This window comes from Oenanthe melanoleuca, chromosome 1, assembly GCF_029582105.1.
Source record: "Oenanthe melanoleuca isolate GR-GAL-2019-014 chromosome 1, OMel1.0, whole genome shotgun sequence".
Lineage (NCBI taxonomy): Eukaryota > Metazoa > Chordata > Aves > Passeriformes > Muscicapidae > Oenanthe > Oenanthe melanoleuca.
This window is the reverse complement of record NC_079333.1, coordinates 84762732-84906910: the sequence shown is the minus strand read 5'-3', so window position 1 is coordinate 84906910 and position 144179 is coordinate 84762732. Positions and strand designations below refer to the sequence as shown.

The 144179-nt window shown below is 40.2% G+C and overlaps 2 protein-coding genes across 3 annotated transcripts; one reads left to right on the top strand and one right to left on the bottom strand.

Moving 5' to 3' along the window:
* The first annotated feature begins 46546 nt into the window (after window positions 1-46546).
* On the top strand, window positions 46547-99059 carry UXS1 (UDP-glucuronate decarboxylase 1). 2 transcript variants are annotated; one of them, XM_056491520.1, is made up of 15 exons: window positions 46547-46745; window positions 57014-57041; window positions 59716-59764; window positions 61829-61872; window positions 65325-65385; window positions 69295-69475; window positions 80015-80119; window positions 81453-81512; window positions 83547-83668; window positions 89419-89538; window positions 91916-91959; window positions 93037-93097; window positions 94498-94555; window positions 96828-96931; window positions 98224-99059. In XM_056491520.1, exons 1-15 carry the CDS (start codon window positions 46649-46651, stop codon window positions 98353-98355), a joined length of 1266 nt encoding a protein of 421 aa, XP_056347495.1. In that variant the 5' UTR covers window positions 46547-46648; the 3' UTR covers window positions 98356-99059. The 2 variants fall into 2 exon arrangements, with proteins under 2 accessions (XP_056347495.1, XP_056347502.1); XM_056491527.1 differs by lacking the exons at window positions 57014-57041; window positions 59716-59764; window positions 61829-61872; window positions 65325-65385; window positions 69295-69475 and having other exon boundaries at window positions 46558-46745.
* Window positions 99060-105696: 6637 nt separating this feature from the next.
* ECRG4 (ECRG4 augurin precursor) lies at window positions 105697-125986 on the bottom strand. Its single transcript, XM_056502299.1, has 5 exons — window positions 125809-125986; window positions 111242-111356; window positions 110525-110572; window positions 108055-108197; window positions 105697-106090 (listed from the first exon to the last, which is right to left on the bottom strand). The coding sequence occupies exons 2-5, from the start codon at window positions 111330-111332 to the stop codon at window positions 105929-105931; spliced, it is 444 nt and encodes a 147-aa protein (XP_056358274.1). The 5' UTR covers window positions 111333-111356; window positions 125809-125986; the 3' UTR covers window positions 105697-105928.
* Window positions 125987-144179: the final 18193 nt, after the last annotated feature.

Here is a 144179-nt window from a genome sequence, read left to right as displayed (position 1 = left end):
TCTTTCTCTCCCATCAGAAAAGTGTAATAACAATGAATTCCACTCAGAAACAGTAGCACAAAGGTTGTATGTGTTCCACAGATTTGTTTGATTATTGACCATATTTTTTACCAATACTATATAATGTCCAGCATAATGGCTGAATATGCTTACTAGCTGTTTCTGCTCTCTAAAGACTAATTAAGAGATTACCAGTGCATAAGACTAGGGGCTTAATTTATGAAAGCATTATAAATTATAAATTTATAATGAGGAGAAGAAGAGGAGAAGGGGAAGAAAGCCAGCCATGACCATTTCTCACACAGTTATGATGATACTGTTTTTCTGCAATTGGAGCTTGGGGGATACAGAAAACTTTCTGACACTCTAAACAGTAGAAAACTTGTTAATAAGCCAGAACAAGTGCTAATAACCCAGAAAAAAAGCACAGAAGTGCTGCAGTATATTTCTATGGCACTTTTAAAACTAGACATTTTAAAGATTTTGCTGATTTTACATTCAGAAAGCTGTCTGTCTAGTGTATTATTCTTTAAGAACAAATTCAGATCTCTGCTTAAAAATGTCAACAAAAAGCAAGGCTGGGGACTAACCCCAGAAGAATGTGACCACCAAGGGACTCACTCTTTAAACAGATCTAAGGAAATTTCCAGGCCACAGGTAAGTTGACAGCTGGCCAGAAATTGAAAAATAGAAAAGCATTTGAGTCCTGCCAGTCTGCTTCTGCCACCAAGCTGTGAGCAGCCTGAAATGAGACATGGGGCACTTGTGTACCCAGATATCCAAAGGGTCACACAAAGGTGAGTCACTGTAGCCATCATTCCTCTGTTTGCACAAATCATTTTTGGGCACAGAGGAGTGAGAGGCATCCACATTCCTGTCCTGTCTGGAGTCCACCCTCATACAAAACCTGCTTTCAAAGCATTGCTGAACTGCCAGTTCTGCACTCCTACCTCTCATCTGATTTTTAAAGTGAAAAATAATCTCTGATTCCTACAGAAGCTGGAGAAGGAACTTTTTAGATGGATTTACCCTGAAGAATTTATCACTTAATTTATTTTCCTGTCACTGAAAACAGGTCTGGCTGACCTACTGCTGTGGGAAGCCTCCTCAGGGCCCCTCTTTCTTCTCTCTTTTTAACTTAGTTCAGCAAACATCTTCCAGATAATTCATTCTGTACTCTAACAGAATTCTTTCTCTCTCCTTTATGTGTGTGTGTGTGTATGTTTGGATTTTAATGTTTGTTTCGTTTGTTTTTTATTGTTTGGGTTTTTTCCCTTGTGAGATAAACTGTGAGTTAAAATCTAACACTGGACTCAAAGCTGGGGAGCAAAAGCTTAATTGAGCTGACTAACTCAATTAATCCTTTTAATTCTCAGTACAAGAGACTTCATGACACTACAAGCTGCAGGCTGGAAACTGCTTGTACACGATTTTATGCTCTGCAGCAAAATGTCAAGAGTTGGATATTTCCATAAATTGAGTCTGGTGCCAGTAGTGTCAGATGTATGTTAAGAATATATAAATATATTCACAGTCCTAAAACGTGGATGGTAATTTTGTTTATGCAGCTAAAACTCTGCAGTGATACTATTTGTGATACTTATGGAGATTTTTCAATGTTAGGGTTTTTTATTCCTCTACTGCTACTCTGTGAATTATCATTCATCTAATTTTCCACTAGTGGCATATAACTTGTTCCCACCTGCTGGTTTTCTCTTCATCAGATGCACTTAATGGTTCCTTTTTGCCAGAGCATACATATCTGTAAAAGCTCATATTTCAGACATGAGTGAAAGGGTGATTTAATTTTGGTTTGTTTGCTTTTTTTCCAGGAACACAACAAACTTTTTAAAAATTAGGAGAGATCTTTCTTGGTAATTATCGATTTTTCATTTCTCTCAAGACAATCATAACTGATGCTATTAGCTTTCTTTAAAATATGTTGTTAATACCAATAAACAAGCACAAAAATTCATGCTGTAGCCACTATAATGTCCTGATTTTTCCTGGTGGCTTCTAAAATATGGAGTAGAATGAGCAGCACTAGAAGGTATACTTTGTATTCTGAAATCTAATATCTCTGCCATGTTTTCATAATCCTGTTTTTCTGAAAAAAAAAGTAAAATAATTATAAAAATGTGTATTTGGTATGCAAAAGAATGACTGTGTTTCACTGAATTACTGGCATGGTGACATAGAAATTACAATTCTACTCTGCTGTACACTATAAAGGTAGTCAAGATGCTTGATTGTGGCCCTACATTATGAAGAGCTGATTAGTATGTATTTCCATTACATTCTTTAGGCTATAACTTCGGACATGCACATTGCATTTCAGCAGCCAATACAGCCTCAATCCTTTTCCCATTGGCAGCAAATAAATCTTCCCAAGAGATGTTGTTATTGTGGAAGCCTCACAGAGTGTTTGTCTGTCAGATGGTTAGAAGACTGGATTATATATCCGACTATTTTTACCATAGCCAGAGAAAAAATAATCAATTTTTGACCTTTGTAATAGCATTGTCAGTCTGGGTCAGCGTTTTGACAGCTGAGAAGCTCTATTCAACACAAGGTGCTGAGATGAATATTCTTCTCTGAATAGGAAAAGGAAAGGGCAAAAAAGGAAAAAAAAAAAAAAAAACAAAACAAAAAAACCAAAAAAAAACCAACAAAGGTTTGATGACCTCCTCTTGCAAAATGTGACATGAGCAACAAAGACAGTATTGTGCCTAGTAGGATTAACATCACTGTGCCAAAATACAATTCCCCAGGCAACTCCATCCACATTTAAAAAGAATTTGCCTAGAAGTACTATCTTCTCAGCATCTTTGGGATAGTGATGTTTACAGGCACATAAAGCATTCCCTCAAGTGGTGGTTAAACACTAACAATCCGTTAAGAACATGCACTGACAAAACCTTTACAGATCATTACCATCACCCCTTAGCCTCTAAAAGACCTTTGAGTACTACTCACAGTTCACCATCTCCAAAAGAAACATTACAGAGGAAGAAAAGAGAAAAACTCACTCAAAATTTCCAGGGCATAGAAGGTTTTTTAGCCTCTTCTCTCACAGCCCTTCAGTGAGAATTTGGTTGATAGGATCAAAGCCACAGAAACCTTCCATGGGGCTGTGTGGTCTCAGAGATTCTGGGTCTCAGAGACACTGGGACACCTTCTATCTGAGGATGTCTGTCCATGCCTAACTTCACATCAGCTTCTTTAGTGGCTTTACTGGAAAGTCAAAAGGGTGTGGGGCAGGGGAGCAGATCTTTCTGGTGTAATGCAGCAGATGCAGGGGCCCAAGAGGCAGCTTGAGAAGCAGAATCTGAGCACTTGGTTTATGATCTAGGCGTGGTACTACTTGGTATAAGATTACAAGCTCCCACTGCTACATGTGGTGAACATTACCACCCTGAGCTCACCTCCAGAACAGACATAACTTCTCTTAGAGTCCTTAAAGAGCCCAGCCACTTTAATTCCTATTTATTGGTTTTAAAAAAGTTCTTTTAGGGGCCCTGCCTTAGGAGCAGTGGTGAAGAGATGACATCATTTGTCCCTTTTCTCTTTGTGCTGCTCAGCATCTCTGAGGTGTTGCCACATGGAGGCTTTCTGCAAGAGGGACAGTTTTATCTCCATCTGAACCTGAATAAAGGCACAAGAGCATCCTTTGCATCCCTTGCATCTCTTCTTCTTAATTACTTCTGAGGTGCTGCACTTGAGGTGTTTATGAGCTTTTTCTTTCACTCTTTTCAGGATAGACCTCCTGCTGGCGACTTCCCATCAGGTAGAAGAGGATTCACAGCACTAATGGGAACCTCCCCTGGAGGGGCTTTGACTACTTTTTAGGGTATGCACTGTATAATCTTTCTGGGTGAACAGACAATCTCTTCAACAAGGGTATCCTGCAGTTTATGATGGAATTAGAACACATCTCACATATTAAAATCATGATTTGTAGTTCAATTTTGTGCCATGAAAAGGCCATCATTTGTCATAAAAAGAAGAATCATTTGCAGCTGAAAGTGTTTTAATTATTTCTTCTTGAAATTACTCGGTCATTCAGCATCTCACACTATGTTGCCTATTTGACAGAAGGAAATTAATAACATCAGTGAGATCTTAGGAAGCTAGATAATGAGCTCTCTAGGTATCAGTTCTTTAGTTACACTCATCTTACAATTTCTGATCTAATGTTTAAAGATCACCAGTTGGTCTCACTTCAATGTCTCAGTGTTTGTAATAGATGCTATACAGACCTTCAGAATCTTACAATGGGAGCTGCTCAGTGCACCTCTATTTTTGTTTTAATAGCCATTTGCATGGGGATAATTGAAGGTCATGAAAACTTTCACAGAAATGAACAAATTAATTTTAACATCTGATTTAAAACTCTTGGTCTAATATGGTAATGTTTTACTGATTTGAAATGCATTTGAAGTAGAGCTGTATGGAGATAAAGGCAGATTTTTTAACTTCATTTAGTGAGCCAGTTTTCTCAGTTACAGACAGGTTGCTTCATGTCTACTTAGTACTGTCATTATAGAAATAATTGAACATGTCTATTTGCACCCTCTTCTGTTACCTCCTTTAAGGTCTGCAGAGTCATCCTCTCATCTCTTGTCTTTTTTTTCCAAAACTGCCTACAAGATTCTGACCCTTTGACAATTCTGATATTTCTTCTCCTGGTATTTTTTGAAGTTAATCACTTCAATTCACTAACAAAAAAAATATGATCAAGAGCAATCAAGTAATCCAAATGACAGTTTAAAGTATCTTCATAGTCATATACTGATATTTTTTTCTCCCTTCCCTTTTCCATTGTAAGATATGTTCATGTTGTTCATTTGAAATGAAATCTGAGTAAGTTCTCAGGCAGCTAAGGTCTGGAAATTGGCTTCAGGCAACCAGCAACCTGCAGAAATGTGGTGACAGAGCAAAGGCCTTTCTTATTTTATAATATAATATATTATTAATATATTTCATAATATATTCTCATATTTCAGCTTGTGCAATATATAAAGGGAGGTGAGAGCAGTGCTTTGTGTCCTCTGGAGACTGTGCATTGCTGGTCAGCCTGCAGGTAGCATCCAGAGGTATCAACATCTTTGTAAGAGAGACAGCTGTGAATCTCTAAAACAGCTAACAGTGACAGGAAAAATATTTTTAGCCACTGTTTCTATCTATCCAACCAGGATTCTGGTTGTCCTGGGAAAAAAATCTATCCCTCTGGTATTTGTGTGCAAAGTGTCTTTTGCAAGGGAATCCTGGTCCCTCAGTAGAATCCTTAATTTTTTTGCAGTTGAAATACCCATATTCTGAACAAGTAGGCTAAAGGTTTCACACTACATCCTCCTAATGGATTTTTTCAAATGCTATAACAACCTTTTATTCTTTAGCTGCTCTTTCCTTTGTTAATTTTTTCCTTGAAGCAAATTTGCCAAGGAGACAATGCTAAAATATATATCAGATATGAAAGCTTTCATGCTTTATTTAAAATCCTGACTGTAAATTTGCTTTTCCTAGTGGGGTTCCAACAGCCAACTACTTCATTTTTCCTTTCCTAGTGGAAGTTCTGTATTCATTTGTAGCAGAGATTTGTAAGTCAAGTTTAGCAGTGGGGAAGCAGCAGCAGCCTGCAAACACAGTGAAGTGCATAATGGGCATATGTATCTGAACTATTACAGCACTTAACAGTAATAATATTACTATTTAAAAAAGTGTTCCAAAAACATCCCTGCCACAGATAAGACAGGCTCTTTCCCAGAAGATATTATACATATTAATACAATATCCCAGAAAATATGCAATACAATGGCCATTACAAGCTATTTTTTCAGTATCTCTCAGAGGCATTTCCACGTGTCCCTTAGCCAGAAGTGATGTTGTGGTATCTGTGACTGGGGCAGAGTGGTGATGAGAAGCTGTGGTAGCTGTGTGACCCCTGCTGGCAGGAAATTGTTGAGAGCAAATCCTGAGAGGAAATGAGACTTCTGATTGTAATGAATGACACGCTGTGACTGAATCAGTAACCTATGTAAAGAGCTGCAGCACCAATAGAATAAATAAATAAAAGGTCCTGTCGTTGTGAAACAGAAGAGAAATGAATAAAAATTCTTCATTCTGCATATTTCATACTGCCAAGTAAAACTTAGGAGACACAGAAAGGAAAATGCTCCAACAGACTGCCTGTGATCTTGTTATTCATTCCTGTTAGTATATAACAAAGACTTTAATTTCAATTACACATTATTCCCCTTTCAAAACAGAGTAGATTTCTAACACAGTTAGACTAGTTCCACGTTGATAAGCTGCCATGAATTTTATTGGTAATTTGCATTACTGGGCTGAGACTGAGTCATGATCCATCAGTCCAGTGCTCCAGGCTCTCCCTCTTGTCTGGGCACAGCCACTGAGAGACAATCCCAAGCTGAGGGCCTTTCCCATGGAGTGATCAGATGAGCTCTCTCTGTCTCACAAAGTTATTTTTTTCTCTGAAATATCTATAGAGTAATGAGGTTTAAAAAAAAAAAAAAAAAAAAGAAAGAAAGAAAGATGGATGGATGGAGCTGAAATAGAAAAGAACAAATACAAGGAGTGACTAAGTTACATCTGCCATCCCCATCTGGGGAGGAGCAGCCCCAGGCAGCATTACATGATGGGGGCCACCCAGTGATGAAAAGCAGATATGCAGAAAAAATCCTGGATGTCCTGGTGGTCACTAAGTTCAAGCCAGACATGTACCCTTGCCACAAACCCTACAAAATCTGGCTTGTGGTAAATTTCCAAAATTGAAAGCTCATAGTGTATAGCAAATACTTACAATTCTGGTATTGCTCATGCAGCTAATTAAAATTACTGCACATTTGTCAGACTAAATGTATATTAACAGTTCCCCCATCCCCACCCCTTCCCTCAAGTCTGCCTGTTTATAGAGGGTCAGTTTTTCTGCTTGACTCACTGATCATTCCAAAACTCCATTTCACATACCAACTCCATGTTACAGACCAACATACAAACAGTTTTACACATCTTGCAATCCCAGCTCACAAGGTGTTTCCCCACCAGGTCCATGTTCCCACCTCCCATGGAGACACAGAATAAATAAGATGTATTTCCTGAAGAAGGTGTCCAAACAACAAGCTGAAATCAGCTATGTGGGAGTTAACAAGCAAGACTGCACAGGAAAGGAAATTTTTTCCATGCAGGTGGAACACCCTACAGGGCTCTGGCTTCCAGTGGGGACAGGAACAAACCTCTTCAACTCATTAACCAAGGGCTGAACTTAGGTAAAGAGTAATGAACTTGGGTGAGCACTTTGGTCTAGCAATTTTACATTAAATTTTCTTAACTCTGGGAAATTCAATATGACAAAGAAACTTGTGGCTTAAAGCACTACAAGGCAAACACATACTGCAAGTAAGACTGGTGAAGGGTCTCATTAAAGACATCATTCCTCAGGGGAGTCCCAAGAGCTGAAGCAGAAATTTGGATGAAGTAATGGCATTCAAAATAGAGCTAGCCCTTCACTCAGTGAGCTGGATGTGTCTTTTTCCTTTATTTCTCATGAATGTTCCTGCTCCTGCATCTGCACTCCAGAGATATAGACACTGAATATGTGCTTTCTATAAGAAAACAACGGACTCTTCAGGAAAATGGCAGTAAACAATGACTTTTATAATTGGTGTTAATATATGCATGGAAATTGCTGGTCTTAAGCAAGCTAAGCAGGTTTGGAAACTTTACAGCATTTCTATTTGGTTGTGTGTATAACAAGCTTTTGAATGCTTTTCTGACAGTATTTGCAGAGTAAATATTTCTTAATCTTAAACACAGAGGCAAATATTTTGCAGATTTGTGGGGCTGCAGGTTATGATTATTAATTATTATCCTCAGTGTAACTTTTGGCACTGAATTTCTTAAGTAGTTTAGTCTACAATAATAAACAAGGAGAATTTGTTTATTTTTGGACAAAACTAATATGAAACTTGAATTTAGCTAGTGCTCACTGGACATATGTGGCTTGGCCACCCATATCAGTAGAGTAGATTCATTTTATAGAGAAAGCCTAAGAAGGAAAAATTAATACACTTATTTTAATTAATAAAGCTATTACTGTTCTCAATATAGCTTATTCCAGAAGAATTAAAAAACTATGGCAGGTATATTGGTGGGCAGAGACAAACTAACAGCTGAGGTCACCCAGACAGAGCCTTCCCACCAGAAAGGGTGTTTGTGTTTGCACACATTATCTTGTGTCAGGGTCACAACCAGCAGACAGCACAGGCACTGATGACCACAAAAGCATAGTGACAGGAATCAGCCAGACTGGTTTCTTTTGTCTCTTTTCACACTTTCCACATTGTGCTTTTACAAATGCCTCTACCCTTTTAGCTGTTTCCACTGGTTTTAGCACTTCTTCTATCACAGCACTTCATGTTGCCATTCCAAATCAATTCCACTCCTCTATGCTGGATTTTCTCCTTTCTGACCTTTTCTTTTCAGAATGAATGAAGATAAACACAAACAGGCTTACTGCTGCAGCAGTATGTCCCCATGTACAGCAATAGCTGCAGTACATTCAATTCACTTGAAAAAAAAAAAAAAAAAAAAAAAAGGTAATTTAGATTGATTTTCAGGGAAATCTGTGCTTGGAAAACAGCAGACTTCAATTTTCGAAAACAACAAGAGAGAATAAGAACTCATTAGCACAGCTCTAATCCTTCCTCCCCCAAAAATAAAAATTAAATGGTGCATTGAAACAACCATCAGAGGGTGCATATACACCATGAGTTTGGCTTGATCCCTGTTTTAATGTTACGCCTTGGTATACTAGCTGCTCATAGTTAAAATGTGTCCATTTCAACTCTTAGACATAAAGCTCCAATTGCCCCCCTGAGGATTCAGCCCCAGCCTGAAGGATGTGTGCCAGATCCCATTAATTAGTCTGAAGGAGCTCATAAAAATTGTATAAATGTACCCAATGCATACTTTTCCTAAAAGAGGAGGACTGACCCTTACAATTTATAGACTGATCTGAGTGTGAAGGATATTTCCATCTCTGTTGATAGATGCTTTGAGATAAGAATGGACTTGGAAGGTGTAAATAATTTTTTTCACTTCCTACTACATAGCCCATAAAAAATGAATCAGAGAAGAAGGATTTAAAATACAAATGGGGTAGTTACAAAAAAGTTTCAAAATATTCAGATTTGTCTTTGCAATGGTCCAGACACCTTCCAGTCTTATGTTTCCAACTATAAATATCAAAAACTGTTATTAAGCAGAAACTTTAAGATATGATAAGAAGCAATCAGTCAGGAGAAAAACAAAAACTAATGCAGAAGTTACAATCACACTTTTATGATTTTGTGGCTGTGGTAGTTCTCATGATTACTGATCTAGCCATGATGGTATTTCTATGGCTACTAAAGAAACTGAAACTTGTCTCTTTTTTTTACACTTCACTAAGAATGTCCAGAAATAAGGCAAAAGTTCCCCTATTACATAAAAAGAGATAGAAATTTTCTCTTGGAGAAACTCAATGGCACGTATGAGAATATGTTTCACAATCCGATTTCCCACGATTCAGAATTTTACTTAGGTCAACAGGGAGGTGAAGAACCAAGTTTCATCTTCAAAATTTGGCTGTACTTCATTTATGGCTGCCAAAAGAAATAAAAAACAATATTGTTATGTTAGAGGGAGACATTAAATTTTCCACTCCTCTCTTAATTTAAAAAACAAATAAGAAATGAGAGTTAGTCACGTTTTTTTAAAGCAATCTATTGTCAGACTGAAACCTAGACAGAATGCCACAAACTGAGAAGTAGCAATCTGATAATCTCTTTCATCTTTCACTCTTAATGCCAGTGGGAATTCCACACTCTCACTCCAAATTATGTTCATTGAACACAGTTCAACGTGTCATTTTGGACTATTTGAAGATAGATCTGCTCTGAAATGTTCTGATGAGAAGAAGTAATCACATGGCTTTAGCCTATGCTAATAATTCAACTGCTTTATTATGTTTTTCACATCCCTAGATCCAACAGAGTAATGTTTAGAGTACAGCCCCATCACAGCCTTTTATGAAAAATACGAAATATAGAACCTTATAATAATGGGTTAGTGTAAAAAATCTAAATACCAAATGACAGAATTGTTAAGGCTAAAGGCAGTGCTGGAGATTTTCTAGTCCAATCCTCCAATCAAATCAGGATCAACTAAAGCAGCACTGACCAGGAAGGGTTTGGATCTCTCCAAGAATGGAGACTCCAGAACCTCTCAGAGCAGCAGAGTGCCAGTGTTTGATTATCTCCCCTGATAAAAATACAAACCTTGTATTTAATTGCCTCTTGTCCTGCCTCTGGCCATCACTTAGCAGAATCTTGACTGCTTTATTTTCTCCCTCAAATATTCATACACTTGAATAAGACTCTCTGAGCCTTCTCTGCTTCAGACTGAACAATCCCAACTCTCTCAGCCTCTCCTCCCAGAAGAGATGCTGCAGTACCTTAATCATTTTGGTGGTCCTAGCTGGACACAGTCTAGCCCATGTCTTTCTTTTGCTAGGGAGCCAGAACTGAACCTGGGATTCCAGATATGTTTCACCAGAGTTGGGTAGAGAGGAATCTGCTGACAGTGCCCTTCCCCATTCTGGAACTATTGTGCAATTTTACAGCATTAATATCCTACAGAATCTATTCATAAAACTGGTCTTCACAGGAATTTGATTTTTTCACAGAAAACCCCAACTGTTTACACACATGACAGTTACATAACAGAACATATCACTCAAGAATGTACAGCTTACAGAAAATCCAGTCTGCTTAGTAATAAAAAAATACTTTGTCTTGGAGCAGCTGGGAAAAGACACAAGCTCTTTAGACAAGTGTAGCTCAAAAACAAAAACTTGAAAGTCAGAGCTATTTATAGTGCCTAAAATTATAGAACTTGAGGAAAAAAACACTGCTCAGTTTCCTCAGACTGTTTCTGAAGTTGTTTGATCTAGATAAGCAATTAAATTTAATTACTTGAAATAAAATAATAAAATTTTAAACATGATCAGAAATATCTTTCTTTCATCAAGGTGCAGATAGGATTCAACATGCACAAATTAAAAATGAATAATCACTTCCTGTGCTATATAAAAAAGCTTTCTGTGTGCTTTCTTGGGTATTTCTATTGCAATTGTTAATGGAGAAATATCCTAAAGTGCAGCAGGGGCTGCAAAATCTCTGTCCTTAGTAGTTTCAAGGCCTGACAAATCTGGTCTTATCAGATAGCTAACTATTCTTTGAGAAAGCTGGACTAACAACCCTCCAAGTTTTCTTGCAACCAGAATAATTCCACAATTTGATGGTCCAAATGATTAGATTTCTTCTCTTGTGATGTATATAGTGTTTGGAGACCTGAAAGGCTCTGCAGTCACATACATAAAAAAAGTTATTTGCAAATTTGTTGTGCATTTCTTATTTTATTTGTACTGTGCTGCATATGAACCAGGAAGAAATATTCTAATTTGAACGTGGAAATGCACTCAGAAAATTCATGTATGTTACCTTAATTATAAGTAATTTCTTCTTTTCCTCAAGAGTGTCAAGATTAATAAAGTCCAGTAAGACTGAGGAGATTTGCAATCTGACAAAACAGGGGATGGGAAAATGTGTCAAAGACTTCTCCTATTTAACCCTATCCCAAGATCTAAATATCCTTTATGTGTAACAAAATTAGTCCCACTTCTCCTGATTTTCTGCAGACTCTGGTACCCAAAGAATTAGGTTCATCTTCCCCTACATCCCCAAAGTAAGCATGATATGGAATAGCTCTAGAATGAGAGGTACCTTTTTATCTTAAAGCACATGTTCTTCCTTGAACATGCTTGTTTTTTAGATAATTTCACAAAGATGGAATGCAGAATTTCACATTATACAAAAAGTTTTATGAAGCAAACACAACTGAAAAGCTTTTGTCAATTGAAAGGAATAGAAAGCTATTTTCTGTGGAGGAGAAGCTTTTAGAGGATAAGAAAAGCTTTTAAAACACAATCCAAAGCCAAACAACATCCATTTCACTCCAAGTCAGTCCTCTCAAGTGTTTTGCAGAACTTTACAAACCTAAAAATAAATTTAGTTTGGTATAGAGTAACCTTGGGATAAAATCTCTAGAACCTGAGTTTAGAATCAAAATATCACCACTGTTTTAATCACCTTTTAAACAAAATCTGTCAAAAGTGAAATTTGCAAAGAACTTTTCTCTGAAATCCTCCACTAAGAAAAAAATACTGTTTTCTAATTTAAATCATTTAGATAAAGAGTAAAAAAAATCAAGAATTCCAGCCAACTGAAACTGGTAAACTTCACACAGCTATCCCTAGAGCATCTAGTGTTTTCTTTAAGATTTGCTAAGCAGTTCTTCTCCAAAATAAGCAAAACAGTGAATCACACCAACATAGTGCAAGGAGTGAATTTAGACATAGCAGGACTAACTCAAAAGGAAGTATAAAACTCAGTTTGATAACTAGTAACATTTCAAACAAATGGGTAAAGTTGAAGGTTTTTTTTCCCTTTGCTGTGCCTTCATGCACACACTTAGTGCTGACCTTCTGCTGTAACCTCCAGCTTCACAACTCTCTTCATTCTCCCCTCTCCCTGCAGACAAGACCCAAATTGTTCTACCCTGTGGGACCCCCAGTTTTTCTGGTAACTGTGTGAGTGCTGGAGCCACAGGCAGTGTCTGTGCAATCCATAGCCCAGGCAGGTTGAGAAGGATGTCTGTCCTGGGAAGGTACCAAAAGAGGACAAAACGTATTTACAGAACAAAATTTTCCCCCTCAATCTGTGTTTGCACAATGAGCTGTGCAGGGAGGGTTCTCCATACCACCCTTTCAATGAACACAGCCCTTCTTTCAAATAGAACCTTGAGGCAGAGCCATCACCCTTGCCTCCTGCCCCAGGCACCACAATGCCACCTTGGCAGTCTGTGCATGCCAATCCCTGTCCATGCCAGTCACTGTGCCAGGTGTATCCTTTAAGGTCTTTTCTGCATGGAAGCTGGAGAAAGTGACTCAGGACTACACCCGTTGGCTCTCCTGGGCTAGACACCAGCAAGGTAAACAGCTCCACATATTAACAAACAGGAGCAGAGGTCCCACAGGGGAAATGAAAAGGAATAGTTTTAAAAATGGTTTGCAAAGTCTTTTTCTACTTATTTATTTATATCCTGAATGGCACAGGCTGAAGATTGAAAGACAGAAGTATCATTAGGGAGTGACAAGAGACAAATAAATATTCTGGATTAGAAAGCAAACAAGCCAAAACAAGGTGTTTTTTGCTCTGTGAATATTCCCTCTAGGTCTCATTAACTGTCAGATATTAGGCAAAGTTCTGAACATTTTCCACTGTGGCTCTTGCTGCTGGGAACATTCATATTGATGTCACCATTTCAGAAGAGATTCAGAGCAACTTGCAGGCAGAAGTCAGACAAACTTTCCACTGACAGTAATATCACTGGCTGTCATTTTACATTTTAATTTTGTTCCCTGGGCTGCAGCAGTGCTCAGTTCCTGTGACCTTCCTGGTACTGAAGTGTCAGACAAAAAAGCCCAGGCATGGCTTTTGTGTTTGTTTTTGATGAGTTTTCATTGTGACCTTGCTTGCCCTGGGAAGAAATGGACCAAAAGTTGCCCTTTGTTGTTACTGCTCTTTAAACTCTGTATATGCTAACAGCTTTGGGAACCCCTAGGTAGACAGTGTTTCCAGGACTGTGCCATGCTCTTTTTCAGCTCAGCTCTTCTGGCACAGGGATAAGAGGGGAGTTATGCCAGAACACCTCTTTTTCTTCCTGTTCTGTGCCTCTGAGGCACAGACACTCAAAAGCACATCAGCAGCTAATGTAGCCCCAATAGACACCCTGGCTGTCCCAGGAGGTGCCCAAACATCTTTTTAAAATCCAAAAGAACTATAGAGGGGAAACACACATGGGTCAAGTTGAACACAGCTATGACTACAGTAATCTATCATCTGAATTCACTCTCCCTGCACTTACATAATGAATATGCTTAATAAAATTAAAGGTCTACCAGCCCAGCTAGGAAGCAGCTCAACAATTGTGCTCTTTATGGCATTCATCTCTTCTGCTTCTCACTGTACTTGGAATTACTACTCCATATGGAAGCTGATCACAAAAAGTTTTCATTAGTTAAAACACAATAGCAAGATGAAGAACAAGAATCTAGGGCAGAGTCACTGCAGATAAGATGAAACCAATTAAGTCAGTTGATGATTTGCCATTTCTCATGTTGCAAAAAGCATGAGTATTAATGATCTGCACATTTTTGAAAGGAAATAAAATGTATACACTGAATTACATGACTGTGGCAGTAGCTCAATTAATATACCATTTCTGCTAGATAATCTATAATAGCCAATAGAACAATAAATATATTGAAGTCTATAAATGAATTTTCACCACACCACTCAAAGAACCCATTAATCAGGGAAAAAGGTAAATCTACAAAGGTCTGTTTTACTCTTGATGTGAACATCACAGTCTCACCAATCCTTAAGAGAACAGTGTGCTGCTGTTAGCTTGGCTTCAAGACCAGTAATACTTCTGTGAAGGAAAAATTTAATAAAATTTGTGTAATTGGCTTTTACCTTGAAAGAAGGTATCTGAGTGTTGCTGCAATGAGGAGTTTAGAGCAAATGCCAAAAGAAACTCACAACTTCGCCCACGATCTCCATTAGCTGCCAAGGCATTGATCTTGGATTTGTCTGCTTGCAGCAGTGAAGAACTGAGCAGCAAGAATTATCTGCTCTAAAAGAAATCTGCAGTCTAATTTTGTTTTTCGAACCTGAGCCAGAGATTTAGAAAAAGTCCCATTCCTGCATGCCTTTATAAACAATAGAGCTTTAGAAGTCCTGTAAGTTGCATTCTAAAATAGCTTGGAGCGATTTCTTTCAGAATGAAACTTAATTGGATGTGTCAGATGTTCTATCAGCATTTTCTTCAGCACAATGCAAACAGGTATGAAAAAAATCTTTGGGCTAGCAGCTCAAATCACTATGAATTACTGAAAATTAAAACATAAAGTTTTACTTGGTCACTGTTTTGTATCAGCTGCTAAGTAGAAGAAGGCCTTGGGGTGAAGAAGGAAGTCCCATCTTGTGGCTGAAAGAAATCCAGACAAGTTTGCCTGCATATAGTTATGCAAAATGAAATTTAATTCATTCTTATTGACCAGCCTTAAATATATCAAACAGATGGCATTTAAGATACCATTACCTATGTGGGAGGTACATTTTGATCACCTCATCTTCTATGGCAACACACTGCTCCTCCATTCTCACTACACGTAGATTCATGAGAAAATTGTTCATATACTCTTTTAATCCATGGGGTAATAATGAGAGAATGTATAACTTAAAATATAACTGAGAACATGTAAATTAAAACAGCAAAGATGCAAGGCTTTGAGGTTTTCTTGGGGGTGGTGCTGGAAATGGTTATAATGAAATCTAGAGGTAGGAAAATGGAAATGCACATTATATTGCTTCCCTTCAGTGACAGGGTGTTGGAAGAAAAAGTCAATCCTGCCATATGCAATGCATTATTTAAACAATGTCAGACTAGTATGTAGTTTTAGCAGTGAAAAAGTAACCTGGGTAGAAATAGAAATCAGTAGTATACAGGCACATGAATATGAAGGTGGCCATAAACAACTCTAATTTAGAAGTGTTACAGCAAAATTGTATTTTTTTAACATATCCACAGGGCTGCAGCCTACATCACCAAGCAGTGCAGACAGGAGGGACTGCAGAGTGTGTGACAGCAGTTGTGCCTGGCTCCTTTTACAGGATGTCCCCCAGGGGGGTGTTCTCCGTCACACATTAAACCAGAGTACAGCAAAATGAGCTCTTCTTTCCATCTAAAATGCATACCACAGTACATTGGGCTGGAATGGTCCTGCAGAATTTCCTACCCTTTTTCCTTCTTCCTTTAGGTTCACTTGTCACACAGCTCTTTGTGTAATCTATTTACACACCAGCAGGACAGTATGTCATTGCACATGCTGCCTCCAGAGGAAGAAGGTAGCAGAAATAATGATTTCAGCAGGATCAAATTTTCATTATTTGGAAAACTGACATCAAAGCAAATTGGCAGAATTGAAAGCAGACATAGCAGAAGGAATAACCCACTTTATAGGACTGGTGTCTCCCTCAGCAGCTAGCCACAGAGTTCTTCCCAATGCATTCATCCCCATCTTTGTTCTTGCTGGGAGCTGGAAAAAGGAAGGAGGCTGCTCTTAAAACACTTGTGCAGGTGGAGGTATGATCAGGGGCACAGTCTGGTACTCAACACCTAATATCTATTTATTGACTACAGATGGAATGACTTTACTGGAAGTCCAGCATGACCCAGAGAGGTAAGACCTGAGGTTACCAAACAAATTGTGGTGACCCCTGTTTTGAGCTTCTCTCTGCATTAAGTGGAGAGAGGGAGAGATCAAAAAGATGTTTTCAGATGACAATATGCATGGTTTTGAATGGGAAGATAGGAGGAATCACTAGAGACATCTAGATTTCCCCAAACTCTGTCCAGTGCACACAAGCAGTAAGTTATTGCTCAGTCCTAGGTTAAATTAAACTATATGTGATAAATGTAACCCTAATTCTTGTTAATGTCTGCATGATCCCTTTCAGATTGTCTGTAGCTAAGCAACAAATAGCCAAAGATCTCTTTCATCCTCCTGTGGACTGCAGATTGGATGGAAAACTATCCTTCAGGAAAACCTCCAGGAAAACCTGGATAGGAGAAAGGAATGGCCAGCTGGAATATTCTGCAGTTCAAGAGAACCAAGGTCTTGCGTGACAGAACAACCCCTGCACTATTGCAGGCTGGGGGCTGGCAGGGGAGCAGCTCTGCACTGAAGATGACAAGGGGATTACACTCAAAGATGTCCAGAGCTCCCTCATAAACCAAAATATTTGCTGATTCTGCATTTCTATGAAAAACCCTAGGAATACTAGATGAGGATAGGGAAAACTTCCAGCTACTATGCAAGGCAAATGAGGTAAACACAACTCTGTCAGGACTGAAAAGTGTTGGAGAGAGAATATAAAAATGCAAGTGTACTACATCCAAGAGAAACACAAAATTTGGAGTAAAGCATTGGAGACAATACAGATAAATGAGAAAAAAAATTTGCTTTTAACTTAAGAAAATGCACAACATTTTTTCAAAATTTTTTTCAGCTACTGCCCTAGAACTGGACACCATTTTTTTTCCTGTATTTTAAAAATGAAATAAAATAAATAATTGGTTTCATGGAAATCATGGAAACCAAGAAATAGAAATACTTCAAATATTAACGCATAAAATGGAAACAAACTAAAATTGTCAATGAGAAGAGAAACAGAAACCTAAGATATGAGAAAGAAACCCAAAAATATTTCCTAGTCATAACTAAAAAAAAAAAAAAAAAAAATCAGTTCTTAAGAAAAATTGGTCAAAGTGTCCCTTTTGAGATACATGTCTTCTTTTAAAGAAAACCTGTTTACAAATGGCCTTACATTGTTTTGTACAACAGCACTACTAACTCCTGCAGCTTTCAGCTAGCCATACATTTTTGGCAATGCAAACCCACAAAAATGCAAAATTAGTTCAATAACATATAGCTGTCATTTCTCTCAAAGATGACTTTTCAGTAAACAAAAAGGCAGACATACTAATATATATAAAGTGGGAGCAGCACGAATTTGACAGCCCTTTATCATAATGCTGTGACAAAATCTATTCTGTCATCTTGTTTTAAAAGACATTATATTGAAAGACAGCATTCCATTTCCTTTCAGAAGGATGATGAAATGGTTCTGGTTAATGTCTTTTTGTACTCTATCAAGAAGCAGGTCATGATTCGCCTGCACACTCCTGAACCAGGTTAAATACCTAATTATATGTAGTCAATATTTAAAAGTATAATATCTAATAGACTAGAACAGATGTGACTCCTGCAGTAGCTGCTCTTTGCCACTAAATGATGGTGAGACTGGCTTGCAACTATTACAGAAGCTAAATGCCAAATTTACACATTATTCCAAAATATTCAGCAGGCAAATCCCTCAGGAACACCTGAAATCCCCTGCCATTTTTTCAGAAGTTCAGTCCTTCACAGAAAATCAAAATAAAGACAGTGTTTGAGACAGTTGCCATAAAAGAGGCCTGATACTCAGTGACCCTTTAATATTTGCACAGCACATTGGCCAGAGATGGTGGAAGTAGAGAAGAAGCAATAAAAGTAATTTCAAATGAAAATTATTCAAATTAAAATAGTGGAAAGCTGAAAAAAAAAAAAAAAAAGTGTTTACAAAAGCAGTAATAAAAAGAATGCCAATTATGCATTGTTTATACTCCCCATTTTGCTATCATTAGATCACTCTGGTTTTTATACATTATTTATATTTTCCAGTCATGACAGACTGGTGGAATGGGAACTGAAGCTGGAAAACCCAGAAAAGAAGCCTGCCCAGAGATGTACCATTGTACTTTGGATCAATGCTGTTTCCATTCAATCTCTGAAAAACAAAAAGCAATTCAGATGCTGTGTTTTCAGGAAGCTCTGATACATTAAATGCTCTTGGTTGGAGGTGTTTTGTTAGGGGGATTACATTATAAGGTTTCTATTTGTTCCTACAGAACCAAGCTCCTACATCTTTCAGCAACTCATTTATGTAAACATCTCTTTGTTCTATGATTTCATTGAGTAGTGTTATTAAAACTTTTAATAGATTTTTCTCTCTAAGATGTCTGGGTACAGCCTGAAGATTCTGGCACAGATAGCAAAATGGAAAAACTGAATACACTCAATGATTTAGCCATTCTGAAGTATATAAACTGCAACAGGTAAAACTGGCTGAAACAGCAGGAAAATCACATTCTAATTCAAACATCATCAACTTCCTTAGGCCCACAATATCCCAGTTTTTTTGGCTGCAATGCCAGAATTTTCTCTTGTGAGGTTGTCGTTGTTTTTAAAATACCCTTTTGACTGGGTTGCCAGAATATTTTTATGGTTACTGACATTTTGCTTTTGAACAGCCTCATCATGAAAAGCAGCTCATTCTATCATATGTGGAAGGATCATGTAGAGATGGGGAGATTATTAAATTGCAGTGGATTGTAAATATAAGCCCAAAAAGTTGTTGCTCTAGCACCTAAGGAGAATGACAACAAGGTAAACAAGTGGAATTAATCTGATGTAGAATAGGTGCTATTGTTTTTTCCAGATTTACTCTGGGCATTTGAGGAACTATAAAAAGACACAATCATTATGAACTCTAGGGCTGTTTTTCCCTGACTTTAAAATAGGCTTTGAAAATCATCATGAAATTAATTCAGTGTCATAGTAAGCAAAAAACCAAAACAAAACAAAAAACCCAAAACAAAAACAAAACAAAAAACCAAAACAAGCAACCAACCAAACAAAAAAACTTACCTCTTAAAATGTTTGATTCACTTGATAGAAAGTCTGTCATACTTCTCAGAAAAACCTAATTGCTATTCTAGTGATATGTATCAGGATGATCTATATGCTGAGCTGACATCATGGGGTCCAGTTCCACTGACTTGACCAGAACCATTTATGCTAAAAGACTTAAATCACTTTCTTTTTGATATTTATGGAAATAACAAACACTGGGACTCTCACTGTAGCAAGCCTTTCTATAACTGTATGTATGCCAGCTGAGGAGCATTACACAGCAGCCTATGCTACCTTAATTATGCAAAATGCAGTGCTGGGTACTGCCAGCTGGAAGTAGGAATCATGATTGCATAGGTCTTCAAATGGGTTGATGGTGCTTTATCTTGCAAAACAAGTTTTTTATAAATCTTGCTCCTCACAAAGTGTGCTGTTTAGACCATGAAAGCTTAAATGTTCTCATTATTTGCACTAGACAGTTCATTACTTTGTTATTTCCCTAAGAGCCATTCAAGGCAGAAATGACATAGGTGCTTTACCCTCTATTATTATAATCTTACTATTTCAGATGCCAAAATCAATCATTCATGTGTATTCTGGGTGATTGCAACTTATTGACTTGGGTAGGAATTTTGAAAATGCATTCAAGAGCTAAGTTGAAAATAGATTTTGATGATATGTTGCTGAGTACTTTTCCCAGTTTTGAGGATGCCGTGCAAATTCCTTTATTATAAAACATATTCAAAGCAACCTTAAATATTCAAGCAAGATTTAAGTTTTGCCCTACAGGTACTAAACAGATTAATTTGAAAAAGCCAACAAATTAAAAATTTTCATTAGGAGAAAAACCAAAACTTTAGCCAAAATTCATTCTGGCACTTCTTATGCAACAGATTTTCATAAGATATACTTAAGGAACTTCAGTGCAGTGTGAATTACTAAATATGCCAGGCAGACTTTGGTGGCTAATGCTGAAGGCTGAACAGTATCTTGGGAATACAATCATAGAATCATAGATTGAATCAAAGAATCACAGAGCAGTTTGGGTTGGAAGGGATCTTACTGATCACCTAGTTCCAGTCCTCCTGCCCATATTCTTGGTCCTTCTCTGGATTTTCTCCAACTGGCCCACATCCTTCTTAAGCTGGGGGTCCCAGATCCAGATGCAGCATCCCAGGTGGGATCTCATAGAAAGAAGCAGAGAGGTAGAATTCCCTCCCTCGACCTGCTGGCCATGCTGCTTTTGGTACAGCCCAGGACAAGTCTGGCTTCCTGGGCTGTGAGCTCAGAGTAGCTGCTACAGGGCTTCCATTCCCCAGCCTCACTGTCACCCTCTGCCTTAAGGGCATGTCCTGCTTTTCACCCACTCTGCATTTTTATACATAATATGCAAATTCTGCTCCAAGTCTGACTCAAAATTTCTGCCTCCTGCGACAGGATAGGAAACAGACTGTACCATGCCAGTCCTTGGGATTCCCTGAAAGAAGGTTTTGATTTATGTTTGTGAATGAAATAATACAGATTTCTTATCAATGATCATAAAACAATTTTAGTTAGGATAACAGCACAAACAGTGAATTTCTGAGAATAGAGTGCAAAAGTCTCATCTAATAAGATATGACAATGTACAGCAGAATACCAGAGCACTAACACTGGAGATGATTAGTGAAGTGAAACAATAAATTTCACAACCACAACCACAAACATTCTGTTTCTGTTCTTGTAGAAAATTATCTCTTTTCTTCCCTTCTCCCTTTGGATTCTCATCTAGACTAAGCAAAGTCTTCAAAACATATTATACAGAAATCATGCAAAAATTTCAGCTGTAGTGAAACACAGGAATTTAAACAATTCTAAACTATGTGAAATGAATCAAATGGAAGACAAATTAAAATTAATTCTAATATTGATGCATTCATGCATTTCCTTTCTGACTGATGCTGAGAAATGTTAAATTGCAAATGTTATTTGTTCTCACAATTAGATCTGTTTATGGCTTCACCATACATATAGTTTTTCCCAGGGAGAGAAAAACACTGAAAATGCATATTTGAAATGTTTAAATTTTATATTGTAATTGTATATAAAACCAGAACAGATTGCTGTGAGATGCCTCATTGCATTACAGGGTTAAAATTTTGTAACCAAGGCTGTGGGGGCAGAGCTCTGTTCCTTGCAGGCTCCCTGTGGGCACTGGGTTTGGTACCCAGTGATAAAGTCTCAGCAAGAACAGGAGCAAATCAAAAACAAAACCAAAATTAAATATACAGTGAGATAAACTGCAAGGTCTTTAGGCAGGGAAACTCCCACCTACAGATCTCTTCAGAGAGCAGTGCAATGCTAGACTTCCACTGCTGTACATGAACAAAGATTAATTTTTCTGCAGTGTTTTTTCCTTCCCCTACTGCTGCCCTGGGTAATAGCTTGTAATCAATTGTTTAAATTAGGAAAGTGCTAGTTTGTACAAGGAAATAAAGCTTGTGGAGTCATGGTTTGTATTTGGTGCTCCCATTAAGGGGTGGTTTTACTCTCCATTAAACACCAGAAGTTCCTCTAGTAGGGGTGAGGAAGTAGGGAATAGATGAAGAAAAAGAGACACAGGAGGTTGGGTTACCTCAGTTTTGTTGTGCACAGAATTCCTCACTTTTCATGTGTTCATTAACAGATGGTCTTAGCAGACACAGTTTTCATCCTCAGTGAGATGACTGTGACACCAATGCTTTTGAAGAGCTAATTAGAACTACCATCACAGGAAAATACCTTTTCCTGCATCCCTTCAGGAACTGAATGACAACAGCTGTCTTTAGACCATGTCCCTTGCTTTCTTCACCTCCAAACCATCCTGAAGCTGCTATGTTTTCCAGAAATTACAAGCTAAAGTGAAGGAAGAGCCATCACAGCACAAGTCAAAGCACGGGGACTATCCAGTCCCCTTAACTGATTTCTGACACTTCAAGGAAATAAAGTATGTGCAATTTGGGAGATGAGTGGCTACATTTCTGCTAGGCTGTGTTGCCAAAATCTGTTTAGGATGGTTGATTCCCTATGAAAGTTTGAACCTCTGGGAAGAAAATTATTCCAACTTCACGTCGTACTTGTGTATTCATCTTTGTACACTGTTTGTTTATTCAATCAATTCAATTCACTACTTTTATGCAGAGCACAGTTCATAGAAGAAGGCTAACTCTTTAATCCTCTCTTATCCTCTGTCATAGCCTAGACCCTCTGGGATTTCTCCAAAGTACTATTTGCCAACTGTGCCACCTCACAAACAATACTTCTTTTCCCTTGTGCAGTAAAAGTGTGCTTAGCACAGTCCTTGGAAGCAACACCTTTTTAAAATGCTTATCACTGATACATCATGGTCCTGTATTCACTGCACCTTTGTTGCTGCTCATCACTGGCAGAAAGACCATGCTCCAGGAGCAAATAGATATTTCACCATGAGGCAGCAGGGAGAGGTTTATTTCTTGCCAGTTTATGTGACAGTTCTCACTGCCTAACACACCATTGCTGGCCATCTGAGAGACACCTGTATTCTTGCTTTTGCAATTCCTATGCTTTACAGAAACTCTGCCTCCTTTGGAAATAGAGATTTAGTAATGAAACAAACTCATTTCAGTCTGCTTAGAAACACAGCTGAGCAGCCTTCCCAGCAATGCCAGGAGCACTTGCTCATTCCTGTTGCATTGCAGATCTTACAAATCCCAGTGAAACCCCACTCAAGAGCATGGGAATTACAGTTCCCCTTTTGTGTATCATTCCCAAGCAGCAATTCCTTATCTCCAAGTACCAAATCTGTACAGAAGACACAGAAAGGCAAATGGGACAGCATCAATATGGGGAACGTCATACATTACCTAAAAAGAAATAAGAAATTACATTCTCATCTCTATGATAACTGACTTGGTCTTTTGCCCATTGAAATGAAATTACATCACCCCTTCACCTTGTTTTCCATCTCACTTGTCTGCCCTTTTGCCATTACTTTTGGTAATGGAAAACATTCCAATGAAAGTGCCATTGCTTTTGGTAGGTGAATACATTCCAGTGAAGCCACTCCACCCCCTCTGCCCCTTCTTCTCCCCCATCCCACCAGACAGAAAGGCTGTGCCAACAAGGGCCTGAGAGAGAAGAAACTAAATTGATGTGACTTCTCCATTAATTTGCTCATCCTCCTAGCTCTGTTAAATGAAATCTATGTGCTGATACTTGCTATCAAACACACATTCCAAAATTAATTTTGCTACAGTTAATTTATAGCTACCAGATAAAGCATTCATTTGCTTACAGTGTAGTTTACAGGGAATAGGGATGGAGGGGGAAGTGTATTTATAGGTATTTTTGTGGGTTTTATTGTTTATAAATACACACAATATGTAAATGAACCACATTGTTCAATTTAGTCATTGAATTGAAATGTTCTCATTAAAAATAAATTGAACAAGAGAATTGATAAGATTAGAACACGGGAAACAATTAAGAGTGGTAACAATTCAGAATAATAGCTATGCCTTCTGCATATCTTGAAAATACTGCCTTGAAAATACTGAAAATAGAGAGAGCATTCCATTGCTCTCAGTTAAAACTAGCTCAAGCTCAGCAATCACTGCACTACAAGAAGAATGGCAGTAATATTTATTTTAAAATCTTCTTTTGAACAAAAAGATAGATTAAGATGTAGATTTAGATCAGTTCAAGAGCAAAGGTATATAAATAGCAAAAGTCAGAGGTGACATGATGAAAAAAAAATACAAAATTTGTATACAAAATTATGCTTTTCATAACACAATAAAAAAATGCTGTGCTAGCCAACTAATTACCATTTCATTTTTTCCTGAAGTGTTTTCCTACTCAGATTATCCATTTGTTTTTTTTAAACTACTACTTCAAACACATTCAATCGTATGATTGCATTTGTAGCACATATAGTAATGCAATTAGCATTAAAGGGAAAATCATGTTCAGAACAAAAGCTTTAATTAGATCTAAATATAGAATTATAGTGCCACTAGTAATTTCAAAAGGCTTTTGAATCATCAGAGGTTAATTGTCAAGATAACACTGGCATGATTAAAGGGAGTAAATATGTCCCATTGATTTGGCTCAGCATTAACACACTAAGTAAATCTTAAATTACTGCACCCCCTCTAAATCAGACTACTGAAAGTAGATTCTTAAAAAAACTATTAAATTATTTGCTTCCATCCCAGAGATTATTGTTCTAGACAATTGGAATGCTATATGTCTGAACAACCTGTCAGTATATGAAGGTATTGCACTGATTTAGCAAAGGAACTGCTAGACTGGGAAATCCCAGGGGTTTGAGGACTTTCTGAGCCGTTCTGCTTATATTAATTTCCTAAAAATTAAAAAAAAATGGGAAAACAAAGAGGCGTGTAAGAGATGAAAGTGAAATGAGATTAAAATATTTCATAGGGAGAATCAGAGGCAACATCAACTTCAGCAAGTACTTGGGTGTGAAGTGGCTCAGCAGGGAGGCAGTCAGTGTTTGTGCTTCATGGCTGTACAAGTTGTACACAATTTTACCTTTATCCACCCCTCTGGCAGTGGGCTGAAGGTGTCTGAAGGACCATGGCTGATTAAGACCTTTATGACTCTTAGGGTTTGGGCTGCACTTGATACATAGCAGGAGCACAGATTCCTGTTTAATATTTATCAAAAGAATATTGAGTTTGTACACATCCAACTGCTCTACAAGTAAAAGCAGCCAATGTGCAGGTAGAGATGGAGGAATTCCCTGCATGGCTTTAGCTGTGTATCAAAGCACAGTGCTATGTAGATGCAGCTATAAATCCCAATAATATGCTCCAGCAAATGGCAAGTAACGTCTCCTATGACCTGTTTATCTTTACATCAGGATAATTAGTATGGAACAATTAGAAAAATAGAGATCGAAAAAGAACTTTTGGATATGCACATTAGTCCTTTGATATATTTGGTAGGCATGTGAAATATTCACAAAATAAGAAGCTTTAGGGGAGAAATTGTGGAAATGAATCCAACTATTTTGGTTAAAAATCACAATAAAATTAATACAACTTCATTATTTCCTACTTATTTTTGGACAGACATGAAATCATATATAAGTCTTACTGGATAAAAGTTTAACTAATCAGAACATTTTTTCAGCAGAATAGATAGATTTTGATAGAGAAACTGCACAATTCTTCAGGCATTGTTCTCCATGTTGAAAAGCTTTAGAGGTTACTTACTGTGCCTGTCAACAGTTTTGTCTGTCACATTAAAAAAAAATTAATTACTGTTCTGCCATACTGGAACTTTTTCCAGGCTTTTTCCTCCACAATTTCATTTGGAAATGAAATCCAAACTGTGATACACTTTTTCTGTTACTAATTCCACAAAGTATGTTCTTGTTTAACTTCTCCTGGGACGCTTCTGGAAGCTGCAGTGCATTATTAAGATAACAAATGAATAAAATAAAAATTCTCAAATTCTAAGTAAAGCTTGCAGAATTTCAGTTTCTTTGGTGGAGACAGCTTGTCAAAGTCTAAATTTGTGTGCTTTTTGTTCTTTTTTTATGAGTTGGGGATCAGAGTGCATTGTTGCTCTTTGTATTTAATATATGGCTTTTTGACCTTCATATTTTATACAGTAAATCCATTAATTTTGCTCTTAACAGTACTGGATTTAAATACATGCATACCTGATTTAATTATTTCTGCTTCAATTTGAGTAATCAGTTATGCCTAACCACAGTTTAAAATACATATTTAAACTTTCTTCATCATTATCTGCAAAGCCTCAGACTAAAATTGCTTTGTAAGCACTGGATTGAATACTGCCTGGAAAAATAAACAGAATGGGAAAAATGCATCAAGAAGTGGAATTAATTGTTTTCTGTTCCCTTTCTGATTCAGCATGGCCAAACATGCTGAGCAGCTGATGACAAATGAATAATGTCAGGGGGGAAAGGTGTAAAGTGGAAAATAATGACTAAGCAACTAGTCTATGCTTCAATATATATTTTTTTCTTATCACCCACCACCTGAAAAATTAGTTGTTATGATTTTTTCAATCTAATTCTTGATCAACATGTTCTCTAACTATTTATTTACAAATGCAAGACAACCTTCCAGTTTAACTAATAGGCTACACAAAAAACTCAGCATTGCTTACCATCACACTCATTTTAAGAGCATAGAAGCAGGGAAGATGATATTCCAAGGAGCATTAAAAATCAGTGCTCTATTCATCATACATGCTTTCTGCTGACTAAAACAACTCTTTAGATTTTGAACAAAACCAGTTTTAAAAATTTTCAATTCAAAGTTTTCAAAATCATGAACATCAGTGAATCACACTTTTCTACCTGAAATAAGTCCTGAAAAATAAAAAAAATAATTTCTTTTTTTCAGAAACCAAACATTTCAGTAAGCAAAAGGAACTTATTTAAGAATTCCTATCATAAATCCTCATGAGAATTCATTGTCTCAAGTGTCCTTTTTTCTTCTTAGGTCAAAATCCCAAACATGATTCAGTTTCCCAGTATGGATTTCATATGGGTACTCTTGGTGCAACCTCAGATGGTTTATCAAGTAAGAAAAACAGAAAACACTGCTGCTTTATTTGAAACAAGGAACCTCATCTATACAGAAAAGCATGCCATGAGAAACCTAACAACAGTTCCTGTGAGTACCTCTGAAATAGAGATTTTTTTTTAACTATTTTTCAATTTCTGATTTTTTTTTTTCTAATTCTTCCATAAGTAAGAAAAAACTGTCATGAAACGATAGAAAACAAAGGTAAATGTTTTCAAGGGTTCATTGATTTCACAGTATCAAGTAGACACACATGAATTCCAAAGAAGTTAATCTACCGTGGTTTCAGCTTTTAGTGGTGCAGTTTCATAATGGAGTTTAAAAGACACAAAACAGCAAATGAACAATGTGTGTGTTCTGCAGAACAAGAACCATTTTCCTTGACAAATATTTCCTTCTCTGTTATTGTGAAGGCAATATCTTAAATTCTGGTAAATTACAGGGCCTGCTACAAGACATGTTGACACACCTACTACATTTTCTGCCAGTAATGACTGGAAAGGAGAAGACATCTGCTGAGGGAAATGCCTCATGGTGGAGAAGAGATGATGGGCAATCTGTAAATGGATGGGGCTACTCAGTGTTTTAATATTAGCTTCTCCATCATTTTTGACTGACCTTGTCCACTTCACTGATGATATAGTTTAAAAAGTTTTGAGAAATACAGAGCTGCAACCTGTGAACGAGATATAATCTTCCCCGTGGTGGTAAACTTTGTTAAAAAACAACCTTTGTTCACTTTTAAAAGGAACACTTAGCACCTCTTGTAGAGAACTTGTAATATCAAAACTGCTGTGTGACAAGCAACTCTGAAAAATATAAGACCTACTCAAGTCCCACCCAACAATGAGTTGTTCTCCAGTCTGTAATGACTAGACCAAGTCAGTAAATAAGAAATAATTGCCAAACTGCAATATATACAACAGCTATCTGTGTTCTAGATGTCTGTGAGAAAGGGCACAGGAGAGGGCAGAGGGCAGAGAAGAATCATTGTGCACTAAGAAATTTTTTTGCCATGGTCCTGCTGATCTCTGTGATTAACTTGCTGGGCATCTCAGCAACTTCTTAGCAAGTGAGTATTCCTAATTTGCCCATAAAACAGAGTATGGAGACAGGACCCAGTTTTCAATTCTTTCTCTGCAGCAAAACTCAAATAGGTTTAAAAGAGAACAATTCCTTGTCAATTCTTGCCCCTAAATACTTTTAGGGTTTCTTATTTTTGCTTCTTCTTTCCAAAACTGTAATACCACAAGATGCTGTGAGTTCAGCTGTGCCATCCTAGTGCAAATGATTTTCTGCTGATGGAAGCACTGCCATTCCTCAAGTTTCTGAATCAACCCTTCCTTTCCACAAACCAGTCTTTATGGAAAGCAGTTGGTTCAAGGGAAGCATTGTCTTTCCTGATGTACTTTGGTGAAGAAATAAAAAGCATTTTGAAGAATCAAGCATACTGTAGGCATAGTTTTCCCCTTCCATTGAAGGAATGGCACTACTACAGCAATTCCACACAGAGCTCAGAGCCCTGATCAGGTGCTCAGCAAATAATTCCCAGAAATGTAAGGTAGGGCAAGTGAACCTTAAGGTTCTTTCCAACCCACTCAGTCTCATTACTCTGACAGCAATCAGCATTCTCTATAGCAGAGAAGATCTAAGATTTTGGTCATCTTTAGTAGACTGCTCTTCCCTGTTTCATTGTCACCAAGACTGTCAGTGCTGCCATTAACATTACTTCAGAAATTGGTGCTATTCTGAAATTCTCATCTGCTCCTATGTAAGAGCTCTGGAGGGCTTCAGAAACTCTCAGCAGAGGTGTCATTATCAAACCAGCAACATCACAGTCACAACAGGAACCAACATGCTCAATTAGTCTTAATGTACTCTATTTCTGTTCCTAATTTAATAGCCTTGCAACCTTTTCTGCAGCATCTGTTAGCTGCAGCAAGGTCATCGACTCTTTCATTAGTGCAGTTCTTTCTGCCACTGAAAAATCTGGCAACAAGCAGAGTTTCCTCAGAACACCCAGTATTCCTGAGTGCCACTAATGCTTATTAGTACAGATAGCACTTCTTTCCTTCAGAATCACTCTGCCCTTCGGTGGGGCTGGAACTGGGTTAGTAACTGACAATTCCTCAAACTACAGTAATTTCAAAGATGGGAAATCAGTAAAGGAAGAGCTAGAGCCAAAAAGTTTTTTAAAAGGGTCAGGAGTTTAATAGTATGAACCTTACCTTTTCGGGAACAAGGGGGGAAAAAAAGTAGGAGAAGATGTGTAAAAGTGTCAAAGGTGCTAGTAGTAGTCACTTCTAACTAGCATTGTTAGAATTCAGTTGGCCTTAAAAAATTCTTGAAAGAAGTGCAAAAATAAACTAGTTAGTTCGATTAAAGCATCTAAAGCAGTAGGATAGGCAGGATAATCCAGAAGAAAATAGGTATCTTCTCCAGACTAATAAATTATTGGTCATCTAAACTGTAATAAATTGCCATTTATTAATCTAACTGTTCAATATGTAGACATAAAAACATATATAGGACAAAAGTCATGGAAACTAGAATTCAAAATTCTGATGTATCCATAGGCTTTAAAAAAATTGAGAGAAATGGCAGGGGTGTGATATGACATATCAAGGAAATCAGGCTCACCCAGTAAGGCAAATGAAATCATTATTCAGACTCTTTGAAACACCTCAGTTGTGAAATTTGTTGGGGTTTTATTGGAAGTAGTTTACATTAATTTAATTAAATTATTCACAAGAAATACTATCTGTGTAAATCACTGCTCTTTTAACTAAATTCTGAATAAATGTTTCAGCAAATGTATAAGGTTCAAAATTTCTGTTCCTGATGATTCTAACATTAGAAAGTAAACCCAGAAAAAAAGTCTCTATAAAGTGCTGCTCATTCTCCCAACATGAGATCTTTTATTCTTCTTTTGCTTTTATTTTTCCTAAAGAGAATCGATGATAAACTTTTTGCAGATCCCCTATAGTGAAATAGTAGATACATTCTCACTTGTTGATCGAAAGTCAGACAAATTTGGTCCAAGACAGAGTACTAAATTATATTTTGTCTCTGTACAGTCACATAGAATGGCATATGGCCTGCCAAGACTCAGTGCCACATGCTAATTTTGCAGATTAACCTTTCTAATAAGCAACTAATATATCAATTTGTTCCAGCCATTTGATAAAAATGTTTTACTTTGTCTAGGTCAAGATAGAGCCATGGGGTTTTAAAAATTAGTTTATTCCCTTAATCTTAAACACATTTCATTTCTGTGACACTGAATAAGCATGAGTAAAGCAAATATAAACAGTTTTCATAAGGAATCATTCTTATCAGCTATTCCTTGCCCAAGGTTAATACCCTGAAAAGCACCTACACAAATAATGGATTGTGTTTGCACATACATTTAATGAATATGCAGAGAAACCAAATGTTGACACCACCAGTCCTCCTGTTCCAGCCCCTGTACTACCAGGCTTGTACTACTTTGCTGTATTTCTCCTGTGTTGTGCATTTTTCATTTTATTTCTGTTCCATCTCAGAGCCACCAACAGAAAATACAGATTGCCAGGAGCTGACATCAATCTTCTGGTAAGCTGGGGTATGGTACCAGTAAAACGCATAAGAGGGAAAATATATTTACAGTGACATTTTTATGATTAGCAGCCAAAAAAATAGGCAAAGAGGCAGGAAAGTCAGCTCACTGTACTACAAAGCACGTGCTGGTTGGCAGACTGAATTCCTTAATGACATTCTTATTAAGTTCTTGCTGCCAAATGCTGTTTGCTTTTGCTGTCAGAACTGTCTGCATTTATAATTAATGACTGCTTGGAAGCTGCTTACATAAAGCATTGTTTTCATGTCATGGCCATAGATTGCATCTCTGGGCAGATGAGAGAGCACCTTGTGAATGAGTGCATTGAACAGTCCTTTTCAACACATTTTTGTTGGGACAGTGTTTCTATGGACATGGTCACACTGGTCTGGACTGCAGCATAAAGAGGATGAAGACCTCCAGACCTAACATAATATGAGTGATCTGATACTATATTTCATTAAGTTTGCAATTGGGTTAACTCCACAGTGAAGGCAGGCTATCAGAGCAGTTATGAGAGCAGTGATGTGCAGTGGTTGTGGGAAACCCTCCAGACAAATGCAAATACATGATATGCCAATTCCCTAGTGGAATACAGTCCCAGAGGCAGCAGCCTCTTGGCAGATGGGGAAGGGCTGCAATACATAAATGAGCTTGCTGGGTAGTCTTGCAAAATCTTGCCAAAATCACACTGTTTACACAACAAATAGAGGAAGATGTCTCTTTCTTTCCAACACTGCACTTCCTAACTTTATGCTTTTGCCTCAAACGTTTTATCCCCCTGGTTGATATCAGCTCTGTATGCAGAGCATATAAAGAATGCATAATTTAGAGTGAAAGTCTCACAGCAAAATTTCCACTGTGGAGCTGGTTTGCTTTCAGTATTTTGTTACTGTGATGATGTGGCCTGTGTGATTCTGGATATTGCTGGGAAGTTGCTACAGCAAAACTCTCTTTGTGAATAATTTTGTGTATAAATGTAATCCAGTAACTGTTGATGGATCACTAATACGTCTTTTACAAATAAAGTCTGATACAGATTGAGCCCTGGGCAACAAAACTGTTTTTGAAAACAGCCACCTAGACTTTTAAAAATAAGCCATACATAGCATGCACTAGAGTCTTTCTCAGCTTTAAGAAGGTATTACTAGAAACAAGTTCTTTAATGTGGAAAAAAACATGTAGTGGTAAAAAGAATTTAAAGGAGAAACTATAGGAGAAGCCTACAAACCTTCAAAAGGCAAGAAGGTCAATTCTAAAATGCAGCATAGGTCATAAAGAAGTGGTGCAAATAGGCAGAAACCAGCCCTGTGGGCTGATGTAAACCCACAACTATTTACTTATCATCAGATATGGAATCCACACCTGCCCCCTATCACATTGGCTCCAGTGTGATTTTATCACCGTCATGTTAGGTAGTTGTATTCATGCAGTGTAAAGTGTGACTGCAAACTGCTCAGAGAGACAAAAAGTTGTATATGTTCCTCTAAGCATCATTGCATAGCAATATAGAACAAACTTTCTCACATGCCTGCATTTGACCTCACTGGTAAGGAGCACAGAATCCTTGTTTGGTAACTCAAATACCAGCCAAACCACATCAAAAGTAAAAATTGGAATCTAAAGCATATTTAAAATTTTGCCTTTTTTAAGTACAGAGGTGAGAAGGTGTATGGTTGTTTGGGTTTTTTTTGTTTGTTTTTTTTTTTTTTTTTTTGCCATGTTGGAAAATTATGCAGTTCATGCAGTCCAGAACACACCCCTCAGCCTTTCATAGCAAGTCAAATAGTAACTTTACTACCCTGCTGAGAGTATATCAGTGGGTGGGTGATGGGGGAAGATAGAACTTTATTTCTGGCACAATTACAAAGGGAAAAATTGTCAAGTATAGACAAGGTCTTAGCATAACTAATTATCCTGCACAAGAGCCCTCTTCACCTCTCAAATGCCTTTTCTCTCTTCAGGCAGATATTGCACAGTATGATACTCAGACCACTGCTAAAAAATCATGCCTGCTGCCATGAATCCCTGTCAGGAAGCAGCAAGGTCCAACTGTGCCATAAGGGAAAGGCAGTGGGAAACCAAGGAAGATGAAGCAGCTGGCAGACAGAGGGGCCATGAGAGCAAGGGTCAGGTCCCACAGTACCTGAGTGAAGTAGCCAGACAAGGTGTGGTGACAGCACTTGGCTAGGCTGGGAATTCAGATCATGAGACAAGATCATAGGGACAAAGCAGAATGATCAAGTCACAGAGTCAAGCCAACACGTCAAGATCAGAGTCTGGATCAACAGCATCCACAGCTGGGAATAGGCATGACTGTGGCAAAATTGCAGGGTAGGTCACGTGGGGATAGGGGCAAGAATCTCAGCTTAAAAGCAACTCTGAAGGAAAGGAATGGGGACTTTTACACAGTGCACCTTCCATCTCTTTTTCACAAGAGGTCTTCTCAGTAAGCCAGCCTGAACACAGACAGCTAAACTCTTGACACCAAGCCTGGGCAGGCAAACTCCCAGGAGGGGAGGGCAATGTGCTGACACCCTCTGGACTTCCAACATAAACACTCCATGTGGGTTCTCCTTCTAAATGGTGATGATCTCTTGAAAGAGATGAGAACAGAGCTCAAGTGGATTAAGTATTTTTAGAACCATTGTAATATGCTTTTAGAGTACACCTTACTGTCTGCTCTATGGTCAAAAAAGACATGTGGCTGTAAGAAAACTTGTCAACCACACTATCTAAGGACTCCAAATCCCAGAAAAATGAGAAAATAAGCTGCCATCTGGTTGTGTTTAAAAATGGATAGAGATTGCTTTATTTTAGCTGACATGAATCCTATTTCTCAGTGACAGATGGAAAAAGCATATATACTCACACAATTTGACTCAGACAAGTCTTTATTCTTAGTATTGAATTCAGACTCCTTGTCAATGAATCAGAATGTGAGATTATAATCAGATAACTAGTTATCTGAGTAGCTGAACTACCAATTAATTTAGATGGAAAAATCAGTCAGAGACTCAGATAAGAGCCTTGTTATGAAGTTCTTTATAAAACCCCCATGAATCAATAAAGTAGGCATTCCTCCAAGCTTACAGAGATCACTTTTGTTATTTAAATCACCTAATACCAATTTTGCTAGCACTTGTGCAACTACTCAAACCTGCAACCCCAGGGTATTATAGGTTGCTCCAGTTTTCCTCTTTTTCACTATAAATAAGGGAGAATATATTTTTAATCTAGTCCCATGATGATAACTAGTGCAAGAAAGGGCCAGTCAGAGTGAAGGATGTTCAAAAGAGAACTAGTTCTTGTTGGAACCTGATAGACATTTTCAGCTAGAGCTCATAAAGCAAAACCAGTTTCACCTGAAACTTAAATCCCACCATTGAGTAATGCTTAGACAACTGATCCCAGAATTGAAGCTATACCCCTGTGCCTTGAATTATCTGCATAATGTATGAGGAGAATTAGCTAGCTCAGGGTGAAGTCCATCCAAAAAAATGAACTATGAAGTGACTTATGTGGTCCTGATCTCAAGTAAGTTGTGTTCCCAGCAGATTCAGAACCTGCAGGGACTTCACCTATATTATATGAACCATTTTGCTATAATGCTGTTGGGTGGGTGAATATTCCACTCACATTTTAGATTCCATTAGCTTCTGCAACACAGTTACAGCTGAAGTGGGGTCCAAAGAATTTAACACAATTGTAACACATGCTTCCATGTGAATTGCAAATACAGCCTTTAGGAAACAGAATAGATCTATCATTCTGCAAATGCATTTTTTCAGTGGAAAAGTACAGAAGAGTAGGGTTTCTGGAATTCATGTTTGGTAGCAGGTTTAGTGTCTCAGTATTTATTTTGGAAAAGGTGTGCACAGAAGTAATACAGGTTTTCTTAGAACAGCCAGACAAGATTCTGCTTCAGCCTCCATGGACCCTTTGTTATCAGTCTCCCAATCCAGAGTTTAGTTTGGGACTCACACTGCCCTCAAAGAAGAGTAACAAAGCTGACAAAGAATCCAGAACACAAGTCCTGTGATAAACAGCTGAGGGAACTGCAGTCTCTGTCCTCAAGCAAAAAGCAATAGAACAAGATGAAGCGGCCTCTAGTAGAGCCAAGGGAGGTTTAGATTGGATATAAGGAAAAAATTCTAGACAAGAGGGTCGTCAAACATTGGAAAACAGTCTGCCCAGAGAAGTAGTGGAACCACCATCCCTCTGAGCATTCAAAAAATATGTGAATGAGGCACTTAGGAACATGGTTTAGTGGTAGGCTTAGCAGTTTTAGCTTTATGATTGAACTTGATATGTTAAGGGTTAAATCATTCCATGATATTGTCATTTAACAGGTGGTTTAACTCTGTGTCTACAACAAATCACTTAATTATTCACCTTTTTGAAATATGTTTTCCTTACTTCCTTGCCTTAAACTCAAGGAATAAATATACCTCAAGGAATAAATCTGATTTCATATATGAGGGCCTTTACAGACTTTCCAACTAACCACATTCATAAAAGGCATGTTTTGTAAGTACAGCCCCCATTAAATTCACAGGGAATAGAAGGACTGTTAAAAAGTGTATTGTAGAAGAAGGGCAACATATTAACATATATTGAATATTGAAGCCTCGGAGTAGCTGCCCCTTAGTTGTTGTCTTCCCTCTCCTTGAGTTAGCTTGCTCCTAGAGGATTGGAGTGAGACAGTGACATATAAATAAAAAATTATTCTCTTTTGCAAACTAATCAGTGAGTAGGCAGATCATAAATAGACATTTCTTAATTTTATCAGATTGAAGTAGAATTATATAAACTATAGGATTGCTTCTGCTGACGGAAGAAATTTTAAACCACATTTCTCCAGGCTTTATTTGGAAACTGGATGGCCAGATGATAATTACCCTATTTGCATTTCTAAATTACTGCCAGCAGAGCCTTAGCTATTGCAATCTAGCAGAGACCAACACCTCATTTGGCTCAAGAGGCAATTAAACTACTTAAATCTTAAAAAAATGAAGGATGAACAGTTTTTCAGTGTCTTGCATTAATTGTTCGAAAGGCTTTACTTACCTTCTGATCTGTAAACTGGGATGATCATTTGCATTATGGTAATGAAAATACTATATACATCAAAAGGATGAAAAAATCCCCTAACTGCCTCACTTTTAGTGATTGATTTCCAAAAATAAACCTGAGTAGGTTCAAGGCGAAGGATCTCACTGGGTAAACTGAAGATATGAGCTGCAGATTTAGTGCTTGCTCTGGCTTTACTGCAGGGATGCAAAAATTCTACACAGCTTTCTTCACTATTTTCAGGGTTCTGCCTTTTCACACTGTTCAGGTATATAAAAAAAGACAGATATTTGAGGAAGGTAGTGTCTGTATGTTTGGGGGGAAATTAACAAAGGGAAAGCTGAAGAGTAAAAAACTAAAAATCAACTCAAGCAGAAGCAATACCCAGGAACAGGCTCAGTGCTGAAAAAAGTGTTTTGCAGACAAAGTCAACGAAAGGAAAAATTTAAAGTACAGAAAGCTATTGCACTAAAACTCTTCCTAATAGCCTCTCTCTCTCCTTTCAGCCTGCATTTTTCCTATTTGATTAATGAATATTGATGCCCTGCTGAGTTTCCAGGCCAAGTGAACCAATAGCCAGATGCTTTTGCCATGTCCATATACAAACCCTAGTTGGAAAGCTCCACTCAAGACCACAGAGCCTGCTTTTGCACCCCCATTTTCTCAGTGGTCTACTCACAGCTGCAGATGATGGAATGTTCTAGGCCATGATGCCTATGCTACAAACCCAGCCAACATCCCACACCTTTCCTGGGGTCCTCTTCACACGCCCGTTTGCCCATGTGTACTGGTTTGGGTTGGCACAGGGTTAATTTTCTTCACAGCACTTCATAGGGTGTTGTATTTTGGATTTGTCACCAAAAGAGTGTTGGTAATTCTTTTTCTACTCTTTTGCTATTGCTGACATGGCTTGCACAGTGTCAAGACTTTTTCAGTTTCCCACTCCACTCCATCAGTGAGAGGAATGGGAGTGCACAAGGAACTGGGACAGGACACAGCTGGAACAGCTGACCCCAGCTGACTAAAGGGACATCCCAGGCCCTAGGATGTTTTGCTCAGATATAAAAGCTGAGGGGGGAAATGGGAAAGAAGGAATATTGGAGTTATGGCATTTATCTTTGCAAGTAACCCATAGCATGATGGAGCCTGGCTTTTCTGGAGATGGCTGACCATGAGAAGTGTTGAATGAGTTCCTTATTTTGTTTTGCTTATGTGCATCTTTTGCTTTACTATTAGAGTGTTTTTTATCTCAATCTACAAGTTTTCCCATTTTTATCTTTCTGATCCTCCCCCCTTCCCAAAGCAGGGGGTGGATGATGGGAGGGCAGTGAGCAAACAGCTGCATGGGGTTGAGCTATCTCCAGTGGTTAATCCACAGCACCACAGCAGCTCTGCACCCCTCTTCATAAAGAGTCTTCACTTTTACTTACTTTGTCCAGTATCTTAGATTAGCTTTACGAGCTTTATGTAGGGAAGACGAAAATTTTTGTCAGGTGTTCATGTCTAGGGACTATTGGCATTCCCAACTGTTTGACTGTGGTGTCCCCAGGACTAGCACATGGCCACTCTGGGTAGAGCTGTGAACATTTGAAACCAAAGGAATCATCAAGACTGGCAGTGGAACATACTAGATGACACATGAAAGCTGGGGAGCACAAAGATTTTTGTGCTCTTGTAACAGCTGTTGTGCTCTAATGAGGCTTTGATGCGTGGTCTGAGACAAAAACAGTGAGCAACAACAGGAATTTGGTACTAGGTATTTCAGCTCCCAGTAAGGACACTAGTCCTACAGATAGCATCTTGCCTAATTGCAGGGTGCAATATAGACAGCAACCACAGCTAAAAAGAGAGGTTTCCTTGCCCTTGGTGATAAACTATAACTATTTCCCAAAGTGCATGACTACATTGAAGGGCATCAGAGTTCCTTAACAGCTGGGGATTCAATAAATTTTTGGTTCAGGCACAGTTATTTCATTCAGCAACCACACAGAGTGCCTCAGCCCATACATGTATAAGCAAAGCCTTTACTAAAGCTAGACAAATGTGAAGGGTGGCACTTCTAATACTATTCCAGACTTTATAGTCTCACAAGATTAATTTAGGTGCTGTAAACAATAAGTCTACCCAGCCACAAACATTGAAATAAATTATAAAGGTAGTCAGGAATATCATGCTGCAATTTCTGGAGAAGAACACACTAATTTCTAGACAAAGCTTATTAATGTGATATTTTATTATGGCCATTTTCTTCAAAAAATGAAAATGGAAAACAAGGCCTTCAAATGGGTTTTCTTTTGCACTGTCTGTTGACATGTGAAAATCACTGGGAAGACAAGTGAATGGCCTGACAGATGGAATACAAAACTGGTTTCACTTGCACTTGGTCTCCAGTTGGCTGGATTTAGCAAATGGAGGCTGCATGAGATGAATGACTAATTGGAGTCTCTGCAGCCAAGTTCACTTTGGGTGAGTATGGTGGGCTGAGCCAAGGCACACAAGCACCATTCATGTGGACCCTTCATTCTACTCTCCTCATACAAACAAACTCTTCTTTTTGTAAAGTCAAGGAGTACTGGGTGTGGGGAGAAAAAAAAGGATCAGAAATCTACTTTAGATTGTTATCATCTGGCATTGTTCTCAAAACTGAGAGAAACATGGGTAATTAAAGCTTTTATTTCAAGATATTTGGGCACAGTTTCAACAGAGTACTTTGTTTTCCTTTCCTGCTTTCCATAGTACTTTCCATCTTCTGTAGATTTCTCTTTTTCTGTGGCTTATTCCCTTCTCCCAGGAAGCTGTGACTGTGGACTTGGCTCTTAAGTTCTGCTACAAGGATTAGTAACTCCAGGAAGACAAAAGCTAATTAACCCTGATCTCCAAAGTATTTGTGTTTTGTGGTTGGATTATTTCATACTTAACAAATTGTGAGATCTGATTGAAACTGTCATAGCTGAAGTATTCATATGTGTCTTTCTCTTGCATTGAATTTTTGCTGCTTAACAAGACTTAAGAATAACATACATACTTCTCATCTGCCTACCACAAATAAATGTATGGGGAAATTAACTTCTCTAAGAGCTATGCTATTTCAGATGAAATAAGCTGGTGGTTAAAAAATTACTGATCAGAGACACAGGAGAGCATGGAGTGACACACAGAGAGACATAGGAATGCATACATACATTTATACAGGCATGTACCTAGGCTAAAAAAATCACAGCCATCACAGACATAAGGGCAAAAATCTACACAAACAGCTCATCTTACCAATATTGCCTGAGTCTTCTCAGGGTACTAGTTTAAGTTCTCTTGAAAAGGGAGTAATTTTCCAATATAATTTATGTAAGCACATTTGTACTATCTGGAAGTGCAGCTAACCAGTAATATCCAGTACAACTAGGTATATACAAAATGCTTTTATATATATATATACAGTAGACAATTCCTGAGCCATGTATTTGCTGGAATTACCAATTACTTGATTCAACATAATGATTTTCCTTTCAACATGCACTAGAGTCTGAGATTCTACTCCTACCTAGTCAGCCTATCACATGTGCACTGAAGAAAGGTTTCTAAATCTTTTTGATCTTCAGCCTCCCCTGGACCTCAGATGTAAATCCGACAATAGATTTTTTTTCTCTGCAGAACCTTTTGCAGAATACTTCAACATAGTTCACACATTGAAAGTTTGGGACCTAGGAATATTTCCCAGATGTAATTCAGGTGCATGTTCCATCTTTGCCTTTATTGCATTCCTATTTCTATTCAGAAGTCTGAATAAACCAGAAAGGTCATATGTTTAGTCCAGGCCTGGCCTAATCAACTTAATTTAAGTGCTCAGTGTGGAGTCTATGATAAATGTAAACTTGTTCATTGATAAAACCTTCCCATGGAAGCCTTGGCATAACTTGGAAAGATAGATGTCTGATAATTATTTTTGATCTAATAATGCAAATGCTGTATACATCAGACCTTTGTGGTCTTTTGCTGGTTGTTTTTAGTAAGCACTGCAGTAATAAATCTTCAGTGCCAATGAGAGGCATAATATGTGCACATAAGAGCTGTCATTTTTTTCTATGACATACTCAAAAGTTTCATACTCAAAAGTTCACATTGCTTTTAGATGATTTGGAAATCGATGGGATATTGCTTTCACCAGCAGTGAATTTATTCTCTGTATAACATGAAAATTCAAAGGTTTGAATTTTGGTTTGGTTGGTTGTTTGGCTACAAAACAGTTTCCAAATTCATTTAACTGGTAATCACCAGGGGAATTTACTGTTTACCTAAGACCATAATTTAACTTTGGAAGGCAGCAATGAAAATTTATTTGGTTAAATCTCATTAGAGACTGGAAAACCTATCTGGAAATTCCTAATCCTTCTCATTCAAAACAGAAATTTGATACTGAAAATTACCTTGACTATAGGCTATAATTCTAAAGCCTGTAATTGCAAATAAGAGTAAGTTTACACTCAAGGCTGTTCATTACTGTCATTCCTCACAGGAATATTTCTACCAAGATAACTAAAGCTAGTTTATACAAAGGTAGGCACTTGCCTGGTTTTGGATCTATTCAGCTGTGTCCTGGAAACAAACAAAAGCCCACATCTAAGTAAAATACGTGGCTCTGTTCTGTTGTTTGTTTTATAAACATCAAATCACAAAATTTGAGGTTGGCAGACACTTGTGGAGGTCATCTAGTCCAATCCTCCTGCTCAAGCAAGGCTACCCATAGCCAGTTGCCTAGGTTCCTGTTCAGATGGCTTTTGAGTATCTCCAGGAATGGATATTTTATAGTCTCCTTGGGTAAGTGCCTGTGCCAGTGCTCAGTCACCCTGGCAGTACAAAAGTGTTAATTGATTTCATAGGGAACCAGAGTTTCACTGTGTGCCCACTGCCTCTGGTCTTGTCACCGGGCACCACCAAAAAGAGTTTGGCTCCATCCTCCCTATTCTCTCCCTCCAGTACACATGGATGAGATCCCTCCTGAGCCTTCTCTTCTCCAGTCTGAAAAGTCCCAGCTCTTTGAGCTTTTCCTAATATGAGAGTTGCTCCAGTCCATTAACCTTAGGAGCCATTTACTGTGCTCTCTCCAGTACATCCATGTGCCTCTTGTACTGGGAAGCCCAGAACTGGACCCAATACTCCAGGTGTGGCCTCACAGTGCTGAGTAGAGGGGAAAGCTCACTTCCCTTCATCTGCTGGCAGGACACCTTCTAATGCAGCCCAATACACCATTAGCCTGCTTCCCATCTGGGGACATGGCTAGTTCATGTGCAACTTGGTGTCTACCAGGACCTTCAGTACTGCTGCCTGGGGCTGTTCCTCCCAAGCTGCAGCGCTTTGCACTTCTCCTTGTTGAATTTTGAGAAGTTCCTGTAAGCCCCTTTCTCCAGCCTGGCAAGGTTTATTTGGATCTCACAGCACAGCCCTCTGGCATAGCTGCTGCTTCCAGTTTGGTGTCATCTGCAAATAGGCTGAGGGTGCACTTAGCCCCATCACTCAGATGACACATGATACATGATGTTCTTCTCTTTGCAGCTGTCCTAGATCCCTCTTCATAAGGCCATGGACTGTCATAGCTCAGGACTACATAAATGTAATAATGCTTCAGTGCTACATTTCCAGAAATGAAAGTGTGTATGTGTCCTTTCTCTCATCCATCTAACTTCTCTGACACTACAGCTAGAGAAATTTGTGAAAGAGTAATAACATCAAACAGCAGTAGGAATGTTTGCATTCCAAATGAATTCAACTGCACTGTGATACAGACACTTCTCAGTAATGTCTTTCTATAAACTCAACTGCATAAATTCTTGAACACCTTTAATGACCTTGTTTAATTTCTGCTTTATTGACAGCCTGAGAGAAGAGCACTAAGACTTTCCTTGCCTCAGAAAACACCAATGGATATATCTAGACTGCAGAGTAAATGTATTCTCCAGTATGTTGCAGTCCTGCTCTTTCATTTACTTAGCATCAGTTCCTTATTCCCAATTAAGATTATAATCCTCACATTGCTGTAACACAGAAACACTACCACTAAAGTGGTTTGTAAGTCATCTGCCTGAGATTTGCATGAGGAAAGGCGAGGCAGACCTTCTACGAAGCACACCACTGACATGGGTAAAGTCCCATCCAGCTAGTATTACTGCAAATAAAGATGTAGAAGGAAAAGGTTTCTTCTTCCTAGTGCTATAAGGGGAAGCAGAGACTTCCAGCATAAAGCTCAAGTGGCTTTTCTTAACAAGGAGCAGTCCACAGCCACTATGTCACATGCATACTACAGGCACATACATCCCTAGCCCACTCCAGGGTAGGTTTATTTTTGTGCACTTTCTCAGCCAGGTATAAACAGGGGCATATAGATTTGACTGCTGTATACCACCAGAGGAAGGCATGGGCTTCTTCACTACTCATTCCATCTTGATGGATTGAATAGAGCCCAAAATGGATGCATTCAAAGTCATTACTTCTAAAGTGCTCCAGGGTAGAGCAATACCAATTTAAAAGTTCCAAAGGGCTTGGGAAATTATGAAATGCAAAACAGCAGTGCATGAGTAACTTGCCAACCCAGCCTAATAAACTAGCTTCTTTGATGGATGATAAAAGGACCTTGAGGTTCTTAACTGCTCACAAGTTTTTATGATCACTAATTTAGCCACCATCTCTGCTATTGCATTCCAACCCAATTACCAAAGGATCTTGCATGTGGCCTTCTGCACTTTCAGAATAGATAAAGCACCTTAAAATTTCTCCCCAACTTTAAAAATGTACATGGCTTTCAGTTAACTCGGGAAAAATGCATCATGAAGAACAAGTACTTTATGTAAGCAATGCTACCAGTCAATTTAGGAATGTTGTTTAATTTTTATTTTTTAATTGAGTCAGTATATAAATTTGAAGCCTGTAGCCTGAAGCAACTTTTTTGAGTAATGTTGTGTCTTGGGTTTCTGTATACTTGATGTAAAGAAAGAGGCTCAACTTTTACAGGATGAAATAGTGGGACTACTCCTACACGAACAAAACTGCTTAACAAAATAGATAGACTTCACTGTAGTCTGAAATACAATTATTTCCTTAGATGCTACAATTTATTCTTTGCAAATAACTGTCTAAATAATTAAATGATTCACCTAATTTCTGCAAACCCATATTTATGTAGTCATTTTCATATTATGCTTTGACACTTACTTGTTTGCTTGCATTTACTGGATGATCTGTCTCTTAATTTGTATGTTTTTGATGGCTGGGATTGTCTGAATTCTGCTTAGAACTGTTATGATCCAGTTGTATTTGAAACTGTTTATTACCATCCAAATAATAAATAATAACTGTCTGAAGCACTTAGCAGTTTTCTTTTCCTTCAGAGATGTTAATATTAAAAGAATAGACTCTCTTCCCAGAACTGCATGTTCTCTTTTCATTAGCCTTTATAAAAACCACAAACCCACAAAATTCTAGCTTTTCCTGAAAAGAAACAGTGCTAGTTTTAACTCATTTTTTGTCTGAGTTCCCTTCTCCACTACGATCTGTTGTTAAAAGTAGAACTAACCAAAACAAATAATCACTTTCCAACATTTTTTTTTCTTTTAAATCACATTTTACAGTGCATGCATGCATGCGTGAATGCCATTAGTTTTCCAACATTATCTTGGGCTTTGTATGTCTGAATCAGTATGCCTGTGCAGTACAACAGTGTAACTTCACTATTTAAAATCATCTGGTTTTAGAGGAGGATAACAATACCAGAACAATTCCTCCCAGGTAAGCATGACCAGCTCTAGGATGCAGCTGAATGCTGAGGAGGCATACAAGTACTCAGTGTTAATTTCTTCGCCACACTAAGCTTTCTAACTTAGAGACCAAGGTTACAAGAGATTAAAGTAGTGTGCTGGTAATAGCTTGATTTTATTCTAGTGTTTTCTTCAGAGCTTTGTAACTGTTTTTGTTATTTTGTACACAGCAATTCTCTCTGCTTGGGTCTCACTGCCCAGACTTATATCTCCCACATCCTACTGTAGAATGTCATCTCTTGCAGAAACATGAGTGGGACAGAAAGCCAAGATTTTCCTGGTATTTCCACATGGCAGTAGAGTCTCCTGCATGTGGTATCATGTGAAAATTCTGCAAATTGTAACAGTTGGATTGGTGGGGATTTTTTCCTGATTCTGGGTAATTGCATAGTTTTGATCTGGTATCAAGGAAAAGTACATGGCAGGGGTGCTGTAAATTCTAAGCTCATACTGGTTGTTCAGGTAGATATACCTGCATATTCACATTTTTAATCATTATCAAAAGTTATTTAAATATTCCGTCATTTAAAACCCTCCATTGTGTTACAGGCTGTGATTCAGTGAACAAAAGAAAAATCAAAATGCTCTCATAAAGCTCTTTGAGAACTAAAGTTGAAAACTGCAGTGTGGGAGACAGGGTATACTGCCTGCAAACCATCTCAGTGAAGACTGCCATTAGCTGATGCCATGAGATCAGCCTGACCAAGATAATGACCCAAAGGCAGATGGATGCCTGCTCCCTGATTTATAGCACACTAAGACTCAGACTCAAAACCATATCATCCCTGCCTTGGCATACTTAGCAGCCACTATGTACCAGAACCTCTGCTATTGGTGCCAGTCCTTGGCACAAGGTTGTGAATATGAGCAGCTGTATCCTGAAATAAGTGTCCCTGCTGTTGGCTGTCATGAGTCTGGAGAAATTTATAGTACTTACAAGGTACATGTGTACAGTTATAGCTGAGATGGGACTTGCAGTCACCCCCCTGCTGTTAAGTTAGACACATTCTGTCTCATTTGCAGAGTGGCATAGACACAGCTGGCCCTGGTGTGACACATGCCAGCCTGCCTCCTGGGGAGTTCAATCTCCTCCACCATGAAGTTCCATAATGCATCCTGCTCCTTTGCTCTCCTTTTCCCATCCTCACAGATTGCAGCCTGACTGAACATGTTTCTGCAGCAAAACTGGCATGAAGACTGAGGGAAGTGCCAAGCAAGGTGCCTTATAAAGGCAGTGTGATTGAGTCACAGACTGAGCAGCTCAGCTTAGGGCAGGGCAACTTTAAAAGCATCTCGGGCACCCCCAAAGGCTTGTGGACTTCATATTGGGCAGATGAATATATCCTGTAATATTCTCTAGCTTTCATACAGAACTTTTTCATACAGCTTTTTGATGGCCAAATTTACTGGGGGTATAAAACTCTGCTAGTTTTTGAGAGATTACTACACAAGATGAATTTGGAGCTAGATCATGTGTTAATTGATGATGATCTGTTATTCCCTTTACCCCATGTAGCTAGAAGCAGTGGAATGAACTTGCAAGTTAGGTATAGCAAATACGAATCAAAGGAATCAAAAACCAAGAGGAAAGGTGTGGCCTTATAATCAGAGCCTAGGGTTAGGAAATTTCAATTCTCAAGGCTTCCAGAAAAAGTCCCTTTTGTTCCATGTGTCTTATTTTTAATCACTCTGCACAGCACCTTACTGCACTTACCCTTCTGACATTCATTTCACTGACTTTATTCCTTGTAATAAGGAGTTAACTCTTGTTAACTGTGTGAGCCTCTGTTTGACTGAGGTCATAGTTTCTTGGTGTAAACAAGCTCATTTCTGTACTGAAAAGAAGAATTTAATTCAAGAACACTTGCTCTCTCAGTCTTCTCCCGTGGGAGGCAAGTGTGAGAAAGAATATCCCTTACAAACTGTGTGGAGGCCACACTACTCAAGGGGAAGGTCAGGTTGTGGAGAGAGATTTCTCTTCAGATTAAGAGTATCTACTGGCAGGAGAACATGTTTTGACACATGAGGAAGGCATCTACCCTTCCAGGCAAATATCAATCTGCAGTTTGCAACAGGCTACCAGGACTTCACATAGAAGCTGCAGTGAAAATGCAATCTGTTTTAAACCAACTGCAATCTTGTTATCCTGAACGGAGGCAAAGCATAAACTACTATTCGGCAGGGGTGTGGGGGAGAAGGGGAAAATCCTCACATTTTTCATTTACAGAATCACAGAAAGGGCAAGATTGGAAGGCGCCAGAGCAGGTCATCTGGTCCAGCCTCTGTGCTCAAACAGGGTCATGCTACTGCACCTTGAGGGGAGACCTCACCACAGCCTGCAGCTTCTCACAGGCACGCTGCCCTCCTTTCTCTGGCAGCCCAGACAGCACCCAAGGCAATCAAGTTATGGCAGGGGAGGTTTAGGCTCGATATTACATAAAGGTTTGCACCCAGGTGGTCAGGCAGCGGGACAGGCTCTCCAGGGAAGTGGTCACAGCACTTGCCTAATATAGAAGGATTTGGACAATGCTCTCGGGTGCATGACGTAATTCTTGGGGGTGTCCTTTGCACAGTTGGACTTGATTATCCTTGTGGGTCCTTTCAAGCTTAAGAATATTCTGTGATTCTATAAAATTGCATGCAGGTGGTTCTCCTTACTATGCAGACACCTGTGCAGATATGAAAAGCACATTGGGGACGAGGCAAATGGAGCTTTCAAAGGCACTGAAGGTGCCAGCGCGACACACGCGTTGTCCGAGTGCCCGCGCCTGCCTGTTCCTTCCAGCAGGTCACCACCCCAGGACGATCACAGTGGGAGGCGACAGATGACCGACCCGACCCTGGAGCACCCTGAAAACCCAGAGCAGGGCCACGGGAGGCCGCGGTGGTTCTCCCTTTGCCAAGCACAGCGGGCAGGGAGCGGGCACGCCGCCGGGAGCCCGCTCTGAGGGCAGCGCGGGCCCGCGCATGCGCGGCCAGGCGGGAAGGGGCGGGCGGGGCCGCGGGCGCCGCGCCTGCGCGGGCGGTTCCGGGCGGGCGCAGCGGGGCTGAGCGGAGCCGTGGGTGGCCGCGGCCGTGCCCGGCGCTCTGCGTGCCGCTGCCGCGGGGCATGGTGAGCAAGGGGCCGCTGCTGCGCCTGCTGACCGCCATCAACCGCAGGAGGATGAAGCTGCTCATGGGGCTCGCTTTCGTCGCCTACGTCGCCTGTGAGTGAGCGGGGGTGGGGGCGGGTCTGGCACGGCCATTCATTGCCCGCTGGCGCGGCGCCCCCCGTGCCCTCGCCCGCCGTGCGGGAGAGGAGGAGGAGGAAGATGTGGCGGCACCTCCGCGCCCCGTTGCGCTGCGCGGTTGCGGGCGCGGCCGCTCCGGCCCCGGCGGGGCAGGGGCTCAGGGCTCAGGGTTCTCCCTTCCTGCCCTGCCCAAACTTTCCCCACGCCCCGGCGGTCGGCGCTGCCCTGCCCCGTCCCGTCCCGTCCCCGGGGCTTGCGGGGAGCGCTGCTGCTGGGACGTGGCTCAGGGAGTGTTTCCGCAGCCGCTCTTTTCCTCAGACCGCGCTTTGTCCGTCCCGGTGGCCACCTGGTAGCGGTGAGCAGCCCTCAGGGAAGTTTTCCAGGGCAGGCCTCGTGTCTGTTTTTGTAAAATCCTCCCAAGTCCTTTGGGGGCTGAATAAATGTTTGTTTATTAACTCAGCGCGGAGCTGGAGTCTTAAGAGCCGGGAGAGAGGCACTGAGGTACTTTAGTAAATCTTAGAATAGCCAGTGATGGGGATGTTTATGACTTCTCTTACTAAGAATGAGTCAGATAGATTTGAAATGGATTTAAAACGTTGTCCTGTTAACTCTCTCCCCTGCTTGCTTTTTCTGTTGCAATTCTAATTTATTTTAGTTTAGCCTGTTTCGTTTTGAGACTGGGGTAGATGCTGTGTGGAGAGCACGATGCCTTTCAGTTTAGGTAGAGAGCAAGCCGTTCTCTTGATGCTTGGAGGCACATACATATAGGTGAGCTAGCTTTGGGCTGAGCGTGTGCATCACATTTCAGATTCTACCTTTGGATTTGGAAATGTGGAGAGGTACAACACGAGTAATTTTGGCAGAGAGGGGGTGTTTCCTACCACAGAAACACAGCAATTCCCTTCATTACCATATTTTGTTGACTTTACTGCCTCACTGTTTAGGTACTTCTGTTACCTTGAAGTTGTGTTTCAGCTCTTACTTTCAGTTTGTTTATCCAAGTGACTTCGGGTTTCTTGCATCCTGACAGCTTAATGTCAGTTCTTATTTTGAAAGGCTTACATATTTTGCTAAAAATGATAGTTTTCAAAACGAAAGTTAATAGGCTGCTTTGAACAGTGGGTTTGATTATGTTCTCTGGACAGTAATTGGTGTTTGCTTTCTAACTTTGTGAATAAAAGTTTGCCTTAAGGAGAAGCCTTCTGACTGGTTGTTTTTTGAGATTCAGAAAAAAGGTGGAGGAGAGAGACTGCAGGTCAGTGTAGCAAAAAAGTGGCTTGAAAAGGGAATAAGTTGGTGTCTGATGGGAATGTGTTTTTTGCAATTCTGATATGCTGACATCTTTTGACTGGAGATCAAAAGTAGTGGAATCCTTAGGTGTCAGCTACATAGTATGGTATGGTAGGAGACACTGCTGGACTATCAGATTCTAGAGAGAACATTTTGTGGTTTTTTTCAGAAGTGATTATTTATGATTCCGTTCACCTATCCTAAAAGGGTACTCCTCACAATGTTGCTGAATCATCACTACTCTCTACTTGCAGTCAGATAATGCCCAACTGAAATAGCACAGAATCTGAGAAAACTGAGCTGCTGGTGTAGGTGTATGTGTTGGCACTTCTTACATTCCTTCTTTCTGAAGTATTCTCCAAATGACTAAGTGTTTTTAGGCTGTGTGCCTCCTTTCCATGAATTTCCATTCAGCATTTGGGCATGGGCATTCAGACTTGAAGCACATTTTACAGAGAATAAAATAGTTGGCAAGTACATTAATTTTTTTGTGAACTAGAGGATAGGACTTTTTTAATAGTGCTATTTCATCAGCCTGTGTGTGAAACCCTGAGCAAATGTATTGGGAATATAATTTGGAAAAATGTCTTATTTCATAGAAATCTTTTACCTTTGAATGCAAATCTGTTACAAAGGTGCCTGATGAACTTCTCTGTGTGAGTTTGCAAGCTAGAGAAAGAATTTTCTGCATACAGTTGAAAGGCTGTGAGCTGTTTCACTCTCAAGAGTCATCGAGTGGCTGTCTTGGTAGTTTCACACAAGGTGGTGGATGGCTGGGCTGTCTTGGGTGTCACTGCTCCACATCCATACAATGGCTGAAATTTTTTATTGTGCACCAGATGAAGGCACTGGTCTGGACCGAGATCACCCTTTTGTGTTATAGCCATTTGATAGTGTGGGTATTTGACAGCTGTTTTGGCCCAGCTTGAGGAGGTGGTGCACAGTGGTAAAATGGGATAAAACTGACATTGCTGCTGGCAGTGTTGCCGTCACATGCTTTGCAGGTCTGCAATTAGGAGTCCTGTTTACTGTGGTTGAAGTACTGTCGTGACATGAGATACACTGTTCATGTAATATTGAAGATCCCTAGAGCTCTTTTATGGACTTCACTTGGTTCCCTCGTAGCACTTAGAGCCAGAAAGATCCTTGATTTGGAATTGAATTACGGTACTATTTGATGCCTCAGTTCTGTAAATCTAATATATATTAATTTTTAAAAATTCACTCAAAACACTGTGCTATGTATGGCTTGTATGTACAAAAATAGAAGTCAAAAAGAGCATTTTTATGGAGCAGGCAATTAAAAGCAACTGTTTCCTGGGAAAAGGAAGTGAATAAAGTTTAACATTCACCTTTACCTTTTCTATAGGCCCTGGATGAAAGGGCTGATGTTCCCCATTGCGCAGGTGATGAATTTGGAGATACTGCAGCTAGCAAGCTGTCTGAAACACTCTGTAATATGTCAGACTGCTGCTCAATTTTTTTATTACTCTTCATAATTAGCTCAGTTGTCTCACCTTCAGTGCTGTCTTCTGTGAACATTGCATGACTGTGCTACACAGAGTGGGAAATCTTGCTCAGAGGTTGAATTTGGATTGCCCTTTTAAAGGGATAAACTCTTCTGCTCCAACTTTCCTCTGATTTAACCCCCAGCAAAATAGTGCAGGAATGCTAATGCTAACCAAAGTGGGGTGGAGGGGTTTGTGGAACTGGACTGAAACAAATTATTTCAGTCATGAGTTCCACTTACATAATTTTGAAGCTGTTGTGAAACCACAGCTTCACAACATGAGGTGATTATAAACAGAGGTGAAGTGGGTTTAATTTATTATTGTTGTCTATAATGAGAAATGTAGACAGATCATAAGAGCAGTCAATTAAATCAATAATGTTAAAGAACTTCAGTGTCATCACAGTAAGAATAACTTATATGCAGGCTGAGAGTGTTCTGTTTTTAAAAACCCCACCTGTGTGTTGGAATGTCAATACGTAGACACCTTACACTCACTCCCTTGCAAGTTTTAAATGTTTATTCAGCTTTATATGGACATGCAGCCATGCTTCAGTGGTACTGTCCTTGCAGAATCAGGACCATATTTAGGTTATTGGAAAAAGACTTGTGGCCAGGATTTAAAGATCAGAGCTCTTCAGTCTGCATGGTTTGCTTTAACTTTGATGCTAGCGTAAATCTGCTGATGTCTTGGTATGACAGGGCAGTTGCATCTTCTTAAAAAGTTAAGAGGTCTCTTTCTGGTAAAGTAGAACAGTTCTCTTTACTCATTTGTAGATCAAATGGTTCTTAGGAAGTATAGCAGTAGCCTTGTTCCTTTTCCAAGAGGAAAATGGAATAGTAGGGTGCTGTCATGAGGTCCAAGCTTAAGACCTCATTTCCTTTGTAAGGTAAATTATAACACAGCTATTAGAAGAACTTAGAAGTGAAATGTTGAAATAATGTGAGGGAAGTACATCCTGTAGTATAGTGGCTTGACTTTTCACAGTATTATTAGTTTCCATAGTTGTTATCCTTTGTTTTTAAGATTAGCCATTTGTTTTTGTCAGATTTTCATCAGCTAGGAAGAATGCAATGTTCTCTTCTCAAAATATCGAGGTGTGAGTGAGCTTTTCAGTTTGAATCTTACCAGCCCCTCACAAGTTGCTTATCTTGCATATGTTAAAAACGGAGGTTAAATGCTGCCTGATGTTTTGTTTTGATAAGCTTTTACTTCTACTTTTCATAATAGAAAAGCAGTTGCCGAGTTGGTCCTGCCTTATTGCTTTTGTAGCATTTATAACATTTTATAACTGGATGTCAGGATTTATTGGCCATGAAGGAGTTAAGATTGGTTGTGTAAGACATCAGGCTTACTTGCTTTTTGTATCAGCTTGCCATGGATTCTCCACCAAGAAGAAAATCAAACCCAAAACATTTGCTGGTGGGTCACATTCACCAGGTTGCCTTTCATTTGTTGGTTTATGGAAATAAGTTCACTGTTGTAACAGCTTCCAGTTCCCTGCTCATCAGGCTTGCAGCTAGCTGTATTCATGTAGCTTATGAAAATCTGTTCATGCTTCAGTTGTTTGTCAGCCATGATGTTTTAAAGCAGTTTTTGGCATCCTGGAGAAATTAATCTTGTGGTTTGTCTCTTATATCCGTTTAATATTTGTCTTTAATGTTTTACCTCCACATAGTATTTGTCTCTTCTGCTGCATGTGCAGGAGACAACACTGTCATCATTCTACTCAAGGACAAACACTTTTAGAGCTTCCACCTTCTTTGTCCTCTGTTTTTGCAAAGAGGATATTACTAGTTTCTTTTTTCTAAGGTTGACCAAAGCAGATTTTGGTTGAAACTGGTAGTTTTCACCATCTCATTTATGGACTGTGGAGAGGGAGAGGTGGGGGTTATTGCATCAATTTGCCTGAAAGGATTTGTGAAAGGTAGCTGGGAAAAGTGAGCTTGTTTCAGTTGCAGTGCTGACCATTGGAACATTCTGAGAGTCCACTGAAAACAATCTTAGCTATCAACAGATGGGTCAGTGGAGGAGCAGTGGTAAAGAATGATAGGCTGAAGATATGAGGCAGGAAGGAGTAGTAACAGTGAACAGAGAACTGGAAAAAAGACTTAATAGAAAATCTCATGAGAATTTTCCATCTGGAAAACTAAGAACAAAATTCAGTCATAAAATGATGATGCCAACTGAAATGTAAAAAAGTCTTCTTGGCTACCTTCCCATGCAGTATGAAGCTCCATTAATTCTTATAAAGAAAGAAAATTTGCATAATGTTATATCTCACAGATGCGGGATGGTATTGGTTTGCCAAGGCTTAAATGTTTGTTCTTAAGGGAGGATGGAGAAATTTCCTGGTGATGGTGTTGCCTTTGTTTTGCTGAGTTGATGTGTAGCTGAAGGGTTGACATAGAGTGGCAGTGGTGCTGTCCAAGATGCAGAGAGAGGATCTTTCCCTTAGTAAACCCTGTGTCCTTGTATCTAGGATACTTCTCATGTGGGAAAAGCTGCAGTTCCTATCTGCTGTCTTTGATTTGATGCAGGACCTTTCCTGTTGAGAAAGGCATCAATTCAGAAAATGCAATAAGAACTATTTGCTATTTGGAGATCTGTGTAGACTTACCAGAGGTGTATTTTTAAAAATCTTTTTTAATATTCAAGTTATTGTATGTTCCCCAAAGGCATAATCGTAAACTTCATTAAGGAAGGTGACATTTCTTAATACAAATTGTAATTGTATGTTATCTCCACTAATATTGTTAAATACTCCCATCAATAAAATAATTTTCTAAAGCAAATTGTCATACTGCTGGAATTACAGATGGAGTACAGTTGAGAGGGTTTTTTCATTCTTATGGAATCTAGACTATAAAAGGCAGTTTGAAATGTATTGGCCAAATCACAGAATGGTTTGCATTGGATGTGACCTTTAAAGATCATCTATTCCAGCCCCTTGCTGCCATGGGCAGGGACATCTTTCAGTAGAACAAGTTGCCTAGAGCATTGTCCAGTCTCACAGTTGAATCTCTGTGGACATCACAGTTTTGCTTTTTAAAACATCTGTTTTAAAATCTGTGATGCTGAAACTAGTGTTGTCTAATAATTTCAGATTGAGCGTATATTACTGTTGTGGGCCTGTGGCAATCAGTGACTTTATTTTAATGTCATTTAAAGAGACCCAGAGAAGAAGGAAGAAGGTACAGGTTTCTTTCAGGATTGTGTTTTTCCCACCTTCAGGTTGTGACAGTGTTTTTTTTCTAGTTCCCCAGCCTATTGTGGATGAGTTAATTACGGCATGCAAGGTTCTCTTAGTGTAGTAACCTGTATTTTATACTGTACAAAAAGTATTACTGCAGATGCCAATTCAAAGGATATTCAGATGAAAACATACATCCAATTCCTGTGTTCTGAGGATCTGGAAAGATAACATTTGCATGCTATGAAGTGCAGCTGTTTAGTTAAAAGTCTGACTATGATATTGAAGTGTCCATTTAATAGAAAAATGCTCAGCAAAACCCCAGCCAAGTGCTTGGGGTTTCTGTTGTGTTTTTCACATATATTTTTTAGTGTGTGTTGGTTTTTGTTTGTTTGTTTGTTTGTTTGTTTGTTTGTTTAATTTAATGTAGGCAGGGTTGGTTTGCATCCAAAGCAGTGCTCCTGGAGTATTAGTATCCCAGTCATTGAAATCCTCTGCATCCAGCATCATTTCAGAATGGGGCTTCTCTAGAAAAACTAAACAAACTTTTAAATTTCCAGGAATGTAAATATATTCAGTAGGAAAAAAAAAAAAAAAAAAAACCCCAAACAAAAACCCAACACATTTTTTACTGGTATATGACTAATTGCCTTTTAAGGTAGGTTTGAGACATCTTGAAAACCTACAACAATTTTACACTAAGGCTGTGCCTTCCAAATAGTTGAAGCTTAATCTTAGAGGCTGGGTAAAGAAACAAAAAAGCATTGGGGTTTTCTAAAAATCCTAAGTGATTAATGTTTAGTCAGATAAGTGTAAATGCCTCCTTAATAACAGTACTGCAATTACGGCATTAAAAAACAAGTATTTTTTTTCTAAGAGATGCTCTTTTATGTAATTCTTCATAATTTCACTCAAGGCATGTTGTTCTTCTCTGGAAGCCTAAACTTTCAAGTGTAATGTCTGTGGGAATGATTAATGCCTAATGTATTTTACTCTTCATGGTACTTGCAATTAATCCTTGCAAAAATACTACAAGAAAAATTCTCTCATTGTTTTGTGAAAAGGATGCAAAGGGGGGAAAAACACCTCAAAACAAATAGGTGTAGTCCTATTTTTGCTCCTTCTACAGGCCATTAACCAGGCTACAACAATTTGGATATTCTGATCACTTTCCTGATGGCAACTTATTATGACCTTAATCAGTCATTGGGTGAGGTTTGCAATCAGTCTTTGAAAGAAGTAGAACCTCTGTCTTTCTTTTGTAGGTGAGTGTCTCAATTGTTAGGTTATAACTCATGCTTCTGTCTAGTCCAATGAATTGTGAATTCTTCCCTTGCACAGAGTTTCATTAGGTGGCAGGAAGACTGTTTATGAATGCTCTGTAGTTGGATGAGTTGAAAGCTCTTCATAGAGTATGTTCTGTGTGGCTGTGGGGGGTGAGGGTGTTACATTTTTATGGTCTGAGAATTGACACAGGACTATTGTCCTGGATTTAATACCTTTTGACTTAAAAGATCTGGGCGTTAGATTTGAATTTTTTAAACTGGCTTTTACAGTGAGGTTCTGGGTTGTTAGTGTTTCCTCAAATTTGGTTCATTAGGAGTCTCATGCATTTGAAAGCTGGGTTTATGTGTAGTGCCTGATTCATGACCTTGCTGGTGTGGAGGATTTTTTTAACCATCCATGTTTGCAGCTTTTGGGGCCTGATCTTGATGGGCCTGTCAGGTGGTTTTGTGATGCCTGTAAGGATTTTCATGTTGAATCTAGGCTTGTCATTTTCATCTTTCTGCTTGTGGATTTGGACCTACTTACCTCTGTGTTTCCATCATTCTTGCCTGAGTGTCAAACCAGCCTTGGACTTGACCTTTAGGGCAAGGAAATCCTCTGTGAGCCAGAGTCTTGCTTCTGGCTCTGTTACTGGGTAAGCCTGTTATATAAACAGCTGTGTATTTAGAAGAAAAACAGCCAAACCTTATTTCTACTACAGAAATCTTAGCTCTGATCCCTTCAACCTTGGTGTAAGCTCCGTGTGAGCACCAGTAGCCAAAGAGATCCTTTTTAGCATTGTGCATTCAGAATCTTTTATGAGGGCAGTCAGTATGTTGAAGTGAGTTTTTGCAACATCTCTCTACACATGAGAGACTTCAGGGTTCTTCAGACCCCTCTGTGAGAAAGTTCCTGTGTGGTTAGTTTTGCAATTTTTTTTTTATTACAGTGGTACCCAATACGCTTCATAAAAGTTTAATGCAGGGTCATGTACTCCTACAGAACTGGGATATCAAAAACAGTGTTTCTGGAAGGATGTGAATGCCTTTTTGAGCTTCCCTTCCCTGCAGTGGACACTGAGCACACATAGGTCACATGTTTTCTTTAGGAAACCAGTTCTTTGTATACAATGTGGCTTCACTGTCTTTACTACAAAACTGGGAGGATGGTATTTGTGTTGCAGCTGGCAACTCTTTTTTTTTTTTCTTCAGTCAATTCCTACTTCACCAGATGCTTCCTGCCACTGCATAACCATTTACATTATTTGTATAGATTTCTGTAGCCCAGAAAAATAATTCTTTGTAAGTGTAGCTCAGTTGGGTCTAACTGGAGAATTCTGTAACTACCAGATCGTCATCATTCATTGAAAGAAAACAAAATGTTTTTCCATTAGCGTTATCATACATAATTCTAAAATGTAGCCAGAGGGTAAATAACTTGAATTTAGCTGTGCTCAATACTGTATCCCATTTTCACCACATTGTTTACTTTATCTAGTTAACACAAAATCCAGGTTATTTTAAAATTCAATTGGGTTTTATGCATAATTTGTTCTAATATAGTAAAGTTTCCTCGTCTTTTCCCCAGAAGATGGCAGGAGGTTTTATGGTATCACCACAGATAACACAGGGCCCTTCTACAGCTTATTTTGTAGTCTGTTGTGGATTCTTTTGAGTTGGTTGTGAATTACTCAGCAGCACTCAGCACTTAAAAACAGTCAGTAGCTTTGCTAATCCTTGAAGGCTAAAAAAACTGCATCACTGAATCCTCATTTGTGTCCTCCCCACTCCTCCTTCCTGAGAATGTTTCATTTCTCCTGCCTGGAAGGTGCCTGTGACCGTAGCAGTGTTTTTGTTTGGTTTCTGTAACACCTCAGTCTTCTTGAGCTCATTGAGTAATAGTGATAGCAATGTAAGCACAAAGCCTAAATATAGACAAAATACTTTGCTAGCTGCTACTCAAGACCTGCAATATATCTTAGAAAATCTGTGGATACTTTAGAAGTTTTCTGTATGTATGGTCAATTTGGGTCCTTAGCTTGAGCCTTGTCTCTTAAAGAACAACTGCAGAATGATTTTTGGAGGTGTTTGGAGTACATTTCCTGAGTTCCTTGTTTTGCAGAGTCCATTATATAATTATTCCACGTTAACCTTGTTCATCTTGATGATGCAAAGTTGTTAAAGTCTTCCTTGGCTGTGTAGCCTGGTTCATGGCTTCTCATTTTTTCACTTTAAACTGCATTCTGTTTCCTAGTTGAAAGTTAAAAGCAAAGTCAGTGTTCTGATAGTCTTCCTGTAATCACCTAAACCCTGATCAGTTTCAGAAGATTTTATTTTTTCTAGTAGAAAGTAATTCAGGCAGCTGAATCTTTTTGTGAGCTAAAAACATCTGTTGCATCCTTGGTATTTGATTTTATATTGTGATTTATCTTTCTACAAAACTCTTTCCACACAAAAAGTAATAAATTAGTTTCATTTCCTTAGGTACCTTTTGTGTCTGCATCACAATATATATGTATTTAGGCACAGTTATATGGGCACAAAAGCTTTTGCTACCTTTAATGCAGGACTCTTGAGGCACATTTTTGGACAGGTTCAGCTCTAACCTGTAGTGCCAGTCTTTTGTCACTCTGCAGTTTCCAATTTATGTAGTTCAGGTCTACAGGGCTCCCTTCTTGCCTTTGTAATTTTTTCCAGTACCCCTGATAAACAAGTCGAGTGTTCTGGTTTATTTAATCTGTTTGCAGTGACAAATTACAGTTTAGATAATTCCTACGTATTTTTTTATAGTCTCATGTAATCTCATCAGAATTCCACCCATACTCTGAAACCGTACGTGTATAGGCAGTGTATATGTAGTTTACTTAAATAATTTGTGATTAACACACTTAATATTGTCTTAATTTCCTTCTGATGATAATAGGAAAAAATTCCTCAGGTACTGCTATATGACATTGTAATGTTTTCTCTCTTCTTGTTTTCCAGCTGTGTGGGGAAACTTTGTCAATATGAGGTAATGTATATAATTTTTAATTGAATATTCTTGTGTTTAATAAAATTAACTTGCCTTTCCCATCAATATATATAAAGTAGGGAGAAAAACAGCAGCTCACTCTGTTGTTTGAGTGGTTGCTAAGCAGCTGATACCATTTTTTTTAAATACAAAATGTTCAGTCTCAAAAATAGTTGTATGTTTGTTATAGATCTCACCTGGGATTTTACTCATGCTTCATCTGCTTTTCTTTGCACAAATTCATCTTCTAATTTTTGCCAGTTTGTTGGCATACCTGGCTGCATAGACTTGGATTCTGCTTTTCCTCAGCACAGATGTGACTATATCTCAGTAGTAATGTTGGCTTAAATATTGAAGAGCAACACATTCTCCACTGATTGCCATTATTATGTTTCTGTACCTAGAATTAGAAATGTGCTTTGGAGAGTTTTTTTCTCCTCCGCAGTTAATTGGTAGAGAATCTGATGGTTTAAATGCTGAAAAGCAGAAAATCCTGCATTATCCCCTCAAATTTTTTCCTTTGGAAACAGAAAGACAAACAATATGTATGCAAAACATGAAGATTTTCACATTTCTGCTTGCATGTGAGTTTGTCCTGCAGGAAAATTCACCGGGAAGACACAGCTGCAAAAAATTGAAGAGAATATGGGGACATCTTGTTCCCTACAGCAAAGTCATTGTGTATAGAGGACAAAATGTTTTACCATGTTGTTTTGCTAGTAAAGGGTTTTGGTATTCTGTTGCCACTCTTAGCAGCACATAGTAAGAAAAGTTTGAGACAAAATAAGAATAATAGTGAATTTTCTCTAGGCTCTAATTCACCCAGCTTACTGTGGGGTCTGTTTCTATCCCAAGTACTGCAAGTACTTGGAGTACAAGTACTGTACTCCTCTTGGAGTTTCCCACCCTTGATGCAGAGTGCTCAGCTGTCATGCAGACAGCTGCTGGGCTGCTGTGGCCTGCAGATGGAGATATCAGTTAGATTACCATGTTGTCGTGACCAGTGAACTACGGCAGCTTAGCAGCTGTTACATGAGCAGCTGAGCGTTCCTTAACAAAGGACAAGAGCCTCAGAGGGGCTTGAGGAGGACAGGAGGGTGTGGGATCCAGGCTGTTTATATCCTGATAAGCTGTCCTTACAAATTCTGCCACTATCTGCCTCTGAATTCTTACTTGAGATGTCTTATATAGAGTTATTTAAGGGAAAAATTATTTTTGAAGGGCTGATGTTGATCCTCAGCCAGTAAGATTCTTTGTTAGGAGGAAATGCTCATTTAAAAATAGACTGCAGAGTTGCCAGTCCTTGGGTTACAGGATTTGTGAGTAAAAAAAACAGTAGGAACTATTTTTGAGGGGACCTTTTTGAATTGTGGGGGGTTTTCCAAATTTTCCTTGCTCACTTATGACAGAGGAAAGGTTGTCTGTTCTACAGTTGTTTGAATAGTTTTTTGTAAATTTCTGTTACTTGGGAAAGCATTTATTCAAAATCCACCAGGATAGGTTAATAACTCTTCCTTATAGTAAAATCATTCTACATTCTCTGCAGGGGTTTTATTTGCTACTAGTGCAATAAATGACAACGTGGTTTGAACAGATGGTTCAGAGAATGTGTGTCTTCGTGTAGGATACTGTATTCTTTAGAGATACAAATGAATCGGGTCAGTAAGGTCTTTGCCTCAGTAATAGACGGAGTTGGCTTTTTTTAAAAGTGAGAGTTTTACAGAGGGTTATGAAGGCAATCATTGCTTTAACTTCTAACAGTGTGTGTGTGTGTGTATATATGTGTGTATGCGTATCTGCTTAACAAAGGATCTTCTGTTTCTCTAGGTGTAATGAGTTCAGGTCCCAAGTAAAGGAGCTCTGTTTTTCGCTTGAAAGAACTGCATTTTATGTTGGATACCCATGAATCCTCTAGTATGCAAAAATTTAACTACCGTGAGATAAATAATTCCCCTTTCAGAAGGTTTAATTGAAAAAAAATGTAATTACACAAATGTAAGGAAAATTGCATAACCTTGATACAGAAGGTAGAGTTTAAAAATACATATTTTACACTCATAAAACTTCACTCAAAAGTGAACATAGCTGAGACACTTTACACAATCAGATGCTAAATAAGACCACACAGATTTGTGCAAGACACCAGCCTTTTAGACATTATTCTGTTTTCACAAGTTACCACGACATACTTCATCCTTGGCCTCATTTCAGATGAGTAATATTTGTGTGAGAAGTCAGTATTGCCCATCAGGCAGTCACTGAAGGCACGTTTTAGTGCAGTTGAGGTTTTTTCCCATGTGTTTGGGAAAGTTCAGAGTCAAAGTGAGGTACATTTGCCTAGGGGAAAATGTTTGTCAGCATACAGTAAGCAGAAACCCTCAAAGAGACACATTTTGGCCTTTGCACACTAAAGTTACACTCGAAACCAGTAATTAGATACTTTTCTAAAATGAAGCTAATTGAATGAACGACATTTTTATTGATACTGTTCTTTCCTGTGGGCTTGATTCAATTCCTTCCAAACTGATGTATTTCAATAGAAAATAGATCATCCTCTTTAATTCATTCTAATTATGGTTTTGAAATAATACTAACTCAGGATGCTTTGAGGATGCTGTTTTAATGTGATTCAGGTGCAGGTGTGGATTATTTTTTTTTCTTCTCTTGCCAACAGGTCTCTTCAAGAAAATGGGGATCAGAAAGTGGAAAGTAGAATAGAGGAGGTTAGTTTGCTAATAGTTGTCATCTGTTTTATTTTGAAGACTCCATTTCACTAATTTCATATTGAAGTGGTATATTTAGTTTTATTTCTTTACTCTTGATTCTACTAAAACCAAAGCATTGGATTTGTGTCTTTGCATTAATTAAGTGTTCTTCGCTCTAATGGAGTTTCTAACCTTGATCTATGACTTTATTTTCATTAAAACTTTTCTTGGAAGTGATTTGCTGCAGAGATAATGGTAGAATCCTCCCAAGAACTGTTATATTTTTTACTGAAAGGATGTACACAAATTCTTTCCTCTGACTGCCTTAAAAATGTGGAGTATATACAAAGTGCATTGCAAATTTGAAGATGCCTAAAATTCCTTTGCTTTGTTCTTAACTAATGAACAAATACAGCAATACTTGTGGCTGGGGAGGGTGTGCAGTGCCAAGTCTTTAAGCACAAGTCCTGGTAATTTCTGGAGTAGACATGGGGGCTGAACATATTTGTGGTTCTGAACTGCTGTACAATACCTCTGAATTTCCATTTTAGCCTCAGTTTGTTGTAAAATATTGAGAATGCGTGCAACAGAGCCTTTTCCAAATTTTCAGCCTTCCAGTCTAATAACAATAAAACAAAATATTTAATAGAAGAAAAGTCCATGAGGTTGATGCCCCTTCCTCTTATGTGGGTGTGTGTTCTTAGTGTGGTCTGGTCTGCCTTGTGTCTTATATTTTAGCAGGTTTATGTAGCAGTTGCTCCTCTGGACACAGTGGGCAGCCCACTGAAATTGCTTAAAATCAATGGAGAGCTTGTATTCTTAGTTTGTCTTTTGCATTCCTGTCTTTCTCTGTTTTTTTGGTTGGTTTGTTTGAGTTTTTTTAAAAAAATCTGGTAAGTGTTGCAACAAGCATTGTGAAAATTCCAGTTGTTTAAGAATGGTGAAATACTTGAAATTCAATGTGTAGATCAGACTTATTGTAAGGTCTGAGAAGTTGGCCATTTCTGAATCTTATTTTTAAAGTTGTATAGCATCTTACAACATCAGGATAACTGTTTCAAGAACTGTTTGTTGTTCTACAGAGATAAATATTCAATGAATATAAATGACAATGCCATGTTATTTCCTCTTAATATGAATATGAAGCTTTTTTCACTTTATGAAGTTCCTGAATTGTCTAGCTCTCACTAGAAGTATTTGCATAAACCAAATTAATGGTGGTTGCTGATGTGCTGCCACTTAGTACCAGTTAGAACCTTTGACAGCTTTCAACTTATATATAGCCCAAGAGGATAAATTTTGTGACGAGGCTTTAGTAAACTTAAAAACAAGAGTTCAGGGACTCCTGTTGAAATTCAGCAGGACTGTTAGAAATTTGGGTCTTATGATAAAGAAACTGAAACTGATGCTAGTTTAAGTGATTATTTCTTCTATGGCCATGAAAATGCAAACAGAAGTCTTGGTAGATGAGCTACATTTTCTAACAAATTTCCTTTAATATTTTCTTATGCATAAATATACACTCAAACCATGATGTAGAACATATTTAGATATTTAAACATGATGTATTTTTAAATTTGTATAGCATATTCTGAGAGAATTATGGTCATTTCAGTGGAGCAAATGTCCCTCTCTCTGTATCCTCTGTATGCTTATCTGTTGTCTATTTCAATAGTTGATGTTTAAATTACTGTCCCATTGTCCTGTTACTGGATATAGATTACCTTTGACAACCTCAGACGAGTCACTTATGACTTCACTTTGCCAAATAAAAATCATAATATTGGATGTCCTTGTCAAGACTGTGGTACTTGTAGCTTTGAGATGTTTTGTTTACAGTGGTATGTAAGGGATTTTATTTCACACTTTCCTTGGTGATTTGATTTTTGGTGGAAAGGTTCAAGGTTCTTTTTTACATAAAGGAGGCTTTAAAATGGAAGTTTCTTGGAGTGTCTTCAGTAAAGATCTGCATAGGAGAGCATTTGCCATGATTTTTGCTCTAAGGCAACTTCCTGTGTGCATGTTTTGTGATGTGAATCCTATTTTATTCTTCAAAGATTAAATGTTTTTCCTTTATTTTAGGCTGTTGCACCTCTAAGGGAGAAAATCAAAGATCTAGAAAAAAGGTATGTCATCTGCTGAATTTGGGTAGCAGCTCAAAGGCACAGTTTCTTTTCTGTTGCAGCCAGTTCTGTAGTTGTGGGCTTGAAATAAATTCTTGTATATACCTTCAGCACCTTTGATTTGTTATTATATATAAGTGAGTACAGAGCATTGAATGCTAAGGCAGTAATGGTTAAGGTATTCAGGCTGATTGATCCTACTACATCAAGCTGGGAGTGCTGGGCTCTCATCAAGTCCAAATCCCATAGAGGAATTTGCTATTTGGAGCCCAGCTGATGAATGGAGTACTGTGGTTTATGTCTGCTAAGACATACTGGTTTCATCTTCAAGAGACTTAAAATAGGTTTTATGACACTTTTCCCATATTTATGATTGGTTACTCTGGTTCAGCTATTGTACAGTGATTTTCTTGTGCATCTTAGCCCGTGGATGTTCTTTGGATGAGCCTGACTGACCTCCTTCTCTCAGGCTTTGTAAGGGAATATGTTATCCCTCACTCTGCCTGTTACCTTTGTGTCACATCAGTTCTCTGATCAGGGTGTCCTCATGGACAGATGATTTCATCACAAAAAGTCTGGTATGGCAGTGGGGACTGTCAGCTCTGACAAGGACATTCTGCTTTTGCCAGTGGTACTGTTTTCAGGTGTCACTGTTGGTGTCCCAGGCAAAGCAGAGAGTGCTGCATTGCAAAGGGCCAAGTCTGGATTGTCCAAGCAGTGCCAGTAAACCCTCATGTGGTATTGCATACTGGTGGTTGTGTGCCCTTCCTCTGGAGGGAGGACAGAATACCATTGCTGCTGGCCAGAAGTGTGCTTGACTCCTGCAGTGTTTTGGTGTTCAGAGTTTTGTCTTGTCAGTGAGCAGCTGCCCCTCCTCCTCCCACCCCTCCTGGGCTGTAAGGAAAAAAATAAAAGAGAGAAAAAAATTCAGTTCTGTTTTTTACAATCGATTTGAAAGGTTCAGTGACCTGCCACATGCAATGTATTTCAGTGAGAATACTGAGCTGGTTGCTCATCTCTTAATGTGCTCATAAACTTCATAGGTTGAACTAGGTGTATATTGGCAATGTGAAACAAATTGCAGATTGTGTCGCCACCTTGCCAATTGCAATATTAAATTGATTTATTTAATATTTGTTGGCAATCCAGTAAACCTTCAGCTTCGGTTGTGGGTAATTCAGGTATTTTCTTCTGCCATCCACAGAAGACCTTTGTGGGAAGATATCCTGATTGGCTCTTTTTTATTTAATAATTGCTGTATTTTTCAGATGAGTAATGAGTTGAGTAGAACCATTAAGTTAAAACTTTGCCCACAAGCCATATAAATACTCTTGCCTGTTAATGTGTATTGATAAGTCTTGTTTTAGACATTTGGGAAAAAGGAGAAAGAATAAAATATTTTTTTTACCTCTGTATGAACCAATCCAAAAAGGATGCTCTTATTATTTTCTTATTATTATTTTTAAAATTATGTAGTCATCTACCCCTGGTGGTTCAGCTGAATGGGGCTTGTTGCAATTAATGTTTTTTGAATTTTATGTCTGTGTGAAGTGGCAGTAAATAACTATTCACTGTCAGATGCCTGAAAGCTGATCCTGCTTGCAAAGCTTATTCTGGTGTCAATGTTTTCTTACTTAATAAGCTTAATAAGCTGATAAAAGCAAGCCATCTTCATGCTTTTGAGAAGCAGGAAAGACAAGAATTCCTTTATGCTAGTCTCATGACAAGAGATTGTTTAGCTGAAGCTGGAACTATAAAGTTTTTATTAAGAATTTGCACAGCAAAAGCATTGGCATGTAGTCATCAAAGCAAGCATTAAGTCAAGATAAACTATTGTGTTTCCAAAAGATCATTGTTTGGCAGCCAGACTCTATCTCACTGCCTATAAACTGCTACTGGTGTAATAGAAGGAATAAAAATGGTTGTGAAGTCCTTTTGGCAGCAATATGACTCCAGGCTGGATTACTACCACCTTAAAATAGTGGCCTTCAGAAGGGAGGAGAGAGACTTGCCTTGCATCTAGTTATTTGGCACTTAAACTTACTTTGAACTCCATAAATCTCGTTATGAGTGAATTTTCCTCTCTGTCTCAGGATGTGTTTTACATATCTGTGTTGTGCTTGTGCACTGCTGTCTTTCATTGCTTTAGCATAAATCAGAGAAATTGTTAGTGACCTGTATAGTGATGTAAGGCAAGTGTAGATGGCTTTTTTAGTCTCCCTGTGTGGCTAACATTGGAAGGTTCCATTGCTGTATTACTCCTATCCAAGAAACTGGAAGCAGCTTTCATGCTGTGATGAAAATTGGATAAAGTACAGGAGCATCTGTGCTCTGGTGCTGAAGACTTCCTGTTGAGCCAGTACTGCAGGTTAGAAGCAGAGGAGGAGGTACTTCAAGATCACTCTTGTGGGTCAGTTCAATCAGAAAAAAATGTAACTCTTTGCCATTTTTGGCTCCTGCATGGTACACCAGGCTATCTCTGGGCTGTGGACTTATTGGATGAGAAGAGTAACCATAGTTTAGTTTTTGTGCAGTGTCATATTGATATTTAATTAAGGAAAACCTGAGCTATTAAATTGCCAAGAGCCTAACTACTGAAATAAATAAATAAAGTTTACACCTTCTGTCAGAGGACTTTGTTGCTTTATGCAGAATGCATGCCGGGGGGAAGAGAAGTTCTTCTAAGGTTTGAAGCATCAAGAGCTTGAGAAAGCACTTAAGATTCATATATCACATAATTTTATTTTATGACATTTATAGTTTGATTAAGTTCTTGTAAAGAAACTGCAAAAATTTAATTACTAGCTTGAAGACCATCAAATAAATTGCAGTCTAGTATGTCTAATAAAATTAAAATTGGTTTTCATACAAAATAAGCTCTCTTATAGAAATTGTTGAAATATCTTAAAATGTGTTTTTTCAACATTCTGATTGTAAACTTTATTTTGTTTTTTGTAAAACTTTAAGGAGAATTAAAATTTTATGTTGTAAGTTTCAATGTGAAACAAGTGTGAGAAGTGTTTGAAGTAAATGTGGTAAGTCAACAAAACTTGCTTTGTTTTCCAGAACTTTTAGGAGGGTTGTTTGCCTTTTCAAACTTTAAAAAAAAGGAGTCCAATCACTGCTCATGTTATATTGTTTTATTCTGTTGTGATGTCATGCCTGGCACTAGTTCTGCTCTCAAAAGATAAAAGTCAAGTGATTTATTGTAAAAAATCAGGCAGAAATTTGAAAAGCACTCTTTGCAGATGAATTTTGATATTTCACCATACATGGGCATTGTTTTGTGTTGACCCAGATTCTTTTTTAGATAAAAGAACTAAATATACTCTTAGCTGAACTTTTAAGAATGGAAGGTTTTCAGAGTAGTTTCTCATGGATCAAAGAAAGGTATGTGAAAGAAACTAGGCTGAAACTTACTTAGTTTTTCTTCTTTGTTTTGAAATGTTCTGTAGTTTCACCCAGAAATACCCACCCGTGAAATTTTTATCAGAAAAGGATCGTAAAAGAATCTTGGTAAGTTTGTGTTTACTCAGAGGTTGTTTTGGGGGAATACAGAAAATTCCATGGAATGTAAACTGTTTTGTAGGATTAAAGAGAAGGGATGAAGGGAGTTACCTTGGATGTTGTATGTGTTGCACAGGTTTTAGGGTGCTGCTTCACTTATTTGTGTTGATGTTCTCAAACTCAGCATATGAACAATACACCTGAACTCTGGTTTTGATGTTTGGCTTGCCAACTGAACTGCTTTTCCCTGTGATTTCCCAGGATCACATTGCCAAAGAGTCTTTGTGTGTGCTTCCAGATGGCTTAGAGTTACAGAGACTGAGAAACTTTTTAAGCACATCTTGACAGGAGCATTGTGTGACCAAACTGGGCAAAATCTGGTCATAAGGCTAGAAAAGAAGCTGCTCTGCAGGGAGTGTTCATCTCTTTGTATCTTCTCTGTGGTTTCTGCTATTTTGAAGCATCATAAGCAGTTGAGGATGGAAGAGGATGGCAGGTTAAGTCAGGACAAGTAGTTGTCCAGGGCATTCCAAACTTAGTGAATTGTGCTGGAAATCAGCTTTCCAATTTTGTCTACAAATGCTTCTGAAGTTATCTGTGACTTAGATTTTTCCTTGTTTCTGTTCGTCTGGGTGGGAGAAATTGTCCCTGTGTTTTGAAGGCAGAGAAAGTATAGCTACTTGAGATGTATGAACTTCTGCTTCTGTAGTAGAAAGCAGTCTACAACAAAACCCTGCTGGTGCTTTTGTTTGCTTTGACTTCAAAGTCTTGAAGAAGAAAATGAAAAGATGCAGATAAAATTATTTTACTGCATTGTTAGATAATAATCTCCATTGCTATTGCAAAATTTCACGAAGTGTTACCAAATTAGTTTCGTTCTGCAGTGATGTTCTGTCTTTTTTAGGACAGTCTTAAGGAGGGAGACCTATAGGCTCCCAGTGCCTCTGCTGAATATAGAAAATAAACTGAGGAAAATAGAGGTTTAATTGTAAAAATTCCTAAATTGTGTACCTCATGTGATTGCAAGGATATAAAGTAACCTTAATGTCATGTTTTCTGTGTGAGAATGTACTTCCAACAAAAGTGCCAGTGAAGCTGTGGAGCTATTAATGTTCACTTCCAGACTTTGTCACTGAAATCTGTTGAAATCTGTTGCTTCAACAGAGATGGCAAGTAGTTGGAATAGGAGTGTTTTCAGCTGACCTGGAGGTGAATAGCTTTTTGGTTCCCCATGTATTTTGTAGAGTTTAAATGACTACAGAGAAAGCTGGCCAAAAAGAGTGGCAGGTTGTTCTGAGTGGTTTTGTGCCAACTCAGATGGGCATTCATAGGGCTCCTACCCATGTAGGCAGTTCCCTTCTGTTGCAGTGTTGTGCCATAATCCTAGGGGAAATAATCCATATTCTTTGGAGTAGCTGAAGTTCTCATAAAAACATTGCATGATACTTGAAAATTCTCAAGAATTGGCCAGCCAAGTGAATTTTCCTAGATCGTGTATTTTTACTTTGTATTCTCTTAATACTACATCTTTTTCTAGAATTCATTCTTAATTTAACTTTTTTTTTTTTTTTCTGACCACAATCTCCAGCTCCAGCCTGGAGATCCCCACAGCACTGTTCTCATGAGACAACAGTTCTGGCAGTTACTTTTTATTAGACAGCATCTCTTTGGAGATGATTTCTAGTAGTGGTGGTATCTCAGCTGAGACCAGATATCCTGTCATTTTCATTAAAAAGATATCTTCACCTTTTTGTGCACGATTTATCTGTTTCCTGAGTTCTCTGAAGTGACTAGGCCACAGGCTTTCATATTCAGGAGGAGGAATGCTGTTATTGTGGAAGATAGTGTTGCCGTGGGTTCAGTCTGTTGGGTGGGTTTTTCCTGAATTGAATAGAGTAAACTGATAAAAGCAGAAAGCAAAAAAATAAATATCATTTGCTTATGGGGCATAAGATGTTTTGAATCTGATTGCAGACAGCAGAAATGTGTAATAAATAGACAAATTTGTAAGTGCCTCTAGTAAAGATAATTATCTGTAGTATTTGTGCCTTTTAATAGGCGCTGAAGTTACCAAGCATACGTGCACTACTAAGTAATTAAATATTTTCATTAATGTTTTCTTAATAAAGAATTTCTAAGACACACACAAGTGCTGGTGCTCCAGTTCTTATACGGATATGATTAATGTACAACTAAGATTATGTAGATTAATATGTCATTGTGATTTGCAGGAAGTAATATTTAGAAGTGGTGCTTTTATGAGTAATTACAGGAAGGTTGTACAAAGAACTTTAGTGATAAATCATCTTTTCTTTTTTGTAATGTTGCCTCAAGTAATGATAAACATAATTTACATAGTTGTTTTTTTTTTTTTTTTTTTACTTTTCCAGGGGAAATTCAACTCCTTTTTCAATAATTTCTTAAGTTCTTTGTCTAATACCCATGGAAGTGATATGTTAATAAAGCCAACTTAGGTTCATCATAAAAACTACTTACAGGTTTAAGGTAATTGGAAACTTCTTTCCAGACAGAATTGGTTTGTGCTTTTTTTCTTCATGTTATATTGCAGCATAATGTGAACCTTTTACTTTCCTTTTTTTCTTATTAAAAAAAGTCTGCTAATCTTGCTTTTTAAAACAATGGATGACATGTTAGTGGACAGAATAAAAGTTTAGCCTTTGACTAACCCAAAGTAAAAGAACTTCAACCATCTTACCCTTTTCCACACAGCATTTGGTCATTGCAGTACACCATCCATTCATTCAATTCCTGCTTGATTTGACCTTGTCCTTTCATTGTTTAGTGAGTTGTCACTACAGCTGAAGAATGGACATCAACAGCTGAATCACTTTCAAACTGTGAATTTGATTATGCAGATATATTATATAGCTGATACCACTCAGGTCTTTTACAAGTTTACTTTTTGAATATTGTGGTCTGTCGAGTCTTGGTTCTTGAAAATAGTTTATGAAATGCAGAGAAAATAATTACTTCTGTAGATAGGTCTGGATGTGTCTGGAACTTGAAGTTCTGCTTATTGTGCTGACTCCTTCAGTACTGAATGAGTGATTTTTGTTTGCTTGTTTACTGTTAAAGTCTGTGGTGCAAAAAGGGAAAAAATAATGAACTTTCTTGTTTCTTCAATGAAACAGGAGTACAGAGTTTTGAATATTTTATTTCTGCTTGTTTCTTTGCAGCAGAACATTGGAGTTTCAAGACAGGCAAATATGCTGCATGTCAGAGCTGATGGTATAGAATAGAGTTTTTTCAGTTGTAAGGAAACCTGCAAAGATCATCTAATCCAACTGACTGACCTCCTCAGGCCAGAATGATGTAAGCTATGGATGCATTAAAACACAGAATTGTTTTGGTTTTAGCAGATATTTCAAATGGAAGGTCTTCAGAGAATTCCCTTCCTCCTTCCTGGGTGAAAACTTACAGTACTTAGAACATCCAGCATGCCTTCCAAGTAAACCAGATAGAAACTGGATTTGACATGCCTGATAAATCTAGCATGAAAATAAACTGGCATTCTGTCATACTTTTTTTTTTTTTTCTGAGAAATGGGATTTTCAGAAATTTCTCCTATTACCTTTCCAAATCTTTTTAGATTTGGCTGTCACAAAAAAGCACAATCCAATTTGAAGGAAAAAAGGAAAATAATGTAATCTGAAAAAGAGATTTTGTTGATGTGAATAGGTAGCTGACCTTCTAGCCTGACAGTGATGAAACATGTCATGTATGTCTCTCAAAATTTTAAAAGCTGTAAATCTTGGAAAAAAGTATACATGGAAATGGAGTTGTTTCCCCTGGAGTAAACAAAGATCCAAAACCTGCTGTTCTGTCTTCGTGTTTGTAGATTTTGTCTAGTGTTTCTGTAAAAAGAAAAAGACATTTATACCAACTGTCCTAACGCAGATAACTGGAGGAGCAGGGTTTGTGGGTTCTCATCTTACTGACAAACTAATGATGGATGGCCATGAGGTTACAGTTGTGGACAACTTCTTTACGGGCAGGAAAAGAAATGTGGAGCACTGGATTGGTCATGAGAACTTCGAACTGATAAATCATGATGTCGTTGAGCCCCTGTACATTGAAGGTAGGTAGTCTCTGATTTGGTATTTGCATTTTTTTTGCCTTTCCCTTCTAAGCGTGTGTGTCTGTAAAGAAATTAAATTTACATGCTGAGTTCTGGGTTGATGTATATAATATCTGTATATTTTTTTTTATTATTAGCCTGTTTTCTGTGACCAATATGGAGTAAGAGGTTCAGAGCACTTTTGTCCTTGTAATCAGTTCTTTTCTGAGTGGGCAGGAGGAAGGAGACCTTGAAAACATGCTGATACATCTGGTTTTGTAAGAAAGCAGGATGGCAGTGGGTTGGTCTGTCTGTCCCATCCACTTTCCTATGTGCCTGCACAGGCTTATGCACACTGAGTTTGTGGTCCAGATATTTCATGAACTGAAGTTTAATTGAGGGCTGCAGTTACACTAGACATGCATCCTGCAACTGTGTATGGTCAGTTGAGAGGAAATTAGCTGTGCTTAGTTGCCTTCAGTGTCTTGTGTAGAAAACATTGCTCCTGCTTTAGGTACAGGCATTCTACAACCTGAAGAGTTGGAAAACAGCAGCACTGAATTTCCCTAGTTTTCAACAGAAAAAGAAAAAAATACAGCAATCCTAAAGAAAGAAGCATACAAACAAAAGTATGTTCTGCTTTAAAGCAGAAGCTCAACATCAGAACTGTCATAAGCCTCAAACTATTAAATAGTCAGATTTTAAGGCACCATTACCATGGTTTGAGAGAGACATGCATTTATAGACTTCTTTGGGAGTATCTGGCCCTATAATGAGTCAGTGAAAGCATTGCTGAAATTACGCTGCAGTTCTGGTGGGTGTGCTCCATCCTTTTAAAACTGTGTAGCAATGTACTTGTTCATTCTGAGAAAAAAAACCAAGTAATTTGTATTTTTTAGTTCCTGCTGAATGTTAGTGGATGGAAATTCACAGGAAATAGCTCTAGTAATTGCGTCTCTTATATTATCGCTTGTGATGAGTTCCTGGCAACACTACTGAAACAGTCCTGCAAAAACACGTGCTCCTGCACTGTTCTGACAATCCACTGGTTCAGTTACTGCCTGTTGTTTTACTTCAAATTTCTGCTTCCACTGACAGGATAATGGAACAAGGATCTTATTAGCTGACTCCAGGTGCTGGTAGCTCATACCTCAGCCAGATCTATTTGTCAGCTTTTCTAGTCTTTTCCATGCATTACTTTCTTCCTGACTGACTACACTTGAGACTCTGAGGGAATTAACATCGTTAATACTGTTGCCCAGCTAGCTAGGCACTAATGAATGGAAATTCTGAGATCTTTCAGCTACCTTTCCTATGGCCTGTGTAATTAAGACACCAATTCCCTATTTAGTACTGACAGCTAATTATTACATGTTATTCAGTAGATAGTTTATTGAATGTCTTTTCATCTACCAGCAGTATAAATTGAGGTTGGCATGGCTAAGTGTTAAAATAAAATAGGTTTCATACACTAAGAAACATGATAAAATTTTATTTCATTACAGCGTTTATAGTCCAGTGAGGCAATGAGGGGTTAGTTTTTGTTACAGATCAACAAGTTGGCATATAGATCAGATACTTCTTTTCTTAGTCCCAGTTTCTCCTTTTTACTTGTAAATAGGAGTTGGAATGACTGTGCAGTCATGGTAAAAAGTAGGTTTGTGTCTAAAGAATTTCTCTGTATTTGCTGTCCTGTTTAAACCAGGTTATATAAGGTTGTTTGACAGTTCAGTTCCAGAGAGGATAATCAGTGCTTTATTTCTGAAAGAGACCTCATTTTTGGTCTGGAAAGAACAGTGCTTTCACTTTGGCTACGGAAAAGTGAATTTAGTCTCAAGATGCGTAGCTTTCAGCTTCACAGTGATGCCTACGCACAATCTGCCTTGGCTGCGTCATTATCTTTGATCCATGACGAGAAGTGGGACTCAGCATTCTTGGATCTTGATCTAGGTTGGCCAGAGACAATAATAAATCACCTAAACACACATTTTAATTTTGAGCCCTGTGACAACTGCAGTTATCTCTAGCGCTAAATGTCTTTCTCCTCTACTAGGATTTTATTTGTTTTAGCATTTGTTAACTTCAATGGAAATGCACACGTTTTCACTGTTTTTTCCAATCAGAAGAAAAAGGGGTTTGAATTCTTTAGTGGAATGAAAGTAGTTGAGGAATCTTGAAACATGAAACTAGTAAAAAAAAAAAAAGTCTGAAATAGCTGTACTAACGCTTTTTTTTCCTATTATAGTTCAGTTCTGTGTTTTTAAAGATACTTTCATTTCAGCCTCACCCTCACGTAGAGCTTTAATGCACTATTAAATGAGCACTTTCTTGGTTCAGGAAGGCAGGGTTTTTTTCTGAAGCCTAGTCTGGAAAGAGAAGAATCTATTAACAATTTTTTGTATTATCAGGAAAAAGAAATATAGAAATACACCTTTACTTCTTTGCTGCCTCATTCTCTACATTCATTAAGATTACAAGCACCCCAAGATAGTCACTTGAGAGCACTGTGGCTTGTGTTCCTACAAACCATATTGTAAAGACACATAGATGTTAATTGGAAGACAAATGAGAATTAATGCTTCATCTGGTGTCACTGTGATGTACCCCACTTTAGGGTAATAGATAAAATTGCATTTAAAAATGCCAAAGGAAATTCTGTATTAAATAAATGGATGTTGTTAGTAATGTGCTTGGCTTACATAGTGACATAAGCATGAGTGCTGTCTTGTTTATACTCAGCTTTGCATTAGAGTTGATTCTGTGTTCGTAGTAAAAAGTAAGGATTTGTTTTTATATCACTTCAAGCCACCAAGGTCTGTATTTCTACTGTGAAATGATGTTATACTTAAATAGATGTGTAAAAAAACCAAAGAACAAAACCACAACAAAACAACCAAACAAAAAAGAACCCCAACCTAAAAACATAGATACATGGAAACAATAAAAAAAAAACAACAAAAATGCACAGCCCATGTACCCAACATCTCCAAAAACACACACATGAAAAACCAAGCCACTTCCAAGGTGATATCATAAGATGGCACATGATCATTCCACAAATGGGACCCCTAAACAGGAAAAAAGGCCTCTCAGTCTTGAGATCCGGTTTTCAACTACCCTTAGCCACACAGAGCAGTTGGATAAATCTGGAAGAAAATAGCAGCCACTTATCCTTCTCCCACTGGTGTTTCTTCTTCCTGCTTCCTCAGCACCTTTTGGAAGCCTTAAAAGAATCTTCTGTAAAGTGTAAGGTGCACATTTCCATTAAACTCAGCTATCTCCTGTATCTGAAAGATGTCCTCAGCTGAACTGTTTCTCAGTTCACAGGAACACACTTTGGCCTTGCATTATTCTTTGGTTGTTTGGTAGTGTTTTGTTTTGTTTTGCTTTTACCACACCTTTCAGAGATTTGAAACAAAAACAAGCCTGAAAATGCCACAGATTTACAGTCAACAGTGGAAACAGTTGAGTCAGTTGAACTGATTTCATTTCCCTAATCAATGATACACAGTATGTTTTGAAAAATACTGTATGATACTTCTAAAATTGCAGTCTGTGGCAGCTGAAACTGCTGCCCAAACTCTTTTTGGGCAGAGCAGTGTAGAGTAGTTTCACTCTGATGCTCAAAAACCTTTATTTAAAACAAGTGCATGTGCACTACCTAAGTAATGTAATATGAAATGAGAGAGAAGGGTAAGTGGTAGGTAATGATAAACTGTTTGATGGTTTATGTTCTGAGATTAGCTGATCTTCAGTTAACTAAAACTGTTTGGTTTTGGTTTTGGTTTGTTGTTCTGTTTTAATTCTTCATGCCAGCAGTCCAGTTTCTGGGAGAGCATTTCTTAAATGTTGGCTCTAATTTCAGTGACTGTCATGAACACAAAGGTAATGTTGGCTCTTTTGACTCTCACTGAAAAAGCTTTTAAAATTATATAATAAAAAACATATTTTGCAAGTTTAGTGACAGGATGTAAGCATGTGATACACATAGTGACAAGGATATTGGCTTTCAGAGTTTGCAGGAGATGTTCTAGTTGCTAGTTACACACACATAGGTAAGTAACTATTTATAGAATTTGAATAAATCATTTGCTTGATTGGGACTAAAAAACCTTTTCTTTTTAAGGCCTTGCTGGCATGTAGGTCTGAGTTGGTTTTAAAGGCTAAGACCAACAGTCTAACAAAATTGGTCAAAAGAATAGTCTGCAGCCTTCTTGTGAACATCAGACTTCCAGATGTTGGGATGGTAACATTTTACTAAACAGTGTTCTACAGTAACCCAGAATTGTTCTGTTCCCAGAATCTTCAAGTCCTCTCATAGGTAATTTAAAACACATACAAGTGCAAACACAAAAAGTGTGTTTAATATGCTTTTAATATGCTTTTTTTTTTTTTAAACCTTCTTCCTTACATCCATACCAGGTTTTTTCCTTCCTAGTCTTTGTTCTCTATGCTTAATACGTTCAACTTGCTGGTCAGGAAAGTCTATGGCAAGGCAGAGGGTAACAAATGCTACTTTATTTGTCCAGAGCAAGTGCAGTGGTGCCTTGATCTTGGTCTGTCATGTAAGTCTCTCCAAAACTGCTCCAGTATGAGCAATATGGTGAATCTTTATGAAGTTATTCCAGTTTGCCTGACATTACAGGCAGCATGTTTAGCATCAGGTAAATGAACTTGTATTTGTAGTCCCTTTTAGTTCAGGGCAATAGAAATGTCTCACTTCATTGTGTCAGTTTCTCTGGTCTGACCTCCAGTAATGAAATTGGCACAGCTGGTTTTTTTCACAAGAAAAGTCCATACATTCAAGCTGTAGAAACTTACTTTTTCGCTTCTGATCAAAGCTTTTCTGCTCAGTGCTTCCTGACTAGCAAATAAAGTGATGGATGCAGGTGCTTAGAGGACCTAGTGACCTGTTTAGTCCTTTCTTGGACTGTGACACGTTGAAGGCAGAAATTGAAGATAAAGGTCATTTCCTGTCATAGGACCAGTGTTAGATTTCTCCCTTGCCATTCACTTAGGAAGCATGGAGAACATATGCAGTATTAGGGCTAGAAAGTAAAGATTATGTGAAGGAAAGTAGTTTTATGGAGTATTTTGTCTTAGTCACCTTAGGACAAGTGGTCTTACTGATCATTCTTGTTTAGCATTAAGGAAAACACAAGACTGTTTGTGTCCAAATTTAGGTATTGCAGATTCTATGTATGCTTAATTTTAGGGATTTTTTTTCTTTTTTAGCTTTTCACATAGAGAAGGGCATAATTTGCAAACGTTTGTTGCTGTTTATCTTGCAATATGTTACTTAAATTTTATGTTTAGCACAGACTTCTGTATTTGCCACAGTGTGCCCTGTGTACCTTGAATGTTGAATGTACCTTGGCTTGAATGTTTATGCCAGCTTCTGTGTCTGTGCTATTTTGAAATGAATTTTTTTTGGCCTTTTTTTCAATGAAATTGTAACATAACAAATTTTTTAATTGTTTCTTTATCAATAGTCTACAATCCTGTGGTTGTTAAACTACTTGCTCCCGTCTTCACAGTTTACAAAGTTCTAGTCTCCTATGTGAGTTACACACAAAACTTGCAGAACTTTATTGTTATCATTTGTTCTTCTGTTGTGGTCCTTAATGTAGCACTTTGCACAACTGTTCACACAATTATTATTATATAATTATTATTATTATAATTGCACTATGACTTTATTGCAAAGCTAGCTCAAGGCTTCATAGTAAACGTTGTAAAACTTCTTTTCTTTGCTTCATGTAACACTAAAGAGTTGTGGAGGTCAATAACTAGATGTACTTCTTTCTGTCCTTCAGAAGATACTGTCCCAGGCACCCAAACACTTAATCTTTTGAAAAGTTCTAGCTTGGATAGCTTTCCACAGCTCTGGCTAGAACAGAGTTGTCTGCTCTCTTAAAAAACTGTTAACTTTATGCTACAATGCACAAGGTTGTCAGCCAAGCTGAGTAGGTGGCTTTGTCTAGCTGGCCTGCTGAAATTCTGAGGAAAAAAAATAAAGTAGGTATTTTTCAGACCTGACAGTTAATAGAGGGAAGGGGGAATGAGAAACATTATTCTTATTTCAGCATTGTCAGCTTGATGAATCAAATATGAAAAGTTTGTGGTAGAAACTTTTCACCCAACTGAAATGTCCATCATTCTCCAAATGTTTTGGAAAAAGGGTGATGTTTTTCATTGGTCTGAGGCTTGATATACAAAAAATTCCTTCTTAGGCAAGAGGCAGAGGTCCTGTAGCTGCCTGGTTGCCTGTCCTGATCCTGAAGATGGCCATCTGACACTTGGCAAATTCCCCATCTTCCATCTCTCTGCCAGTTCTGTTCTTACTGAAGCTTTTCCATATAGAAGTCAATTTTTGCCTTTATGCAAAGTACTTTGAGGCAAATGACACAGGCAAGACTGCACATCTGGTGAGGAAAACAGTGTTTCTCCCCCAGCTCCTCTTTATTTTATTTAAAACAAATGCTAGATGGGAAACAAAGGAAGAATGAAGGACTAAAAGGAGAGTTCTTTCCTGCTTGCTTTCTACCTTTTTTTTTTTTTTTTTTTTTTTTTTTACTGTTTTTCATACTTAGTTTCATGTTTAAAAATAAGTAAATAAACTTGAATATTATAAGGAGTTTGGGGGGTTTTGTATTTTATATGCATTTCTTTCTGGCTAACTGTTATATGACCACTACAGGCCTAGCTGTATCCTTGTGGAGCAAAAGGAATTGGAGTTTTTGACCTTCTGTATCTGAATTGCTATATGCCATTGAAGGAACTGTTCCTATAGGAGCTGCTGTGTGTCAAAAATGAGCAGTATTTAAAAAAAAAAACAAAACAAAATTAAGTTGATGGAGAGGTACGCAAGAAAGAGTTCATTTCTTCTTTTACAGAATAGGATTGGGCAGTAAATTACTAACAGACCAAAGTGCTTTTGAAGTGACATTTTCTGTTTCCAAAAATTCCACCACAGCTTGTCAAAAACATGATTTAGAAAGGGTTATGAAGGAATAGGTGGAAAGAAACAGCATAAAACTCAGGTCAGAGTTCAGCTTTGAGCTGGCTGTAGGTGACTTCAGCAATTGCTTTGTTAATTTTTCTGCTCCACTGTGCTTGAGTTACCTGCAGCTTGCAAGCATCAGTCAGCATCTTTACAGAGCATTCCTTTTGCCAGTTTCCAGTCTACCCCTTGTCTTTGGTTTTATGGCTGTAGCATGCTGTGGGAAGGAGATATTTAAGGCAAAACTTGAGGCAGTCATGTATTTTATTCATGTTCAGAACCCATCTGTAGAAAGTGTGTTGATATTCAACAAACCAATTTAAATTTACTCCATGCTACATCATTTTTGCATTATTTCCCCAGCACAAGACCAAGGTATAGAGTAGCTATTCCCTGTAACACTTCATGCAGAACAATTAACTAGCTTTGTATTGCAGACAGACTCCACAAAGTTTCAGTTGCATTAGCAATGCAGGTAGGGCTTGGAATTAGCCTGTGCTGGGAACTTTCTTCTGTCAGCTTTTGCTGCATCAGGTTGTCTTTGGATGCTATTTGTGCTCTTACAGGTGCCTTGTGTGACAAGCTGTCTCTTGATGCTGCACCAGAGTTGACAGTGGTTGGATGTACTATTTCCTGGTTGTTCAAGAACAAATAGCAGAGAACCTGCTACATGAAATTTTACTTCTCTGCACCTTTTTATGTGAAAATAAATATTCAACAACATCACACATCTGGCAGAACTGTCTCTCTTTAGCTTTCTGGGCTGTTTTGACATCATCTAGGCAGCAATTCATCCCTACTGTAGAGATAAACAGCTGTAGACCAGAGAGAGCATGGCAGTGTATAAGTAGATATATTTTGTGGCATCTGCATGAGCATACTATCAAATATCATTACTCTGTCAAGACAGTAAAACTTGCAGTAACAGTCATTAAGTTTGCCTTAGGAGCTCATCTTATGTTTATGTTGATAGTTAATTGTTCTCTGGGGTGAGGTATAGCTTGAAATAATTTCTCCTTATTTTAGTCACTTGACATTGTGAGTTTAATCAGTGAATAAAATTATTTTGCAGGATTTCTTGTGTTGCTGTGATAATACAGGACTGCAGTATGGGGTAAACTTTGAAATGCTTCCTTCAGATGATCCAGTGTGTTGTTATCCAGCCTGTGTTACACAGAAGTCAGGAGCTGAGCTTGCCCTGACAATAGACACAACAGTTAATCTAATAAAACTTGGCTTGTATGCAAGCACACTTCATTAGGGATTCAGAAAGAAAGTAGAATATTTTACCATGCCAATATTTCTGGTATTTTTAAAGCATTATAACCAGAACACATGCTTATCTTAAAAGGAGTGTAATGTAATGCTTGTGCTTCGAAGATTTACCTACTTTTCATTTTTTTCATTGTTCAATAGACTGTTGAAAAGTAAGGGATGACTTTCACTTGGATAATTCAAGCCATTTATGTAGGCTTTTGACTTACTAGTCTGCTTTTTTATTATATATATATATATATACATAGGAGGTCAGAAAGCAAGGGTATGCATACTTGCTTTGTCAAATGAAATTTCAGAATGGGAAGGAGCCCTTCAACAGGAGCCACATTCCTCTAATATTTCAGTGTTCTCAGCTAGTTATAAGCAGGTGATAATTTAATAGTTGATATTTTATTTTTTCATATAGTGATAGGACAAGGGCAAATGGCTTTAAACTGTAAGAATGTAGGTTTAAATTAGAGATAGGAAACAGAATTCTACTGTGAGGGTGGTGAGGCACTGGAACAGGTTACCAGAGAAGCTGTGGATGTCTGATCCCTGAAAGTGTTCAATCCAGGCTGGATGGGGCTTTGATCAGCCTGGTCTAGTGGAACGTGGGGTGAGATCTAGGTGATGTTTAAGGTCTCTTCCAACTCAAACCATTTCTGAAAATTATTTTTTTTTCCTACTAGATGTAACTCATACACGACTTGGCTGTTTAAGCAAGTATAGTTGTATTTAAATAGAGAAAAAGAATTTTGTTTTGGGTTTGTTGGTTTTCTGTTTTTTTCCAATTTGAAAGTCAAGGGTGCTTCTACCCTGTTTTAAATAGGAAAAGTAATTTAATTGGAGGGTGAAGTTCATTATGCCACAGATACTGTGAAAGTTAAAGCCCCCAACAGAAGGCTAAGAGAAATCAATATGTGGTCAAACTACAGGTTTTTATTTTTTTTAATGCTGTGATTTGCTATTGCTTTTAGTGACAAAGCACCTAAGGAAATAGAAAAAAACATTTGTTTGGCCAGTAGTGTTCTGTTCTAGGGCAAGACATGTCTTGTGCCATGCAGGATTTTTTTCTGTCAGAATAGTAGCTTTTCCAGCTTCTTTCTGGTTTCAATGTCAAGCCTTCTTAAAAAAAAAAAAAAACAACAAACCCAACTTTTCTCTTGAAACACAAAGCAGTTTCTTTTCCCTTTCTTTTATCAGGCCATTATAATTATTACCTCACCTTTTGATTGCTTCTCTTGAATTACTTTGATGTAGGGGATTTGTTCTTCCTTAAACATCTTATTTGAGCTTATGTTTAATTTTTGCATTTGCAGTTGCTTGGTGGTTTTTTTACATAATTCTGGCTTGCTGTGATTAAAGTTATATAGAAGACAGAAAGACATTTACATGTTTACAACAGTCATGTTATGAAAGGGCTTGCAGGTTGAGCTTTTGAATATCTGATACTGCCTATGAAAATGAATCCAGTTTTCATTGCTTTGTTTTTATTATAATTTAACAAATTTGTTTCCAACAGTCTTTTGTTTCTAATACTTCCAACCTTCAACCATTTCAGACAATAAATTTTGAGTAGTTATTTGGTTAATTGTATTTCATAACAGGGAGTGGAGGAGTGTGTTGAAATCTCTGTATTGGGTTTTGATTTGTGTGTTTGTTTTTTTAATTAAAGCTAAAATACTGTATTATCCAAAGCATCGCATATATATAACAAAAGTAAAAAAAAGACAAACGTTGCATGCTTGTATCTTGCCATTTATATTTAATATGAAAATTATACAAAGCTGATTAATTGTTAATTGACAGATGGTCTAGAAATAAAAATACAGTATTTAATTTTCCCAGAAAGTTTCTCTCCATATTGAAAAAATGTTTCTACCATTTTTGCTTTATAGTCTAGTTTAGAAAAATACTCAGAAGCTTGTAGCCATTTAAAAACTTGAGGGTAGCAGAATGTTGCAAATACTTTTACAGCTTCTAAACATTTCTGAAGTCCTCAGCTAAATTTTTTATAAGTGGAAAAGTGTGAGCACCAACACAGACATCTATATCCATGTCAACAGTGTTGATACATTACATTATGCTCTAGGTTTTGTTTTACTAAAAATTAAGATTTTTTTTTTTAGAGCTGCAGCAGGTTTGTGTGCGTATCACATGTAGGTAGCAATACAGGAAGTGCTGGGCTCCCGTGCTAGGAAGTGCACAAAAGAATACTTGTTTCTTGACTTCAGTGCTTTCTCATTTAATATCTTATGTGGGAAAATAATCATGCTATCCCCTTCATTTTCCTGTAGTGGATCAGATCTATCATTTGGCATCTCCTGCTTCTCCTCCAAATTACATGTATAATCCTATAAAAACATTGAAGACCAACACTATTGGGACATTAAACATGCTGGGTAAGTGGAATGTTTTTTATTACTTAACTTGGTTAGACATCATATAATCCTGATAGAGTTGCTGGGGAGGGGGGAGGATGAAGCAAATGAGTTGTACATGTAAAAAAGTTGTTTCTTTAAGCAAAATAAGGTTGGGGGTATTTTTACCCTGTTTGAAGGTTTTTGTCCTTTTCCTTTAAATATATGTGCAAATGAACACTGACAACATGGCTTTCAAAGCACAAGAACTTTGTGCCTGTAAGTTGGCTATGGAGTGTGCAGTAATTACAGAAGTAATAGGAACAATCCCAAGAGCATGGTATTTTTATAGCTCACTTGTGTTCATGCCTGCAGTTTTCTCTTTGATGACTGTGGAATATTCCCACAATTATTATGAGTGTTCCTTTCCACCTCAGCAAACATTGGACTAGGTGGAATTGCACTGATTTAAACTCCAGACATCAGGAGTACTGCACCCTCTGGTGTATGTCTTGGCTAGCAAATTCTGAAAGAGTGTTTAATGTCTAGCTTCATGCTGGATAATTACAAGGCAATGTTTTCAGTTTTGTCTGTTAGTTTTGATGCTGGGAATGGGTCTGTGAGAAGAAGACCTCAAGCCATCACTACTTTTTCCTCCCATCTTTGTGCCATTTGGTATGATGCAGAATGATGTGAGTGTCAGTGATCCTAAGAATTGTTATGAGTTAGAAAAACTTCTGGACATTAGCATAGCTGTGAGTGATACTCCAGAGAGTACAGTTCAGAGAATCAAGTGATTCAGAAGCTATTGAGGTGCCAGAATGGCACAGGTGAGAGATTCGTTTCATTTGCCGTGCCAACTTGAAGACCAGAAAGCCATTGAAATGGAATGCAGGATAATCTGAAGTAATGGGTAGGATCATCCAAGCAGTTTAAAAGAGTATAATAAAAGAAAAAATATTGATTTTTGTCCTATAAGTTGTCTGTATAAGTTTCTTTACATAACTTGTCTTTATGTAAAGAAAAATTTGGTAATCATAATATACTATGTTGTTTCAAGATCTTGATTGCCTAAGTGGAATGTTTCCTTGGACTTTATTTAGATTGTAATAGATTAAGTTCTTGGATCTTGATTCAGTGCAACTGCTTGTCCCAGAAGCAAACACATCGCATGCAGGTGTTGCTCTGCTGTTTAAGTTTTCTAGTTTGGAAGTGGGAACTATTGATGTGATTTACAGCTAAATTTGCCTAGTGAGAGAAATGGAATTCTCTTTAAAAGCATGTAAAACAGGACACACTAAAACAGCTAGCATGAGTGAAAGATTTTTGCGCTTGCTATAATTATATTCTTCTTTCCCCATTGCCCAAAATCTAGGTTTAGCTAAACGTGTTGGAGCACGGCTGCTGCTGGCCTCTACGTCAGAGGTTTATGGAGGTAAGAAGAATAAAACAGTATTTAGAGCTCTTCAGATATAACTGTGTAAAAGGATATTTACACATTTGTCAGATACTAGAATGATAGATTTTCATCACTGTCTTAGCTTGCTTTTTTAGATGTTCTTCTTACAGTTTAAAATATGAGAAGGGCATTTACAATGCTTGCTTTGTGTCTAGTCAAGTGTGGTGGCAGGAGTTACAGACAACACTGCACATGCATCTTTCCTGTGTCCTGGTTTACATCTCTTTTTCCAAAGGGCTTGTGGGGAAATTCAGTATTGTACTCTAAAGTCCAGATGCCATAGTGAAAACCTGAGAAGAAAGATCATTTCAATAGTAAATATGTATATTTTTTTCCCCATCACGTAGGAATTGTATTGTTAAAATTTAGCAATTGCCCTCCTGTGTAAGAGACAAAGGACATAACCTCCAAGCTAAGAAGATACTGGTTGTGCATGCAGGTTCTTCTGGTGTCTCTTAAAATGTAATATTTGGCAGTGCTTTCCATCTTCCTCTTACTGTTAGAAGTGAAGGAGTAAAAGAATGATGGATAGAATGGTGACTGGATGCAGCAAGAATCTTTAGCACTTCCTTGTGTGTGTAACAGACCCTGTGCCTGCTGGAGAAACTTCTTTCTGTTCTGAACTATTGCACAGTTGATAATAGCAATGTTGCAAGATTAGTGGAGATACACAGGCACAGTACCCTGCTCAGTGGGAGTAGATTTGAGATAGTAGATTTGAGTCTCAGCTGAAAAGCACAAACAGAAATGGTCTCCTGTGGTACAAGAGAAAGCTTTGTGAGCAAAAAGTGAGGAAGGACAAAGAACACACCTCCAGGTCTACACTGTTGATGGAGCAGCTTCAGAAGATTCAAAGCAAATGCCCAAGCAAGAGATCACTAAGATGATTGGCCAGCCAGAGTGGCCTCAGCATGTGCAGCGTTCCTGCTGCCTCCCAAGCCTTAGATTATTTGTGGTCAGGCTCTACAGAGAAAAATGGTAGCCCCAAGGACTCCTCTGTAACTGAACAAACTCCCTTCTTGGAGTATCTCCTTTCCCACAGCATCTGTTCAGGGTTTTTTAAGATTGCTGGGGGCTTTTATAATAATGTAAAACTTCTATGCATTTATCATTGCTCTGTGGCTTTCATATGGCACAAATTCATCCATATTCATGCCTAAGTAGCATAAAATCTGGAAGATTTAATCAGAACTGAATGTCAAGTTGTTTCAAAAATTCACTTTCAGCTTTAGGAAATTCTGTAGTAATGTATGCAACCTTCAAACCCATTAGAAATTATACCACTCTAAAGACAACAGAGGGGGAGATTTAACCAAGTGTTTGTGTTTTTTCAAGCATGTAAAGCACACACCATAAAGGTTCCTAGGTGATTGTTGTTTAGTTGTTTGTTTTTTATAATCAAGAACTTCTCTGCTGGATCAAACCAAAAGATTGTCTAACCTAATTGTCCCTAGTGATAGCTAGTAAAAATGCTTAGGATAGGAGAAGAAATGTAAGTACTTTGTAGTACATCACCCTTACATCTTTAAGAAATGCAGTACATCTCTATTTTCTCCATTTTTCTTTCCTTATTTCCTATTTTATTTGAAATTTGAATACTTTACTTTCCTACGTAAACTGTAATGCCTCTTACATAACTCCTGCCTACATAACCTTTAACGTTTCCTCTGAAACACATTGGGTAAAAATTGTATTTATGCCCTTGAGCTGGTCTTGTCTTTGCAGAGAAGAGTGGAATTTAACCCTCTGTTCACACACTTTTAGGGAAAGCGGTGGCTGGCTGTTGTTAGCTTGTATTCAGTTATTTTGCTGGCCTTTCATCTTCTGCCTCTTCCATTTTCATGGTTCCGGTGATTGCACTTTAAAAACATTGTGTTGAAATGTAAGATTTTCTAAAATGCAGAATTCAGAGAGAAGCTGTGCTGACTTGTATAACACAAATGCTCTACTGAAAGTTTTATCATATATAGTCATTTTCTGATACAATCTAAAGTGTTTTTTTTCCCATAGATCCTGAAGTTCACCCTCAAAATGAGGATTATTGGGGCCATGTGAATCCCATAGGTCCAAGAGCCTGCTATGATGAAGGAAAACGGGTTGCAGAGACCATGTGTTATGCATACATGAAGCAGGTATTAAACTTGCATCAAATTTGGTGGTTTTTCTGTAATTATTGAAGGCCAGTGTGTGGCAAGACTGGAATATGTATATTTTGAGGTAGGAGGGCAAAAGAGAATGTCGTGAGTAGGAACACTTATCCTGTTGTTGTAAAATCTGTTTTCTTTAATGGGAAGGTTTTATTGCTCCCATCTGTTGTGTTTTCAGATGAGCAGTCTTTGTAGAAGATGTGCTTTAGTCTTCTTAATAGGTATAATATGTCTTTCAGTATAGTAAATAGTTTTTAGACAGATTAAACTGAGGTGACCTTAGTGTGCTGAGAAGTTAGTGGGATTGGATAGGGCCATTACTGATAAATGTGAAATGCTGAAGGAGAATAATCAAAATCAGAATATACAGATAAGAATGGGGAAGGTCTTTAATGAGTACTTACATAGAAACAATGTATTTTAAGCACTTTTGAAATATCTTAAAATTATGTGGTTATAAATATAGACCTTAATGAATACCTAGCTATGTAATGTCTGTTTTCAGACAAAGACAGTAACATGAGGATAAAAATGCAATTTAAAATATGTTTAAGAAATTATACATACCAGTTTCCTTGTGTTTCCTAACCAGCAAGTAGAAATTAGCATAGCATTGGCTCTTTAGCTCTGTGTAAATCTTGCTTAATTGTGGTTCAGCTAGGCTCTAGGAGACTATTCAATTAGCAAATGTGGCACACTAAAGAAAATGGTATCAGTATTTCTTATTATTTGCAGCCTTTAACATACAAAAGTGTAAATCAAACATAGTATATTATATAGAATTTTAAACCTTTAAATTATAAAGTTCTAAGTGCTTTTATAAACCTAGAAAACAGAATCAAGCTTAAGTGGTAAGACTTAAAGAGATAATATTTTAGTATAGAATAGTAATTTTGTCTTAACTTTTCTACCAGACAGAGAAGGCAGAGGTTCTGTCTCCTTTGTTCTCTTTTAAATCATTTAAGGTCCAGCATGATGATACTGATGTCTCCAGTACTTCACTGTAGCAAAATATTCCTTATCAGTCTGGAAACCCATTTGCAGTTGAAAATTGCAGTTTTTATGAGAAACTCTTGAGCTGTAGGTTGTTGCATTTTTTTCAGATTTGTGGTACACTCTGCAGTATTCTGAAGGTCATGAGTAGGTAATTTTTAAAATAATGGGCTGTATCTTAAAACCACAGAATGAGCCATGAGCATCTCGTAAGTTTTATGCAGGATTTACTGTGAATAGGAAAGGTTTTTAAGGTGGAACTGCAGTGCACACATAGATAACTAAAAAGTCATGATGCAAATGAGCTGTCTGTCCTAGGAACAGCTCTGTGACATATTTCTTTCATTTCTTATGGGTTAGTGAAGTCTGCCCAAGCTTGTCCTATGTTCAGCTATATTCTGAAACACTGTTGAGCAGGTTGGGGGAAAAAAAGGGGTGGGTAGTGTTTAGGCAATATGCTGTTACTAGTGGAGGAAACCCTATATTTTGAAAAGGTCTGATTTCCTCCATGCAAATAAGCATTGTACTTTTAAGACGATTTTCAGTAGGTGTGACCTTGCCCCAAAGAGTAGGATTTGCAGTATTTCAGGCTAAAATATTTCCACAATCTCTCAGCTTCAATAAAAAGAAGAAATGGGTAAAGTTGTTTTGCAATTTTTGGTCATTTCTTACAAAGATTTCCATCGTAATGCACGTTGCTAGGTACCATAAATGTCTAACAGTGTTTCCAAAAAATGTGAAGTAAAACTAAACTTTTGCATTACACTTACAAACAGCCTGTTTGAATCAGAATGGTTTTTTAATCTGGTCAAAGTTGACTATTTGCTGTTGTCTGAGTTCCTCAGTAGTCCTGACCAAGGCATTTTTAGTGCATTATTTTCTGCTGGCAGTGTTGTTTTGTTTTATTTATTTTGACCCTGTGAATGAAACATTTCTTGACTTTATCACCTGAAAAAGTGGTGGGAGGGGAGTTTTCATATACAGTACTCCAGTGTGAATTTTGTGCTTTGTTCAGGACTTGCCATTCAGTTTTCTGTTCAACCTTAAAAAAATTGCATTTGGCATTGTGGAGCTACCTGGAAATCTAGGTATTAATGTTTGCTTCAATACTCTGGATTAATTTAAATACTGACTAGAATCTGATACTGCCTTCATGGCAGGGATTTGCATCATCTGCATAGGTGTGTTGTGAGTAAAAATACACAGCAATTTAAATGCTGTGCATATTAAGGGTGTTGTGTGAACTAGACTTCTTTTTTTTCTTATATTACTGACCTGTAAGGAAATTCTGCAGAGCTGAAGCAACACTTCAGATCACTAGGGAATGTTACAGGAAAACTTTTCTTCTTCCACTTTCTTAATCAATTTTTTTATAGCAGCTATGTGACTCTGAAAGCCTTGGTGGTAAAAAATGGGCTTTGTTGTGATGCAACTATCACATTAAGTGATAGTTTTGGAATTGCCTTAGAATAGCTGAAGTGTTGAACTATAAGAATAGTAACTGTAAAATTTCAACTGTGAAATTGTAGGTTGTGTTCAGGGACCTACGTTATATCCAAGGTATAGAGTCAGATGATTAAGGCTGTCCTTCCTAACTTGTTTAGGAGCTTTAGTGTTTATGAAATTCAGATCTCAGCATCACTGTCTTTGCAAAATAATGCTAAAAAGCTACTAATAGCAGAGTATTAATAGCACTTTTTTTATACAGTTGATGGCACATATAAATAAAATTCCTCAGGCCCAGCTTCATTATAGAGTATTGTAGCTTAAACACATCATAGATGAATCCAGTGTACACAGTGCTAGTAATTCTTCTGTGATTGCAATTCAGAGGTTTGGGAACAATTTTGAGAGTTAATGATCTGTGAAATACTTGAGAAATGATATAAATCAGTAAGAAAGTAACTAGGAATGCAGGCAACAATTTAAGTAATTTTAACTGAGACGTTGGTAAAGATTTGTATCAGGTCACAGTGATACCGCTGCTACTGTCTGAACTTCCCCAGCAGATTTTATAGTTCCAGTTGTCTGCTGGAGAGCAGAGATTTGTAGCTTTTCCTTTCCTGATCTTTTCTACAGGGAGGTCTAACTCATGCTTGCTGTTCAGGTAGAACCACAGACTTTGCAAAGAAGTAAGCACTGGTAATTAATAGGAGAAGCTTGCCTGATATCCTTGTGAATTACAGCCACAACATACCATGTTCAAATTGTTTTGGTTAAAATAAGCTTGGCATTTGAATTGTATTGATCTATTTCCTAAGACAGTCAACACAAGGAGATACCGGTTCTTAAAATCTGTTCTTAACTCCTTTAAATTAATCCTTGATACCCTTGATAGTTTCTGAACCTGGGATCTCTAAAACTAAATCACTGTCAGATGCTCACATGGACAGCTTTGTTTTGCAGACTGGATAATGCTACATTTTGACTGACAGCTATAGAATAATCTTGAGTAATTATTCAGAGAAGTATCTCAGTAAGCCATAACAATCTTTCCTGCTTCTTTACTTTCTTTTTATCTGTACAGGTACAGACTCTGTGAAGAAATTCATACTGATAAATAATTAAGTGAACTGAAGTGTTTTGCTAGTCCACAATCCTATGATCTTGCTCTCAGGCTGTTTCTTTGGAGTGCTCAAGGAATTTTCTTTCTGATCAATCTGCTGTGCGAAGGCATTGTCTTAAACTGTGAGGACAGAAGGCAGTTGATTGCATTTTATCCCATCATTAGGGACAAATCTTGAGCTCTCTTACATTTAGCCATATACTTGTTATTAATGGCAGTATGTGGAAAGCCCCCGTGAAATACAACCCCTTCCTGATGGAGTCAGTGGCCTTCTTAAGATAAAGTGCTGTTCAGAACAAAGAAAGGAGCAGCTCTGTAAGAGTATGTCTTTGCAAATGCAGTTAATGCATTTTGGAAATAGTTCTGTCATGTGCTGCTGTAATGTGTAACATTTGAAATATTATACTGATGTACTTTTTTTATCTAACAAGAAATAGAGTACGTTCCCAGCTGATGCATTTTGCATGGAAAGGGACTTCTCTTTCCAGAGTCTCTTTCAGCAGGAAGGGCACAGTTGATGTTGTGAAGGGTGGTTTTGGCTTTGTTGTGGATACAAGCTTGTTGGACAAAGACTGTGTATCTTTTCCTGTGGCACAATAGTTAACTCCCTTGTTACTGTTAGTTTACATTTATTTGCCCTTGCAAACAAGTTTTGATCATGAATTGAATGTTGTTTGACTTTCTCCATACTGGGAGATGTTTGGCTTTACCTGTACTAATTGGCGTTTCTGATTTCTCAACACCAAGTAATAGCTGATGTATTGAATGTCCCTTTTGCCTGTCTCTCACCTGTAAAAAGCTAGTTCTACTGCTTTCACAAAATATCTTTGAGGATTCATTTGTTTATGAATCACTTGGAGACCTAAGAGAGAAGGTCACATTTTCCTGCAAGTGTCTCTAGTACATGTAGCTACATTTATTTCCAAGAAAAATATGTTTCCAGGTCTCTTCTGAGTGAGCTGCAGCTTTCAGCCACAGATCTACTGACAATACGCTTCCACATACACCCTCTTCCAAGACAAGAGCAAGCATTGGTCTAAGCCTTACTAAAATACATGAAAAATACAAGATGTTCTGTGTATCTTCTGAAGGAATGGTTATGGAAGAAATGTTTGCAACTCCAGAGCACTGTGGTTGTGACTTCATTTGAATCAGAGCACACAATGTTTACTTCAGACAAATTTTTTCCTGTGACTGTTACAAAGATGTCTTTTTCTGGGAGGTGGGAGGACCATGTCATATGAGGAGGCCTGCACTGATGTTGATACCTTCTTCCTTACCTTGTGACTGTCACTCTCAGGTGGTAGCATCTGTCTGTTTGCAGCATACCATGCTGCTCTGAAGTCAGCAGTATCCTGTTTAACCTCACAAGGTCCAAACATCCCTCTTGCAGGCTTTATCATAAACTGTAGCTTGTCCAAAGGAATGTGTCAATCTAAAATAACTTGAGAGAGACTACTTCAGTCTACAGTCTCTAACTGTTAAAGTACTTTGTCCAGAAAGATTCCAATTTCACATATTAGTTGCACTTCGCTTTGAAGATTTGCAAAATATTCTGTAGAAAGGACTTCTGGAAATTATAAATATGTTTCTTGGAAAAAAACTGTGCCATTGAAGAGTTTGATTGTAATGCATGCATTTACACAGCCTAATAAGAAGGGCACTAGAATACACTGTGACTATGGTTACAAAGCCACTTTATGGCTTTTGTAAAAGATACTTCTCTGACATATTCAGTTTTTCTAAAGTATGGACTTTCGTAACCTATGGAAATGCTGCCTTGGTACTATATCCAGTTATTGTGAGAGTTCATTTATGTGCAGAAAAAGTAGCTAAATCCCAGGTGAAGTAAGTTGTTATTGGAAAGTATTACAGAAAAAAATCTTGAAGTTCTTAATGGAAGAAAATGCATGTGCTAAAATCAGGAGCTGCTCTAGCACTGATTTAGATTTGCATTACACATACTGAGAACTAGTATAAATTACCTTACTAAATGCACTGCATTTTTCAGAAGGGCTGAGGAGGCATTAAGTGTTTCGTTATTAGAAAATAATGCATGTTAAAGCTGAAAGAGGGATTCTTAAAAAGCTTTTTTGACAGGGATGAGTTTACACTTTTAAGGAGAAAGACACTTTTATTAAGGAAGTAACAATTTTTTTTTTTTTTTTGACTACAGGAAGGAGTTGAAGTGAGGGTTGCCAGAATATTCAATACCTTTGGTCCTCGAATGCATATGAATGATGGAAGAGTTGTCAGTAATTTTATCCTACAAGCTCTCCAGGGAGAACCACTAACAGTAAGTGATGGCCTTGTGATATGAAGAACTGTTCATCCTGTCTTGTTGCAAATGAGGATAGATATTAGAAAATACTGATATTCCCCTCCTCCAAAATGTAATGTTCCCATATATACCAAACTCAAATATATGGAATGACGTGTCTGAAGATATGCTCTGTCGATGGGGTCCATCTTTTTTTCCCAGGAAGAAACAAGACTACCAGTTGCAATCTGTAGAAGCATTTCAGCATTCTTGCTATTTGTGATATAAAGAAAATCCAGAGTTCCATCAGGAATATCTCTAAGAAGAAGCAGATGATCCAAAGAAAAAAAAAAGGATGAAAGTTTTGTAGTAACTCCCACAACTGTAATTATTGCAGAGAAAAATACGAAACTGGACAGAGCATTGAAGAGTTTAAGCCAGGGAGTAAGTCATTGAAGCTTGGTGTCTTGTGATAGATCTCATCTAACTTTAATCTTTTTTATTGACAGTAGTACTGCAATCTTTTATAAGAACAGAGTAAGAACACTGACTGGAAGTTCTGTGAAGCCTTATGAGTTACAAAGCAGTTACCTTGTTTTAAATTATACAGTCCCTGGAATATTTCAGATCATCAATAAGAGAAGTCTGGAGTCCATGTTCTTCTGTGGAAGGGGACACTGGAAGCTTTTATTTTATTTTTATAATTGCTGTGCTGTCCAAACTTTAGCAAGAATGTAATTGTAACAAGGGTTAAAATAGAATGTTCTACCCAACATCACTGTTCTGTAGGAAAAAACTGTTGGATGTTGAAAATTACTGGATCGGAGAATAGAAGTAAGGGGAGAGTTCTTTAGCTGACTAGGTCAAATAAAATTATCAGCAATAACCAGGGGCTGAGATCTAAAAAAAAAAAAAAAACAAATTACTCATATCATCACAGAATTTGACTGATAGGAATACCAAGTTTGTTGATCCCTTTAGAAATGCTATGTACTTGGTCTCTCAGTTCAGAGTACTTGTTCAAATGGAGTAAATAATCTCTTGAGAGAACAGTGTCACTGAGTTGTAGAAATTGTGGCCTATGCAAGCATGATTTATTAAGAGAAATTGGAAGATATAAACTATATTGTATTTTCCAGCCATTGCCTGTATGTGGGAAAGATGGGTGACTTTGCAAAAATCATGTACAGATACTTAGTTCTGTAAAACTTATCCCACACGCTAAAAGTAAAGCTAAATGCAGGAAGCTCTACATAAATGCATAAATCTGCTTCCTGTTTGTTTGGGAGTCCATCAGGCTGGTGCATTCCTCTCTGAATCAGATTTTGGGTAAACTCTTAGACCCCTGATCTTACCCAGTGTGTACTGAAATGTGAATTCTTTTGGTCTCTGAATCAGCCTTGGAGAGCACAAGGCTTACCAAGTAACAGATGGCCTATGTACCATTGTACTGCCCTTTCTGTCCTCGAGGAAAACAAGCATGCTTTCTCTTCTGTCCTTCCAAAAGCCTTTCTGTTGCAGCAGATTGATGGTAAAATGTGTGTGTCCCCAGTTAAACTGAAATGTTTTCACCACGAAAATGTGCTTACTAATAGCTTTCAGAATGCAAGTATTCATGTTCTAGAGACCTTAATACTGTACTTGGTTAAACTGTGAAAAAAATAATGGTATCAAATATCATTCTGTACACTTCAAATATACATTAATGTCTCTTTGAACTTCACCAACTTGCTCCAAAGTACCAGTATGTAATCTGAGGAGACTTCTTTTCTTCCCATCTAAGGTTTTGATGCAAATCTGTACAGGTGACTTTATGAGTTGTCATCTAGACATTACTCTGGTTGCCATTTCCATATATAGTAATATTTAGAACCACATGACCTTTGATTTTTATTTTTTTTTGTCTTGATTGCTTTAAACACAGTGCTGTTTATTGACAATTTTTTTAGAGACCACTAACATTTAGTGGCCTCTTTGAAGCTGGCTGTTGTTAATGAGCAATTCAAAACTGCTTTACAAAACCACATCTTAGTAGTCTGAAGTTTACTTTAAATATTTTGCAGTCTCTTCTGGCTGAGTGTAGGCTGCACCTTCTTTCAGTGTTCCAGGAGAGGACAAAGCATCACTCTGTCCTACACCCCGAGAAGGTTTCCTTCATGCAGAGTCCTGATTAACAAAATGCCTAGGGATATGTTTACTGGAGACAGATCCAAAGAGGAAGACAACCTTCAGTGAACTGATACTTTGCCAAAGGCTCTGCAAGCACATTTTTTTCCATTCCTGAAAATTAACACTGAGCTTGTGTCTCAAGTGTTTCTCCTTGAGTCATTTTTCTAGAATGGTAGAGAAAAGATAATTGGGCTAGAGAGGTCTTCTGTATTTATTAACTTTCCTATTTTTTATATGGTTTTAGGTCTATGGATCAGGAACTCAGACAAGAGCTTTCCAGTATGTCAGGTAAGCCTTATTTGTTCTGGCTGATAATTTACTTCATGATTTGGGTAGCCTGGTCTGCTTTTGTATTCATGTGCATTTGCTTTACTTTTTAAAATAATTTTTTAATACAAGCACTCAAAAAAGTATGCACCCATTGAAATCTGATTTCAACATTTCTCAGCTGCCTGATCTGCTTTACTGGAGCTCTTAGGAGCCAGCTTTATTTTCAGAAGGGAGACATGAAAGTTTTTCAAAATATCAAGGAGGAAAACATTAATTGGTTTAAAAGTTTGTGAGATACTATCATGCTCTTCCCTTTCAGAGACAGCAAGCTTTTAGTGCTGAGCAGTTTCTCACTCTTTGCATTTTAATGCAATGCTGCCACCTTGTGTCCTTGGGATTGCTGTGGTTGGTGCGCTGTGCACAAAAAAAAAAAAAAAAAAAAAAAAAAAAAAAAAAAAAAAAAAAAAAAAAGAGAGCTTAAAAAACCCAGCCCATATTGGACTTCTGGGTTGTTTTAAGCATTCTTTGCTTGGAAATGTTCTTTTCCTCTGCTGAAAATACTATTAGCAGTAATAAATGTTCAAGAAACCCCATCAGGTCAAAGTACCCATTCCTTTCCTGATTGTAAGTAATAATGAAAAGAATGTGGATTTCTACGTCTAGGACCCAGGTGCTACATCTGTGAGTACAACTTTGGGTTATATTGCTAGGGGAAAGTAATACCAAAAAGTAATACCAAAGTACTGGTTTTTAACAAAATAGGTCTAGGAATTTTTGAAAGTGAGAAGACAATTCAAACAACAGGCTGCAAAGCAGGTGGTAGTGCCTCTGTATTGCAACTTGCTGTATTCTGTTTGAAATGCATTGGAAATCAGCCTCCAGATATGTTTGGATACTGGAGAGAAGAGGAAGTATTAATCATTTTTTTGTACAAACACTCAAGAGAACATGCATCCATATAAATCTGATCTCAGCATTCCTCAGCTGTCTGATCTGCTTTACTGGAGCTCATAGGAGTGAGCTCTCTTTTTAGACCAAGAATATTATTTATAGAGAAGTGGAAATTGCCCCAATCTGTTCTTCCCTCTTTTACAGTGATCTTGTGAATGGGTTGGTGGCATTGATGAACAGCAATGTCAGCAGTCCTGTCAACTTGGTGAGTATGAGTGCTCCACCCTCCTGAGTTACAGTGCACTGGTCAACACCACCTCTGTTTTCCTCCTTGTCACTGATACTGATTTCTAGAAAAAATAAATGGAACAAAAAGAGGTCTTTCCATTATGAAGAATGTATTCTCCCATGTACTCACTTTATAAATAAGAAGACCAAGCCCCTAGATATTGAGATCTTACAGTTCTCAGAACAGGATACGTTTGCTGGAGTTTTTCATTTGTTCTAGCAAGATGTACGTAATTAGAATACGAAGGAAAAAAAATGTGTGGGGGACACATGCAAAGTGCACATGCAAAGAAAATGATTGAAGACTTTTTTTAGTGAAAAAAGCACTGAAGGAATACTTAACTCTAAATAATTTCATACTACCCTGGATTCAAGGAAAATGTGATAATATCTTATGCTATTGTTCTCTAATATTGTTTAAAATGCTTGGAACTTAACTTGTCTAGGAGACTTTTGTTGTGTCCTGTTTGCTGTCACCTTATTCTTAGTAGTGGATTTAAGATGTGTATCCCAAGTCATTTCTTGTGTATGCCAGCTTTTGCCAAATCAAATACTCTGCAGGGCAGTTGTTCACTAGATTTTCTTTTTCTCCTGTGGCCATGAATTAATTTATGTGTTTCTATCCAAATGCTGATGTTTTTAAATCTTATAACATGCTTTGTCTTCAAAAAACTCGGTATTTAAATCTCTATATATCTTAAATGCTCTGCTTGAGTCAAACAAGATGTGGTAAAGAATAGTTTTGAAACAAGGAAAGCTAGGGATGAAGGGAATTGAGTCTGATGAAGGTGAGCTAATGCTAGCAGAAAGTTGTTGATCAGGAAATTATGTGTAAGTTGGTTAAAAATGAGGAAAGGGAATATTGTATAAGAAAATAAGTAGCCCTTATATATTGATATGTAAGCTGTAGTAGATTCAGAAGCAATTATTTGCAGCTAAATGAGTCTGGGTTCTTAACTTTGAATGAACCAAGAACTTGGCATACTTCTCCATGAAACCCTCAACTGGGCACAGTCCCTGAATCCAGATTTCCAAATGACATGGCTGTCTGGGCTGTTGAGTGACAGAGGCCTTTACTGTGATTGCCAGCTCTTTGCAGACTAACTTTTTTTGTGGGGAGGGGGGGACAGGGGGAGGAGAGGCAGGGAACAACACCTATCTATATACACTGAATTATCAACATGAACATAATGGAGAAAAAATTTTCTAATGAGTAAGGAGCTTATCAAAGTTGCTGCTTTTTTTTCCAACAAAATAGAATAAAGCTTAAAGTTTAGCTTTTTCAGAGTTTAACATGCCCCTGTTGGAACCATCTTGTGTCTAGCATGTTGTGAGGTGTTTAAATGTTACTGAAATAAGCATCTCTTATGTTTGTAGGGAAACCCAGAAGAGCACACTATCCTAGAGTTTGCCCAGTTAATTAAAAAACTTGTTGGTGAGTACGATTAGTAATTCTTTGTAAAGTTTATGAAGTACTTGTTGTGATTAGATAATTATTACTTGATTAAGTGTGTGTAATATGTGGATAATTTAATTAGTCTTTGGATTTCTTAATAATTTTATCAAAGGCATTTAATCATATCATTAAATATTAGTAAGATAATCCATATCCTCTCAATTGTCTGTAACTATTGCATGAAGACTAGAATGAATAATACATTTTCTGTGTATCTGTGCAGTCTATACCCATTAATTTTTATAATGTTTAGGCAGTGTTTTAGGTTTGCTTTGGCACAAGGACAATACATAAATTAAATTTAAAATACATGAATGAAAATCCTGCATAATATCTCAGCTGCAATAGGGATACTTCAGGAAGGTGATTCTTCACAGTTGTGCAGGCCACAGTTGTGTGGTCCTTCCACCTACATTGAAAACCTCATGGTGTGGCAACAGTCTTTCTCTATTCTTTTCACTGTTTCTAACAGTGATTCTTGAGAGGATTGACAGCATCTGGGAAGAAAACACTGTGGCTTCCTCTTCATTCTTGCCCTTGACACCTGTAGCGAATCAGAGCTCTCAAGAATGGAAGGAAATGATTGTGCTGGTCTTCTAGTGTGGCTCCCTAATGAGATGCCATTAGCCAAGGGCTTTTAGTCTGTACCTTCCAGAAGTGCTTCTGACATACCTAAGAAGATGAGTTCCAACATACAACACAAAATCTGATGCATGTGTTGTTTCTAATAAAAGACTGTTCCCTCTGGAAAACTTCTGTGAATCCACAGATCAGGGAAGGAAATGGAAAAATCACAGCACCAAACCCATCAGACCCATAGATGTCACCTCTGTTTATGCACAAAAAACTTGATGTGTTCCAGTCCACTCAGGGAGGCGGTTTAGTTCTAAAATGGCATGTAAACTATTTGCTAGATTTGGTTAGAAGAATTGGCCTCTTTCCATCTGTTGTTTTGAGGGAAGGCAAGTGCTTGGTTACTTAAATTAGACCAGAGATTATGGGCAAAGAGAAACTGATGCCCTTTTGTAATGCCAAAGTGTTAACAATCATGGAAGGGTTGAGGATGATGGAAAGGAGCTCTGGAGGGAGGAGTTGATTCAGCCCTTCAGCTCAGGCAGGGCAGCCTACAGCCAGCAGTGGCCCAGGACCATGTCCAGATGGCTTTTAAGTATCTCCAAGGCTAGAGACTCCACATCCTCCTTGGGCCATCTGTGCTTCAGTTTGTGCCCACTGTCTCTGATCCTGTCACTGGGCACCACTAGCTTCCTCTTCTTAATCCCCCCATCTGATACTTATACACATGGATGAAATTCCCCATAGCCTTTTCTTCTCCATACTGAAGGGTCCCAGGTCTTTCAGCCTCTCTTCGTATTTCAGTCCCTTCATCATCACCATGGCCCCTTTGTTGCACTTGCACTATATGTTCCTGTCTCTCTTGTACTGGGGAGCCTAGAACTGGACCCAGTTCTCCATATGGATCTCATCAATGCTGATTAGTGGGAAAGCTGATCTCCCTTGTCCTGCTGGCAGCAGTTCTGCAGCCCAGGATGTGATTTGCCTTCTTTGTGGCAGGCACACATGATGGGTTCATGTTCAGCTTGGTGTCCACCAGGACCCTCAATCCTTTCCTGGCAAGTTGTATTCCAGCTGGTTGGCCCCCAGCCTGGACTTCTCCCAGTTCAGGACTTTTAACCTGTTGAATTTAATGAGATTCCTGTGAGCTCTTTCTCCAGCCTCCTTTCTTGAGGTCTGTATGGCAGCATCATTCTCTGGTGTATCAGCAATTCAGTATTGATCCAGTGTTGACCCTTGGGGTATAGCACGAGTTACCAGTCTCTTATTGATCACCACCCTCTGTCCCTGGCCATGCAGTTTTCAGTCCTCCTCACTGCTCATCCAGCACTCAGTGAGGGTGTTATGAGAGAGAGTGTCAAAAGCATCACTGAAGTCAAAGCAGGTGATATCCACTGCTCTGCCCTTGTCATTTCCTCATGGGAGGACTAAGCATTACTTACTTTTTGTGAATCAGTGCTGGAATCTTTGTGAAATCCTTTGTGAACCCATGTTGCTGTGGGGCAGGTGGATCACCCAGCTGTTGCATGCAGTGCACCTGTGACTGTGCAAAGCGTTTCAGTGGCTGAATTATGAAGCAGAGAGCTGCAGAAAGACCTGCTGCTCCGGTTGATAGAAAAGATGTAAATGCAAAGCACAGTGAATTGCAGATGATAAATCACAGTGTCTTGTTTAATAGGCAGTGGGAGTGAAATCCAGTTTCTCTCAGAAGCACAGGATGATCCTCAGAAACGAAAACCTGACATCAAGAAAGCCAAGTTACTGCTTGGCTGGGAACCCGTGGTATGTACAAATGAATTACTGTTGCTGTGTGGTAAAACAGCAGGAGGCAGAGGGGGCTGAGGGAGTGCCACATGGTAACAATACATTTCCCACACTGGAATATCTGCCTAACACCATCTCCAGAACACTGTTAACATTTTAACTTTTCACTTGCATATTAAGAGATATTTACCTTTCTGTAAGACTGGTGAATCATTTGAAGTATATGGTACATAGCTACTTAGTTACCAAGCCCATAGCTAATGGGTTTGCTGGTGTTGCTGCAATCCTTCTGCCTGTTGCTGGCAATAGGAATTGGTTTGCTTGGAGAGGTAAGATCTGCCTAATTCTGAGAAGAAGCGTGACTCCCCCTTCTAACTTGCACAGTGGTTTGTAGCCTTTTTTAAATTTGCAGACAAAAATCTTTCCAGGAAACGTGTCAACCCTACCTAGTAAATGTAAGCTTAATAATAGAAAAAGATCCAGGCACTCCTGAAAGGACTCACAAAGGCACCTGATATTGATAGACCATATCGGACAGCACAGGGGTGGTAGCAAATTGTTTCAAAGACAGAAGGTTTAACTTTTGTATTTCTGGCCTTCTGTGTTTGCACAGGCAGTAACAAAACTTGCTCTGAAGTACAGAGCAGTAGTACTTCAGTAGTAGCTACTGAAGTACAGCCCCAGTACAGAGCTGGTACAACAAGACAAGCAGTTTCTGTGCTGCTGTTTTTATCTTCCTGTATTGGCGATGGTGTCAGCAAGCATGTCTGAGCATATGGCTCCTGAGAAAACAACTCCTCTGTTACTCCTGTCTCCGTATTCTGTGCCTGTATTTAAACACTACAATTTGTAGGATTACAATTATTTGTATAGGATTTAAGAATATCACATGAGATACTGGATGCCAGCTTTATACCATGCTGCGAAAAAGGATCTTTAATCCTTACAAACAGAAGGGGCTTAAATGCTGGGTGTTTGTCTCTTTCAATGCATTAGGAATTAAAACTAGAATTATGAATGTCTGTTTTGATACTAAACAGACCCATCATAACCATGTGGGAGATTTAAATTTGTTGGCTTTTTCAACTTATGTCAGAGAATACATGTACTGCTTTTTAGCTCAGCTGCTAAAAGCTAAGCTGATCAGCAGTGAGGAGATGTAACCAGCATGTGGTGCTGTTAATACTTAGATTGGCTAAGAGTGAGACTCCCTGGCTCCCTTGTAATAGCTGTTTTATAAAATATACTGTTGTGAAATGAGCTGATGTGAACATAGAGTGATACGATTCTCTCCTCACTTTTGGGAACAGGTCCCGTTGGAAGAAGGTTTGAATAAAGCAATTCATTACTTCCGTAAAGAGCTTGAGTATCAGGCAAACAATCAGTATATTCCCAAACCAAAACCTGCAAGGATGAAAAAAGGAAGAACAAGACATAACTGAAGGCTGTTAGTTGGACAGGAAATTCCCTGCTTGACATTTGACGGATGTAATTTTTTTTAAATTTTTTTTAATTTTTTTTTTTTTCAAGAGAGACTTTAAAACAGGTATCATGAAGAACGAACTGGAATTTCATTCTGAAGCTTGCTTTAAAGAAGTGGATGTGCCTAAAATAACATAAATATTCCCTTTCCCTGCGAATCTTGCCTTGCACTTTTTAAATCTGTCTTTTTATGTAAAATAGAGTAGAAGCATCTTTTAGTATCTTCAGGTTTTATATCTTGATGTGAGATCATTTTGTTGTGACTGTCCTTGACAGTTTTATTTACTGGTTTCTTTGTGAAGCTGATGATAAACACAAACGGGATGGAAAATGCCAATTTATTTATAAAATGGGTACTATAAAATATGAGATGTTCTACTATGCATAAGAAAATAACTAGTGGTATTGTCAGGTGAGACACACTGACATCTGCATATAGAAGAGTTTAAAAGAATTCTGTATGAGAGCTTTATGTATTCTTTAAAGGAGAGATTTTTTCGAAGTTTAGTTTTAGTTGTACACATGAATTTGAGATATTTTCATTGATTACCATGGATAAGGATATTTTGAATCACTACTGTGTTGTGCGTACTCTGGGAATAAAGTTAATGTATTATTGGTTACAGTGGTTGAATATGCTATTTTAATAAAATACTGAAACTTCTGTTTACTAGTTTCAAGGTTTCACTGTGGGCATTTCTCTGGATTTAAACATCTGTGGATTTATTATGTATTAATTATAAAGTAACAGTCTGTAAATAATCCACTCGACATTAGTAACTTTGGTCTTGCATTGCTTGTCTTTTAACAGATGTATAGTAAGGGCTGGAGGATGTCTGTTGAAATAGAACCATTCTGATTTATTCCAATTCAGGTAGTTGATAGTGATGCAGGAGTGTAATATTTTCTTTAAACCGTGGAGCCTAACTTCAGCCTTCCTGAGGAAATACAGAGGAAGTGTTTCTGTTTTAAGCAGTTACTAAATTGCCAGTAAATGCTTTCAACTTTAGTAACTATGCCTGTCATCGTAGGAAAAGAAAAAACAAACAAAAATAACCAAACAAAAAAACTTAAATTCCCCTTATTTTTAATAATTCCCCTTGTTTTTAAAGGGTATTTAAAAGGTATTTTGGCTTAGTGCCACTCAAAATTGAAAATCCTACATCTCATCAAGCAAAGTGACTTGACTTTATCTCATTAAAGCTTGATGTTTTTATTAGCTTTTGAGTATCTTTAGGTTGATGATAAATTGGGAGTTACCAGCAGCAGTGATGTTATGCCCAGCCCTGGGAAGACTCTGAGAGCAGTGTGGCATTTAGGCCCCTTTGTCTGAGCTGTCTGCCAGAGCCTCACAGTGCTTGCATGGTCCCCTCCAGTTCCCAGTGACTCCAGCAGTGGTGGGGTTGCTGCATTCATTGCTGTGCCCTGCCTGGAGTGGGGCTGCTGGGATCCTTTTAAGATTAATGGGCTTTTCCTTGCTCACAAGTGCACGTTTTCTCACATTGGAAATCTGCCATACAGCTGAAATGGGGAGCCAGAGTGCATTTTCCTGTCTGGATTCAGAGGTGGAATTTACATATTATGCATTACCTCCATCTTTTCACAGCTAAGCAGCTTGAGATCTGCTTTTTTTGTATGAAGCCTTTTTCTAGGTCCTTAATCTGGGCATTTATTCCATACTAAATTGCCTGAAAAGTACACCGTGGTGTGCTGCTCCAAATGTGCCTGTAACCTGTCATTACTGAAACACTGACAAAGCACAGCCTCTCCCTGTACTCGAAGGCACAGCTGGACATGTGTGAAAGTAGTGCCCACTTCTTCAATTGTTCTTTGGAGAGAGGTGTTAATCAGCTCCCAGCTTGGTGGTGTTAACCCTTAAAACCCTTAGGCGGGAGATCATATTTGGGGTGTGATGCTCTTTCTCCTAAGGTTTCATTCCTTGTGCAAATTGTGCCATTGAATGCCAAAGTCTATGAAGAGATGGGACTCAGGTGCAGCCCTGGTCCAACATTCAGTGCAGCCACAGAGGGTAAATGGGAGCTCTGGCTACCAGCTGTTACTTCTAGGGCTGTTCCAGTACAAAGGATGTGAATTTGTACAGGCACAAGCATGCTACTACAGACCAGCACAAAATGTGTATGTTCAAAAGAAGTAATCCCTTGGGAAGTCTGAACCTTTGGGTACAAGAGAGAAGGATTTAAAAGCTCTTTAGGTTACTTCACAGCCTGACTTCCTTCATAAAAAGAACAAATTGAAGAGAGGGCAAGTGGCTGGTACCAGTACAACCCATCTCTGAGTGTGTGTGTGATGCCTCCCACTGGGTCCGAACGACAAGACTGTGGATTTGCTACTTTCCTCCTACTGTTTCTAGTTCTTGTTTCAGAGATTTTGTGATTCAGCTCCCATATTCTTTTTTAATAGTGTCTTCTGGAAACAGGAGCTGAGGCAGCTGTTGCCCTTAGGTTTTGAAGCCAGTGAATGGCCGTGGAGCTGATTTGAAAGGCATGAATCATTTTCAAAGTCTGCTGGTGCTTGAGACTGAAAGTCTGGGGTACTTTGAAGTAGTTTGGTCTGAACTGAGTCTTCAAGAAGGCAGATGGAGGTTTGCATGTTGGTGCTCTGCTCCCATCTGGGGTTAGACATCACAGCAGGAGAAAGAGGCATCAAGTGTGTTGGGAACCACAGGTAAGAAAGAGCTGCTGCCTCTCTCCAGAAGAGTCTCTTTTGATGGAGGATAGTAGAATACAGCACTGAAAGCTTGGAAATACAGGATTTTGAAAATGAAGCTGAGAGATGCCCTCAGGACTTTTTTTTCTGCTAGAAAATTTGAGAATTGGAATTTTCTGCTTTCATCTGGTCAGGCAGACAAGGTAAAACTGACATGACCAAACTTGAGGTGCCTGTTTACTCACAGTGATCTGTACAAACGGGCAGCTCGGTGCTGGGTGCAGGTCCTCACTCTCTGTGGGAAATACACACTGCAGCAGAGGGAACTGGCCAGCTTGGTGCTGCAGAGTGAGACCAGCTTTCCAGAAAGAAAGGTGTGCAAGGCACCCACTGCTCTTTGTGTGCCCTTTGGTCCTCACAGGGAGGACTACTGCTGCTGGAGGTTACTACAGCATGAGATCCACAGTTGGATTTTATTGTTTTTTTCAAGCATGATGTACTGTTCCTTTATTTCTCTGTGTAGGCTGCTAAGGAGCATTGTCAGCCACATTGCTAGTTTACAGACAAGCTACAGTACTTATTTATTTCAAGTAGTTCCATGAATATGTGGTCTAGAGAAGCCTCATGCCTAGCATTTTGCTATATAGGGAAATAATGATCTCATAGTTTCTGTGTCTAAGGTGTTTACAACTTCTCTTAACCTGTATAGACTCTGGTGGGTTTAGTAGCCAGTGAGGTCACTGCCATCTGGGTATTAGTGTGTCTTAATCTGTTTTTTTCAATACATTTTTAGAAAGGTAATATACTGGGAAAAAGAGCTTCACTTTTTGTCAGGGTTTGAATTGAGTTTCAAAGTTGAAAGGGGTATAATTGCCTTAGAGAACAGGCTACAGAGGGCAAAACAAGACTTCGATTAGTTTGATGGATTGAGCCAGTCCCCAGCCTTGCTAGTATTGAGTTTAATGCTACTTGAGGCCAGGAAGTCTCTGAGGGTTGTTAGAGGCTGGTCAGGTCCACAGGAAGAAGATGCTTTGTTAACAGCAACTGTATTCTCAACACTGCTAGCCCTAACAGCCATACATTCCTTCCCTGAAGTTGCTGGGAATGTAGCTGCCACAAATCCATAGTTCCTCTGTAGTGAACATTTCCCTGTGTGGGGATTTCAGGTGGCAGGAAGGAATGCCTTCTTTGCAGCTCTTGACTCTTTAGAGCTACCATGAAGAGCAGCAATAGTTCTGAAGCAAAACAGGCTCTTTCTATGTGGCAGGAGGCTCCTGAGTGCCATTCTGTATCAACAGGGAGGCTTTGCTAAAATAACAATTCATACCTCTTGCAAAAAAAAAAAAAGGGGATTTTGATTCTCTGTTCCCTAGTCTCAGTCCTTCTCTCAGTTGCTTATTTCACAATAGCAGATCTGACAAGTCTTTGTCCATCTTGGTTTGTTGCCATTTACAGCCTGGAACAAGCACCAGTTTGTTTATTCTTGCAATGTTTTCCCTAGATGCTGACATGCTCTTCAGCAAGGAGCAGGATCCTCTGAATACTGTGGTCTGTATCATAGTTGAACTAGCTGGAAGGTCCAAAGCACAAAGCCACAGGGAGCAGTGGCCTTAAGTGCTGTCAAAGCCACACACAGCAATCTGAGCTCCATGCACCCTACTGCAGGGAAAGCTGTTTTAAGCAAGGAAGGCTACATCTTCCACTTGGGAAACAGTCCTGGGATAGAAGTGCTCAATCCCCCATGCCCAATATGTTTGTGTCACAAGTAGGAACTTGAAAGGAATGATGACCTGTCCTCCTCCAAAAACAAAAACAAACAAACAAAAAAGGACACAGCAGTAATTCCATTTTAGCAGAAGGGTTTGCTGGCAGGTGTTCCCAGTAAAGGAGTAAGCACTGCCCTGTGAATCTGATGGATCTGCCTGGCTGACACTGACAAACTCAGGGATGTTGCAGCATCAGGCTTTGGAACATGAAGCACTGGAGCATGGCCAAGCTGTTACTGCTCTGAAGGGAGCCACAAAGGACAATGGCTGCTCTTCTGTCTTGCTGAGGAAGTTATGTCAGTGCTGGGATGAGGGTGATGGTGATGTGAAGTGCTCTATGCTGTCTGCACAGCAGAATGGAAATGCTGAGAGGAGGTACACAGTTCTATGTTTTGGGACAGAAACAGTCAAGGGAAATTAAACTTTGAAGTACTCCATGCGTATCTGATTTTTTTCCCCCAGTAATCTTCCTCCTTTTGCCCAATCCTGATGGCTTGTTCCTGCTTGCTTTCCATCATTGCAGCTGCTTCTCTGCAAGGCAGGTGCACCCCTCTGCAAGGAGGAAGGTGCCCTCACCTCAGAGCTATTTCCCTGTGATGAGTGACCCTAGCCAGCAGCAAGGTGTCCTCACAGCCATTCCCTCTTCCTGCCCCTATGGGAGAAAATTGGACAATCAGGATGAGTACACTTGAGGGCTGAGGTGAGGGCAGCCTAATGAGTGAAGTAAAGTAAAGAAGAAGACCCAAGTGGTGCAAAGGCCACTCACTATCTCTCCCAAGCAAGCCTGATGCTTACCCAGTCTCTGAGAAATGGCTTCCCTGAAAGGCAAAGCCTCTTCTTCTTGCCTTTTAATGCTGACCAAGTCATTGCATCATTTGTAGTTGTCCTGTTTGGGTCAGCTCTCTCACCCACTCCTAGCCTGCCTGCTGGGGGACAGTGTGGAAAACAGGCTGTGCAGGCACTGTGCACCCAAAGCAAAAACATTTGTGTTCTGCCTACACTGGTTTAGTCACAAATCTAAAATATGTTATCATACATGTTGTTATGTAGAAAGTTAACCCTGTCCCACTCCTTAACCCTGCAACACAATATAATGGAAAAGATTTTTTTTCCTCTTAGAGAATTCAGACGACAGAGACCATGGATTTGGTTGTGAGTCTGCAAGGCACAGAAAGCTGCTAGACTGAGTCAGCCTGCCGGAATGGACAGAGTTTACAAAGGCCCAGGGAGAAATGGTCTTTATTTACAGCACTGCTGTTATTTTTCCTTATTCAGCTGGTCTAAATTCCCAATTGTAAATTCTGGGAAATAATGGAAATTACCAGCATGGTTCAAACATTGCCAAATTCAATGCACTTCTTGGATAATACCCAAAATGGAAGTATTTTTCTAGGAATAGGTGTTTTCCAACTGTGCAAAAGAGTCTGTGCTTGACTCAGAATGTGATTATTCCGTATTTGGAATAAAAGCTCTTCTAGCAAGGAAACGCACCAGTTTAAACCAGTTAAACTGGCAAGGATTCTGCAGAGAGCCTAGGAAAGAGTGGGGTTTGGAGCATGTTAGGCCAGTGTGGATCTGTGTGTGCAGAGAAGCAACCAACATGTTTGTTCAGTTTGGCTCCATCAGCAAAGAGCTGTCTCCTGGGAAGTGTTCCTGCAGGGAGCTGTGTAATGCTGGGCTGCATCTAGACACCAGTCCATCACAGCAAGGGCTTTAGGCAAAAAACTAGGAAATGCACTCAAAGAAAGAAGTGAAGTGTAAAGAATGGTGTTGCCATCATCCGCTTTGGAAATTTCTTGTAAGCTTTAGATGAGAGAGAGCTAAAGCATCCATGCTGTCTTCTCTGACTGCTACAGTTGGTAGAACATACTTAATCTCTCTTTATCCTGATTCTTCAGTTCTAGAAGTCATGTAGCAACCAGCCTTCCTCACCTGCCCCTTCCCAGTCCTCTACCTTTGTCAAGTACCAGCAGTGCTTTCCTCTGCCCAGCTCCTCCTGAAGCCCCTGACAGCTGAAATCTCCCTCCCAGGCTGATGTTGCTGTGATAATAGAATTTGTTGTGTTTTGGGATTCTTAGCATACATGATGCCACCAACAATCCCCCTTTAATCCACTGTGTTTCACTAACAGATGCCTGGTCTCTGATATATTTTAATGCTCAGCCTAACATGTGTTCTTCCGTCTGAATTGGGGTAGAGGGAATTCTGCAGTAGGAAATTATGATGTCAGGGAATTGTGTTGGATGCTGTCTGACACTAACTCAATTTTAAATAGCTTACTTTGTTGTTTTATTCCCTGTTTTGAGCTAGGCTGAAAGCTTGACGCTAAGTGGAATGGACACAAAGGGGAGTATTCAGCAAAGATAACCTTTGGGTTATCGTGCCTGGCAGGGGTTGGGGCCGCTCAGGTTGGATGCTCTGCGCCTCAGCAATTACTGCTGAAGTCAAGTTCCTGCCTTGAGCCCTTTCCCTGGAGAATCCTTTCACAGGCTTTGTAGGTAGGCAGGCTCGTCTGCACTGAATTTAGCTTTTGTATCTGTGTCCTTGACCCAACAGGAGCTGCAGAAGTGCCGTGTCAGGCTTGGGAGGCTGCACCCTGTAGGTATGGAAACAGCAGAGGAGGCAACAAGGCACTTCAATTGACAGGAAACCTTTTTTTTCTTTTTTCCTAAGAATAATTGGATTTATTTGTTAATAGAAACGTGAAAGGGCAGGCACATCTTAAGTGTTGTATTCTATATGCCAAAGTAAATGATATAATGTAATTTTGCAATTGATTGTAGGACAGCAAATGAAAAAGCCCTTTAAAAAAGAATCTGTAGTAATGCAGTTGGAATTAAACTTACAGTTATGAAGTCTACTAAATAATGGCGACCTGATTATCAAAAAAGCTTTATTTCTATAACACTTTATATATGTAGTGCACTACTAAGTAATGATAGCTTTAAAAAGTTGCTTTCATCAAAGTCTGGCAGTTCCTTTACTCTTACTGTTTGACATGAGTAGAAGAGAAAGTGGGGTCATTCTGACTGAGGGAGGCTCAGCCTCGCCCAGTGCAGCCCCAGGGCAGCAGCTAGAGTAGGATAAAGGCATCAGTAAATCAGTAATCGTCGTAGTTGACGCCTGCTCCGTGCCTGAAGCTGTGCGGGTTCCGTGGGCCGATGGGAGAATCTTCATCATAGTGGTGCTGGTAGTAGCCGCCGTAGTACTCGTTACGAGCACGCCCCAGGTTTGTCCAGTAGGAGATGTCATCTTCAAATTTCTGCCAGAAAAAGAAGAGAGCATTTGCTTTCCAGCCTGAACTGCAGTGGTGAGATGAAACAGTGGTGCAAGAGCCTCTTTCAGAAATTCGGATCCTTTGCACATTTGTCATAAATGAAATCTTTAGATCTAAGGGGTTTTGTGACTTGTACCCATCTTCTCTATGGGATTATCAGGATCCTGTGTGCAGGAATTGCCCTGCCCAGCACCACACCCCCTGTCCACTGCAAAGTGCTTAAACTGAGAGCCTTCATCTGAAATGTGCACTAAGCACCTTTCATATTTCAATTACCCTGTCAGTGGTGGACTGTACAATTATGTCAATATTTTGCAGTTAAAAATCAAAAGGTTTGGTCTCCCTTGCCATGTGCCTTTAGCTGCAATGTCCCTGACTGGGGTGAACAGGCTGCATTCTGTCTGTGATCTCTCACTGCCCCCTTGCACGGGTGAAAACAAAGGTACAATGCAGCCTCCCAGCCATGGAAGTGCAATAAGCACTTCAGTTCTGCTCACAACAGCAGAGGAAAAATAGTGTGCAAGGATATCAAATACTTGCCAAGTCAAAGCCTTTCCATCTGAATGACTCTTTGGAAATATTTTTGGCTGAGATTTAGAGGAAAAAAAGTTTTGCAAATACACAATGGCTAAGTATGGACCAAGTCCTTTGCTGGAACAAACAGTTATTTCATTGTTGAGACTCTGTCTCAATACTCAAGAAAACCTACTAAGTGGATTCATTGTATCCCACAACAGGCCTCATTTCAGTTTTTGAAATGCATACAGGAACTCAGAGGAGAATTCACTTTAACTGTATGGTTTGTCCTTGTTCCTTTTAGTATTTTCTCCCAGTCTTCAGCTTCTGATGTATAAAACCATTTTTCCTATTCCTATTAGTGAAGGGGGATGTAGCCATGCTGTTGAGAAAGTGACTTTTATCCACATAATATCCAGGAGAATTTAGGAAAAAAGGACCCTTCATTATTTCAGCTCAAGCAAAGGATTATTTTTCTAATTGTTACAGCTTTGAAAATGAGGGCATTCATCTTCCAAGCAATCCACATAGCATGAAAGTTTAAAATGTACTCCAGTTTGCCTGTGCCAATGCAATCTCATTAAACATATTCATACAGCTGACAGAAGCCAAGAATTCAACATCCATAACTATTTTTACCTCTTATTAAAAGCAGAAATGCTTCTATGTGTGGGACTGCAACCAAACACATTTTTTACCCTACTCCAGCATCTATTTAGTAGAGCTTTGTGCAGAGTTTGATTCCACTCCAGTGTTTTTACAAATAAAGTGGTTTTTAAAAATGTGTCCTTCTCATTTGAAGGGAGGCTGACTGAATATTATCCAATGGTTTTCCTTTCTCGTATAGAGTGGAGGCACAGCTGCCACTGTTTGTGATGGTCAGGAGCTGCCCACACTCTGGAGGCACAAGTGTGCAAAATATCAGTGAGGATATTTCACTGAGCAGTGCCAATCACAGCCAGCTTGGTGTGGATTCCTCAGCATGTTTAAAAGCTGATTAGGTTGAGGCTGACAAATTACAGTCCTGAAATAGGATTGATTGCTTTGAGTCTGGCCACCTATTCCATGCACAAAGGAAACTTTGTTCATAGTTTGATAGCAGACACTCCATACGAGACCTTAATGTAATTTTTTCCTTCTAATAAAATAAGGCAAGGATCTCTAACACGTAACAGAGGTTATATTTCTGTGTGACATTTCCCACTTTAAAGAAGAAATCTATTAGACCAGGTTGCACAAAGCCCCATCAAACCTGGCCTTCAACACTTAGAGGAATGGGGCATCAACCACTTCTCTGACAACTTGTTCCAGTAAAGATTTTCTTCCTAAAATCTAATCTAAATCTCTTTTTTTGTTTTCACTTAAGCCAACCCCCTTGTTCCATCCCTGTCTGTTCTCCCTGTTTTTGTGAGGCCTCTCCCCTGTGCACCCACCTGCTCGTCGAAGCCCAGGTACAGGAACTGCTGGTACCACTGCTGCACGTCGGGCTGGCTCCTGTCCCACAGCTGGCGCCGCTGCCGTCTCAGGCTGCTCAGGAACTCCTTGGCTGCTCTTTCTTTCACTGACACCTCAGGCTCTGCAGCAGCAGAGGCTGGAATTAATTCTCCCCACAAAATGCATGCCAGGAATTTTTTTGGTCAGCCTGAAGCGTACTGCTTGCAGCAAGTCAGAAAATGATTCTCACATCGTGCCATTACCTTTCCTGTGGCAGAGTAACAGTAATAAACCCAGCAATCACCAGTGTAATAGGATTTCTCTGCTGCCCTCATTCTCCTGGATTCTTGAAAAGCATTTCTGAGCTCAAGTACAGCAGCTAACTGAGGAATGTAAATAAAAACACCCAAACTCAACGAGCATATACACTATGTGTTTGTGCTTTCAGGAGAGAACAGGACACTGCCCCTAGGTGCTACAGTTGCAGAAATTGGGTTGAAGAAGAGAGGTGAAGTTAAAAAGACTGAGGAAGCTGGAGAAACACTGCTAATGTATTAGAGTGAAGTGAGAAATACTTAAAAATATAGATTTTTGAATCTGATGTGTAAAGAAGTGGCATTTAGATGAGTGCTACTAAATGCCTTGTATGCCTGGAAATAAAAGCCCATCAGATTTTCATAGCAACCAACGTGAGGGATGCCAGACCCAGAAGAGCCATCTGGCTTGCTCCGTGCCTAAGAGCAACTTAGCTGTGGCTGCTAGAGGAATTGATGCACCTCCCAAAGACATGGATGAGAGGACTATGCAGGATGAGAAGAAATGTCTCAAGTTGTGCCACAGAAGGTTTAGATTGGATGTTAGGAAAAATTACTTCACTTAAAGAACGGTTAAGCTTTGGAATAAGCTGCCTAGGGAAGTGTGGAAATTGCCCCCCCTGGAAGTGTTTGTGAAACATGTAGATGTGGCACTTGGGGACATGGTTTAGTGGTGATCGTGGCTCTGCTGGGTAAATGGTTGGACTTAAACTTAGAGATCTTTTCTAATCTAACAGTTCTATGATTCTGTGGCTGGCCAGCCCCTGGCCACACATGGATATGATAAAACATGGTATTGACCTGGCTGTGAAACAAGAAGTGGGTGGGAGTAGAAGTTTTATTTCAGATGGTTCATTTCAATGAGGGAAGAGATCAGGAACACAGGTGTGCATGGGGTTTTTGGAAGATGTGAGGGAAGAGACTGGGGTGGATAGGTGGAGATGTGAGAACCACTCAAGTAGGAGCTGGGCAGACTCATAGAGGAAGGCAAAGGACTGCAGGGAGAAGGAGATTTCAAAGATAAAAGTGATAGATGAGTTGTTGCAGTAAGTGGGAAACAGAAGGCTGTCCTACAGTGATGAGCTGGAAACTGGTAACTCACCATGAGCTTGAACTGGGTGTTATTACTGGGAAGAGGGACAGCTGAGCAAAGGTCCCATGAATGAGCCCTCACACAAGGGACACTGCCAGCAAGGGAAGTAGCACTGCTCACTTTAGAAACCAGTCAGAAAAGGCTAGAATTAAAGAGGCTGCATATTCCTTCCATCATCAGTTTTGCAGTGCTTCTTGATCTAAACCATGTTGTCTGCATGCCCCAAGAGCTCTCCCAGGCAGCCCCTCTCCTCAGGGCACCTGAACAAACAAGTGGCCACTGCTGTGGTGAGGAAAGGTCACTGCTATCTTCACACAAGCACTGTAGAATGGCGACATAAGGTGGGTTCTGGTAAGAGGTGTGGGGTGATGCCATTAAAAAAAAGAAAAAAACCCAGTACAAAATTAGAAAGCCTGGCAGAAAGTGGGAGTCCCCTCTGTGGGGGTATAAATTCTTTGCTTCAGCCATAGAGCAGAGGGGAGCTAGCCAAAACCCTTATGCTGACGGGAGCTAGCCAAAACTTCTGGGATGTTTCATCTGCTGTGGTGCAGCTTGTTCCCAGCTGGCATCTTTTCCACCACTTTCCCTCTACCAGTGAGCCATCCCATGCTTCTGATTGCTGGGCCTTTGGCCATCATCTCTTCCATAACAGAGCAGTCTTCCAAAAAGGAAGCCAAGAAGACAAAAAGAACAAGTCAAGGCATCATAGGCAAGCCAGGTCTGCACACATTCTTCCCTGTGCCTGAGCCAGCAGTATTTCCATGCATTATAATTCCTTGGAAAAGTTTGTGACTTCCCCAGATAAACCAGATAAATGCCACGTCTGCCATGCACACATTAGAAAAGCGCTGTGCTCTGTGCAGAGCAAAAGGCAGTGCAGCCTCAGGGAACCCCGGATTTCAGAGGGAGCTGTGCTAGGCAGAGCCTCCAGCCCAACATCCCAAACAGGCTCAGCCTGAGCAGGAGGTTTTGGAGTGGCCCTCCAGCACTCCTGCAGCTGGAGGTGCAGGGACAGCAGCTGAGCAAAAACAAAGGAAAGCACTTGGCTGGCTCTTTACTTACCTTCTCGTTTCTGAAGCATCAGTTTAAGCTTATTTCCCCTTGCAACATCTAGACAAATTAAAATAAAACACATACACTTACTGAGAAGGAAACAACAACAACAAAAGATTATTTCTCAAAAACTGCCAGAAGTATTTTTGTCATAGCTCCAGTTCAACAGGCAAAGCAGACAAGTTTCTCCCAGGAGAAATTTGCTCTCTTTGCTCCCCTTTCTACACTTGAGCACAGTGTATACTGCAGGGGAGCTTGTGACACTCCAGCATCCTCTCCCCAGCTCTCTTGGCAAGGGAAACCCTTTACTGGTCTTTTTTCACCAACTAAATTATATTTTTCATCAGAAAACTGCAGCTGGTGGCAGTACCAGCACCCAGAGCAGCATGATAATGCTGAAAACCCCTTGTCACTGGGTGAGGGCTGTGCTAACAATCAGGCTGCTCCCAGATTGTGCCTGGCATCCTGCCCCGAAGCACATCGAAGCAGTCACCCTGCTGATCCCCGGACTGCAGCGCATCGGGAGACCTGCGAGCGCTCGGCTGCTCCGAAATGCTCCAGGCGCTGGCAAACAAGCACGTTTTTAAAAAGGTGCCCAACTTGCACAAGGTTTGTAGCAAGGTCCGAAGGCTCTCAGCCCCGGGGGATGCCAGGGGAAGGTTTTCCCGCGCCGGTTCTGCTCTGCCCGCATCCCGCATCCCGCATCCCGCACGCCCGCTCACTCACCGGGGGCCGCGCAGAGCAGCGGCAGCAGGAGGAAGAGGAGGAGGAGGAGGGGAGCTCCGGGCAGGGCCCCGCGGGGACACGGCGGCGACATGGGCTGCCAGGAGAGCAGTGCCACCTGTGCGGGAGGAGACGGACACGATGGAGGCGGAGGGACGGACGGAGGAGCGGAGGGAAGGGAAGGGAAGGGCCGGTCCCGCCGGGCGGGGAGGGGCGGGGAGGCGGCGGGGCCGGGGGCGAGGGCAGCGCTCCGGGCAGGGCACCGACAGCCGGGATCCATCCCGGGATCCATCCCGGGGATCGGGCACCTCGCTCCGGGCAGGGCACCGACAGTAGGGATCCATCCCGGGATCCATCCCGGGATCCATCCCGGGGATCGGGCACTCCCGCTCCGGGCAAGGCACCGACAGCCAGGATCCATCCCGGGGATCGGGCACCTCGCTCCGGGCAGGGCACCGACAGCAGGGATCCATCCCGGGATCCATCCCGGGGATCGGGCACCTCGCTCCAGGCAGGGCACCGACAGCCCGGATCCATCCCGGGATCCATCCCGGGGATCGGGCACTCCCGCTCCGGGCAGGGCACCGACAGCAGGGATCCATCTCGGGATCCATCCCGGGGATCGGGCACTGCTCGGAGGGATTCCTATGGGCACGACCACGCTCCCACCCGTGCGCTCGGCCACCTCCCAAAGCACTTTGTTTTTGGAGTTACACGTGGTCAGTCCAGTGAAACTGGTAAAGACCTTTCAGCAGCTCCTGCAGGCTTTTCTGACAGGGGAGTTAAAAAAAAAATTAAATGGTTGTAACGTGTCATTTCACATTGCTCTCAATATAAACCCTGTTTGTCAGACCCTTGTAGCAGTACATGGAAATGGAGAGATTGTCCTGATGGAAAAAGTAAACAGAATCAACCAAAGGTGACTTAGTTCAGGGTTTTCTCTGTCTCCCTCCCGCAGCCCAAACCTACAGAAAATCCCAATGCATTTTAGTGATTTGCTTTAAAAAATAATTTGGATTTAATTGTTTATTTATTTGGGGTGGTTTTGTTTTTGTTTTTTGTTTTTTTTTCCTACGGGGGGTGAGGTTGGTTTTTTTTTTTTTACATATGGGCAGTTTTAGTTTATTTTAAGAACTCGGGGACCAAAAGCCAAATTCACAAACTAAGAGCCCTTGCTCAGCAGTTTCATAACTCTAATGATGCCTAAACTTATTCTTGCCTTTTCCTAATTCGGACTTACACCTTCCCTTGGTGAATTAATCTTCTATCAGTTCCTTCTCCTGCAGATGCCACAAACACCCCAGATGAATTCTTAATGAATTCCTTACCCATGCTCAGACACAAACCTCTCTCTTCCCTCGCAGCAGAGACCCACAGCACTCAGGAGACCAAAAAGAGCATCTCACCTCCTGCTGAACCTGTGCCAGCAGAGAGTGAGGGAGAGCTGGAATCCCACTGTAAACTACTTGTGAGAATTCTGGCAAGTGCTGGGGCCTTGGCTCTGTGATAGAAGGATTGGTTCCAGATCAGTTGCAGATGAGCACACACACACACACACACAGAGTGCATACTGTATATATTGCATTTGTACATAAATGTGTGCATTGAGTAGGTATGTGTATATATATACATAGCCATGAGTGCACAGTGGGGAGCTGTGCAGTGCTGTGGCAACTCCCTGTGATGAGATATGGAACCCATACAGGCACAGCAGATCATAAGAGTGGGACCAGACCCCGAGGCTGGCTTCACCACTCACTGAAAAGTGCAGAAGGGTCACCAGAGTGGGCAGGTCCCTCAGCAGTGTCCCAGCCCCAGCCCAAATGCTGCTTCAGGAAATCGCTCCTGTTTGCCACAAATCTTTCCTCTTCTGAAAAAATCACTTGTATCTGCACTCAAAGCTTTTCCCTTGCTGCCCCTCATCCCCCAGCACCCCTGAACTAAAGCTCAGGTATCTCTGTTCATCCTTTCTATAAGGACTTGTTACAAAGGCATGAAGTGACAGGATAAGGGATAAGGGCTTCAAACTGAAAGAGGTTTAGTTATTAGGAAGAAATTCTTTACTGTGAGGGTGATGAGACCCTGCAACTGCCCAGAGAAGTTCTGGATGCCCCATCCCTGGAAATGTTGAAGGCCAGGTTGGATGGGGCTGTCTGAGCAAGCTGGTCTTTGGGAAGGTGTCCCTGTTTATGGCGGGGAGGTGTTGGAATGAGATCTTTAATGTTGCTCCCAAAACAAACTGTTCTATGATTCTGTTATCCCAGTCCAAGTGGCAGTGGCAGTGTCAAAGTCGAACAACAGCTCCACCCAAAGTGCCTCTTGCTCTCTGCAGGAGCCACATCTGCCCACGGAGACAGAGAGGGAGGGAGCAGCACCTTCCCAATCCCTGTGATGGAAGGACTCCCACAGGAGGCTGGGGTCCCAGCTCAACTCCCATGCAAATGTGAATTGGAACATGTTCATCTTTTCTGCCCCTGTTTCAGATTGGTTTTTCCCATTCCTCAAGTGTCAGCAGACAACACCATGTGTTGGAACAAATGTCCCTTCTCCTGAATCAATGCACTCTTTCATCAGGCTAATGCTAAAACCACCAGAGCTTTTGGGATAGCTATTTGCAGAATATAGCTAGAAGGGACAGAAGTGAAGAGCAGATATGCAAGACTACATGGAAAAGCTGTGATGGAGTTAACTTATAGAGCCAGGGCAGTGACTCATGAATATTCATGGTTTACTGCTGTACTGGTAATGGCAAAGGGTGTTTTGTTCAGCTGGTTGGTTTGTAACAAGCCTTGTGCAGGAGCTGGGGCTCTGCAGAACTTCAGGTGCTTTGTGCCTCTTGGCCAAGGAAATACAAAGCACAGAACCTCTTCTGGAAGAAACTGCTGGGATAAAATGCAATCTTGTGAAACCCAGAGAAGGGATTGACTCAAGTACAAGGTTATTGTAGAAATTCATTGGTCTAGTAATGGAAGAAGTGATTGACAGAAGACTATAACTCTCAGGTTTAAACTGAGTGCAGTGTCTTCAAGAAGAGATCATTTTCTCAGTTCAGGGGACAGAAGATTTTGCCATAAAGTGAAAAAAAAGCCCCAACAGCACTTCTTTTCAAAGGCAGGAGTGAAAGGTGACAGATGTTTTCCCAGTAGCAATCTCTATTTCTTTTCAGGTTGTTTTAAGGACTTAAGGCAGTGTTGCCCTAGTATTGCAGTAAGACACATATTTTTCTGCTGAGCTTGCAACTACTGCATTGTTATTCCAAATATTTACCCCTAGTGAATATCCAAGTTTATTGACATGCCTGCAGTGCCCTTTTCTGTTATTTACCATGAAAAACCACAGTTGTTTGTGTACAGCTGGAACACTGCAGAGTTTTCCTGGGATCTCTCCATCAGCAGTGACACTGCTCTCTTTAAAACCTCCCTTTCTTCAGCATCACCAGGATCACCAGCCCTTGTTGTTGTAGGTGACTTTAACCTGCCAGACACATGCTGGGAACTTAATACAGCAGGAAAGAGACAATACAGGAAGTTTTTAGAGTGTGTGGAGGATAACTTTTTGTCATAGCTGGTGAGTGAGCCCACCAGGGGAGGGACTATGTTAGACCTGTTGTTTGCAAATAGAGATGGGCTGGTGGGAGATGTGGTGGTTGGAGATCACTTGGGATATAGTGATAATGAAATTATAAAGTTCCTGATATTTGGTGAAATCAGGAGGAGCATCAATAAAACATCCACACTTGATTTCCATAGGGAAGACTTTGGCCTATTTAGGAGACTTATTCAGAGAGTTCCTTGGGGAGCAGCCCTTAAAAACAAAGGAGTTCAAGAAAGGTGGGCATGCTTCAAAACAGAGATCTTGAGGGCACAGGAACAAACTGTGTGCCAAAAGATGAGCTGATGAGGCAAACGTCCAGCCTGGATGGGCAGAGAGGTTTTGAAGGAGCTAAGGAATTAAAGAGGATGTATCATCTTTGGAAAGAGAGTCAGGTGTCTCAGAAAATATGCAAGGGGGTTGATAGGGCATGTAGAAAAAAATTAGTGAGGCCAAAACTCAGTTAGAACTTATTTGGGAAACTTTTGTAAAGGATAATAAAAAATGTTATACAAATTTATTAATGGCAAAAGGGAGGCTAAGACCAATATTTGTTGGGAGCTTAGTAATTGTGGAAGAGGAGAAGGAGAAAGTGCTTAATGCCTTCTTTGCCTCAGTCCTTAGGGGGAAGATGGCTTGTCCTCAGGACAACTACTCTCCTGGATTGGAAAATGGTGTTAGGGATCAGAATGATCCCCCTGTTATCCAGGAGGAGGCAGTCAGAGAACTGCTGAGCAGCTCAGGTGTTCATAAATCTGTAGGACCAGACAGGATCCATCCAGAGTGATGAGGGAGCTGGCAGATGAGCTTGTGAGGCTGCTCTCCATCATTTACAGCAGTCCTGGCTCACTGGTGAGGTTCCAGAGGACTGGAAGATGGCCAATGTGACACCCATTCACAAAAAGGGTGGGAAGGAGGATCCTGGTAACTATAGGTCAGCCTGACCTCAGTACCAGGTAAGACAATGGAGCAGTTTATACTGAGTGCTATCACACAGCCCTTACAGGATGGCCAGGGGACCAGACCCAGCCAGGGTTTAGGAGGGACAGGTCATGTTTGACCAACCTGTTCTCCTTTTATGACCAAGTGACCCACCTGGTGGATGCAGGAAAGGCTGTGGGTGTTGTGTACCTGGATTTCAGCAAGGTCTTTGACACTGTCACAGCACACTCCTGGAAAAGCTGCAGCCCATGGCTTGGACAGGAGTGCTCTGCTGGGTTAGGAACTGGCTGGAATGATTGGATGGATGGGCAGAGCCCAATAAGATGAAGTTTAGTAAATCCAAGTGCAGAGTCCTGCATTTTGGCCACAGTGACCCCCTGCAGTGTTACAGGCTGGGGATGGTGTGTCTGGACAGTGCCCAGGCAGAAAGGGACCTGGGGGTGCTGGTGCAGCTGAACATGAGCCAGCTGTGCCCTGGTGGCCAAGGAGGCCAATGGCCCCTGGCCTGTGTCAGTGTGGCCAGCAGGAACTGGGAGCTCATTCTGCCCCTGCACCCAGCTCTGGTGAGGCCACACCCTGAGTGCTGTGTCCAGTTCTGTCCCCTCAGTTTGGGAAGGGCATTGAGACCCTTGAGACATCCAGAGGAGGGAACAAGGCTGGAGAGGGGCTGGAACACAAACCCTGTGAGGAAGGGCTGAGGGATCTGGGGGTGTTCAGCCCAGAGAAAAGGAGACTCAGGGTGACCTCATCCCTCTCTACAACTCCCTGAAATGTGTTTGTAGCCAGGTGGGGTTGGTCTCTTTCTCCAGGCAGCAGCTGGCAGAACAAGAGGACACAGTCTCAAGCTGTGCCAAGGAAAATACAAGTTGGAAATTAGGAAAAAGTTTTTTACAGAAAGGGTGATAAAGTACTGGAATTGTCTGCCCTGGGAGGTGGTGGAGTCACCATCCCTGGATGTGTTTAAAAAGGACAGGATGTGGCACTCAGTGCCATGGTTTGGTTGAGGTGTTAGGGCATGGGTGGGACTTGAACAGCTTAAAGGTCTCTTCCAGCTGTGTGATTCTGTGTGATTCTGTGTGACTCTGTGTGATTCTGTGTGATTCTGTGTATGGAGGTGTTTAAGGCTTGTTTTAGGGCTTGATTTGCCTCCATTGGCACACCAGTGCTGGAAGCTCTCTGATGTTGTGGTTGGGCAGCATTCTCAAGGGCATTAGGTAATCAAGCCTGCACTAATGATGTCATTTGGTTAAATATCTTTCATCACCACTGGTGACAGTACTAGCCCCTTGATGTCGAAATTTTGCTGAAAGATGTTAATTAATGCTGTCAGCAGGACTGCTCCCCAGACAGCTCTGGAATGAAGAGCAGTGAGCAGGGCCCCCTTCACTCATGGTGTGAGTCCATCCAGTCCCTCAGCATAACAAAGACCATGAGTTGGAGGGATGTCTGCAGCAGGATAGCAGGATGGAGCTGGTGGGTTCATTACTTTCCCAGCATGGGGTTAGACTGAGGGCTTGCAGGCCTGAGGCAAAAAATTTGGGAGCAATCCAGTGGAAACCACTCTGAACCTGACTTCAAGAATATACAGGCAGGAGCAAGGCAAGGAGCTCACTGAAGAAATTCTGGTAGCTGAGTCTGCTACTTGCCAGCTTTGTCCTTGGAGCCTGCAGGACTAAGTCTATGTTTTTCAGAGTAACCAAAGAAAGCTCTTCAACTTGCAGCAGGTTTAGTGACTTCTCAGGCAACCCCATTTTATCTTTGTGATCTCTGAGTTTACATATATTGGTTTTAAGCTCAGCAGTTTAAACTTAAGCTGCCTGAAATGGTATGGGCATGTGTGGCTCTTTAACTGATATGAATTTTTAAAGAGTTTTACTATTACTATTATTAGTAGTAGTAATAATATTATTAATATTCTACATTTCGTCTAAAATTTTGTACAAAGAGATCTCTGAATAGCAAACACTCCTCTGCTTTTGTCTCTCATCACAGTAGCTGTTGAGAGAACTGTGGTTTGCTCATTAAAATGTAAGAGATAGCATCAGTAATGGCTATTCAAGATATTCAGTAATTCCATGCACAAGAAAAAATATACTAAAAAGACTGATCTTGGTTTCTTTCCCTCTGTCTTTATTAGGATTCATGATTTTAAGTGTTTTATCACAGTAGTGTTCTTAAATGCAGTGTACATTAAATGCTTATATAATCACAGGACTCCTAAAGTTGGATTTCCAAGAAACACCCTCCCCATCAAATATAATGAGACTTAAGATAAAATAATGAGGCTCAAAGCCAGCATAACTTAATAGGCAAATAGTTAAATTGGAAATTGGCCAAGGAGTGCAGGAGATGACACTTCATCTTCTTAAAAATAAGCACAGTGTAGATTTTATCAATCCACTAAAATGATCCATTTGATCAAGAACATGGCACACTGAACAGTGTCCCTAACACCCAGAAAATTTTTACTTTCTACTAATTAGGTTTTTATAAATCTCCCAGCCATATTGTCCAGGTAGAGGCTTGCCTTAGGGTAGAGGCACTTGGCACTCCAAATCATTTTCTGCAGCCTTTTCCAAGAAAACTGCAGGAGCTGTGTTTTCCTTCCAAACAGAAGGAAGAATATTTAAATAATCAGTCAGTTCTTTCCAAAATATTTTGAGTTTCATACTATTTTTTCCACTGCCCCAGAGGCACCCTGACAGTGACAGGACCAGCCCCAAGTCCCAGGGCAAACATCTTTTCTTCAACAAAAAGTTTATTTGTTGTCAGCAGTGAGTCTCATTGTCCTTGGCACATGGTTTGGGACACATTTCAGCCATTGCATCTCAACTAGTTGCACTATTTCTTTGGTCCATTTTAGTAATAAATATTAGAGCTCATATTTTTCATAGAAAATAGCTTAAAATTGGGTTTTTTTTCTCCTGCTTGGCTACTGCTGATATTTTTCTCAGCTTCTGTCTGAGCCTGCCAGATAAGAAATGGTGTCTGTTGGTCTGTCCATCCTCCTCCTTTCACTGACTGACAGGACTTTGCTGCCCTCACTGCAGAATTTGGTGATAAGCACAGTGAGAAGCAGATTAGCTCAGCAACATTATCAGATCATGGCTCTTCCTTTCCACAGAGGGATAGAAACATTCTCTCTCTAAGAAATCCTTCTCCTTCTTCTCTTCCACTGCCTCCAGCATACTTTTAGGATAAATCTGGAAGCATATAGCAAGCCTGTGTGTCAGATTTCACAGGAAGGGAGATGGAGAGGGACTGTAGTACATTAATACACATGTCTTTTTGACATGGCCTGATTTCATTCAAATTATCCTTTCCTTTACTGCTGTCATTTGGGACACTTTTTTATGCTTCTCATTTACTTCTTTTAACACTTACTTTGAGCAATTTTTTTTTAACCTGTGTTCATTGCCTTATTTTATTATTCAGAATGCACACACAATCTCATGAAAAACCCCAGAACAAACAAACAAAAAACAAACAACCGTAGATCCACCTAACAAACAAGCTGCACCAACTCAAAAATTAGGAAATGCAAAAAATCTTAAATCTTAGTGATCACACTGGTTAAATGTGGGCGTGTTCTAGAGTGGATTTCAGCCTGTGCAGAGAAGTTTACTAGCAGAACAGGTTTGCCTTCTGAGGAGCAGAGAGCCTGAGATGATGACAGGTGAATTTGTAGTAGGTCTGCCAAGGTTTCCCTCCCTGTGCAGCTCCAGTGCAACCTCACCAGCACAGCCAGCAGCCTCAGAGAGCAGCAGCACGTGCTGTAAAAATGTGTGGGTTTTATTTGAAAAGGAAAAAAGTGTGTGCAATTCCAGGGGGAAGGAAAAGGGGAACATCCCAGAGAGCTGCTGCCACCCTTGGCTCAGTTTGAAGCCCACGTTTCAAAGGTGAGGAGCTGGAACATTGCCTGGAGTGTGCCAGGTATTTTCAGCATAAACAAAACAACCTGCTCTCCCCTGGCTGCCTTCTCAGGCAGGTAGGAATCACATGGGCTGCAGTTTTCAGCAGCACTGCCAGCCTGCCCAAGGCAGGCCCACGGGATGCAAAACGTCTGCCCAAACATTTGAGATACAAACACAGCAGAGTCACAGCACAGGGCAGGTGACTGCACCTCCCTGGGTCAAAACGAGCTTTGGGAGCCTGATTCTCAGGTTATTAGAGCAGAAACCTCACTTGTCTTCCTGACTTTATCACATGTGACCTTACACCTCTCTTGATCTGCTCTCTGGCCGCCCTTGCTGGCTCTGCTTTATGTCTGTGCTTCCCAGTTCCACCAATGCCCTGCCTGTGAACAAGCCCATGATCCTGCTCATCTGATGCTGGATTACCTCTCTGATTTACAGTTCAGTTTGTTTCCAGGAGAATGCACTCTCTGTGCTCTGTGCTGCTGCTGAGTAAGAGACCATGACATCTTTAATCTTCCCTGTGAAGCCCCCCTGCACCCAGCTGTCCCTGGATGCCAGTGACCCCAAAGGGTGGCTGGCTGCGGGCCATGGACATCTGAGGGGAGGGGTTTTGCCTGTTGTCATCATTTAGGCACCCACCCTGCAAGTATCCATGCACACATGCATTTGTAATCTCAAGAGCCCTGTGGAATCCCATTTATCTCAGAAAGATTGAATCCCACTCTATGGCTGGATGTCCCAAAACAGAGTTGTACAGAAATGTGGCTCCGCTGCAAAGGTGGGCATTTCCTCCCCAGCTCTTTGCACTCCTGGGTCTGTGTCTGGTGAGAGACAGAAAGGAAGGCTGCTGGTCTCTGATCCTGAATAACAGCATGGATATAACCATGCTGAATAACCCAGCTCACATTAGCTCTCCCTGTGCTAGCAGGACTGCACAGCTCCTGAATCCATGCTGGCTCTCCATCACCCAAGCAGAAGAACCTGCCTGCACTTGTCAATGTAGACAGGGCTCCAGAGTCCCTGCTTGCTCCTCGAGGCATTGGCATAATTGCTCTTTTGCCCTGGAACTCCTGCCACAGAGGATGGCTCAGAGAAGATAAGATGCTGCCATCTACCTCCAGCAAGTTGTTCCACTTCCATCAAAAATGTCCTGGTGGGCAAGACAGCCACTGTTTGGGTCAGGCCACTCAGTTTCTGGGCCAGACCAGATATCTTAGCTTTAATCAGAAAGTTAATCAGCTTCAGACATGAATTCTGAGGATATCATTCTTCAAGTTGGAATGAGCAATTCAATCACTTACTTTTACCAAAATCAACACAAAATTATTTCACCTCCTCCCCTCTCAAGACCTGCCATTACAAATCTTTGTGTCTGACTCCTTTTTTATTTTAGAAAGGACCACAGTGATTTTTGCTTTAAAGAACGTTGTCCTGGTTTAACATATTTTCACATCCTTCATGGCAGATCTGAAGTACTGTTCCTGAGTGAAGGACAGTGACTGCCTTTTTATTAAATAATGTTACAACCTAATGGCTACAATGAAAAGATGCTTTCACCTGGTAATTATTTGCTAGAATGTGTAGTACACATTATTTGCTAGAATGTGAAGTGTAATACATATTCCTGAATGATATTTGGAATTGGGGAGGACTTGAGCTGGGTAATGCCCTCATGCCCTGATGACACCAATCTCTTTCTCTTGTGTGAGTCCAGGCTGGGGTTTAGCTATACAGCAGTGAGTAAACACACAGACAAACCTTTGAGGATTTGTTTTACCTTACAGAAATGGCACAGGCATGGCAATGACTCTATGATAGATTGGGAGAGGCCACACATTGGTATTAGATCATTTATTTGTACTCAAGTTATAACTGGAATAGAAACATCTTCATAAAGATGTCACTTAAACTTTTAATTTTTATGTTGATTAATGTAGATACAGGGACAACAATATAACTTTAATGCTGGTAATCACACAGAATCTCTTAGATTGGAAAAGACATCCAAGATCAGCAAGTCCAACCATGGACCATGGCATGCAGTGCCACGTCCAATTGTTTCTTGAACCCTCCCAGGGATGGTGACCCCACCATCTCCATAGGGAGTCCATTCCAGTGTTGTTACCCTTTCTGTGGAGTTCTTTGTGCATTTCAGTTGTTGATAATCTCTCATTAACCAGAAATGGTAATGACAGAAATACTTAGTAGGGAAAGACCTTTAAGACCATGGAGTCCAACAACAAACCTTCACTGTCGAGTCCACCACTACACCAATGCCTCTAAGTGCCAAAATCCATGCATCCTTCAAAAACTTCCAGAGATAGTGACTCTAATGCTTCCCTGGACAGCAGGGGAGAGACTGGAGCAGATAGGAAACTTTCTGCTGTTTAGTCTTTTTCAATTAAGAGAAAATGACAGATCAGTCATACTTTGATGCACCCATCACAGGAGCACATTTTTCAGAGATTTGCTGGCTGCTGTGCAAAGTTTAAGCACCTGGATAAGAAAAGTCCTGGTTCTGCTAATTTAAATACAATAGTTGTCCTTGGGTTTAGTAAAGCCAACCCTTTACCCTTGATCATTTCATATGAAAAGTTTTGTCATGGTGTTTGAGTTGGCTATGTCATGAGAAATAATTTTACACTTAAAAAAACAAACACCAAATGCAACCAAATCACTGCATTATTACAAAGCCACTAAATGTGTCCATGGAAAAGCTTTTCCATAAGCCTAATCTTACATGACTTACTAATTTTATTTTTTACTTAAAACAATCCATACTGAGATGTTTGAAGAGGAAGGAGAGAAATACACAAAAGACATGAAAAATACACAGCAGAAAGAAGAGAGAAATACGCAGTGGAGAGGGGACTTTTTATCTGATAAGAAAGAACATATATTGTAAGGTATGTATTTTAGTAAAGAAGCCAAAGCCCTCAAATCTCCCCTGCTGTCACCATTCCTATAGAATTGCCATCAAACCTGCAGTCTCAATATATGAAGCAATCAATCAGCCTCCCTAGCCATGGAGAGATCCCACTGCCCAAGGCGCAGATTGATTTCCCTGTGAGCACACAGGCAAGGCTAAAAAAAGAAACAGATTAAAACAAAGGCTGACAGAATACCTTCATTTTGGTTCCATTATGAACAAATCCCAACTTTTATTATTTCATCCAAGCTGTCTCTTTCCTGTTCATCTCCAGTCTCCAATTAAACATCATATATTTTCATTTAAAAATAAGCTCTCATTACAGAGGACTCAATTTTTATATGTAAATAAACAATACAAACTGAGAATATTAATCAAAGATCTAAGCACATTTTCTGCATAGCAAATATGTTGGAAAATGTATCTTCCTATTCCTTTCCCCAACTATATGGGCAGCTTCAAATTATCCCAAATAATCTGAGGCTGACTTTATTGACTTGTGAAATGTATGTGTTTTGCTTATTGATATCTGAATTCTGTGCAGGAAGAATGCATGTGAGAGTAGTGGAGCACTTTCAACCAAATTGGATGTGTAATGGGCTCAGAGTCTCACTTCTAAGGGGAAATCAGATGGAGTTAACAATACTGGTACAACTTCTAAAGAATTGTCTTGGACTGTGGGGATCTTTCTTAATCAAGGAGAGGTTTTTTTCTCCTTGTAACAAGACAGTCTCTGTCACAGGTACTCTTCTTGATCCTGAAACATGACTTTATACAGGGATGTCAGAGGACCTGAATTATGCATGTGGTCAGCCCAGAGTGATGTCATCTAGCCTTAAAATCAATGTATCTCTCTTGGATGTGAAAGGAAGGAAAAGACCGGTGGTAGTGTAGAGTTAGTGCATTTAAAAGTCATCTAAAAAATGGATTTCTCCAAATTTGTACAAAAATGCCAGCTGAAGCCAATTTTCCTCCAACCTAACCAATATTGTTTTCCCATCAATTGCTCAGCAGTGGGTTCAGGCAATACCTGAAAAAGGTTGGTGTCTGATGACAGCACTTCAAGGACCAGAGAGGCAGAGGAGGCAAAGGGCAGTGCTCTAACATTACAAAGACCAACAGGCAAGAGTGATTTTACAAGGCCTTGACAAATCCCATTTACTCCCCAAAGTTAAAGACTTGTGCTTGTGCCTCCTGCCAAGAATGAAAACCCATTCTCCTGCTGAGGAGAAATCTGTGTGGTGAGTGGCAAGAATATTCTCTGTAAGCACAGCTTTCACAAAGCAAAGGAACACAGATGTGCATTTTCCCATAGCTGCACTGAGACCCAGCCATCAGAGTTGGTTGCCACAGGAGAGGACTGACACAAGGGCTTATCCTTCCTGTAACTGAAAATCCAGGTTTGGTGTGTGCTCTGTTAACTGGTCAATTCTGAAAGCTTCACCATCTTTTCTCAGTACCCACACTTGGCAATCAATATTTTCAGAGGCCACAGCCTCAAAGGCCTCCCATCTGTCTGTCATCAGAAAGCTTCTCATCTCTGTATATCCACATCAGTATTCACAGGGAAAGGAGTTGTATTAAAAAAATAATTGAGAGTATGAGGCCTTTAAAAAATGCTGTGGTGGATTTATTAGAGCGTGTCAGTATGTTGCAACACCCAAATGAACATTCAGGTGAGAAGCCCCAGAAAACAGCAGAGCCCACACAGTTTTTTACAGACAGCCCCTCTGTACATCCTTAAATCTTCCCTATAGTTAATCAAGCCAAACACAGCATGCAAACATTTCAGTCTGTGCTAAATAAATGCCTTTTCCTATTGCTTTTTAATGACAGATGTTTCCCTTTGAATTTTCATGCACTAGCACAGATCATTCTACAGTCACCTTAAAACTCTACATGAATGTATGTGAATAAACTGCCATGGTAAAATATGCAGAACCTCTGCATGCCAATTTTTTTTTTTTTTTTTTAACATTATCTGTCCATCACTGTTCTCTGCACTAGTTAAGGGATGGTGTTCTTCCACCTTACAAAAACTTCCCTAAACAAGACAAATTCTTAAAAAAGTCCAAAGTAAGACTTACTCATGAGAACTGTTGCCTTTATTAGGTACTTTTTTGAAGCCAAGAATATAGCTTGGCTGAAACCAAGACCTTAGGAGGTCTTAGCAAAAGTTCAGTTCAAAGAGTTTAGGAGCAGCCCATGCCTGATTTATGCCTCCAAACAGCATTCACAGATCAGGCTGCCTTGCACAGGTCCCCTTGCTCAGCCTGCAGCACAGCATTTTCCTGCAGAATGTGGTGAGCTGGCACTTCTGACCATTTTAATCAGTCCAGTTTTAGGGATGCTGTGGCTGGATTGGGACACATGTGCCCATGGAGCATTGTGGCTACAACTCTGTCACTGAGTTTTTAATGTCTTCTGCAAACCTGGCTCAAGTCTTTGGGCTATCTGGACTATGAGCTGGTAAAATCCAGCCTGAGGAGGTGGGGACACTGAGCCTTTACAAACATATTAACTGATGATCAGATTTGAAGATTAAAAGTACACTGTGGCTGCTGCTGCCTTCAGCTTGCTTTTAAAAATCACACTGAAGCTGAGCCATTCAGTTGTCAAGCTTCCTTTTGTTACAAATACTCTCCCTTTATTCCTCAAACATGGCATTTTTAATTGTACCTATAAATTACTTCTTCAGCCCTCTTGTGTAGCAGCATGAAAAGCAAGTTTTAACATGGAATGAAACAAATCTACAGAAGTACACAAACCATAAGACATCTGTGTTGCAAACTGCACATTTCAAAGAAGTGATTTTTTAAGTTGTTTTCTCACTGGTCAGCTGCAACAAAGAAAGAAATGACAAACAAACAATAGATTTCCCAGAGACTCTGCTAGTATCCCCTCTATGTTCACTCACTTCTAATACTTTCAGTCATTTCCTCTGCTGCAGAGCGTGCATCCACACACCAGTGTGTACACACACAGGCATGCACAGACAGACAAAGAGCATCCTTCCAGCAAGGAAAATGCCCTGCATGAGGCTACAGATCACTGAAGCCTGAAACATTTTTTTATGACACCCCACAGTGTCAGGGAAGGAGTAAGACAGCACAATATTTTTTCCTAAAGAACACTGACACGTTTTTGACATTCCTCCCTTCCTCCAGCAGACAAATATTTTATCAGTTTACCTTTAGTGTAATACGCTTCCCGTCTCCTTCCCAGGATGGGAATGCCTGGCCAGAAGAAATGACCTTTCCTGCCACAGAACAAGTTTCTCTTTATTTCAGCATGCCTTGCCTCCTGCAGCAGGGCAAGCAGCAGCCAAGGCTGCGAGCACTGGAGCTGGGGCTGGTGGGGATGCCGGGCGTGAGAGGCGCGCGTATCCTGCCTCTCCCAAATCCCAGCCCCTTGGCTGCTACCCAGCACCCCTTGGACCAGTTCTGGAGAGTCACATTTCTCCTGGATCAGGCTGCCTGCCTGCAGGAAGATGATTGCAAGCAGATGTACCCATGTGCTCATGTGAAAGGAATTTCAGCTTTTGTGTCAGCCGTACTGCACGATGAGCGCCCAGCTCCAGGGAGCGTTTCAGTGCTCTTTAATTCCTTGCAGGTGCTGGGAACCAGAATGTGCTGGTACAGCAGAGCTGACACACAGGAGGGACAGACACCTGGGCTCAGCAGCAGGACCAGAGGCCAAAGACATGACCAGCAGGCTCCCCTCACTGCAGGGAACAAGGCTGGATTCATAAAGACCCATTTTCCTGGTAAACACCCATTATGCTCAAAATTTCACAGCAAAAACTGAGTTTTACCACAAGTGCAGTAGTTTCAACCTCCTGTTACAGATGATCCAGGAGGAATAAACAAGATGGACATCAATAATATAAAATTAATTCATCTGAATATATATTTAACGAGGAACAGAAAATGAGTGTGGCATCTGTATATCAAAAGCTCTTTTTTCCAGTGGGTATCCCAGTAATGTTGCAAATGGCCTAAAGACATTTCAGTCAACTTAAAGAAACATTTTATGCAATTACAGCTGTATTTTGGAGGCACATTATATATTTTTAGTGTCAGAATGGCTAACATACATATCCAAACACTCAGTGGAAATGGATATAGCTTTTGGGTCATACTTCAGGATATCTGGCCACATCAGGGTGAATATTCCTGCCCATGGGGCATAGCTGGACACAGTGGCAAAGCAGCTGTAAGCAGTCCAAAAGGGCCCAGAGACTGCACATGGGGCTCACCTCCAGGCAGCCAGCCACATGTTCACCTCCATGCAGGAATACTGGGAAGAGAGGTTTTGCTTACTGCCACCACTTGGAAATAATATGATGATGCAGACCTCAAAAGTACCACCACTGTGGTTTACTATTTACTCAGCAAAACCCAGTCCACCTGGCACCTGGTTCCTTAAACTTAAACGAACAGCACCTGGAAGCCACCAAAAGCCTTTTCTTTGCTGACTCCACAGAAAACATCAGTGCTTACTTGAGAAGTCTTCTTAGAAAAATGAAACTTAGCTTCTCTGAAGCTCCAGTGCAGTGAATGATTTTTTAACAGCAAAAGTTCATTAAGCAAACTCTGCCCTGCTTTTCCCCACATTGCTGTCTGCCTACATGGCCCTTCATGCAGTGGTCCAGATCAGGGAACCAGCTTTGGCAGCAAATATGCCAAGGGAAAACAGAGAAACAACCTTCCCATCATTTTGTTTGATCTCCTGGTTCACCCTCTCTCTGACTGAATGAGACACAGCACAGGGGATGGGGAGACACCATGCAACGTTGAGAGTCAGGTCAGATGAGACTGAGACACACTGTGATGTCTCACCACCAAGAAGAGCCTCTCTTCTCCCTTCATCCCTTTCTGAAGTTACTCTCACCACCTGTACCACCATGACTCCAACATCACATCCTCACATGCACTAAATCACCAGAGGAATAATCTGGCAGAAGAATAATCCAGCAAAAACCCAGCAGCAGTGGAGGATTCACCCCTGCTTTAACTGCACAGTGGCAGCAGCAAGATGCTTTGTGAGAAGGGCTGTACCAACACAGGGAGCCTTGTTTGCTGTAGGTATTCCTTAGCAAGCTCTCATAACATTTCAGCCTGTTTTCCTGGAAAATGAAGAAGTCTCTGCAGAGATACCTGCTGAAAAGCCACCCAAATGACAAGCTCCTCCAGTATTTTGTCCTGCAAGGGCTTTAAAATCCCTGTCCCTCCATCTGGCCCAAAGGTCTTGTGTTTTGTGGGTCATTTCCCTGAAGCAGGTGAAGGGCTGCCAATCAGAGTAATCCAGGAGAGAAATCCAGCCCCAGGGACAATTTTGGGCTGGGAGGTGGAGAGACAAATCTGCCACTAGCACTATGTTTACAGCAACAGGAACTAAAAGGGACTCCAGTGGCTTGATTGCTTTTTATCACCCTGCTGACTCCAGCTTTCGCAGCAAGAAGAGAGTGCATGTCCTTGCTTGTCCCCAGGCACTCATCTCCATGCAGGTTTCTGTCTGCACACAACTTGCTGGCTATTTAGAGACTGAAGCATGTGCCAAGGATGTGCCTTCATGGACGTTTTGCCCCACTGCACACACACAGCTCATAGCACCCTGACTCTCATTGTCCATGTGCCACAGAGCAGGGGGTGCTGAGGGCACCCAGCCCTTTGCCACAGGCCCTCATGGAGGTGTAGCTGATGTCACACTGTCCTGGTTTGAAGGACAGGTGTCTGCCAATAAATGCAGAAGCTTCTCTTTGAAATGGGAATGTAAACCCCCTCCCTCCAAATTATTATAATTTTGAAATTAAGGGGATCTCAGGCAAAGATATGGGAATTAGGAGTAACAGTTCCTTATTAGGAAAATTAGAATAGAAATATAATTACAAAGAACAATCCCAAAAACACTGACAGAGTCAGAATACAACCTGACACCCTGTCAGTCAGTCAAGGTGTTGGCAGCAGTCCCATTAAATGGTGGATGCATCCTCCTGCAGTGGCAGATGTGGTTCAGTTGAAGCAGTGGTTTTGTAGAAGGGTGCAGTTTTCCTCTGAAGGTCCAGGGATGATGTGGAAAGGTCCAGTTTTCCTCTGGAATCCAGTGGAAAGATGGTATCTTGCTGTTCCAAATCTCAGTTTTTATCTAGGTATGAAAGGCTTGGCTCCTCCCCCTGGCTGGAGCATCCCCCAGTGGGATGATGTAATTTTATCAGTCACACAGTGGGACTGAATGGGCCAGCAGCAGATGATATCTTCCTGGAGGGAGGATGGGTTGTGGAAAAGATACAGTTGATTGCCCCATCTTGTCTTAAAGATGGCCCATTAGCAGATGGTATGTGCCACAGAGATAAGGAATCACTACCCCACCTGGCTTCAACAGATGGTGGTAGAATACACGTTTCTGGGCACATCAACCCAACACACACACTTGTGCCTGAAGGCCACTCATGGGGCATCTTTGCTGCTCCCTCTTCCCAGCTGCCATGATCCATGGCTGTCCATGACAATCCATGACTGTCCTCCAGCCAGAAGAGCCCAATGATGCCCCAGAGTGCCACTGCCAAGGGTGAAGTGAGATGGCAGCTACACCAGAAAGGCACCTCAGTGAAGCTCATGAGCAAGACCAACCCTGCCAAATAGCCTAATCCAGGCTCCTTCTGCAGGCTGTGTTTCTCAGCCTGAACATTCAGCACATGGATGATACAACAAATCACCAGACACAAGTCTAATTCCCTGTCTGTCTGGTAAAACACTGATAGGTAGCAACTCTGGGACAAACCTTCCATAATGCAGAAACCAAAATTTCAGCTGAGCAAAAACTGCATAAAAGGATTTCTGATGTTGTTCACAGCCACCTTTCTTACAACCAGTGATTCTAAGTCTGATTTTTTTGTAATCAAAACTTCCTGCATAAACCCAGTGTCCAGAAGAACAGCTCTGGAGCATTACCCAATTCAGAAATACAAATCTTTATATCCTAGAACTAGTTGCTCAGATAATGTTTTTCAAAAACTAAAAAATAAGGATTAGGAAAACAGTCATGAGACAAATCAAGTAAGACTGAGTGAGAATTTTGCCTCAGTACATAGCCTTGTGTTATTAAACCAGTAACTGGAGCAGAAAGCTCCTTCTAGACAGATGCAAAAGACAAAAAAAAAGGGGGTGTTGACGAGTCATTAGTCTGAATTACTGGAAAGTGGGCAGCAAACTGACAGGTAGCTTCCAGCAAATTTCTGTTCAAAGGTTTAGCAGAACTTTCCCAACAAAAGCACTGAGACTTTCAGGAATTTCACTAAGAAAGGCTTAACATGACCCCGAGGAAGCTTCAATATTTAGAAATCTGATAATGCACATGTGATGGGGAAATGTCAGCAGAAGCACTGTGGGAGATGGACAGAAGGGAATTCTGTTCATGAACATATTTCATTTCAGATTACTTGACCCATGTTATTTAAATAGCACATTGGCCTAAATCAGGAAGAAAGACAGTTTCCTTTCTGACATTTGTGCTTTGCTTTGTGCTGTCTGTAATTGCTGTAAACACACCCTGCAGTTACTGAGCTATATAGTAACTAAATCATCTATCTTGGGGAAATTCTTCCTGCTCTACTGTCGACTCTGCCTCTTTTTGGCAGCCCCTCTACCTCCTCACATTCCAGTCATGGCTCTGTTTACAGTCCTGTATTTTTCACAGTACCAGAGGCTCAGACTGGAACATATTTGCACCTCTGTCCCTTATGCTGATGGGCCTTGCTATGAATGGCCCCTACTGTGAGGACACACGTGAGCTCTCAGAGCTCAGCAGCATTTTGTTGAAGGCCTTGATACAGAGGTACCCTGCTGCCAGCTTTATTCCATAAATAACTACAGCATCATTTTTTGGAGTGGAGTGGCAAGAGTGGTGAGAAACCACAGCATCTCTTCCACCATCACCCTGTCCCAGTTAAATGAGTGAATTCCATCAAAATCCTCCTCCCCGTCAGACTTCAATGCTTGTCTAAAGCAGATGGCCCCATAAATAATACATCCTAGGCAACCTGATCAGTCACCTCTGGGATGTACTTGAGCTGCTGTCTCTCATCATATCATCACTAGATTAGCTCTGGGAATTCTTTTAATTTAATCCTTTTAACAGGTCATGTGTGCAAGAAGCAGTGACTGGGATATTAGATGTATTTGATTGGGCTGCATTGTTGGTAGCCTGAAGTCAGCAGGTCCCCACTCACTGCTTTTGGGCATTTTTTGGGCACTGCACTCAGCTGCTGACCCCTCACTACCTGAGCCTGAGGTAACAAGGTCCAGGACTGATGTGACTGAACATGAAGGGGCCAGGAAAAAGGGGCCAGGGGCCAGAGTATCTGAGCAGCACCATCACATGTGGCCAGAGTGTTCTCAGCAGCAAGACTTTGAGCAGGGAGGTACTTGCTACCTCCACTGGGAGTGGAAAATGTAATATTTGTTTTAGAATGTAAATTCCATTGTCTTTGTCTTAAGTCCCCTATACTTATTCAAATTACTGGATTTTACCAGGGGCTCAGGGACATCCCTCAGGACTTATTCTCACGTTCATGCAAACCTCACTTCAGCTAAGTAGGAAGAAATTCTGTGTACCAGTGATGAGGTGGGTCCTTTTTACAGTTGTGACACCATGGTGACACCACTCTCAGGGCTTCCTGCCCTCCCTGCCCTGCTGCAGCCCCAACTCCACACACCCTGGCAAAATGTCCCAGCTCAGTTTGTGTTACCTCCACTGCAATGCTGCAAGGATGGGTGTGCAGGGTGCAACTGGGGAGATGTGGGGTCTGCTCACATGGGGAACAGGACTGCTTTCCATGCCTCCATGCCTGTGGAGCCACAGCCTGGTCCCTGTGGTCACACAGGCTGCAGCAGGCAAGCTCAAAGTTCCATTTCCAAAGGGTTTGAAAACCACTCTGCTTTTTTAAAAAAATTGGTACCGGAAAAGAAAAGCTGGGCTTGAGTCCTTATCTGGAAATGACTGCAGGATGCAAATATTTGAAAGCAGCATTGCTAAATCAGAATGACTTTTAAATCATAACAAATCGTATCTTGCATTTCTGCAATGCCTTTCATCCTATGTTCTCTTCACAAATATAAACACATGAAGTTCAACAACACATCTGGCAAAGCATTGTGCTGTGTGGGAGCTTTCACATCCCAGTTTGGTAGAGGAGCAGACATCTGGGGTCAGTGGTGACTGCCCACCCCATATCAGGCAGGATATCTGCAGAAGTGGTTGGAGTATGGCCAACATCTCAGCTGGAGTTGGGAGAAATCTTTCCCTGGTAGCCCTGGGGATTTATTTGTCAAGAGACTTGGCCACAGATCCAGAAAATGAAATCTTGAAGACTGCAGGGGACAAAACCAACTCAGCTTTTCCAGCTATCTTTTTTGAGCTTTTCTGTGTCCACTGCATTAGCAGTGTGGAGATGTCCCCCCATTTAGGGTTCTGTCTCCTGTATGCCTGGTTGGTATCCTGCTGGAAACCGATTACCAAGAGACACATTTACTGCGTGGCGAATCAGAATTTGTTATTATCACCACCCCATTAATTTCCACACACATCTGCTAGAGTACTTGTTTCTGCCTGTGTCTCACATTTATCTTCATCTAATCCACTTTTTACTGCCCTTGTCTTAGTGCCAGCAACTATCATGAGGCGCTGTAAACGCTTGTTAGTTAACCATTGATGATCGCCAGCTCTTCCAACTACACCTTACACTCCTTGTTGGAGTTTAGTGAGTTTAAGATCTGCCATATCATTATCATTTTGCTACATTATGAAATAAGTCACAAGTAAGCACTCTGACTTGGTCCCAGCCCCTCAGGGGCAGGAGGGGAGAGGAGGTTTGGGATTTTCAAAGAGGTCCAGGAACTGAGGAGCCCAGTTCCTCCCAGATACTGGTGGGGCTGAGCTGAGCTCAGTCTGTGCCAGCTTCTTCTAGAAGGCTAAACCCAAACCCTTTGATAAGCAAATAAGTCAAGAGGTTTTGCACATCCCAAGCCTTCTTCAGGTCCAACATCAGCCTAAATGTGCCCTGGCAGATCCCACTCTGCTGTTGCTGCCACCCCTCTGATGCAGCAGGAAGGTGGAGTGGTGCCAGCTGGTAGGAAACATCAGGCTCAGCAGCCTTTCATCTCCTGTCTTTCAGCCACTGTCCAAATAGGACATGTCCCCAGTGAAGATAACATATCCCACTCTCAGAAATGCTGCATTCATATCTGCACCTACTTCCTACAAGACACCTCAGGTTAAAATGACTTCTGCTAAATCAAAATTATTTTTCCCATACTACTTGACAGCCTCCTCCTCTGTCAAATGCAATTATTTCCCACTAATTAAAGGGCTGCACCCAGGCTCAGCAGAAAGCCAGAGGAGTCAGTTCTCAACTGAAAACTCTTCATTTCTTTTCAGCATTCAAGTACCCAAAGGGCAGGAAACCCAAGCTGACTCCCTCCATGGCACTGCATCCCATTGACCCTCTCCTCCTGGGAGACAGAAGCAAAGCCTGGGCTCCATCAGCTGAGGAGGCTGTGGTGGTGTGGAATGGGAGTGGACAGCAGGAGTCAGCACACCCAGCATATCAGCAGCTGTTACCCAAAGGTTTCTTCTGGCCCAGTTCTGTATCTGTCAATGGGCTAAATAAAGTGCAAAAGAGGTCTTGATATCATCTCCCAGCACCAAACAATTCCCTTGGTGTGCTGTGATCCATCCTGTTTGGATTTACTGTGCCCCAGTGAAGTTAAATTTCCTTTTTCTGCCTTTCTCTGAAATACATATACAGTAGGCAAACACAGGCAGGATAAAAACATCCCCCCAGAACCTCCCAGGCAACTGCATGAAGCCTGGATGCAGGGAGTTTCATTGCACTGATGACCTTATCAACACTGCTGGCACTGCCTCTGGACCTGTAGCTTTCCCCAAACTCTCTGGGGAGCACCAGAGAGAGGAATCACTGCATTTGCATCCATACAGCCACCTGCAGCAGTGTAAATAACAAGCATGTGCCTGTACCAGGCCTAACCTGTCCCAGTATCCTCTGCACCTGACCCCCTGTGCCTGGGTCCCTCCTGCCTGCTCTCCACTCTGTGACTCTGTGTGGATCGTGTGCAGGTGATCCAAAGAGAGCAGCACGTTGTTGAGGACATGTGCTATCACAAACTGACAGAGGCACTCATCTCCTTTCCTCTCCAGGCTCTGCAACATCCCATTAACTTCAGCAGTAGGAGATTAGTTCTTGTGTAAAGGTTGAATTCAACTGACTTAAATTCCTACCCACTGGCTCTTGTTATTCCCTTGTCTGTAACTTTATACCACCCCACCATTCCCTTATCAGATAGATTTTTCTGTCTGTGAGAACATAATGCTGCTGAGATTTCTCCTAGGTGAGAAGGGCAGCCTTTCTGCCTCAAGTCACACCTGGGCAGGCTTGGTCTCCAGGACAAGAGTCACCTGGACTGTTTTCCTGCAGCTCTCCCCAGTATTTCCTCATTATTCGTGCAGCATGGACCACAAAACTGGATCTCCCTCCAGACTGGTTTGTGCATGCTGCATGGACAAACAGCAATGTGACTGCTTCTGTTTGATGCTCCTCTTCTTGTGCAACATTGCCCTGGGAAGTTGTGTTGAGGAGGATATTCTTAATCACTCTCACAGATTGCCTAGGACAGATTCTCCTGTCTTACAGGCACTCCTTATATTTTCCAAGCTGCAATGTGCCTCTCTTTTAGAAATATTTGAACATGTTTTGGATGGTGACTATTAACCATTCTATTATTCTTTCTTAGTAACCTGTCATTATCACTGTAGTTTCATCCCTTAGCTTTCCCAGAATACATTTTTATTTTATGGCACAAGTTGATTGTAGCACTTAATGATTTAAATACTAAATGAAATTTTGCCAGTCACAGTTCTTTGATGTTTTTCTTTTTGCACAGGTCTTCTTGACTATAGTTAGACATGGATCTCTTCCTCTTGAAATCTTTTTCTTGGACTATAATGATGGCTGCCAGAATCCTGCTCCAGACTCCTGTAGTGTAGAAGACAAGAATACTGTTGATCTCCATGCCAAATATAAATCTCAGGAGCTTATTTAGAAGCAATTTAGCTTCTAAAGTTAAAATTTAATTGCTAAACATTTACCAGGTTAATTAAACTGGATCAGCAGAATCTCATTCAGATGTAGTGGTTTCCTCATTTCCATTTAGATATGGATCTCTCTCAGCTTCTGCTGTGAACCTTCATATCCAAGTCAGCAAAAATGCCTGCAGCCTTTTTTCTCTTCTCACTTGCTTCTTTTTTTTTCCTGTTTCCAATCTTTGTCATTACATAATGGTACTCTGCTTCACTCTAAATGCATTGTTCTATCTGAAACTCACTAAAGCTGATGAAAGTCCTTCCACTGCTCTCAAAAGCCCTACCTGAGGCTGATAATTTATGCATTACCTCGGCTGTAAGCATCTGAGATATGTAAAGAATATAATCTCTTTCTATCATGTCTTCTTTTTGTTCTTTCTTTTTTTTTCAAACATTCCATACAAGCTGTTAATGGAGCAAATGACATGGAAACATAATCTGTATTCCTGCAGGTTTTGTGGCTGTGCTTGCTGCTTATTCCTTATCACCTGAAGTGATAAAGCTGTGTTGGTGATACCATAATTGAGTTAGTGGAAGTGATTTATCAAGTTGCCAACAGAGAATGAAAACTTTGGGGGCATGGGGGAAACAAGCGGCAGGAGGAGATGGACTTTTCAGAAAAAAGAATCTTGCTTTTTATGCAAATGGATATGTTAATGAAAATCAAAGGGGGGGGAACCCCTTGACAACAATTTTGCTTACAGAGCAGATGATAGCTTATCTAAGGAAAAGGTTTTCAAACCTCACCCTGCAATGTCATGTGGGTTTCATTATCTCTCTGATAAAGCCTAGTGTGTAGGATCTGTTCTTCACCCCTTGCTGCTAAATGATTAGGAGTAAGTCTACAATTCTTCATTATGCAGAGAAAATGTGGAAGAATCCTATACTTGAATGCAGGAACAACAAACATAGTTCTAGTGTTTATTTTATGGAAAAAATAATTTTTCTCAAGAACCAAATCAAAACCCTAATGGCTTCAAAAGAAAAGCCTCACTGATCTCAACAGAGTTTGAGGCAAGCTTTTGGTTAGTCATTTTCCTATCCTTACTTCTATAAATTATTATCTAATATTTGTATTGTAGGACACTCAAAAGCCCAGACTTGGGGTTCCACTGAGCTGAGCTCCAGATAAGCATCAAGACATCAAGTTTTGTAAGTGAATGTGCACTAAACAGCTGCTGGAGCTTTTGAAATGACAGAGCCCTCATCCTCAGCAGGACTGGTAGCTCCCCCTCTGCCAGGGCCAAGGAAAAATCAAATCTTCCACAAGGGCTGCTGTGGGGACTGTGCCCTCCAGCACATCCTGGGGGTGGTACCAAAGGGGAGGGAGCACTGCCCAGATGTCCTGTACATGTGCCTGTGACCACATGTTTGATGGAACTGCACCTCAGCAGGTAATCAGTGAGCCAATGAGTTTAAAATTAAGTTGGTGTTCAAATATTGCTGAACAGCTTAGGAGAAAATGCTGACAACACTGCAGTTTGAGAGCTCACACAGTTTCTGGTGTCTGTGGAAGCTGCTTACCTTTGGAGATCACCACCTTCCTCACCAATCCCAAAATAAATTCATTACCATAAGAGTCATTGCTTTGTAGAAATTCTCCCTTTTATTTAATTAATTGTTTTGTTTTCCTCTCTACAGGTACAGGAACTGTGAAACAGCCCTATCAGTAATTCCTAATTTTGATAAATTAATTGTCTCCCTGTAGAGTGATTGATTACAGGAGATGCTGAGAAACACATTTGCACATTTCAGAGTGCCTCCAATTAATTAATTATTCCACTTGAGTTACAAGTTAGTGAGCAGGATGAAGCAAGTGCCTTTGGAATAATTGTTTGCAGCTCCCTTATTTTTAAATAGGCAGCTAACAATTTCCCACTCCCTCCTTTTCACTAAACTAAATAAATTATTAAACTTGAAGCTTAACAAAGTTTTTAAAATTTGTTGAAATAAAGTTTCTCGGGGAGGAGAATCTAAATTCATACCTTCCACTTTAATACTGGGGCCAGCATGAGATGCCCAGAGCCTGGAGAAGGACCACAGGTCATCAGGAGAGCACCTGAAGGGCAGCACAAAGGAATTCCTGCCACCCAGCCAGTGAGCCATCTTCATACCTCTGTCATGTCTCACATGACATCCTTGTGTCTGAACTGCAGAGATGTGGATTTGATGGATAGATGACTGGGTGGATAAGAAATTGGGTCACTCCAAGAGCTGTGGTCAACGACTCCATGTCTAAGTGGAGAACAGTGACCAGCAGTGTTCCTCAGGAGTGGATACTGGGACCAGTGCTGCTGGCACATCTGTCATTGCCATGGACAGTGGGATCAATGCACCCTCAGCAAGTCTGCTGCTGACACCAAGCTCTGTGGTGTGGCCAACACTCTGGAGGGAAGGGATGGCATCCAGAGGGACCTGGACAGGCCTGAGAGGTGGGACCAGGCAAACCTCAGAAAGTTCAACAAGGCCAAGTGCAAGATCCTACACCTGGACTGGAATAAGCCAAGCACAAATACTGGCTGGGGAGAGAATGGATTGAGAACAGTCCCTGAGAAGAAGGATTTAGAGGTACTGGTGCATGAAAAGCTGGACATGAGCTGGCAATGTGCACTTACAGCCCAGAAAGCCAACTGTGACCTGGCTGCATCAAAACCAGTGAGGCCAGCAGGGCAAGGGAGGGGATTCTGCCCCACTGCTCCACATCTGGAGTGCTGCATGCACCTCTGGGGGCCCAACACAGGAGAGGCTGACATGAGTGCAGAGAAGAGCCACAAAGATGATTACAGGGCTGGAACAGCCCTCCTGTGAAAGACAGGCTGAGATTGGGATTGTTCAGCCTTGAGAAGAGAAGCCTCCAGGGAGACTTTATAAATGCCTTCTAACACCTAAAAGGAGCCTGCAGGAAAGGTGGAAAGGGTCTCCTTACAAGAGCATGCAGTGATAGGACAAGGGATAATGGCTTCAAACACAGGAAAGTAGGAAGGAGTTCTTTCCTGTGAGGTTGGTGAGGCACTGGAAAAGGTTGCCCGGAGAAACTGTGGATATCCCATTCCTGGAAATGTTAAAGAAGAGCTGGATGGTGCCCTGAGCAATCTGGTCTAGAGAAAGAAGTCCCTGCCCAAGGTTGGAATGAGATCATTTTTGATCTCCCTTCCAACCTGAACCATTCTATGATTGTATGATTTTTCATATGAAAGAGAATGCAATCAGCTTTTCTATTAAATAAAAGAGATGAGGATAAAGCTCCCATTTTTAAAACACATTCACTGACATCTCTTTATCTCTGCAGCACAACAGATGTTTTCTAAACCCTCTATTTCCCATTATACTCTGTGTTTTTAGTTCCTGCTTTTTCTATCAAGATATCTTTAAGGCAGGTCTGTAAAATTGCTGTGGCAACATTTTCACTCATATTTTCTTCCTTTTTTTGTAGACAGAGGTGGCTTCCTTCCTTGTAAGTCATTCCAGAAGCCGTGCAGGGCTTGTTACCATGGGACCAGCATGGATCTTCCCATCTCCCCTGGACTTTCCATGGGGTTACCTGGAGAAGACTGCACAATCTGGATACAATTTTAACTTCTTAATGCCTGGATAAGATTCTCGATCTCCTGAGCTCCCCTGAATGAGAAGGAATAAAGCATGGAGTCCACGGAAGTCAGCAGAATGAAGATAAAGTTCCTGATGGGAAGAGATTGAAAAGATGCAACTGATAAGTAGCTGAAAACCTTTTTTGTGGGGCTATGTGGGGATTGTGACTTCACTAAAATTCCTTTAAGCTGTGTATTTCACAGGAGGTTTGGGGTGCTTGAGCAGAAGACTTTTTGCCTCGGGGAAATTGAGCTCTCTGTTTTCAGACTGGAATATGAACAGAGACATTTGATAGTGAAGGAGATGAAGAGAATTTTGTTTTTTGCACCAGCCTGCCTTTAAAATTAGTACCCCATGTGTGCATTGTAACCCATAACACGGCTCTGGAAGGACTGTGGGAATGAGAGGAAATTCATGGTTCTGTAGGTCCTGGGCAGATGCAAACTGTGAAGGTGAAGACACCCCCTAAGCCATAACTAAAAAAGGGACTTTTCTCTCTTAAGTGAACTGAAATGATTATTTGGGTGGATGACTGACTGAAGTGTTTTCTATATTATGTTGTTAAGGAATGTGGAATGAAGGGAGGGGGGAATAATCTAGGAATCTTATTCTGAATTCTTTTTGTGTTATTAATAAATTTCTTCGTGTACCTTTTTAAGTTTTGAGCCTGCCTTGTCTCTGCTTCCAAATCCTATCTCTGAAAGAGATTAAATATATTAAAATTGGCAAAACCCTAAGTCACACTGTGACAAGGAGGTACTCTGCTCTGTCACAGTTGATGCTGCATTCAGACCCATGTGAATCCATGGTGAGCACTGAAGAGCAGCTTTGGTAACTCTCCCTCAGTCCCTTCATGTGCCCTGGTTGTTTCCTCTCCAGCTCCCATGCCAGGGCAATGCCTCCTGGCCAGAGCAGTAATGCAGCCATGCAGGTTTGTTAAATGTCTGTGGGGTGAGGATGCCTCCACCTGTCCAGTGACTGAGAGACTGCATGATCCTGCCTGATGAGAGATGATGAAAGAGACACAGCAAGCAAAGGAGCAGGAGCATGGAGGGGGTGATAAGAAAAACTGTGATGACGTCTCCAAAACCTCAGCAGAGAAGCAGGCAATGAAGGAATAATCCCATAGCCAATTCAGCCAAATTCCACAGCAAACTCATAGAGAAAATAAGGAAGGGACTGTATCTGAAGGATTGTGGTGGCTGCCAAAAGTCCTGTTGATTCTTGAATTTCTATGTCATAATTAAAGTGTCAAGAGGTCTCAGGCAAGTTTAAGACTGTGATATGCAAAAGGACTCCATTGATGCATGGAGAATGAGAAAGTCATTCTCTAAAAAATCAAATTCAGAAGAAGAGTTTGGGATGCAAGAGTCAAAAGGCTTCAAGTCCTTGACATCTGCGGGCCTCAGGCAATAGACTGCTCCCTTCAGCTCCTTCCTCTGAGTCACTTGTGACTTTCAGAACCCATTACAAGAGTCCTGGTCCCAACACAGGCCTAAATGCAAATAAAGCATAGCCAGGGCAATAATCTAAATTCTCCTGCAAGCTCAGCCTGAACTACTAGTATGAGTGATACAACTGGAAGAAGCCTGGTGAGTGATTAAATCCAGTCTTTGGCAGTCACAGCCAACCATATAAAGGAAGGACCCACACCCTTTCCTTGCTTTGCCACAAAACACTTCATTTATCCATGAGAAAATCAAGTGTGCAGCAGCCACCCCAAAGGACCACAGAAAGGTAGCAATAAGGGTCCTGATGGCCCAGGACAATGCCAGAATAAGAACATGTCAGCAGAAAAAAAAAAAAAAAAAAACCAAAACAGATTATATCTTTGTAAGCAACTCATTGGTTTTTTATTTGATTCTTGTTTCTAACCTGGTGATCATCTCAGATCTGAGTTTGAGGAGCACAGAGATGACCACACACGAGGTTGCCTGGTTGCTTGGTCCTACATGGAGGAGCTTTGCCTCTTGTCCACCTTCTCCCCTCCTGCTGTAGCCAGTCTCTGACCTCCAGAAGGAGGAGAGACACCAAGAACCACATCTTGTCCCAACCTTCCCTATTCCCCCTACTCAGATAAACTGAGCATTATGGGATGACAAGATCCTGGATCCTACAAAGGTGCCCTGGGTCCTACAAAGGACAATCAGGAGGAATTAACTAATCTTTATCTCACCCTGGCAGAAGTCCCAATCAATGGAGCATTTTGCCAGGGAATCTGTGGCTGAGTATCTAGCAGGATTTTTGTGATAAACCCTGATTTAGAAGTTTAATATTTAGCTAATGTTTAACTTCTCCTATTGAAACAGGAAAACTCTGGGTAGCCATACATTTTAGCAAGGGACATGGTAGGTAGGTAGATGGCTTATTGTCTGAAAAATTATTTTTTCAGGCAAAATTATTAAAATCAGTGAAAATGAAGACCCCTTTAAAAGTTCCCCAGATATGCTGTCATTTCCCTGCATGATGCCATGTTCTTCTATTTTTGAGTTGCTACCACAGCAACAATCTGATGTCACAAACAAAAAATAATGGTTTAAGGAGAGAGAGATATGAAGCAGGAGCATTTGGCCCCTTTAAAGTTAATAATAATAATCCTGCAAAAAAAAACCTTCCTGCAAAAACCTTTGGTGACAAAAAGCTAGAAGAAAAGTAGAAAAATGAAGTGATACCCAAGTCCCAGAACTGTCACTAAAAAACTGTGGTTTGTTTTAAAGCCTTCAGACAAGACATAAGTGGGTCTTTTAGCCTGTAGCTATTGCTGCACCAAAAAAAGTCAAAAGAAAACAAAAAAGATGCTTCCTTCTACTCTGGAATTCTGACCAGAACATGGTCTTAAACACCATATCAGTGCAGTTCCCACAGAAGACAAGGTCAGAGTTTGACCCTTCACTTTATTTTTAAACACACTTTTTTGCATTTGAGCATGTAAGTAATAGTAGTTCAAGGGAAAAATAAGAAGGTCCAGATAGCTGATGAAATATCAGGAAGGAATGAGTTTATTCTGCTTCCAGTTTATGCATTTACTGTCCCTATTGCCATGGTAGAACACTACACTGTAACAGACATACCCCAGTAGAAACATTATTTGCATTAAGGTGAAATAAATGTTTCAGAATAAAAATGAAAAAAAAAAAAAAAAAAAAAGTACCAGATCATAAATTAGGGCAAATTTATGATCTGCCTTGAGTCAAGAGAATACAGAAGATAAATCAGGGAGAATTGAAGGATGTTTCGTGCAGTTCTGAAGGTGGGCGAAAGGAAGACTTTTCATTGAAGTGCCTTGAAAGAAAAGAAGACTTTGGAAAGAAAAACTTCTTAAACATCAAAAGATAAAGGACACCAATCAGGCTTAGTGAGTTAGTCTTTGAAATGCAGTACCAACTTCTAAGTCAGCAAAACTAAGTGCAGATTTAAGTAAAACAGCACAATGTTCTCCCATACTTATGAAGTTATTTTCACAAACAAGATTGCATGTTTCTATTAACAAAATTCCTCTTTCTGCAGCCTGCATGTCCAAAAATAAACCAGTAAAGCAGAAAATCCTCATGTTGAGGGAAACTGAGAGGACTGCCAGAGCTGCCTATTTAAAATCTCTCCCAAAGTTGGATACATCCACTTGCTTACACATGCTAGTGCATATCTAATCTCTGCAGTTAGCAGCCCAGCTGCAGGGTGTAATCAGGCACTTTCACAGCCCACACTGAGGCCATCAGGTTGGACATGGAAGCACCTTCCCACCACTGCTGTCAACCTACTTTTGGGAGGATATTTTAGCTCTAAGATGGTGAAGCCCAGTGAGAGGAGCCAGGGGAGGGAAGTTGTAGTGCTGGTTTTCTTGCATAGCTCTGAGTTTTAAGGACCCCAACAGGAGACACACTTAAACCCACACCCATCCAGGCACACACATCATCTGTGTACTGCCTTCCATGAGATAAAAGGTTTCATTTGCTGCTTGGAAGAGATGATGGCAAACAACCTGGAGGACAACAGGGCCACCGAGGTGATTCTGACGTTTGTTTGAAGGTGCAGGAGTACAACAACAGAAAGAAAACCACAGTGAACTCTGGAGAAGGAGCTGGACATATATATTGTACCAAAAGTATGTTATGACATAAACACAGTTTCTAAGGGAGTTCCCCACCACAGCAGAGATGTTTGTCAGCCCTGTGTTGCATTTGAGGTGAGAGTGGCACTTCCTTGAGCCACACCATGGGATGGGACAAGCACGGCCACCTCCTCCTTCTGGCAAGACCTCTCAAGGAAAAACTTCCAACAAATCCAAGGCAGCAAGACAGGGAGGCTCATTCTGTATTGAAAAAGAAAAAAATGGTTCTTGTCCCACTAAGGAAACCTGAATAAAGGAGAGAGAGAAGGAAGGTATTTACCTATTAAAAATAAATTATTCAGATATTAATTTTTGAGACTGGCACCATATGGCTGGAAAATATCTCAAGGAAAAGAAATTTAATCCTCCTGAGACTGAACTTCTGTTTGATAGGAACTTGGGCAAGGATGTGCTCACTTTAACATTCCTTGTTAAAGCAGATGCCTGGCTGCTCACCTGTGATACCAGCACATGACTTTTCCTTTCATCAGTGGCTTGTGTTACTTTGGAGGTGTTGGGTTTGTAGCTCTTCCAGGACTATAAAAAAAGCATCTTTTGTTGGTTCTCTCCCTATACACTGTTTGTTCAAGCAAAGACTAGACAGCATGCAAACCACATGCTAAATAATATTTAAATACATGTCATCTTAAGCACCCCTGTGGTTAGGAGGCAGGTGTGTGCCAGGGTGGCATCCCTGAAGTGCTTTGGGAGGAAAGAGGGAAGGAAAGTGCTGCTGGCACTGCTGGGACATGGAGACAGGGCCAGGGGTGCAGCCCCCACACCTGCACTGCCCAGACCTGCAGCCTCTGCCAGCCCTGAGCCCGAGTTTCCTGTCTGGGAGACTGACTACATCACTTCAGACTCCAGTCAGGGCTGAAACAACCATACTGGACAGACTGGGAGGGTGTGGGAGGGCAGAACCAGGCCAGGCTAATAGTGGGCTTGAGACAGAAATTCCCAGTATGACTACATGCATGCTGGATGAGAATACAGTAAAACACAGACAGGCCAGGCAGGATCATCCCAGGATTCAGGATCAGGCATGGGAGAGCTCATACTTTCTTTCTCACCTGCCCAGGGCAGGATCAGACTGTGCAGAGGGTCCATTTTACTCCACGCTTTGACTCACATCTTGCAGGTGAATGGCTGCAGCAGGATGCACCAAAGGAGCTGAGGAACAAAAATTTAATCTTTTGTAGGGTTTTGGCTCTGATACCCCAGTGGTGTTTTAGCAGCTCTAAAATAAGGTGAGGATTGAAGAAGGCAGGCACCTGAGAGACAAGGGATGAGACCTGCTGAGGAGAGCTGCCACTTGCTCCTTGTAAATAATGGGTTAACAGCATATGATAGGTCATGTATATATTTTAATTATGTGTCATTTATTGCTTGAATCATGAAATGTCAGGGTCTTGCTCAGGCAAAGACACTGCAGAGCAACAGAGGGGAAAACATCTTTGGGAGAAGGCTGGAGGACTAGTCTGGGACCAGTAATGGAGAAGAGGCTATGGCTCCTGTGTGTCAGTAATGTAGAAAGGGCAGGGCTGTGGGAGCACCCCAGCAGCTGGAACACAGCTGGTGCAGGTCTGGCAGGTGATGGAGAGAGCAGATACTGTGGAGCAGCTGTTCAGCCCTGGAGGGGACATGCCCATCCCATGCCATGCCCTTTGTCCTCCTGGCTGTCACACCCTGGCAAGCTCATGGAGCTGA

What these genes read in the sequence shown, in the direction of transcription:
- UXS1 (XM_056491520.1), top strand. Translation starts at nt 46,649, where the DNA reads ATGGTGAGCAAGGGGCCGCTGCTGCGCCTGCTGACCGCCATCAACCGC. An exon ending in TGGGACATTAAACATGCTGG is followed by an intron (nt 80,120 to 81,452) that starts GTAAGTGGAATG and finishes CCCAAAATCTAG; the next exon opens with GTTTAGCTAAACGTGTTGGA. An exon ending in GTTATGCATACATGAAGCAG is followed by an intron (nt 83,669 to 89,418) that starts GTATTAAACTTG and finishes TTTTGACTACAG; the next exon opens with GAAGGAGTTGAAGTGAGGGT.
- ECRG4 (XM_056502299.1), bottom strand. Translation starts at nt 111,332, where the DNA reads ATGTCGCCGCCGTGTCCCCGCGGGGCCCTGCCCGGAGCTCCCCTCCTC. An exon ending in GCTGCTCTGCGCGGCCCCCG is followed by an intron (nt 110,573 to 111,241) that starts GTGAGTGAGCGG and finishes TAATTTGTCTAG; the next exon opens with ATGTTGCAAGGGGAAATAAG. An exon ending in GATGCTTCAGAAACGAGAAG is followed by an intron (nt 108,198 to 110,524) that starts GTAAGTAAAGAG and finishes CTGCTGCTGCAG; the next exon opens with AGCCTGAGGTGTCAGTGAAA.